The sequence below is a fragment of the Populus trichocarpa genome, chromosome 10, assembly GCF_000002775.5.
Source record: "Populus trichocarpa isolate Nisqually-1 chromosome 10, P.trichocarpa_v4.1, whole genome shotgun sequence".
Taxonomy (NCBI): Eukaryota; Viridiplantae; Streptophyta; class Magnoliopsida; order Malpighiales; family Salicaceae; genus Populus; species Populus trichocarpa.
Genome location: NC_037294.2, coordinates 10,512,629 through 10,624,464, shown reverse-complemented (window position 1 = coordinate 10,624,464; position 111,836 = coordinate 10,512,629). Strand labels below are relative to the sequence as shown.

General features: G+C 34.2%; 12 protein-coding genes and 2 long non-coding RNA genes across 18 annotated transcripts in view; 5 read left to right on the top strand and 9 right to left on the bottom strand.

Moving 5' to 3' along the window:
* Positions 1-528, bottom strand: part of LOC112328962 (uncharacterized) — a 5,578-nt gene extending 5,050 nt beyond the window's left edge. The window contains exon 1 of the mRNA XM_052456472.1: positions 1-528. This exon is cut by the window's left edge and continues 136 nt beyond it. Within this exon, the coding sequence (XP_052312432.1) occupies positions 1-528 (528 nt within the window).
* Positions 529-8,851: 8,323 nt separating this feature from the next.
* LOC127905885 (uncharacterized) lies at positions 8,852-10,306 on the bottom strand. Its single transcript, XM_052456604.1, has 4 exons — positions 9,792-10,306; positions 9,383-9,700; positions 9,201-9,300; positions 8,852-9,093 (listed from the first exon to the last, which is right to left on the bottom strand). Exons 1-4 carry the CDS (start codon positions 10,097-10,099, stop codon positions 8,965-8,967), a joined length of 855 nt encoding a protein of 284 aa, XP_052312564.1. The 5' UTR covers positions 10,100-10,306; the 3' UTR covers positions 8,852-8,964.
* Positions 10,307-21,804: 11,498 nt separating this feature from the next.
* LOC112328828 (3-ketoacyl-CoA synthase 11) lies at positions 21,805-23,892 on the bottom strand. Its single transcript, XM_024609782.2, has 2 exons — positions 23,053-23,892; positions 21,805-22,800 (listed from the first exon to the last, which is right to left on the bottom strand). Exons 1-2 carry the CDS (start codon positions 23,824-23,826, stop codon positions 22,015-22,017), a joined length of 1,560 nt encoding a protein of 519 aa, XP_024465550.1. The 5' UTR covers positions 23,827-23,892; the 3' UTR covers positions 21,805-22,014.
* A 12,226-nt stretch (positions 23,893-36,118) lies between these two features.
* Positions 36,119-38,834, bottom strand: LOC18102495 (3-ketoacyl-CoA synthase 20). Its single transcript, XM_006378304.3, has 2 exons — positions 37,908-38,834; positions 36,119-36,971 (listed from the first exon to the last, which is right to left on the bottom strand). Exons 1-2 carry the CDS (start codon positions 38,697-38,699, stop codon positions 36,189-36,191), a joined length of 1,575 nt encoding a protein of 524 aa, XP_006378366.3. The 5' UTR covers positions 38,700-38,834; the 3' UTR covers positions 36,119-36,188.
* A 7,680-nt stretch (positions 38,835-46,514) lies between these two features.
* On the bottom strand, positions 46,515-49,281 carry LOC18109426 (3-ketoacyl-CoA synthase 11). The gene is made up of 2 exons (XM_006387645.3): positions 48,337-49,281; positions 46,515-47,395 (listed from the first exon to the last, which is right to left on the bottom strand). The coding sequence occupies exons 1-2, from the start codon at positions 49,126-49,128 to the stop codon at positions 46,613-46,615; spliced, it is 1,575 nt and encodes a 524-aa protein (XP_006387707.1). The 5' UTR covers positions 49,129-49,281; the 3' UTR covers positions 46,515-46,612.
* Positions 49,282-60,463: 11,182 nt separating this feature from the next.
* On the bottom strand, positions 60,464-66,094 carry LOC7474165 (U-box domain-containing protein 44). 3 transcript variants are annotated; one of them, XM_024610438.2, is made up of 4 exons: positions 65,760-66,094; positions 63,637-64,901; positions 62,741-63,059; positions 60,464-62,251 (listed from the first exon to the last, which is right to left on the bottom strand). In XM_024610438.2, exons 2-4 carry the CDS (start codon positions 64,867-64,869, stop codon positions 60,753-60,755), a joined length of 3,051 nt encoding a protein of 1,016 aa, XP_024466206.1. In that variant the 5' UTR covers positions 64,870-64,901; positions 65,760-66,094; the 3' UTR covers positions 60,464-60,752. The 3 variants fall into 3 exon arrangements, with proteins under 3 accessions (XP_024466206.1, XP_024466202.1, XP_024466205.1); XM_024610434.2 differs by having other exon boundaries at positions 63,637-64,999; positions 65,760-66,093; XM_024610437.2 differs by lacking the exon at positions 65,760-66,094 and adding an exon at positions 65,333-65,730 and having other exon boundaries at positions 63,637-64,999.
* Positions 66,095-67,870: 1,776 nt separating this feature from the next.
* LOC7498048 (uncharacterized) lies at positions 67,871-70,931 on the bottom strand. The gene is made up of 2 exons (XM_024611341.2): positions 70,662-70,931; positions 67,871-68,182 (listed from the first exon to the last, which is right to left on the bottom strand). The coding sequence occupies exons 1-2, from the start codon at positions 70,788-70,790 to the stop codon at positions 68,081-68,083; spliced, it is 231 nt and encodes a 76-aa protein (XP_024467109.1). The 5' UTR covers positions 70,791-70,931; the 3' UTR covers positions 67,871-68,080.
* Positions 68,539-70,655, bottom strand: LOC127905889 (uncharacterized). The gene is made up of 2 exons (XR_008060388.1): positions 69,021-70,655; positions 68,539-68,933 (listed from the first exon to the last, which is right to left on the bottom strand). It is a non-coding gene; the product is annotated as an uncharacterized LOC127905889 (long non-coding RNA).
* Positions 70,932-76,837: 5,906 nt separating the features above from the next.
* Positions 76,838-78,519, top strand: LOC7474164 (CBL-interacting serine/threonine-protein kinase 4). The gene has a single exon (XM_002315706.4). The coding sequence runs from the start codon at positions 76,927-76,929 to the stop codon at positions 78,232-78,234; it is 1,308 nt and encodes a 435-aa protein (XP_002315742.1). The 5' UTR covers positions 76,838-76,926; the 3' UTR covers positions 78,235-78,519.
* A 507-nt stretch (positions 78,520-79,026) lies between these two features.
* Positions 79,027-81,010, top strand: LOC127905820 (uncharacterized). The gene is made up of 2 exons (XR_008060268.1): positions 79,027-79,477; positions 79,563-81,010. It is a non-coding gene; the product is annotated as an uncharacterized LOC127905820 (long non-coding RNA).
* A 361-nt stretch (positions 81,011-81,371) lies between these two features.
* LOC18102493 (pentatricopeptide repeat-containing protein At3g23020-like) lies at positions 81,372-84,708 on the bottom strand. Its single transcript, XM_024609746.2, has one exon. It carries the CDS (start codon positions 84,118-84,120, stop codon positions 81,541-81,543), a length of 2,580 nt encoding a protein of 859 aa, XP_024465514.2. The 5' UTR covers positions 84,121-84,708; the 3' UTR covers positions 81,372-81,540.
* A 3,964-nt stretch (positions 84,709-88,672) lies between these two features.
* LOC7498046 (photosynthetic NDH subunit of subcomplex B 5, chloroplastic) lies at positions 88,673-90,066 on the top strand. The gene is made up of 5 exons (XM_002315705.4): positions 88,673-88,950; positions 89,050-89,110; positions 89,284-89,346; positions 89,471-89,529; positions 89,674-90,066. The coding sequence occupies exons 1-5, from the start codon at positions 88,723-88,725 to the stop codon at positions 89,902-89,904; spliced, it is 642 nt and encodes a 213-aa protein (XP_002315741.2). The 5' UTR covers positions 88,673-88,722; the 3' UTR covers positions 89,905-90,066.
* A 1,182-nt stretch (positions 90,067-91,248) lies between these two features.
* LOC7498045 (serine/threonine receptor-like kinase NFP) lies at positions 91,249-94,984 on the top strand. The gene is made up of 2 exons (XM_002315704.4): positions 91,249-92,745; positions 94,015-94,984. The coding sequence occupies exons 1-2, from the start codon at positions 91,624-91,626 to the stop codon at positions 94,750-94,752; spliced, it is 1,860 nt and encodes a 619-aa protein (XP_002315740.2). The 5' UTR covers positions 91,249-91,623; the 3' UTR covers positions 94,753-94,984.
* Positions 94,985-99,983: 4,999 nt separating this feature from the next.
* LOC7498043 (putative ion channel POLLUX-like 2) lies at positions 99,984-111,620 on the top strand. 3 transcript variants are annotated; one of them, XM_024611205.2, is made up of 24 exons: positions 99,984-100,321; positions 100,800-100,879; positions 101,478-101,593; positions 101,932-102,212; positions 103,168-103,239; positions 103,925-103,997; positions 104,210-104,308; positions 104,380-104,534; positions 104,623-104,727; positions 105,107-105,193; positions 106,175-106,259; positions 106,341-106,488; positions 107,059-107,135; positions 107,218-107,298; positions 108,459-108,653; positions 108,744-108,857; positions 109,499-109,591; positions 109,710-109,836; positions 109,919-109,995; positions 110,363-110,410; positions 110,502-110,571; positions 110,657-110,730; positions 111,023-111,133; positions 111,219-111,620. In XM_024611205.2, exons 1-24 carry the CDS (start codon positions 100,233-100,235, stop codon positions 111,318-111,320), a joined length of 2,559 nt encoding a protein of 852 aa, XP_024466973.1. In that variant the 5' UTR covers positions 99,984-100,232; the 3' UTR covers positions 111,321-111,620. The 3 variants fall into 3 exon arrangements, with proteins under 3 accessions (XP_024466973.1, XP_024466972.1, XP_052312613.1); XM_024611204.2 differs by having other exon boundaries at positions 99,984-100,351; XM_052456653.1 differs by lacking the exons at positions 99,984-100,321; positions 101,478-101,593.
* Positions 111,621-111,836: the final 216 nt, after the last annotated feature.

Below are 111,836 nucleotides of genomic sequence, written 5' to 3'. Positions count from 1 at the left end.
CCGAGTCAAACCACTAATCTCGGTTTGGAACAAGGGAAGTGGAGTTTGAACGTTGGAGGTATAGCCGTAATTGTAATGCATGGCATTGTGGTTTCCTTTTGTGCAGGAAGGTTTGACCAAGATTAGCCTTGGTGGCCCCTTAGCTGTTTGTTGGATCCTACATACTCCTGCCATCTCATCTCGACCTTCCATCATACTCACCTCACCGCTGCTCTTCATGGGTTCAATCCTCAACTCCCCTGTTTTTAGCATTTTTGCAATCTTTTCGCAAAACTCGATGCAATCCTCAATATGATGTCCATCTCTTCCATGGTATTCACAGTAATCATATCCCTCCAAACGGCTCTCCACCTTTGTCTTTAGAAATCCTGATTGTACCAACATGTCGTACAACCTCTTCATGGGCACCTTCAACACCTTGCATTGATTTCCCACTTCGATCATGCCTATTCCACTACTATTTGGGGCATGCTTAGGTAATGGGTTTGAATTAACATTGGGCTTGTCCTCAAAGGATACCCATCCCATCTTAATAAGCTCCAACAACCTCTTCTTGAAGGCGTAACAGGTTTCAATCCCATGCCCGGGATTACCCCCATGGTACTCGCAAGCCAACTCGGGCTTGTACCAACTCTCTTCGTTCTCCATTCTTGCTCTAGACCGGGTGTTGTGGACCTTGGATGTGGGACCTATGTTTCACGATCTGGCATGCATATGATAAATTAAACAAATGCGTGATGAAAATATGATGCTCGTGCAAATGTATATTTTAAAATTGATTCATGACTTTCGTAATCCTTTAGGCAAGATTTCTGAGTTGACCCGATTGCTGTAAAGGAGGGTTTGCCAAGTTCTTATCATTGTAGCTTACCAAAACATTTTAGAAAGAAAGATAGGTCATGACCTTCTTATAAATAGAAGTCATTCATACAATGATTACAAAACAGAGCGTTATACATTGTTACCCTTTAAAAGGCGCTTCCCCTATTAGCTAAGTCCCCAATAAAACATGTGATGGCTGCCATGTATTCCCGATACTTTGAAGCATCATTTCCAACTTGGGTAGCTTGTCGTTGCAACCTTTCCGCATAACGGGCTACTTGCTCGACCTGTTGCGTTATATGCCTTATCTTATCATGGAACACAGTGTTATCTGCAATTATCACTTCGTTGCTGGCTCCTAGGGCTTCATTACTTCTTTCCAACACTCGAACCATATCATCCGACCGGGCCAACTTATCCCTTACCCTCTGCAGTTCTTCCTTTTCGATATCCAGCTCGGCTATTTTGGAGTTAATTTGGACTGTAAAGCTGTCCATGTAGCCTTGACATTCTTGACGCTCTTGCTTAGCCTTACTGAGCTCCTCCTCCATCTCGAAGTAATGGCTTCTCAATTCCCTCAACTCTTCTACTTGTATCTCGATCTCAGATTGTAAAGTCATCATTCTTCCTTTCAAAGACTCAGCTCTTTTCTGGTAATCTCTCATATCAGACTCGGCGGCCTTTCTTGCACTTCTCTCTTCCTCAAGCTGCACCATATATTGAGCTCTAATCCTTCTTTCCTCTTCTATGTCGAGCTGGGCTAGCCGATTCTTCTCCTTTTCAACTTCTATTTTCTTTGAAAGAATGCTCTTTCCCTTCTTCAAGGAATCCATCACCTCTTTGTCAACATTCATCTTGCCTTTTGTTGATCTTTTAACCTTTGCCAACTCTTTTTCTGCGAGCCCATTCTTCTTAACCAGCTCATCATATTCGGTCATTCGTTTCTTTAGCTCAGCCTGGACCCCTTTTGCTATTTCTTCCGCTACCTCGGCCCTTTTCTGCCATTCCTTTAAAGATGTCAATTGTTTATCCTGTTTTTCCAACTGCTGGTTCAAGTAAACCCTCATCGTGTTTTCTTCCTCTAATTGATTTTCTAACAGTCGCAGCTGCCCTTTGCTCTTGCTGAGATCAATTCTACATTGTTCTAGCTGCTTTCTCAGCTCTTCCTCAATATCAGTCCTTTTCCTTTTTTGTTGCTCTATTGCTGATTCTGGATGTTTTGGTATGGAGAAACCCTTTTCTTCAGAAAGCTCTTCATTCCTCCAAACGGCATAATTTTGGCTGAATGATGTTTCAAATGTGCTCCCTTCTTCCTTTTTTACCATCAGGGGTCTTTCCCAATCTTGTCGGATAAGCTCCATTTCTTCGAGGAAGGGTTGGTGCTTGAATAAACCGATGAAATCAGCTAAACCCAGAGTTCTTGGCGCGTACTGCATTCCACCCAACTGTCTTGTTACTAGGGCGGGCGCGTAACTGATGTACCCGGTTATACCAATCAAGGGAACCCATATCTTATTTCCACAGCTCATTATGCAGATGGCATTGTTCATCCATGGTGCTTTCCATTTGAAGTTGCTCCTTGGCAATGCTGCATATTTATCTATCCATGCTTTCTCATCCCAATTCTTCCAAGTCTCATCCATGGTAACCTTTAACGGTCGTAGGTCAAACCACCAAAAGTTGTTAAAAATGTCCCTTGGTGTTTCGATATGACTGATAATCCATAAATACAACATAGGGGTGCAACATCTCATGGCTCCTTTTCCATGCATTCTGCAGTGATTGAGTGATAACATGGTTTCTCCCAAAATAGCTGATGAAGGATTGATCTGGTCACGCTCGTATTCTATGAAGACACTTGCTGCTTCCAAACTGATGACTCCGATTTCGGAAGGGAACAATACTAGCCCAAAAATGGCGAAGGCCACCAACCTGTATCGTTCTTCTCCTAACTTGCCTTCTTCAGCATTTTTCTTCATTCGGGCTTCTATGACCTTCCATTTGAAACCCCCCTCGGCGACTCTACATTGACTGATCTTTCCCAAGCCTAATAAACTGACTACCTCCGAAGCTGTGTCTTCAAATCTTCGCCTTAGATAGATCCTGTGGCTGTTGTTTGGAAAATCTAGAATCCTTTCATATTCCTCCAAAGTCGGTGTCATATCAATGTTCCCAAAGGTAAAACTCCGATAACTAGGATCCCAAAAATTCAGTAGGGCTTTGATTGCTGCTGCTTGTACGGGTAACCTCATTAGTTGTGCAATTCTCCCATATCGCCTTTCAAAAATAGTCTCATCAATGTATTCCATAATAGACACTAACTTCCCCAAGTCATTTACCATGTGATTTATCTTAGTAATGCAAGGCAACCTACTAGCATCGATTCTTGGGCATTTTCCTTCAGCTACTTGAGTCAACTCAAATTCTTGCCCAAACTCTTGGAAAGATAGGTACTTAGTCATGATTTGGTTCAAAACCTGGATTGATGAATTTAACATTGTTAATCATGATGCAAATGAACATAAGATAGATATCCTAAGGACAAGTTCTACTTATTAGGTGAGAATGGGTAGGTTTTCTATCTGGTCTTGAAGGGTCTCATATCTGCCCAGTGACGTTCTTCGTAAAGACAGTATGGGGGCGTTGCAAGGAATAGTTAAGGTAAGTATACCCACCATTACCAAGCAGGCACTCAGATATGAGTTGGGTGTTTCACGCATCTGAACCCTGACCAATAGTCATAGGGCAGATCGCTAATCCCCCTCCTAGCTTAAAGCTTGTGTGTGCTTCTCAAAATCAAAGTATGTGATGCATGTGACAGTTCTATAAGATGCATGAGACAGTTCTATACAAATGCATGAACAATATGCGAAAAAATATTTAAAGCATATAAGCAGATAACAAAAGGAAAAGTATATTAAAAAACACACGAAAAAACAATTCAGACAAAAACAAAGCTTAGTCCACAAAGTCCCCAGCGGAGTCGCCATTCTGTCGCGGGGTGCGCGGCGTCGCGGCGAAAATTCCACTTTTTAGAATCTAGGAAGTGTGTATGGTATTTATCTGGCAAATGTGGGGAGACAAGAAAATAGTCTTTTGTTGGTAGGAAAATGGAATGGGAGTCGCCACCTAGTATTTTGGTCACTAGGAACCCTAACTGGTCTCAGAGATTAGGTACGGGGACTGGTTGCGTAAAGGGAAGGTATTAGCACCCCAAATACGCCCTACCTAAGGTAAGCTGCATTGTTTATTTGTCTGATCAAATTCAAGGTCTCGTTGTGTTTCCTAGTTGTTGGTCCGTCTATGGTTCAAGAAAAGTCCTCCTCAATAAGGAGGTCCTTATCTTATCGGGTAAAACCTAATCCTCCTAATGTATATGTATGTTGGTCCGTCTATGGTCCAAGAAAAGTTCTCCTCAATAAGGAGGTCCTTATCTTAAGGGGTAAAACCTAATCCTTCTAACTGTCTATGTATGTTGGTCCGTCTATGGTTCAAGAAAAGTCCTCCTCAATAAGGAGGTCCTTATCTTATCGGGTAAAACCTAACTATTCTAACGTCTATGAAAAACCATATTTTTTATATCAGGAATACGTCTTACGTATAAATTCGTAATCCCAAATACTAAAAGAGGACAAAAAGATTTTTTTAGAATTTTTTTGAAATATTGGCCTAGTTCTCATGGCTTGAATAAACTGGTTATTAAAGCCAAAATGCATGCTAATACATATATTGTTTTGAAATTTTCTTTGTTGTGTGAAAAATATGATGTTATAATATTTATATATATATATTGGAGAGACTAGGCCGTATGCATGAAAACAAAACATTTTTTTTTTTGTAATTATGTATTTTTTATGTTTTGACGAAAACCGGGTATTTTAATACCGGATTTGTATCTTTACAGTATAAAAATACAAACCGATATTGATCAAAATATAGTAATAAAATTACAACCAAATCCCATATATTTTTTACTAATTTTTGCAGAATTTTCGTAATTTTTCACATATATATATAAGTAATACAAAAAATATAATATATATAATATATAATATTAAATCGGGTTGGGCCGGCCCAAAACAACTGGGCCGGACTCAGCCCCAAAAGTGTTGGGCCGATCTCGGCCCAAAAATGGATTGGGCCGATTTCGGCCCAGATACTATTATACACTTCTGGGCCAGACCCGGCCCAGAAGACTGGGCTGGGCCAGGACCAGCCTGGCCCAGCAACAAACGCTGGCGGGGGGAATTATTTTCCCCCCACCCTTCTGCATGCAGAACGTTATTCGTTCTGCATGCAGGAACGAAAAAAAAGAAAATACAGTAATGAAGGGAGGAGGAAGAATTACCTGGCACGGAGGAGGCGGTGGAGCTTGCTGCGTTTCCGGCGGTGTTGTGGCGTTGCGGTGGAAGCCGGTGGTGGTATCAAGCGGCGCTATAGTCCCAACGGCAGCTCCAAGCAGTGCTGCTACCTCCCCCGGCGGCGACGTTCTTCCCGGCTCCTTGCTGTTTTTTCGTTTTCTATGTTCCCTCGCGGTTTCTAGCTCTCCTTCCTCTCAGTGTTGGGTTTTCGGTGTCTCTCTCCTCTGTTTCGGTTGATTTTCTCTCCTCTTCTCTCTCTTCGGTTTTTTTCTTTCTTCCGGGTCTCCTCCCTTTTTTCTTTTTTTCTTCTGTCTTCTTGGGTCTATTTATAGAGCCAAGAGGCGGGGCTTTTTATGGCTGCACATGGGGGGCAGGGGCTGCGGCGGTTGGTCGGCCATTCGGGTGCAGCTGTCGAGACGTTACTCCCCTGTTTTCTGCATGGCGCGCGGCGGGTGGTCGGCCAGCGGGCGTGGCTGGCGAGGTGCGGCTCCCTCGGTTTTCTGGCAAGGCATGCGGTCATGAGAGAGGCAGCACACGTGAAGAAGAAAAAACCCACCATTTTGCTTTCTTCCCCTGCTGCACGTCCATGGGAGGAAGAAAGAGGAACAGTGTCGTTCAAAACGACACCGTTCCGATCTTCTTCTTTTTTTTTTTTTTTTTTTTTTTTTGGAATGAAACGGCGTCGTTTTAGGCAAAACGCGCTGTTTCATTTAAGTCCAGCAAGACGCCAAAACGCGTCAATTTGCAAAGCAGCCCTCAATTATCTTCTTTCCTTCAATTGCATCCCTGCCAATTTCGGTCTCCGCCCCTATAGTTGGCCGCGTTTTTCACTTTGGTCCTTGGCCTCTGATTTATGCAATTGCGCCCTCAATTGATTAATAAACTTTCAATTTCTTCAATTAGGCCCCTGAATCGAATAATTGCAGCCCCTCCATTTACGCGCCTCTTCCAATTTGGTCCCTGATTTCGGATTTTCTCAATTAAGTCCCCAATTGGCCCTTAAACTTCAATATTTATGCAATTAAGCCCCTGATTTGACCTAATAAATTCCTAAAAAATATATTTTGGCCCCAGAACTTAAATTTCTTCTAATTAAAACCCAAATTGACTTAAAAATCAATTTTTCTTACAATCAAATCCCCTATAAATTCATTTAAAAATCCAATTAAGTCCATAAACATCCAAATTTGGGCTTTTCTCCTCAAATTTCAAAATTCCCCTCTCAATAGGGCTCTCATCCTTCAAGAATATACTGTCCTAACTCCAATCTTTCTATTTTTAACCTCATTGACCAATTTTCCAACCATTTTCTGAGCACTCCCACCTCTTATTATTTTTTTCTAATTTCTTCCGGCTATATATTTATATTTTTATGGGGGGAACCCAAAAATGGGTTACAACACCGGATACTACCCAAATCCACAAACCTGCACATATTAACAATAGCCACAACCAATTTACCCAATCTATACTAATTATTCCAACATATTCAATTACTAATCCTAAGTTAAATTCAACATTAAGAATTACAATTCAAGTAATTATTCAATAATTATGCCAATACAACAAAACAATAAATAAATAAAAAACTCTAGAATAATAATCAAAATAAATGGAAAAAATTAAACACAAAGCATGCAATAATAGAGTAAAACTAATAATTATTCCAACATATTCAATTACTAATTCTACGGTAAATTCAACATTAACAATTACAATTCAAGTAATTATGCCAATACAACAAAACAATAAATTAAAAAAAAAAACTCTAGAATAACAATCAAAATAAATGGAAAAAATTAAACACAAATCATGCAATAATAAAGTAAAATTAATAATTATTCCAACATATTCAATTACTAATTCTATGGTAAATTCAACATTAACAATAAATATTCAACAAATTAACTAATAATAATTATGCCAATACAACAATAAAAAATATTCAATAAATTCAAAAAAAAAAAGCTTTAGACTTTAGCAATGAATTATGCAAAAAAAAAACTATAAACTTTATCTACATTACAAAAAATACACCAAAACAAAAAAAATAACCAAAAAAATAGTAAAAAAAAACTATTAAAGTAAAATGAAATAGAGAAAACACTAACCTTTTAAACTGATGAAGATGATGAAGAAAACTTGCTAGAGATTGGAGGTGAAAGCTTTGAAGAATGGAGAGGAAAAAAATCAAATTCTTAAGGTGAGAAACGAAGGAGAAGAAAAAATGAACTGAATGGGCGGTCACTTGAACTTATATGGCAGTTTTACCGACGGATTCACCGACGGCTATAAAATTAATTATTATTTTAATTTATTCCGTCGGTGATGTGTTAAAAATCCGTCAGTAAATTTTGAATTTCGCACCAAAATTTTTAATGACCCTCCATATTTTTCGTGGTCCGTCGGAAATTCCGTCGGCAAGATGACGCGGTCAGAGGCGCATTTAATGCACAACCCTTTGAAATTCGCGCGGTCCGTCGGTAATTTTGTCGGTAAAATTGACCCGCCGACAACTTACCGACGGATTTAAATTCGTCGGTGTGGCCGTCGGTGATAGGGTGGCATTTCAAGTAATTATTTTCGAACTCTCTGTGAAATGCCGACGGACTTAAGGCCGTCGGTGTAGCCGTCGGTGATTGGGTGGCATTTCAAGTAATTATTTTCGAACTCTCTGTGAAATGCCGACGGACGTAAGGCTGTCGGTGATTTGGTGGCATTTCAAGTAATTATTTTCGAACTCTCTGTGAAATGCTGACGAACTGAACGTCGTCGGTGTAGCCGTCGGTGATCGGGTGGCATTTCAAGTAATTATTTTTGAACTCTCTGTGAAATGCCGACGGACTTAAGGCCGTCGGTGTAGCCGTCGGTGATCGGGTGGCATTTCAAGTAATTATTTTCGAACTCTCTGTGAAATGCCGTGGCCGTCGGTGATGTGGTGGCATTTCAAGTAATTATTTCATGTCACAAAATATATCATCCATGATCAATAATTATTTCAAGTAATTATCTCATAATTGTGGCATTTCAACTAATTATTTAAAGTAATAAATATTTTGTGTTTCAAAATATATATATCATTTATAATCTAAATTACATGAAAAAAAGGGTTTTACATAGGGCTTCATTTTGGTAGTTAGTCAGAATTTTCTTCTTCGTCGTCATCAATTGAATTGTCATCACCTTCATCGCAATCTTCAATATGAATATCATCTTTTTCATCGATATTTGGTTGTCCGCTAGAGCTCAAAACAAAATTCAACTCCTCTGCGTCAACATCAACAAGACTATCATCGAAAACACGAAAATTTGAATTTTCTTCCAATTCAATCGAAGGAGCAACTCGATATGGTTCAACCACCTCACTAACTTGAAAGACTTCATCTCGCACACTTGTGTCTTCGTTCTCATCCTGAACAACCTCGACACGACCCCGGGGTTTCGTTTTTAAAACGGACAACCAATCCACTCTTGATCGATCCTTTCTAAATGAAGGGGTGTATGTGTAATAAACTTGTTGACATTGCTTTGCGAAAACAAAGACATCGTTTATGTTGCGGAGTCTAGCTTTTGAGTTGATTTCGACCAGACCATAGTGCGGATCAACAATGATTCCTCTTTCAGTCGTGTCATACCAATAGCATTTGAATAAAAACACTATATTCTGCTCGTTATGATATTGCAGTTCGACGACCTCTTCTAATCTACCATAGTAGTCAACTTCTAACTCACTACTAGTGGATCCCTTAACACAAACACCGTTGTTGTATGTCTTTCTTCCTTACCCGTATTCTTCAGTATGGAAAACATATCCATTGACAAAATACCCGTTGTAGCACTTACATTTTCTTTCAGGCCCCAGGCTTAGTGAAGACAATGACTTAGGTGCACTCCTTCCCATTTGATAAACCTTGTATGTAATGTACATCAATAAACAGTAAATGAACGAGAATCTCGTAATGACATGCATACGTACAGTAATTTTGCAAGTTAGAATGAGTTTGTGATAGTGCTTACATGTGTTCTGAACCACGTGGCAAACTGCTCATCTTGTAATTGAAAGATCTGGGATTCGGTCAGCTGTGAGTTATTGGAGAGCAAATATTGACGATGTTGCCTGCAAGTGATAATGAGTGTATGATATTACAATATATAATTAACAGTATATTACTAACAAAGTTTAATTAGTATAAACTTACTGAATAAAAGGTCTCAGCTCATCACAGTTAAATAGAACATAGTTGTGTGCTTGTTTGAACTCTATTTCCGACAAATATCTTCCTCTTACGGCATTTTTAGGTGTGGGTCGTCCAGTATTGGAGAATATTGACAAGTTCCCACTGGAAGGCACTTCACCGCCATCATCATGCCATGGAACGCGATTGATTCTCGTTCTCAGATGAGGTTCGAAATAGTACGAGATAAATGTTGAGATCTCCTCAACAATATAGGCCTCACATATCGAAGCCTCAACATGCGCCTTGTTCTTAACCTTTTTCTTGAGATTAAACAAGTACCTGCATTGAAATATTAATCAAGTATTTTCAATTAAGAAAAACATATAAAATACTTTTATATATGAATTACATTGCAACTGTAATATCTAACCGTTCGAATGGGTACATCCATCTATATTGGACCGGTCCTCCAGCTTTTGCCTCGAACGGTAGATGTATAGGGAGATGCTCCATTGAGTCAAAAAATGATGGAGGGAATATCATCTCAAGTTTGCATAGTGTCTCGATGATATTCGTTTGAAACCTCTCAATGTGATCAACATTCAACTTGTTGGAGCATATATCTCTGAAGAAATGACTGATCTCCGTGAGTGCATCCCATATTCCCTTTGGCAACAAATCACGAAAAGCTAATGGGATGAGTGTTTGCATAAACACGTGGCAGTCATGACTCTTCATTCCATACAATCTGCAGTCCTCTATATTAACCAGCCTTGATATGTTCGATGCATGTCCATCCGGAAAATGCAAACTCTTAAGTCATTTGTAGACTAGCAGTTGTGCGTTTTTCTCTAACACGAAGCTTGCTCTTGGTTTTGCGACCCGTGACTCATCATAAACCAACTCCATATTTTTACGGTTACAGTATAAAGCTATATCCAATCTAGCCTTGATGTTGTCCTTTGTCTTTCCCTTCACATCTATGACGGTGTTGAAAATGTTCTCAAACATGTTCTTTTCGATGTGCATGACGTCAAGGTTATGGCGGAGCAGATTGGTCTTCCAATAAGGAAGCTCAAAAAAGATACTTCGCTTTACCCAATTATGGGTCAAACCAAAACCAGGAAACTTTTGCTTACCTGATTGAAGGCCAAACATAATGTCACCGTACTCTGAGACAACATCATGCAATTCTTCATCAGAAAGACGCGGGGATGCAACATCTTTTTCAACTCTGCCAATCAAGAAATCTTTTCTGTTCTTTCTGTACCTGTGATGAAGTGGCAAGAAGCGACGGTGACAGTAAAAAAAAGAAGCTTTACCTCCGTTTGCTAGGGTGAATGCCTTGTTGTTTTCCATGCAGTATGGACATGCGAGTTTCCCATGCGTGCTCCAACCAGAAAGCATTCCATAAGCTGGAAAATCATTGATAGTCCACATCAATGCCGCCCTCATAAGGAAATTTTGTTTCCTTGATATATCATAAGTCAGAGCTCCGGAGGACCACAACTGCGCCAACTCATCAATCAACGGTCGAAGACAAACATCTATATTCTGCCCCGGGCTTCTTGGACCGGGTATGACAGTAGATAAAAACATGAACTCCGGCCTCATACACATTCCCGGTGGCAAGTTATAAACTGTGAATATGACCGGCCAACAAGAATAAGGAGCAGCAAATTACCTAAATGGGTTGAATCCGTCTGTACACAACCCAAGACGCACATTCCTTGATTCAGCTGAAAAGTGAGGATGAACACTGTTAAAGCGTTTCCACGCTTCGCCGTCAGAAGGATGAACCATCACTCCATCAACCGCATGGTGTGCTTGGTGCCATGTCATGTGCTCAGCAGTCCTTGGTGACATGAATAACCTCTGCAGTCTAGGTGTGATCGGGAAGTATCTAAGTTTTTTATATGCCACTAGAGTCTTTCCCCTGCCAGTTCTAGGTTTGTAACGGGAATGCCCGCATGTCATGCACTCGGTCATCTCAGCATTTTCAAGGTAGTATAACATGCAGAAGTTAGGGCACATGTCAATTTTTTGGTATCCTAAACCGAGGGGTTTCATCATGGACTTCGCAGCATAGAAGTTCTCTCTCAGCTTGTTCCCTTCAGGTAAAATGCTTCTTGCCCATTCAATAATCTTGTCATACCCGGCCTCACTTAACCCGTGATCTGACTTGATGGTGAACACCTGTGCTACGGCCGATAATTTACTATGGTTCGTGCAGCCATCCCATAATGGTTCGTCAGAATCTTTCAACAAATCAAAAAACCTAGCTGCATCTGCATTAGGTTCTTCTACGATTGGACATTGACTGCCATTACCTTGATTCATTCTCATTGCATCCATAACCATATTTCTGTAAGGATTAGTGTTGTCATTTGCCGCTTCATGCACGTTGCTAGCACTAGAAGTAGACCCAACCACCGTTTCTTCCATTCTCCTCTCACTCTCGCTAACAAATACTTCTCCATGTGCATACCAACACTGGTAATTCTCCATAAACCCTTTGTGTAAAAGATGCATCATTACAACATCTGGATGCAGATACTTTTTATTTTCATACTTCCTGCATGGACACCTAATACCGCCTCCAATAAAATTTCTGGGAATAGATGTTGCGAAATTAATAAAACCCTGAACCCCGTTACAATAATCCATCCTCCGCAATCCTTGGGGTGAATCTCGATACATCCATGAACGATCATCCATGACTTATATCGAACCTCTATAAAATTATGATGACATCATGTATTAATTAACTAAGTTAGGTAAATAAACTTGCAAAAATATTACTTTACCTCGAGATTATCCAACAAACCAATCACAACTTTTCATAAATATTAAATATTCATTATTATTTATCAACGTCCATACGAATTAAAATATATAAATTTACAGAAATTACCACTCCGCAATACCATTGATAAAACTTTAAACGGACCCATTAAGCAAGCTATTAATTATTTCAAAATAGCACATGTACTTCGGTAGTTCCATAAAGTTTTAACAATTTACAAACAAATACAATCTTACAAAATCTAAAACAAACCATAACAGGTATAGAATTATACATTCATATACTACAAGTTTGTTTGAGAAATAACAATAAAACATGTACATCTACTACCAAAATACATATACTAAAAAAACAATAAAATTGACATTTAATTAAATGTTAAAATTTAAAAAGAAACAATTACTTACAAAAATTGATAAAATCCATCGGTAAATCAGAACACGGATGCTGTGACAACAAAACTTCAAGAAATATAACTTGTTGTGCTGATATGAGGAAGATTTATTTGGGGGGGAGGGGGGGCTGGTTGTTTGCAGGTGAGGAGAGTTGGGATTAGGAAGAAGAAGGAGAAATAGGGGAGGAGAGGGTCGCCAGAGCTGTCATATATTAACTTTTTCCGACGGTTTCACCGACGGAAATTCCATCGGTGAAACCGTCGGTGATTCTGACGGAAACATAGACACGTCACCGTACGGATCTGCCATTTCAAATCCCTCGGTGAGTCCGTCGGTAATTTAAACGGCGAACCGGTCACGTCACTGTACGGGCTGTCGTTTTGAATCCGTCGGTGATTCCGTCAGAAAAACATAACCCGCCAAAACCTCCACGTCAGCGACCCGCCTTTTTTTTTAATTCGGAAACTTTTCCGTCCGTAATTCAGTCGGCAACTACCGACGGAAAATTTCTGTCGGTAGTTGCCGACTGAATTACGGACGAAAAATATTCCGTCGGTAGTTCCCGACTGAAGTACGGACGGAAAAGTGTCCGTCGGTAATTTCGACCTCAAATTACCGACAGAAATATTCCGTTGGTAAATCCGTTGGTATTTAGCGAATTTCTGGTAGTGAAATAGGTTGAAATATGATTTTTTGGTGAAGGCATCTATCATTAATTATTCTACCTGCATGGCCCAGTCCTTTTGTTGCTTGCTCCTTGTACCTGTAAGGGGACTATTTCAGCTGTTTCCTGCAAATATTACCTATAATTATATTAGTTCAGTGTCATGTTGTTGTTTCCCTGTACATAAATTATTTTTGATTGGACAATGTAACGAAGAAACTTGTTAAACATGCAATAAAGGTGAAATTGTCTTTTGTTATTATATACATTTGATATTAAAAAAATAACTAAGGATAAAATCGGAATACTTGGATTAGGCGTTGCAACCAGATCCATTTAAACTTGGGACAGACAAGTTTAATATTATTATTATTATTATTATTATTAAATTTGAAAACTATTATTAATATTGAAAAACAACCATAGATTTGATTTGATGGGTAAAATTAAAAATTATTATTATTATTATTATTATTATTATTATTATTATTATTATTATTAATAAATTAAAAAAAAACATATTACTATTGAAGAAAAAACATAAATTGAATTTTTTTTACCTTCAAAACACCTAAAACAACATATCTTAGCTCGGGAAGAATTTTTGTTCCGGGTGGATTTCGGGTTTTGGGGTTGTTTTTTGGCTTTTTTGTGATAATGGATTGGTTTAACAAGATCTCTAGTGTGTTTTCTAGGTATTTTGGGTCAAAATATGTTGAAATAGGATTTTTTGGTGAAGGCATCTATCATTAATTATTCTATCTGCATGGCCAGTCCTTTTGTGGCTTGCTCCTTGTATCCGTAAGGGGACTATTTCAGCTGTTTCCTGCAAATATTGCCTATAATTATATAAGTTCAGTGTCTTGTTGTTGTTTATCTGTATATAAATTATTTTTGATTGGACAATGTAACGATGAAACTTGCTAAACATGCAATAAAGGTGAAATTATCTTTTGTTATTATAAACATTTGATATTAAAAAAATAACTAAGGATAAAATCGAAGTACTTGGATCTGGCGGTGCAACCAGATCCATTTAAACTTAGGACATACAACTTTAATATTATTATTATTATTATTATTATTATTATTATTATTATTATTATTATTATAAATAATTAATAAATTTGAAAAATATTATTAATATTGAAAAACAACCATAGATTTGATTTGATGGGTAAAATTATTATTATTATTATTATTATTATTATTATCATCATCATCATCATTAATAAATTTGAAGAAAAAAACATATTACTATTGAAGAAAAAACATAAATTGATTTTTTTTTACCTTCAAAACACCTAAAACAACATATCTTAGCCCGAGAAGAATTTTTGTTCCGGGTGGATTTCGGGTTTTGGGGTTGTTTTTTGGCTTTTTTGTGAAAATGAATAGGGTTAACAAGATCTCTATGGTGTTTTCTAGGTATTTTGGGTCAAAATATGTTGAAATAGGATTTTTTGGTGAAGGCATCTATCATTAATTATTCTACCTGCATGACCCAGTCCTTTTGTGGCTTGCTCCTTGTATCCGTAAGGGGACTATTTCAGCTGTTTCCTGCAAACATTGCCTATAATTATATTAGTTCAGTGTCATGTTGTTGTTTATCTGTATATAAATTATTTTTGATTAGACAATGTGACGATGAAACTTGCTAAACATGCAATAAAGGTGAAATTGTATTTTGTTATTATATACATTTGATATTAAAAAAATAACTAAGGATAAAATCGAAATACTTGGATCTGGCGTTGCAACCAGATCCATTTAAACTTGGGACATACAAGTTTAATATTATTATTATTATTATTATTATTATTATTATTATTATTATAAATAATTAATAAATTTGAAAAATATTATTAATATTGAAAAACAACCATAGATTTGATTTGATGGGTAAAATTATTATTATTATTATTATTATTATTATTATTATTATTATTATTATTATTATCATTAATAAATTTTAAAAAAAAACATATTACTATTGAAGAAAAAACATAAATTGAAATTTTTTTAACCTTCAAAACACCTAAAACAACATATCTTAACCCGGGAAGAATTTTTGTTCCAGGTGGATTTCGGGTTTTTGGGTTGTTTTTTGGCTTTTTTGTGATAATGGATTGGTTTAACAAGATCTCTAGGGTGTTTTCTAAGTATTTTGGGTCAAAATATGTTGAAATAGGATTTTTTAGTGAAGGCATCTATCATTAATTATTCTACCTGCATGGCCCAATCCTTTGTGGCTTGCTCCTTGTAACCGTAAGGGGACTATTTCAGTTGTTTCCTGCAAATATTGCCTATAATTATATTAGTTCGGTGTCATGTTGTTGTTTATCTGTATATAAATTATTTTTGATGGACAATGTAACGATGAAACTTGCTAAACATGCAATAAAGGTGAAATTATCTTTTGTTATTATATACATTTGATATTAAAAAAATAACTAAGGATAAAATCGAAATACTTGGATCTGGCGTTGCAACCAGATCCATTTAAACATGGAACATACAAGTTTATTATTATTATTATTATTATTATTATTATTATTATTATTATTATTATTATAAATAATTAATAAATTTGAAAAATATTATTAATATTGAAAAATAACCATAGATTTGATTTGATGGGTAAAATTAAAAATTATTATTATCATTATTATAATTATAATTATCATCAATAAATTTGAAAACAAAACATATTACTATTGAAGAAAAAACATAAATTGAATTTTGTTTACCTTCAAAACATCTAAAACAACATATCTTAGCTCGGGAAGAATTTTTGTTCCGGGTGGATTTCATGTTTTGGGGCTGTTTTTTGGCTTTTTTGTGATAATGAATTGTTTTAATAAGATCTCGAGGGTGTTTTCTAGGTATTTTGGGTCAAAATATGTTGAAGTAGGATTTTTTGGTGAAGGCATCTATCATTAATTATTCTACGTGCATGACCCAGTCCTTTTGTGGCTTGCTCCTTGTATCCGTAAGGGGACTATTTCAGCTGTTTCCTGCAAACATTGCCTATAATTATATTAGTTCAGTGTCATGTTGTTGTTTATCTGTATATAAATTATTTTTGAGTGGACAATGTAACGAAGAAACTTGTTAAACATGCAATAAAGGTGAAATTGTCTTTTGTTATTATATACATTTGATATTAAAAAAATAACTAAGGATAAAATCGGAATACTTGGATTAGGCGTTGCAACCAGATCCATTTAAACTTGGGACAGACAAGTTTAATATTATTATTATTATTATTTTTATTAAATTTGAAAACTATTATTAATATTGAAAAACAACCATAGATTTGATTTGATGGGTAGAATTAAAAATTATTATTATTATTATTATTATTATTATTATTATTATTATTAATAAATTTTAAAAAAAAACATATTACTATTGAAGAAAAAACATAAATTGAATTTTTTTTACCTTCAAAACACCTAAAACAACATATCTTAGCTCGGGAAGAATTTTTGTTCCGGGTGGATTTCGGGTTTTGACGCTGTTTTTTGGCTTTTTTGTGAAAATGGATTGGTTTAACAAGATCTCTAGTGTGTTTTCTAGGTATTTTGGGTCAAAATATGTTGAAATAGGATTTTTTGGTGAAGGCATCTATCATTAATTATTCTACCTGCATGGCCCAGTCCTTTTGTGGCTTGCTCCTTGTATCCGTAAGGGGACTATTTCAGCTGTTTCCTGCAAACATTGCCTATAATTATATTAGTTCAGTGTCATGTTGTTGTTTATCTGTATATAAATTATTTCTGATTGGACAATGTAACGATAAAACTTGATAAACATGCAATAAAGGTGAAATTGTCTTTTGTTATTATATACATTTGATATTAAAAAAATAACTAAGGATAAAATCGAAATACTTGGATCTGGCGTTGCAACCAGATCCATTTAAACTTGGGACATACAAGTTTAATATTATTATTATTTTTATTATTATTATAAATAATTAATAAATTTGAAAAATATTTTTAATATTGAAAAACAACCATAGATTTGATTTGATGGGTAAAATTAAAAATTATTATTATTATTATTATTAATAAATTTGAAAAAAAAAACATATTACTATTGAAGAAAAAACATAAATTGAATTTTTTTTTACCTTCAAAACACCTAAAACAACATATCTTAGCACGGGAAGAATTTTTGTTCCTGGTGGATTTCGGGTTTTGGGGTTGTTTTTTGGCTTTTTTGTGATAATGGATTGGTTTAACAAGATCTCTAGGGTGTTTTCTAGGTATTTTGGGTCAAAAAATGTGAAATAGGATTTTTTGGTGAAGGCATCTATCATTAATTATTCTACCTGCATAGCCCAGTCCTTTTGTGGCTTGCTCCTTTTATCCGTAAGGGGACTGTTTCAGCTGTTTCCTGCAAATATTGCCTCTAATTATATTAGTTCAGTGTCATGTTGTTGTTTATCTGTATATAAATTATTTTTGACAGGACAATGTAACGATGAAACTTGCTAAACATGCAATAAAGGTGAAATTATCTTTTGTTATTATATACATTTGATATTAAAAAAATAACTAAGGATAAAATCGAAATACTTGGATCTGGCGTTGCAACCAGATCCATTTAAACATGGAACATACAAGTTTAATATTTTATTATTATTATTATTATTATTATTATTATTATTATTATAAATAATTAATAAATTTGAAAAATATTATTAATATTGAAAAACAACCATAGATTTGATTTGATGGGTAAAATTATTATTATTATTATTATTATTATTATTATTATTATTGTTATTATCATTAGTAAATTTGAAAAAAAAACATATTACTATTGAAGAAAAACCATAAATTGAATTTTTTTTCCCTTCAAAACACCTAAAACAACATATCTTAGCCCGGGAAGAATTTTTGTTCCGGTTGGATTTCGGGTATTGGGGCTGTTTTTTGGCTTTTTTGTGATAATGAATTGGTTTAATAAGATCTCGAGGGTGTTTTCTAGGTATTTTGGGTCAAAATATGTTGAAATAGGATTTTTTGGTGAAGGCATCTATCATTAATTATTCTACCTGGATGGCCCAGTCCTTTTGTGGCTTGCTCCTTGTATTTGTAAGGGGACTATTTCAGCTGTTTCCTGCAAATATTGCCTATAATTATATTAGTTCAGTGTCATGTTGTTGTTTATCTGTATATAAATTATTTTTTATTTGACAATGTAACGATGAAACTTGGTAAACATGCAATAAAGGTGAAATTGTCTTTTGTTATTATATACATTTGATATTAAAAAAATAACTAAGGATAAAATTGAAATACTTGGATATGGCATTGCAACCATTTCCATTTAAACTTGGGACATACAAGTTTAATATTATTATTATTTTTATTATTATTATAAATAATTAATAAATTTGAAAAATATTATTAATATTGAAAAACAACCATAGATTTGATTTGATGGGTAAAATTAAAAATTATTATTATTATTATGATTATTAATAAATTTGAAAAAAAAAACATATTACTATTGAAGAAAAAACATAAATTGATTTTTTTTTACCTTCAAAACACCTAAAACAACATATCTTAGCTCGGAAAGAATTTTTGTTCCTGGTGGATTTCGGGTTTTGAGGTTGTTTTTTGGCTTTTTAGTGATAATGGATTGGTTTAACAAGATCTCTAGGGTGTTTTCTAGGTATTTTGGGTCAAAATATGTTGAAATAAGATTTTTTGATGAAGGCATCTATCATTAATTATTCAACCTGCATGCCCCAGTCCTTTGTGGCTTGCTCCTTGTAACCGTAAGGGGAATATATTAGCCGTTTCCTGCAAATATTGCCTATAATTATATTAGTTCAGTGTCATGTTTTTGTTTATCTGTATATAAATTATTTTTGATGAAACTTGCTAAACATGCAATAAAGGTGAAATTATCTTTTGTTATTATATGCATTTGATATTAAAAAAATAACTAAGGATAAAATTGAAATACTTGGATCTGGCATTGCAACCATATCCTTTTAAACTTGGGACATACAAGTTTAATATTATTATTATTTTTATTATTATTATAAATAATTAATAAATTTGAAAAATATTATTAATATTGAAAAACAACCAAAGATTTGATTTGATGGGTAAAATTAAAAATTATTATTATTATTATTATTATTAATAAATTTGAAAAAAAAACATATTACTATTGAAGAAAAAACATAAATTGATTTTTTTTTACCTTCAAAACACCTAAAACAACATATCTTAGCTCGGGAAGAATTTTTGTTCCTGGTGGATTTCGGGTTTTGGGGTTGTTTTTTTGGCTTTTTAGTGATAATGGATTGGTTTAACAAGATCTCTAGGGTGTTTTCTAGGTATTTTGGGTCAAAATATGTTGAAATAAGATTTTTTGATGAAGGCATCTATCATTAATTATTCTACCTGCATGGCCCAGTCCTTTGTGGCTTGCTCCTTGTAACCGTAAGGGGAATATATCAGCCGTTTCCTGCAAATATTGCCTATAATTATATTAGTTCAGTGTCATGTAGTTGTTTATCTGTATATAAATTATTTTTTATTGGACAATGTAACGATGAAACTTGTTAAACATGCAATAAAGGTGAAATTGTCTTTTGTTATTATATACATTTGATATTAAAAAAATAACTAAGGATAAAATTGAAATACTTGGATCTGGCATTGCAACTAGATCCTTTTAAACTTGGGACATACAAGTTTAATATTATTATTATTATTTTTATTATCATTATAAATAATTAATAAATTTGAAAAATATTATTAATATTGAAAAACAACCATAGATTTGATTTGATGGGTAAAATTAAAAATTATTATTATTATTATTATTAATAAATTTGAAAACAAAACATATTACTATTGAAGAAAAAACATAAATTGAATTTTTTTTTACCTTCAAAACACCTAAAACAACATATCTTAGCGCGGGAAGAATTTTTGTTCCTGGTGGATTTCGGGTTTTGGGGTTGTTTTTTGGTTTTTTGTGATAATGGATTGGTTTAACAAGATCTCTACGGTGTTTTCTAGGTATTTTGGGTCAAAAAATGTGAAATAGGATTTTTTGGTGAAGGCATCTATCATTAATTATTCTACCTGCATGGCCCAGTCCTTTTGTGGCTTGCTCCTTTTATCCGTAAGGGGACTGTTTCAGCTGTTTCCTGCAAATATTGCCTCTAATTATATTAGTTCAGTGTCATGTTGTTGTTTATCTGTATATAAATTATTTTTGACTGGACAATGTAACGATGAAACTTGTTAAACATGCAATAAAGGTGAAATTATTTTTGAAAATTTTCACTTTGATCTCTGAACTTTTATTTTGTATGATTTGGCTATTTGAAGCCTAAATTAGCCCTCAATTGCAATTTTTTAGGAAGGAGGATTGAATTGAAAGCTAAGGGACTTGAGTGAAAATCTCGGGTAGCATTGGGGGTGGGTTAAAAGTTTCGTTGAAACATTTATTTTAATCCTCAATATTTTCCAGTTTTTTTTTGTTAGAAGGAGAGAGAGGTAGTTGTCGGACTCCGGTCTAGAGAGAGAAAGGGGTTTAGATAGTACTTGAATCTTTTTTTTTTTGATCTATTGATGGTTCTGAGCCTGTTAAATGTAGGCTTATAAATGATATACTAAATACTTTCAAATTTGAATTCACTCTCCAGGTTGCACATGTGCATGTATACACACACTTGAGTAATCTTTAATATATCATATTTTTAATACTCTTCCTCTTTTCTTGCTACTAACTGCGTTAGTGCTATTACATTCGATCAGTTAATTAATTTTTTCCCCCTCTAAATTTTTCTCATAATTGAAACAATAATTTTTTCTTCGAAAGCCCTACATATTCAGCTCATGGTCTGCCATCTAGTCCAAACAACGATTCCATGATTTGTATAATTTAGGTGATTATAATTTGATTTGAGTTTTTTAATTTATTTTGATTTATTTTTTATGATATTATTCTAGTTTTATTATCTGAGTCATAAGTTTTACAGGCTAATCTAGTTTACTTAGGTTTTTTTGGATATTTTTATAATTATTTTTTTTATAATTTTATATTTTATCATTTTGATTGACTGAAAAATAAGCTTCATAACTTGTTTTTAATTTACTTTTTATAAAGTTATTTCAGTTTTATTACTTGGGTGAAAAGTTTGACAGGTTATACTAGATTGACTTGGAGTTCTTTTTATTCCTTTTTAAAATATTATTTTTTTCTAGTTTCATAAAAATTATCATTTTAACCAAATTGATTAGTCTGAATAGACTTTATATTGCACAAGTTGATTCAATATAATCCAAATTATTTTCTAAGCCAATACCTCAATTGAACCTGACGTTAGTGCTATTGCCATTACATTTTATCGAACAAAATTTTGTGAGAGAATGTCATTCATGAATGAGCTGTCAGAAATATATATTTTTTTTTTATAAACTGATATATATTGGAATGAAAATAGCGGGCAAGAATCCCACTAAAGACCAACTTGACCACACGATTATAAATAAACATCGGACCCGATCAGTGCTACAACAGGATTGCATGCACAAAGAAACATGAAAACATATAGCTAGAACCATTACATTATAACACCAATTTCAATAATGTTATATTTCTACACCAAAAGAGATGTGAAAATAACATTTTTATTTCACGTTAATAATTACTCCTGCATTCGGATAATAACATAATATTGCCGATTGAAATAATAATAACGATGGACGGTGACCTTTTTTCCGAGATGATATTGTTTTTAATAAACAAGAGGTGCCACTCTAGGCACACGAACTGGAAAGTCATCAATCTCATCCATCCAAGGATTCTTCTCTTTGGCCGGATCGATAGCTCTTATAGCACGCCACACGGCACTGTTGCACTTAAATCCTGAACCAAAACCTATTTGCCAAATTCTGTCCCCCTTCTTGATCCTTCCCTTGGCCTCGGAGTACGCCAATTCATACCACAAAGAACTGCTAGAGGTATTTCCAAACCTATAAAGAGTCATTCTTGATGGCTCCATATGCCATTCAGTGAGCTCAAGATTTTTCTCAAGCTCATCCAACACACCTCTTCCTCCAGCGTGGATGCAGAAGTGCTCAAATGCCAACTTGAAATCAGGAATATATGGTTTTACCTTCATCTTGAAGATTTTTTTGGCAACTAAGGTTACAAAGAATAGAAGTTGTTCGGAGACTGGAAGAACTAATGGGCCCAGAGTGGTTATATTCGTTTCAAGGGCTTCTCCAGCTATTGCCATTAGGTCTTTTGAGAGAGAGACGCCAACTCTTTGGGTGTCAAGATCCTCTCGTTGCAAGACACAGTTGAAGGACTTATCATCTGCACCCTTATGTGTACGTACAGTACGGATAAGTTGATACTTTGAGCGACGGCGATCAAATGTCCGGTTGGATAGGAGGACTGCGGCTGCTCCCATACGGAAGAGGCAGTTGGTGACAAGCATCGATCGGTCATTGCCAAAATACCAGTTGCGAGAAATGTTCTCGGTGCTCACCACTAGGGCATAGGAGTTGGGATGCACCTGGTACAATGAAGTGTCAATCCTTGTAATTATTATTACTTTTATTATATAAAGGAAATATTTAAACCCGAGACCTTTTGACACGTAGATTTAAAATATGTACAAACTCATGCTTAATTTTAAGAATATCATACATATGTGCAAATCATGCTATATATCAACCGTACCGTCGTCAAATCATTCAAATTAAATTGCTAAATCCGAAGGCGGCACCTTAAAAACCGTAAAAGTTTGCCATTTGAAGTAACAAACCTGTAAAAGGTCTTTGGCAAGATCAATAGAAATAAGTCCTGCACTGCAGCCCATACCACCAAGATTATAGCTCAAAATGTTCCCTCTAAGCTTGTAGTGATTCACAACTCTAGCTGAGAGAGACGGCGTGGGATTGAACAAACTGCTATTCACCACAAGTATTCCTATGTCTCTAGGCTTCACCATTGTTTTGGCCAAGAGATCATCAATTGCTCCGAACATCACCATCTCTGATTCCCTCCAGGATTCAGCCATGGACTGGTCTGGCGGGACACGCATCAAGCCTTTTGGAGCGTAGGTCATTTCACCATAGCCTGATTTCTCTAGGATTTTCTTTTGAAAAGCTAAGCTTTGCTCTGTGAAAACCTCGGTCGCTGCAGATAACTGCATGAAGAGTTCTCTAGATACTTTATGAGCTGGTCCGGGCTTGTAACATGAAAAATCCACCAAGTAAACTTTTCTTGGACGGCTCATGAAGTAGAGTGTAGCAGTAAAAACAATTGAGGTTGAGGAAAGAACTACTGTCACAAAATTGAATTTGAGTTGATTCCAAAGCTCATCAACTGTGAATGTTGAAAGATGAGCAAAAATCACGCAAAGTACTGGCATGAGCATGAGGTACATGGCATTGGAAACCAAGTAGTGGTAACCAAGTTTCACATATTTGAGCTCAACAGATAAAAGGAAGTTTGGTGAGGTGTTTTTCTTCCTCTCGGGTAGAGGTTGAGACAACACAGGTTTGTTTTCCAGGTTTTGTTTCTTCTCATCTGCCATATTCTACCAGTACCAATGAAGTTCAATTGGCAACACCTCAATTCAGTGATCAAAGTTCAAACCTTCGGTGTCTTTTATATACGAGTGGTGTGCCTGTACTGCATTTTTTTTTTTTTTTTTACCATATTTATAAAATTTGCCAACCGGATAGATTAATGTAGGAAATTCAAAATTCAAAATCGGTTCAGGTTATTAGTTGAATTAACCAAGATTTTGACAGATAAAACTCATTTAACTATTTAATAATTTAGGTGATCCGGTTCAAACTCATGAACCAAGTTAATAACCCAAAAAAAAAGCACTCAACACTTCCACGAGATTGATGTGAGTGTGTTAACTATTCCAGTGATGCCGTGCTTTTTTTAAAAAAAAAAATTTATTTTAAATTAAAGTTTTTGATATTTTTAAATGATTTTGATATATTGATATTAAAAATAAAATTTAAAAAATATTATTTTAATATATTTTCAAATAAAAAATATTTTAAAAAAATCATTACCACAATTTAATACTATCTATTTTGATGATGACGCAATTAGTTGTCACAAAACAATTATCTTTCATATTTTTAACAATCTGCGAAGAAACTCGAACTAACCCTTTAAGTGAAATGACGCAATCAGTTATCGCAAAACAATAATTTATGTTTTTTTATTTATTAAAATGACGTTGTTTTGATTTAAAAAAATAAGAATTGACCCGGCCAAAACCCGATAACCCGGTCAAAACCTGAAACCCGGAACTCGGACCGAATCTTAAAACTATGAGTGAAAGGGACAGGGGAGGGGTATGTTTATTTTTTTTTGGGTAATGAGTGTTCTGTTGAGTTTAGCTCGGGGAATAAAAGATGCACGAGAAGCACAAGCCTTTTTTCAACCTGTGGGACAAAACCACGTCGTCCATCGTCCACTTTTTCTTTTTTCCTTTTTTTTTAAGCATACCGTTTTAGCCTTTGCTATTATTATTTTTATAGCAAAAATTTCATGATATATGTTCTCTCTCTCTCGCTTTGCTTATTGGTTTTCTATAATTAACAGAAAGCTAAAGTGGAAACTACTGTTTATTCATATCTATTACCCCGTGGATTACAATAATCTGTGTATTGTTTTTTCTTTTCTTCTCCTTCTTTTATTTTTTTAAATTTTTTTGTGTTATTTGTTTTTTAAAATTGTTTTTGTCTATTTTATCTTTTAATATTGAGGTAATTTAGAATCGAACCTTATAATTTATTTATTTTTAATTTGTCTTTTTATATGGTTAAAGTAGTTTGCGGGTTTACTTGGATAACCCAAGTTATACTAGTTTATGGGTTTAGCGAATTTTTTTTTTAATCGAACTTGAGTTTGTTATCATTTATTTTTTTCTCGTATAGTTAAAAAAATAGTTTTAAAAAAAAACATGTTATTAAACTTTAAAAAGTTCATAAATCTGTTTACATGTTTGGTTGGTTGACATTGTTCGCGGGTTTGGAAAGATTTTTTTTTTATTTCATCTATAGATATTGGGTTAATTGGGAATTTAATTTCATAATTGGTTTTGATTTGTTTTTTATAGAGTTATCACGGTCTCAAAAAATATCTCAGTATTGAGTTAATGTTCGATTTTGCGATCGTCTATTTTTATTATTGTACAGTTAAATAAAAAATAATATTTTTTTAAAAAAACAAATTATAATCTCAGTGAAGTCCATAACTCCATTCACTGGTTTGGCATGCTAACTCAAGTTACCTGATTCATAGGTTTGACAGGCTTACTAACAGATTGGATGTTTTTTTTTTATCCTTTATTTTTTTATTTCGTCCTTCAATATTGGATTGGTTAGGAAATAGACTATAAGGTTTATTTTTGTTTGTTTTCTATAGGTTTATCATAGTCTCAAATAAATATATATTTTAGGGTTGGTATTTAATTTTACGAGTATTTATTTTTATTATATAATTAAAAAGAGTTTATAAAAAAAAAGTTATTAAATCCAATAGAGTTTATGATCCGGGTTATTGGGGGACCATGATTGATTCAATTTGTCATTGTCTCGATATTTAAAAAAAAATATCTTGAATTCTTTTTAAAAGCTAAGTTATGTTTTCATTAGTCATCCACGTTACATTTGGATCCATAAAATTGATTGTTTAAAGCAGACTAGCTCTCACGCGATTTAATTTGAAACTTGAATTAGACAAAGAATTAAGATGAAAGGTTTTAAGATTGATTTGATCAGAGCTCATAACATTATCAAAAAACTCTTTGTGTCTTTACAGTCTTTTTTATGTTAAAAAAAAATTAATCTAACCAAGATAGAGCACGGGTCAATAGACTTTTAACATACACTAGTTAATGTTTTTTTAGATGGTGATTTTTTTTTCATCATTTAAGAATAATTAAAAATATCAAAATTACAATATAATTGATTTAAAGATATTATGTAGGAGTTATAGAGAGGTTGAAATTTCATCGTGATTTATATTTGTTAGTTCAAACTCTCAAGTTTTTAAATTATTATTTAATTTTAAAATTAATTAAAAATTATATTGAAATTAAATGAAATGTTTGTTGAAATTAAAGCATGTTTACATTCAACACAGAGAATTAGTTTTTAACATAGCATGTCATTGATCCACTGAATATTCCTTGTTTCCTCTTCCCTCTATCCTTACATCTAGTCAAGACTTTGACGAAATTTAATATGGTTTGTATGTTTTGGATCGTTTTGATGTGCTGGTATCAAAAATAAATTTTTTATCATTGACATGTATTTTAGCACGAAAAATTATTTAAAAAACACCCAACCACACTGACAAACCTTTAAATTCTTCGTATCTAACCCTGCACGTAGTTCTCTGAAAATACATGGAAACTGTCAAAAGTCAGCAGCTATTGTTGAATTGATATCGTTTTAAAATTGTTTTTTTATTTCAAAATATATTAAAATATTTTTTATATTTTATTTTTAATATTAATATGTAAAAAAAATTAATTTAATATAAAATACAGAAAAAAAACAAAAACAAAATATGCTGAAATGGAGACCAAAAACAGAGGAGATGAAAGGGAAGCGGCTAAATGATGATGACGGTACAAGGGGTTAATGGTTATGATTTATAGTTGAGATAGTATGCAGGACCAATAAATACGACCACAGTTTTGCCATCAATCATTAATTATTCTGCCCGCATGGCCCAATCTGGCTGTGGCTCCGTCCTGTTACTCTGTACTCGTAAGGGGATTATTTCAACTATTTTTTACAAATATTACCTATAATTATTTTAGTTCAATATCACGTTCCTGTTCATCTGTATATAAATTATTGTTCATCGGTAACGATGAAACTAACAGTGAAATTATCTTTTGTTATTATATATATTTGATATTAAAAAAATAAAGATAAAATCAGAATATTTGAATCTGACATTAAAAAAACATTTTAAAAAATAACTAAAACCTTTCTCATCAGACACACTTTCAAACAATGAAATAGGACAATGAATCATCGACGAGTAAGAAATCATTGGAAACCAAAGTCGAGGACAGTAGAGCGTTAAAGATTCCACTCAAGATAAAGCGTTAATTATTAGTTTGATCTAGTTCTGTTGCCGAGCCTCGCATTGGGTACAGAGTACAAGTGTCAGCAACATTTGGCGAGTTATAAATAATATTTTTTTAAAAAAAAGAATAAATTCATAATAAAACAAAGTTTACTCGTTCAAGGTAAAATAAAGACACTACTATTTATTTTGTTTTTATTATTAATAACTATAAAACGTGTGAAGAAATCACTGTATCTTTTTCACATGTTTTTTGTTTTTAGCTTTTGTTCCTTTATGTTTTTACATGTTTTTTTTCTTTTTATTTTTCAAAATTGACTCCTCCTTTTTTTTTGTTTTTTTGTTTTTATTTTTTTTTTCAAAATTGTTTTTGCTAATTTTTTTAAATATTGAACTGGTTGAAAATTTAGCTTATGTAGTTTTTTTCTTTAAAATATTGTAGATTGCTACAATATTTCTCTATAAGGTTTTTTTCTTTCGTTTTTATGATTTTTTTTTTCAAATTAGTCTTTGTCGATTTTATTTTTTTTCATATTGAGCTGGTTGAGAATTTAGCTTTGTAGTTTTTTCAAAAATAACATTGTGGATTACTATAGTATTTCCCCCACACGGTTTTTGTTTTGCTGTAGTGTTTCCCCACTTGTTTTTTTTTTAAATTATCTTTATAGAATTTATTTTTTCAATATTGAGCTGGTTGAAAATTGAGCTTTAGCTTTTCTTATGTTTTTTTTCATTTTTTTGTTTTATTTTCAAAATTGTCTTCTTCTTTTTTTGTTTTTTTTTCTTTTTTTTTTCAGAATTGTTTTTGTCAATTTTATTTTTTTACTATTGAGCTGGTTAAGAATTTAGTTTTTTAGTTTTTTTCTTTAAAACACTGTGGATTGCTACAGTGTTTCCCCATATAGTTTTTTTAAAAAGATTATTTTTTTTGTTTTTTTCAGAATTATCTTTGTCGATTTTATTTTTTTTCATATTGAGTTGATTGACATTTTAGCTTTGTAGTTCTTTAAAACACATCCAGTGTTTCCCCACATGATTTTTGTCTTGCTACAGTGTTTCACCACATGTTTTTTTTAATCAATTTTTTTTCAAAATTGTCTTTATCGAATTTATTTTTTTCATGCTGAGCTAGTTGAAAATTTAGCTTTGTAGTTTTTTTTTAAATCACCGTTGATTGCTATAATTTTTCCCCACATGATGTTTTTGTTATGATTTTTTTCAAAATTATCTTTATCGATTTTATTATTTTTAATATTGACCTGGTTGAAAATTACAACTGTAGATTTCCTCATGAAACACTATATTTCTATAGTGTTTCCCTGCACGGTTTTTTTTCCTTTTGTTTTTTTTTTGTGATATTTTCCAAAATTATTTTTGTTGATCTTATTTTTTTAATGTTGAGCTGGTTGAGAATTACAATTGTATATTTCCTCACAAAACACTATAGATTGCTACAGTGTTTTCCTAAATGATTTTAATATTGAATTGGTTGAGAATTTAGCTTTAACTTTCCCCACATGTTTTTTTTTCCATTTTTTTATTTTCTTTTCTTTTTTTTCCAAAATTATCTTCTTCTTTTTTTCTTTTTTTTTTGTGTTGTTTTTTTTAGAATTGTTTTTATCGATTTTATTTTTTTAATATTGAGCAGGTTCAGAATTTAGCTTTGTAGTTTTTTCCTTTAAAACATTGTGGATTACTACAGTGTTTCCCCACGTGGGTTTTTTCCCTTTTTTTATGACTTTTTTTCTAAAATTATCTTTTTCGATTTTATTTTTCTCATATTGAGGTGGTTGAAAATTTTGCTTTGTACTTTTTTAAAAAAAAAACATTGTGGATTGCTACAGTCATTCCCCACATATTTGTTTTTGTTATGAATTTTTTCAAAATTATCTTTGTCGATTTTATTTTTTTAATATTGAGTGGGTTGAGAATTACAACTATATATTTCCTCATGAAAAACTATAGATTGCTACAGTGTTTCCCTGCTTGGTTTTTTTCTCTTTCATTTTTTTTCTGATTTTTTTTTAAAATTATCTTTGTTGATTTTATTTTTTTTAATATTGAGCTGTTTGAGAATTTAGCTTTGTAATTTTTTCCTTGAAAATATTGTGAATTGCAACAGTTTTTTTTCATATAATTTTTTTTAATTTTTTTCAGAAACCCACGATAATGCACAAGCCCGCGGCATCGCACAGGCATGACATCTAGTTACTTTTAAAGCGAGAACATTTTAAACTAACATCGGCATCATGCAAAACTCATTAATCTGATGGTTTAATTAACTTTATTTTTAAAATTAATTTTTTAAATTATATAATGTTAAAAGTAGAAATATATAAAAAGCACTTGTATAAAATTTAAAGAAAGAATCAAAGAAAGATAATACAAAGAGTTGTACAAAAAAGAGCGTTTACTGATTAAAAAAAATTATATAATTTTTTTCAAAAACATGTAAAGATTAAAAGATGTTTTATGAGATAATACTTCATAAAGTTTTTAAATTTATTTATTATGATAAAGACCAATCAGGACAGACATCTCAAACATTTTCCTAACTAATTCATTGTAATTAGTTTCAATTTTGGCGGCTAGCTTGGGTCTCGTCCACCATCTGCCATGTAAAAGGACGTGACCTCTATGATTTTAGATTCCGATCATCAGGTGGTTGAAAAATTAAGTTGTGGGATTTTAACTTAAAAAAAGTCGTCCTTCAGCCTATTTTTAACATAAAAAAACACCCTGAAACATAAAGGAAACAATTTCCCAACCTAAAATAACCAAATTGAGTCCAAAATACATCAAATTAAACTGAACAAGTTTTCTTTTAAGCGAAGAAAACATGGTTGGCACTCAATGTGAAAAAAAAAAATGTTTGGCCCTTCATTGGGCTTGGATGGGAAGGTATTTGAGATTGAATTAAAAAAATATTAAAAAATCAGAGACTAAATTGATCGAAAAAATATGTTTGAATTAAATCGCCATCAAGTAGAGAAGGCCACTGCATTAAGGAGAGGTGTGTAACTTTCTCATAGCTTTAATGACAACCAACCATCTTTAATGATATTGAAATCGCCTAAACGAGGGTTCCTTTCTGTGATGACAAGAGTTGATGGTGTATCATCGATGTGGCTCCAATAACCTTATTTTTTAGGTCTCTCCCTCTTTTATCTTGTCTGTTTGCGTGCTTGATTTTTTTTTTTTCTTTAGAGACAAAACTGCCAATGAGTTTTAGAGTTTGAAAATTCTCACAGAAATTTAAATGTTCGGGCTATTTCGAGTGCCCAGACGTAACAAAAACTGGTCCCAGAATGCAGCCCTAGTGAGCCTACAGCGGAGAATACGATGAAACTGTTTGTCTTAAAAAAAAATTATTATTTTTTAATTTTTTTATATACTAGTATTAAAAATAATTTTTTAAATATAAAAAAATATTATTTTAATATATTTTTAAATAAAAAAACAACCACGGCAACAAATACAAATGAAAACGTAAGATAATCGGAACCTAGTATAACATGATCTATTGTAAACACTAAATGATTTGATGCATCTCCATACCAATATCCAAGATTTTTGAAAATGATTAGCACAGCTTAATAATTTCGTTGCTAACTATAGGCTAAGCTGTAAAGATCAGAAGCGCTTTATTCTTTAAATAGAATTGCAGCAAGAAAGCATTAAGGTTCATCAGCTGGACACAGCTAAGAAAAGCATGAAAGCATGATGGGATATATTCATAAATAGTGCAGAAACAGTATAATTCATCTTTTCAACCATGGACGGTCTCCCACGTGCACAGAAATTTGATTAGACATTTGTCAAACCTCTTTTTATCAACGCAGACAGGCAGCAGCCTATATTTTGTTCTTTGCCTTTGGGTGCTAGCGTTGGAAAACATATATTCAAAGAGAAATTTCTTTTCTTAGCAGTGGTAAAATTGTTTCCTTACCGGATGACGTTCATGGTAAGGTTTTGCCTGCAACAAGCAGAGCACCAAATAATCATTGACAGATTATTATTTCCAACAGGAGATCTTTGTTCTCAGCTCACTCTTGAACAGAAGAAATGTTCTCTTGGTATGTTGACAGCACAATACTAAAAAACAAGGTCAATAGCATCGGCAATTAGAAACGAAATATTTCAAATGTAAATTTAGCAACAAATTAGCAACAAATTATATATATACTAATTTTTTAATATTAGCAACGGATTTAGCAACAGAAAATTAGTTATTAAAAAATAAATTAATATATTAAAAATTAGCAACGGATTATCCGTTGCTAATTCAAAGGCACGGTTTACAATGACTGTGCTGATAAAGAGAAGAACAAAATTTGAATTATATATATATATATATATATATATATATATATATATATATAAAAAAACAAAAAAACACCCCACACGGTATATAATTGGTACAGGTATATAAACGAAAAAACACCCGGGAGAAGACAATTAATTACTCCAACTCAAAATCAAACAACTTTCATTCTCCATATAAAAAACCCTAACCCAATCGATTTGTCCCTTTCTTCCTTTTCCAGAAACCCACCCCTCCTCTGTCACTTTCTCTTAAATTATTGTCCAGGAACATGTAATTCCAAAACATCCCTTTTTAATAACCCCACTTTTGCTTTCTTTAACTTCTTCTGTGTTGTGCTCTGAAGAACCCACTTGCAAAGGACGGAACCCACTTGCAAAGGACGGTGGTGTGCTCCCACTTGCAAAGGACGATGTTGTGGTGTGCTCCCACTTGCAAAGGACGGTGCTCCCATAAATTTAAATGAATTTATTATTATATTTAATTGTATTGTAGGAGAATTACAAAAAAGAGATGATTTCAAGATATGGAGCTGATCGGGAAAATCATCCTTCATTTGATGGAGCAGCTTGGTGTGTGACTATAGGAGGAGTTACAAATGATAGAATATATGGTGCACCTGGTATGCCAAAATCCATGGTTAGTACGAGTGCTTCATCACAATCCTATACGATGGAGTCAACACCTCCTAGCTCATCAGTTCAGGCATTGAAAGAGCAAATAAAGGAAAGAGATGGTCATATTTTATCATTATAACAGGAGATGACCTCAATCAAAAAATTTCTTAGTAATATGGGATACCAAGCTTGGGCATCAAATATGGACCAAGGTATGTCGGCACCTATGGCTTCATCTATGTCGTCACATGTGGCTCCACAGATGACGACACCTATGTATCTCCCGTCTAATCCAGTATATCGACCTAGGCCTCGACCACCATACACTGATCCCACCTTATGATGGTCAGCATTGTTTTGGTTTGTTTCCACCACCACCCCAATCACCATCTTTATGATAGAACATTTTTATTAAATTGTGACTTATCTATTTTGATGTAAGTTTAATGAGATTTAGAAATTTATTATGAAATTTATTTTTATTTGCATTATTATTTTTTATAAAATAATTTCTAGTATTAATTTATGTTCTTTATATATTTATCTATAATTTTTTAAATATCCACAAATAATTAAAAAAAATTCAATAGATGGGAAAAATAATTTAAAAAATTCGGACAAATCAGTAACGGATCAGCAACAAAGTTTCCATTGTTGATTAGCAACGGATCAGCAACGGAATATCCGTTGCTGATTTACATAATCAGCAACCGAATTTCAGCAACGGATAATCTGTTACTAAAAAATCAGCAACGAATAATCCGTTGCTAAAAAATTAGCATCTATTATTTGCATCTGAAATTATCCGTTGCTAATTCTGTTGCTGAGTTTTATCAGTAACAGATTTTAATATTATCTGCAACGGACTAGTTAGTTGCTAATAGGCTTTTTTTTTTTTTTTTTAGTTTCATGTGAAAGGTCAGAAGCTCAACTTTCTGCCCTCCAAAGACGTCAAGGAGTGGTAGACCAGAAAACAAAAAGATATATATACACTAAAGAATAGCAGACCAGGAACTGATCAGAAAGTAACATTTATGCATCTACTCTTATCCACTCAAAATTAGAGATTCAAAGAACTTGGTCGGTGCGATCTTTTTATCTTTCTAGTTAACTTTAACAGACATCCAATCATTTATTCAAACAATTTCCTTAAGAAATCTGAAACTTTTCTACTTCAGTAAGGATTCCCTATAGACGTCAAGGGGAGAATAAGATAGTTAACCATGCAAAAACAGGTTTATATTAGGGTATTGAAAAGATTAGGTTAAATTTGGATGTATAGCAAGGGCAGAAGGCAGGCCAAAAAGAGCATGTATACAGGCTGTTATGCTGCAAGGTATGATGGAATTTAACTTTCAACAATACATTTAACATGTTAAATGATGTCAAGCAGTAGAGATAAGTCTCTATAATGGTGCAGAAACAATCATATATCCTTTGGTAGTGTTTGTGATTGTTATAACGGTTATTTTTTGAAGTTTTTTTTGCTTGAAAATACATTAAAAAAATAAAAATTATTTTTTAAAAAAATTATTTTAAAAAAATTATTTTTGACAATAACACATCAACACAATCTAAAATTATAAACAAATTAATTTAAAAAAAAATTTAAAACTTTTTAAAAATACTTTTTAAATGTAAAACAAACACCCTCGAATTCTAAGATATGAGTTTTGAAAAAACATAATAAAAATAATAAGAAATTTTACACATGTTGTGAAGTTTAAGAAAATAAGGTGTTGAAGTTTTTTTTTTTTTTTTTACCAACATAAACGTATTCTTGTACTAGGATTGGAACTTGAATATGAAATGGAATGATGATAGTCGAATCAAAGTTTTGTAAGTACACTTTGCATCTGCCATGTTTTCAAATAATGAAAAAAAAAACATAGAAATGTTCGAAATCGCAACCAACATGTTAATTCAAACAGTGACTATTATATAGAACAAAGTTAGAAATGCAATATAGCATCTGCCATGCTGTCTACTCGGGTCGCAGAAACAAGTGATTCTGAATAGTTACATATAAATTTATTATAAATAAATAAAGATTTTTCTCAACAGATTATACAAATGGCTTAATATATATATTTATGAACTAATTAAATATATCTAACTTTAAGAAAAAGTTTAGTCATGCCAAACTAAAATAGCTGATTAAAATGACCATAACATTTTATCTGACTGGTGGATTGCGCTAAAAATTTTGTAAGAGTTTTCAGAGACTGTTTTTCCTATAACAATTAATATATCATTGTGTGGACCTTTACATCTTTAGATATTAAAAATCTCACCGAGACCCCTGGTTTTCACAATTTTTATGATTTTTTTTATTATTTCCAGATTTTATACCTTTTTCCTTTTTAATTTTGGATTTTTTTGTTTTCTAGTTGAGATAGAGTTTTACAAGCTTAATTCATAACTTTTTCAAGAGACAAGCATCTTTATGAAAAAATAAATTTATGAATTTAGGATTAACATCTATCATCCTTTTCACTCATAAAATTTTTTATATTCTTTAATTATAGTTGTCATATGCTTTCGCCTGACGAATTCTAAAAAAATGATATTACCGAAGTGCTCTGACAATATGAAGCAGCGGAAATTATTAATCGATGTTAGTAGTTGTATATTTCAAATTGGTTTTAAACTTCTTGGTATTTCGAATAGTTTTGGAAATTGCAGGAGATATTTAAGATTAAGGAGGCAGAAGTTATTCGAGAAGGGCAGAGTCCACCCGATCGTGATTACATAATGATAAAATGTCCAAATGCATCAAATCTGGACATGAACACACTATCAAGTCTTTATAAATGACAGTTCATTTGCTTATAGCAATTATGAATAAGAAAGGCTTAAGATTTCTTTTTATGATTGGGCTAGTATGTTTGGTAGCCTATCCAAACCCATGTATAATTGGGATTAGTGATTGGTCGAGTCCAATAACATTGAGTCTGATAATCTTTCTGGATTTATGTATATTTGAGCTCAACACTTAACTATATTTGTTGCCCTTGGTTCTTCTCAATGAGGATCCAAGTAAAAAAAACATATATGAAAAATATTAATCCATCATCCTCCCAAGTCTTTGTTTGTTCAATACAAGGCCTTGTCTTTCAATTGAATTCTAATAACAAATTGCTTCAGCAGTCTAGAAACAAGTTGATTCTCTAAAACGGCAGATCCTCTCAGGTAATTTATCAACTTGATTTAACCTGTTAAACCCGCGACTCGGGTCATGAGATCTGGATAACTTAATAAAAAGTAAATTGAAATAAATTATGAAATTCAATCCTCAACAAACATTATGTTGAAGGATGTAATTAAAATTGAAAAATCGATTAAAAAAACAACTTGAGTTAACTCGGATTAACCTTTCAAACTCGTGACCCGAGTTATAAAATGAGGATAACATCATAAAAAGCAAATAAAAAAAAATCATGAAGCCTAATTATCATTCAACTCAATGTTAAAAAATAAAATTAAAGGAAAAAATTGCCAATTAATTGAGTTAACCGGTCAAACTCGCGGTTCGGGTCATGAGATTGGAATAACCTCATAAAAAATAAAGTAAAACAAATTTTGAAACACAATCCCAAATAAATTTAATGTTGTTGTAATTGAAATTGAAAAAAAAATAGATTAAAAAAGTAAAACTAAAAGAAATAAACAAAATATTATTTAAGAGAATAATATTTTGTGTTTAGAGATAAAGTATCTCGCTCTTTTTCTTTTTTTTCTTTTTGTTATTTTGTTAATATCCTACCAAGGGTTTTTCTTTTCTTACTTCTTTTCCTTTCTTCTTCATAAATCGCACATAAATTCACTTATATTTAACAATCGATCCATTTTTTATAAAAAAAACAAAAAGAGAAAGATTCAAGAGGCGATGGGCACCACTTTAGGCACATGAACAGGGAATTCATCAATTTCATCAACCCAAGGATTCTTCTCTTTTGCCGGATTGATTGTCCTCAATGCATGCCACACCGCACTGTTACACTTGAATCCTGAACCGAAAGCAATCTGCCAAGTTCTATCACCCTTCCTAATTCTCCCTTTGGCCTCGGAGTAAGCCAATTCATACCACAAAGAGCTACTAGAAGTGTTACCGAACCTATAAAGAGTCATTCTTGAAGGCTCCATGTGCCAGTCAGAGAGCTCCAGATTTTTCTCTAGTTCATCTAACACAGCTCTCCCACCAGCATGGATGCAGAAGTGCTCAAAAGCCAACTTGAAATCAGGAATGTACGGTTTTATCTTCATTTTGAAGATCTTTCTTCCTACTAAAGTAGCAAAAAATAGGAGTTGCTCTGACATGGGAAGGACTAACGGCCCTAGTGTTGTGATATTGGTTTTAAGGGCTTCTCCAGCAACAGCCATGAGGTCCTTAGAAAGCGAAACACCAACTCTTCTGGTGTTATCCTCTTTTTGGAACACACAATTGTAACACTTATCATCAGCCCCCTTGTGTGTTCGAACAGTGTGGATTAGTTGATACTTTGAGCGGCGGCGATCGGATGATCGGTTGGAGAGAAGGATAGCAGCACCACCCATACGGAATAAGCAGTTGGAGACAAGCATGGACCGGTCATTACCAAAGTAACAATTAAGAGTGATGTTCTCCATACTGATCACTAGAGCATAGGAATTGGGATGCACCTGTTACAACAAAAAGTGAAACACACTATAGGTTATCTCATTAATTGCACAGCTTCTGAAACACGTGTTGCAATATTTAACAGAGAAATGATATTCTCCATCCTGATCTTTAGTTCATAACATACAACTTGTATATATCTGCAGAACCCAACTTGCAGGTGAGCTTCATTTTCATGAAAAGAGTATTAATCACACAGCTGGATATATCTCAAATGAATATTCCCCGCATCAACTCAGCCGGAGGACCACTCTTTTTTGTTGGTGCTTTCTTTTCTTCTATTTATGAAGGGCGTCTATAAACTGCTACCTAAGCTATAAATGCTTTGAAACATCATTTTCCCAGACCTGAAGTAGTTGTGTGGGACTATCATTTATTGTTCGAAGTCTACATTTTCTTTTTTAATTAGATTACAACTCCCGTCTTTAATTCAAACTCACTATACATATAGGCTTATCACTTAGTATTGATGTCATTTTAATTCAAAGTTGATGATTCCGACCCGAACAGGTGTATATTTTTTAAATTATTATCTTACTTATAATGAGTAGGGTGTGATTCCGATCTAAAACCCGTCTGTAATCTAACCAAAAGTATATTTATATGCATTAAACGCGGCGCGCGTATAATATTTTTATTATTATTATTTAAAATATTTGTGTATTCTTCAAATATCTATTATCTATTTCAAAATAATAAATAATAGATAGATAATATCCATGTATGAATACTTGAAATGGCATGTTGTCACCTAAGAATACCAGCTGGACATCTTGTGGATGCCACGATATTATTTAGGGAACTGCTCCCTTTGTATCAGATATCCATAAGTATCATGCTCTTGTCAGTTGTCTCCCCATTCTAGAGACTAATTAAGAAGAACAGATTAAAGAATTTAACTTTAAAAAAAAATAGGAAGGATGTTCAAGTTTTCATACCTGCAGTAGCTGCTTGGCAAGATCAATAGAGATGAGCCCCGCACTGCAACCCATACCACCAAGATTATAGCTCAATATGTTCCCCCTGAGTCTGTAGTGATTGACTACCATGGCAGAGAGAGACGGGGTTGGATTGAACAAACTGCAATTCACTATAAGAATGCCTATCTCCTTAGCTTTAACCCCAGTTTTGGCCAAGAGCTCATCAATGGCTCCAAACATCACCATCTCAGCCTCCTTCCTTGCGTCCTCCATGCCCGGCCTTGGTGTGATCCGCATCACTGCCTCAGGGAAGTAAGTATTTTGTCCTAAACCAGACCTCTCAATAATCTTCTTTTGAAAGGCTAAGTTCTCTTCACTGAAGCTGCCTGCTAGTACTGATTTCTCCATGAAAGTCTCTCTGGTGCACATTCGAGCGGGTTCGGGCTTGTAACATGCAAAATCCAACAAGTATATTTTTCTAGGACGGCTGGTGAAGTAAAGAGTAGCCAAGAAAACTAGAAGGCCTGAGCTAACAGTTACTGAGACAAAATTGAATTTGAGGTGGTTCCAAAGCTGGACGAAATCTTGGATGGTAAGAGTTGAAAGATGAGCTGATGCAATGAATAGGAGTGGAATAAGCAGGAGAAACATGGCATTGGATATTAAGTAATGATAACCAAGTTTCACATATTTGAGTTTAACTGATAGAAGAAAGTTTGGGAGGGTGTTTCTCTTCGTTTCAGCTGGTTCACTATCATGAACCGTGACTGATTCTGGTCCCAGTCTTTGTTTGCTCTGATCCTCTGCCATTTCCGGGGCACTTATTAAATACCCTAAAAAAATGGAAAGTCTTGGCCTGAATGCACGAAAACGAAGAGGCCCCAGAAGGCTATATGGAGAAGGAGAAGGAGAAGGAGAAGAGAGAAAACTGGGTTGCCGAAAGGGAAGAAATGTATTGGGTTTTAAAGAGAGTGGATCGAGAGAGAGAGAGAGAGGGTGGTTCTCGGGAGGATGCAACTACCCCAACGAACTTTTAATTGCTAACGCGCCATGGCATTCAATTTGCCAACCACGAAAATACAGGTATTCATTTTGTACATAAATAAAATACTATTTTCTTTTCATGTTTCCTCAATTAGGTCAGCTTGAGCAAATCTAATTTCGAACCTTGCCACTCCTACCTATAGTGTTAAAATGAATGAAAAACTGATTAAATCAAAAAAATAAAAAGAAAATTAAAAAACTGAAAAAAAAAATTAATTAAATCGATTAAAATTTTAAAAAACTAACCGGTTCAGTTTGATTCGGTTTTATAAGCCTAAAATCAAAAAAATCGAACCAAACTCAAACCGAAAAAAAACATGGAAAAAACCAAGGCAAACCGGAAAAAAACCGAGCCAAAACGAAAAAATCAAGTCAAACCGGTTTGAAGCAGTTTTTGTCCTAAAAAACCGAACCGAACTGAAAGCGGTTTGTTTGAACCGGTTTCAGTTTTAGTTTTTTTGTTTGAAAAAAGACTTTTGGTTCGGTTATTTTTTTTATAAAAACCGAATTGAACCGAAAATGATTACCCCTAAATATTTATAGCCTGATACGATTATATAATTTCTGGTCATGTGCGCATAAATATGAGCACGTGTGAATCACACAAAAAGGCAAATTACAATTATACATGCATATGCACTGGAATCAAATTAAACAATTAACAATACTCTAAAAAGCGTGGTAAAGCTTTCTCCTTATCTTTTATTTTTATTATATTAACTTTTTTGTTTTTTTTGTTTTCTCATGATTGACTTCTTTTTTAAAAAAAATTTGTATGTTTTTTTCAAAATTATTTTTGCTGATTTTTTTTAATATTGAACTGGTTGAGAATTTAGCTCTGTCATTAAAAAAACATTATGGATTGCTATAATGTTTTCCTGTATAATTTTTTTTCTTTCCTTATATGATTTTTTTTTCAAAATGATCCTTTTTTATTATTTTTTTTAATATTGAGCTGGTTGAGAATTTAGCTTTGTAGTTTTTTTTATAAAAAAAACATTGTAGATTACTATAGTATTTCCCCCACATGGTTTTTGTTTTGGTACAATATTTCTCAACATGTTTTTTTTCAAAATTATCTTTGTTGCATTTTTTTTTAATATTGAGCTAGTTGAGAATTTAGCTTTGTAGTTTTTTTTATAAAAAAACATTGTAGATTACTATAGTATTTCCCCCACATGGTTTTTGTTTTGGTACAATATTTCTCAACATTGTTTTTTTCAAAATTATCTTTGTTAAATTATTTTTTTAATATTGAGCTGGTTGAGAATTTAGCTTTAGCTTTCCCCACATGTTTTTTTCTTTTTTTTTTCTTTTTTTTTGCTTTTTTGTTTTTTTCATAAAATTATCTTCTTTTTTTGTGTTTTCTTTAGAATTATTTTTGTCGATTTTATTTTTTTAATATTGAGCTGATTGAAAATTTAGTTTCATAGTTTTTTTCTTTAAAACACTGTGGATTGCTAAAGTGTTTCCCCACATGATTTTTTTTATTATGATTTTTTTTCAAAATTATCTTTATCGATTTTATTGTTTTTAATAGTGAGCTGGTTGAAAATTACAACTGTAGATTTTCTCATGAAATACTATAGATTGCTACAGCGTTTTCCTCATAGTTTTTTTTTCCTTTCGTTTTTTTATGATTTTTTTTAAAATTATCTTTATTGATTTTATGTTTTAAATATTGAGTTGGTTGAGAATTACAATTGTATATTTCCTCACAAAACACTATAGATTGTTGCAGTGTTTTCCTACATTATTTTTTTTCCTTTTGTTTTTTTTTATTTTTTTTCAAAATTATCTGTCCATTTTATTTTTTTAATATTAAATTGGTTGAGAATTTAGCTTTATAGTTTAATTTTTTTTGAAAACATTGTGGATTGCAATAATGTTTCTCCATATAATTTTATGATTTTTTTTACAAATCCATGACAACGCACAAGCACGCCATAAGCCCACAGCAACGCGCGAGCATAGCAACTAGTAGTGTGACTATTTTATATTCTCCTAATCCCTTTTGCGTTTTAAAAATATTTTAAAAAAAATAAAATTTTTTATTTTTTAATTATTTTAATTTCGCTGATATCAAAAATGATTTTTTAAAAATAAAAAATATATATTATTTTAATATATTTCTAAATAAAAAACACTGTAAAAAATAACCAAAATCCCACATAGACATGTTTCTAAACAGTGAAACAGGGCAATGAATCGTCGACCGACTGGGTGTGTTTGGTATTGTGGTAGCTGTTGTGGTTGTGGTTTGAAAAAAGTTGTTTTATAAAAAGTACTTTTAGTTGAGGTTGGTTTGGAAAAATATATGTTTGGTTAAAACTGTGATTGAAATTGAAGTTGAACACAAAGTAGTTTAATGTGTTTGGTTAAAAAATGTTTTTCAAATTGAGGTTATAAAATAATTAAAAAAGACATATTAATATTGATGGTTTTTAATTGAAATATTAACAATTTAACTACTGTTATTACATCATAAAATAAACAATACTTTATATAAAGTATTTTTATTGTCAGATTAAACTATATTCAATTTCATCATATATGAAATCTATTCAATAAGGACTATAGTTTTCATGGTTTCCTGAGCGTGCAACAACATAAGGTTAAATATCATCAGGAACAAAATTGGGATTGCGATCAAATTCTGCAAATGCTACGCCATCATACGATCTCCTTCAAATGTAATTATGTAGTGCCATTGAATCATATTAAACATTAGTTTTTCAAATAAAACACAATATTGAGAAAACATTTTGGATTTTTTTTTATTTTACTGGGTCACATCCGGTTCAATGCATTTAGGTTTGGGACGGACCCGGTTCGATGCATTTAGTTTTGGGCCGGACCGGGTCCGGCCCATTAACAATGGAGCTGATCTCCACTGTTCACGTAGCTGAACAGTGGAGACATGGAGAAGTGCAGAAGAAGAAGAAGAAGAAGAAGAAGAAAGAGAAGGAGAAGGGGAAGGGGCGGCGACCCTGGGCGATGGTGAGGGAGTTGCGCTCCACTGTTCTTCAACGTGAACAGTGGAGACATGGTGCAGAAGAAGAAGAAAAGGAAGAGGAAGAAGGAGAAGGAGAAGGAGAAGAAGGAGAAGGATAAAGGGCGGCGGCCCTGGGCGGTGGTGAGGGAGCTGCGCTCCACTGTTCTTCAACGTGAACAGTGGAGTCTCCATTGTTCACGTTGCAGAACAGTGGAGACATGGTGAAGAAGGAGAAGAAGGAGAAGGAGACAGAGAAGAAGGAGGGGAAGGGGAAGGGCTGGTTATTCCTCTGCTGCAAGGCGCGCCATTGTTACTGTGTTGTAACACAGTTGCAACAAAAGCAGCCCCAAACTGGTTCGAAGAAGGAGAAGAAGGAGAAGGAGAAGGAGAAGGCGAAGAGGAAGGGGAAGGGGAAGGGCTGGTTATTCCTCTACTGCAAGGTGCGCCATTGTTTATTATGTTGTAACACAGTTGCAACAAAAGCAGCCTAAGAAATCACTAGAAACCAAAGTCGAGGTCAGTAGAGCGTTAAAGATTCCACTCAAGATAAGGCATTAATTATTAGTTTGATCTAGTTTCGTTGTCGAGCCTCGCTGCGGGTACAGAGTACAAGTGTCAGCAACATTTGGCAAGTTATAAATAATTTATTTTTTAAAAAAAAATGTATAAATTCATAATAAAACCAAGTTTACTCGTTCAAGGCAAAATAAAAACACTACTATTTAATTTCTTTTAAAGCGAGAACATTTTAAACTAACATTGGCGTCATGAAAACTCATTAATCCGATCATGAACTTACTTGTTCAGGTTTAATTAATTTTATTTTTTAAAATTAATTTTTTGAATTATATAATGTTAAAAGTAGAAATATATAAAAAGCACTTGTATCTTTAATTATATTGAAATCGCCTCAACAAGGATTCCTTTCTGCGATGATGAGAGTTGATGGTGTACCATCGACGTGGCTCCAATAACCCTTTTTTTTACGTCTCTCCCTCTTTTATCTTCTCGGTTTGCGTGCTTCATTTCTTTTTGTTTTTTATTTTCTTTAGAGACAAGACTGCTAATGAGGGCTGTCATTTTTTTAGATGTCAATTCTAGTCCCATCATTTTTAATCTTTTGAAAAACATAAATTTTGAACCTTTTTTTTTTTTTTTGCAAAAACAAGAACTTATTAAATATCAAGATATTTTTTTTACACTTTCACAACACATGATTAAGTTCATCGAAACAAACCATTAAAGCCAATATTAAATCGATTCAATATAAAAAGATAAACTTGAAAAATAAAAAACTTCATGACTGAAAAAAAAGTGGGGGAAAAGCACTGTGCAAATAGAGTGTGAGTGTGAACTGGCAAACACCGGGCTGTTCTAGTGTTTTGTTAATTAATGTTAACTTTGAAGTCAACAAACTGACATTCAAGAATACTACCAATATATAATTTTCTCCCGGTATTAATTGGCCTTAGCTTTCACCCTTCTAGTTTTAGAGTTTGAAAATTCTCACTGAAATTTAAATGTTCGGGCTATTTCGAGTGTACAGACGTAACAAAAACTGGTCCCAGAAAGCAGCCCTAGTGAGCCTGTAGCGGAGAATACGATTGAAACTGTTGGTATTAAAAAAATTTATTATTTTTTAATTTTTTTATATTTGATATTAAAAATAATTTTTTAAATATAAAAATATATTATTTTAATATATTTTTAATTAAAAAAATAACGGCTACTATTAGAAAATAATATAAATTATATCTTGGGATTTCACCTAAAAGCTTAAGTTTTTAGATTAAGATGGTTCTTTAACATGGTATCATAGCATTGATAATCATGCAGTCAGAAGTTCGAATCTCACCATCTCTATTTATTTGATAAAAATTAAGCACAAGGTAAAGTGAATTTGTGTAAGTTTCAAGTCTAAAAGGGTTTTTACTTGAGAAAATATGTTAAAAAATAATATAAATTATATTTTAAAATTTTATCTGAAAATTTAAATTTTGAGATCGTTATTGAATATACCGTAAAAATATAAATGAAAACGTAAGATAATCGGATCCTAGGACAACATGATCTATTGTAAACACTAAATGATTTGACATTAACTTTTAAATATTGTACATCGTAAGATTGATGAGGAAACGTGTGCATTACCTAAACCATCTAAAGCTTGGTTAGATACGCATGCATCAAAACAGATGCGATGGTATGGAATGGAATGATGATCAGTCGAATCAAAGTTTTGTAAGTACACTTTGCATCTGCCATGTTTTCAAATAATAATAAAAAAACATAGAAATGTTCGAAATCGCAACCAACATGTTAATTCAAACAGTGACTATTATATAGAACAAAGTTAGAAATGCAATATAGCATCTGCCATGCTGTCTACTCGGGTCCCAGAAACAAGTGATTCCGAATAGTTATATATAAATTTATTATAAATAAATAAAGAATTTTTTTTTAAAACAAATTATATAAATGGCTTAACATATATATTTATAAACTAATTAAATAGATCTAAGTTCAAGAAAAAATTTGATCATGCCAAACTAAAATAACTACTTAAAAGGACCATAATATTTTATCTGACTGGTGGATTAATGCGCTAAAATTTTTATAGAAGTTTTCAGAGACTGTTTTTCTTATAGCAACTAATGTATCGTTGTGCGGACCTTTAGATCTGTAGATATCAAAAATCTCGCTGAGATTCCTGGTTTTCATAATTTTTATGATTTTCTTTATTATTTTCAGATTTTATACTTTTTTTCTTTTTAATTTTGGATTTTTTTTTGTTTACTAGTTGAGATAGAGTTTTCAGTCTATTTAAAGCTTTGTAACTTTTTCATGAGACAAACTTCATTATTAAAAAATAAATTTATGAATTTAGGATTAACATCTACCATCCATTTCACTCTTAAAATTTTTTATATTCTTTAATTATAGTTGTCATTTGCTTTCGCCTGACGAATTCTAAAAAAATGATATTACCGAAGTGTTCTGACAATATGAAGCAGCGGAAATTATTAATTGATGTTAGTAGTTGTATATTTCAAATTGGTTTTAAACTTCTTGGTATTTCGAATAGTTTTGGAAATTGCAGGAGATATTTAAGACTAAGGAGGCAGAAGTTATTCGAGAAGGGCAGAGTCCACCCGATCGTGATGACATAATGATAAAATGTTTTTGGTGAAAAATCTGGTTTGGTATCGTTTTACAGACCAAAAAAACTATATCAACGACCCAGTTCTACTAAGAAAGAAAGAGGTGGAAGAAATTAAAGAGCATGTTGTCAAGTCATTTATAAATACTCGACAGCAAGCAATGCATTGACATGAACACACTATCAAGTCTTTATAAATGACAGTTCATTTGCTTATGGCAATCATGAATAAGAAAGGCTTAAGATTTCCAGTACTCTCGTTATCTTTTATGATTGGGATAGCATGTTTGGTAGTCTACCCAAATCCATGTATAATTAGGCTCGGTGATGGTCGAGTCTAATAACATTGAGTTTGGTAACCTTTCTGGATTTATGTATATTTAGGCTAACACTTAACTATATCTAATGATTATTGCCCTGGGTTCTTCTCAATTAACTATATCTAATGATTGTTGCCCTGGGTTCTTCTCAATGAGGATCCAAGTAAAAAAAACATATATGAAAAATATTAATCTATCATCCTCCCAAGTCTTTGTTTGTTCAATACAAGGCCTTGTCTTTCAATTGAATTCTAATGATAAATTGCTTCAGCCGTATACAAACAAGTTGATTCTCTAAAACGACAGATCCTCTCAGGTAATTTGTCAATTTGATTTAACTTGTCAAACCCGCGACCCGGGTCATGAGACTTGGATAACTTAATAGAAAACAAATTAAAATAAATTATGAAGCTCAATCCCCAACAAATATAATGTTGAAGGATGTAATTGAAATTGAAAAATCGATTAAAAAAACAACTTGAGTTAACTCGGATTAACCTTTCAAACTCGTGACCCGAGTTATAAAATGAGAATAACATCATAGAAAGCAAATAAAAAAAATCATGAAGCCTAATTATCATTCAACTCAATGTTAAAAATGAAATTAAAGGAAAAAATTGTCAATTAATTGAATTAACCGGTCAAACTCGCGGTTCGGATGATGAGACTGGAATAACCTCGTAAAAAAAATAAAGTAAACCAAATTATAAAACTCAATCTCTAAATTGAATGTTGTAATTCAAAATGAAAAAAAATTAAAAAAAATAAAACTAAAAAAAATGAACAAAATATTATTCAAGTGAATAATATTTTGTATTTAGAGATAAAGTATCTCGCTCCCTTTTTTTTTTTTTAATTTGTTAATATCCTACCAAGGGTTTTTCTTTTCTTACTTCTTTTCCTTTCTTTTTCTAGATTGATTATCCCACAGCAGAGATAAAGTATCTAGCTTAATAAATGTTTTCGAGCAAACAAAACAATAAAGGAATGTTAAACTCTTCAACCATCTTGCACATGAATGACATTCATTGACTAATAACAACTAAAACACTACTTCTCGAAATAATAAGAAGAAGAAGAATAGAATGTAACCAAAGAACAGAAAAGGAGAAAATAGGCAATGGCCACTTCATATATCGCACATAAATTCACTTACATTTAACAATCGATCCATTTTTTATAAAAAAAACAAAAAGAGAAAGATTCAAGAGGCGATGGGCACCACTTTAGGCACATGAACAGGGAATTCATCAATTTCATCAACCCAAGGATTCTTCTCTTTTGCCGGATTGATTGTCCTCAATGCATGCCACACCGCACTGTTACACTTGAATCCTGAACCGAAAGCAATCTGCCAAGTTCTATCACCCTTCCTAATTCTCCCTTTGGCCTCGGAGTAAGCCAATTCATACCACAAAGAGCTACTAGAAGTGTTACCGAACCTATAAAGAGTCATTCTTGAAGGCTCCATGTGCCAGTCAGAGAGCTCCAGATTTTTCTCTAGTTCATCTAACACAGCTCTCCCACCAGCATGGATGCAGAAGTGCTCAAAAGCCAACTTGAAATCAGGAATGTACGGTTTTATCTTCATTTTGAAGATCTTTCTTCCTACTAAAGTAGCAAAAAATAGGAGTTGCTCTGACATGGGAAGGACTAACGGCCCTAGTGTTGTGATATTGGTTTTAAGGGCTTCTCCAGCAACAGCCATGAGGTCCTTAGAAAGCGAAACACCAACTCTTCTGGTGTTATCCTCTTTTTGGAACACACAATTGTAACACTTATCATCAGCCCCCTTGTGTGTTCGAACAGTGTGGATTAGTTGATACTTTGAGCGGCGGCGATCGGATGATCGGTTGGAGAGAAGGATTGCAGCACCACCCATACGGAATAAGCAGTTGGAGACAAGCATGGACCGGTCATTGCCAAAGTACCGATTAAGAGTGATGTTCTCCATACTGATCACTAGAGCATAGGAATTGGGATGCACCTGTTACAACAAAAAGTGAAACACACTATAGGTTATCTCATTAATTCCACAGCTTCTCAAACACGTGTTGCAATATTTAACAGAGAAATGATATTCTCCATGCTGATCATTAGTTCATAACATACAACTTGTATATATCTGCAGAACCCAACTTTCAGGTGAGCTTCATTTTCATGAAAAGAGTATTAATCACACAGCTGGATATATCTCAAATGAAAATTCCCCGCATCAACTCAGCCGGAGGACAACTCTTTTTTGTTGGTGCTTTCTTTTCTTCTATTTATGAAGGGCGTCTATAAACTGCTACCTAAGCTATAAATGCTTTGAAACATCATTTTCCCAGACCTGAAGTAGTTGTGTGGGACTATCATTTATTGTTCGAAGTCTACATTTTCTTTTTTAATTAGATTACAACTCCCGTCTTTAATTCAAACTCACTATATATATAGGCTTATCACTTAGTAATGATGTCATTTTAATTCAAAGTTGATGATTCCGACCCGAACGCGTGTATGTTTTTTAAATTATTATCTTACTTATATAATGAGTAGGGTGTGATTCCGATCTAAAACCCGTATGTAATCTAACCAAAAGTATATTTATATGCATTAAACGCGCGCGCGTGTATAATATTTTTATTATTATTATTTAAAATATTTGTGTATTCTTCAAATATCTATTATCTATTTCAAAATAATAAATAATAGATAGATAATATCCATGTATGAATACTTGAAATGGCATGTTGTCACCTAAGAATACCAGCTGGACATCTTGTGGATGCCACGATATTATTTAGGGAACTGCTCCCTTTGTATCAGATATCCATAAGTATCATGCTCTTGTCAGTTGTCTCCCCATTCTAGAGACTAATTAAGAAGAACAGATTAAAGAATTTAACTTTAAAAAAAAAAATAGGAAGGATGTTCAAGTTTTCATACCTGCAGTAGCTGCTTGGCAAGATCAATAGAGATGAGCCCAGCACTGCAACCCATACCACCAAGATTATAGCTCAATATGTTCCCCCTGAGTCTGTAGTGATTGACTACCATGGCAGAGAGAGACGGGGTTGGATTGAACAAACTGCAATTCACTATAAGAATGCCTATGTCCTTAGCTTTAACCCCAGTTTTGGCCAAGAGCTCATCAATGGCTCCAAACATCACCATCTCAGCCTCCTTCCTTGCGTCCTCCATGCCCGGCCTTGGTGTGATCCGCATCACTGCCTCAGGGAAGTAAGTATTTTGTCCTAAACCAGACCTCTCAATAATCTTCTTTTGAAAGGCTAAGTTCTCTTCACTGCAGCTGCCTGCTAGTGTTGATGTCTCCATGAAAGTCTCTCTGGTGCACATTCGAGCGGGTTCGGGCTTGTAACATGCAAAATCCAACAAGTATATTTTTCTAGGACGGCTGGTGAAGTAAAGAGTAGCCAAGAAAACTAGAAGGCCTGAGCAAACAGTTACTGAGACAAAATTGAATTTGAGGTGGTTCCAAAGCTGGACGAAATCTTGGATGGTAAGAGTTGAAAGATGAGCTGATGCAATGAATAGGAGTGGAATAAGCAGGAGAAACATGGCATTGGAGATTAAGTAATGATAACCAAGTTTCACATATTTGAGTTTAACTGATAGAAGAAAGTTTGGGAGGGTGTTTCTCTTCGTTTCAGCTGGTTCACTATCATGAACCGTGACTGATTCTGGTCCCAGTCTTTGTTTGCTCTGATCCTCTGCCATTTCCGGGGCACTTATTAAATACCCTAAAAAAATGGAAAGTCTTGGCCTGAATGCACGAAAACGAAGAGGCCCCAGAAGGCTATATGGAGAAGGAGAAGGAGAAGAGAGAAAACTGGGTTGCCGAAAGGGAAGAAATGTATTGGGTTTTAAAGAGAGTGGATCGAGAGAGAGAGAGAGAGGGTGGTTCTCGGGAGGATGCAACTACCCCAACGAACTTTTAATTGTTAACCCGCCATGGCATTCAATTTGCCAACCACGAAAATACAGGTATTCATTTTGTACATAAATAAAATACTATTTTCTTTTCATGTTTCCTCAATTAGGTCAGCTTGAGCAAATCTAATTTCGAACCTTGCCACTCCTACCCTATGGTGACAACAAAGCAGGCAACGTGTCCGGTTGGGCCACACCTGCCGAGTGGTTGATGCCGAGCCGTATTTTCAATATAAACGACTGTTGGTAAACAATATCACAGTTTATCTCCATATATTTATCAGACATATATTCTTATCTTAAAAGAAAGAAAGAAAGATATTAGGTGTCCAAGTTATTATTATAAGTATTATTATATCTATGTTAATGGTCGACTGTGGGCAGATCAACGAGCATGATATTTGACTACCTTCTTCCTCTGTTTTCTATTTTTCTCTCCTTTTCATTCGTCTACTTCAGATATGGTGCGTTAGGGAAAAGGAATGCCTGTGAACACATATCTAGAGAGAGAGAGAGAGCGGGGGGGGCAGATTGCCTGATACGATTATATAATTTCTGGTCATGTGCCCATAAATATGAGCACGTGTGGATCACACAAAAATGCAAATTACAATTACACAAGCATATGTATGTATGTATGTATGCACTGGAATCAAATTAAACAATAGTATGAATATTTTATATTCTTCTAATTTCTATTTGTTTTTTAGTTTTAAAAATAAAATTCAAAAAAAATAAAAAATTTATTATTTTAATATATTTTTAAATAAAAAATACTTTAAAAATTAACTAAAACCTCTCTCATCAGACACGCTTTCAAACAGTAAAACAGGGCAATGAATCGTCGATCAATAAGAAATCACTGGAAACCAAAGTCGAGGTCAGTAGAGCGTTAAAGATTCCACTCAAGATAAGACATTAATTATTAGTTTGATCTAGTTTCGTTGTCGAGCCTCGCTGCGGGTACAGAGTACAAGTGTCAACAACATTTGGCGAGTTATAAATAATTAATTTTAAAAAAATTCATAATAAAACAAAGTTTACTTGTTCAAGGCAAAATAAAGACACTACTATTTAATTTGTTTTTATTATAAAACGCGTGAATAAAACACTGTAACTTTTTACATGTTTTTTTTTTAGCTTTTGTTCCTTTTTGTTTTTACATGTTTTTTTTTCTTTTTATTTTTCAAAATTGACTCCTTCTTCTTCTTTTTTTTTGTTTTTTTATTTTTTTTTCAAAATTATCTTTGCTAATTTTTTTAAATATTGAACTGGTTGAAAATTTAGCCATATAGTTTTTTTCTTTAAAACACTGTAGATTGCTACAATATTTCCCTATATGGTTTTTTTTGTTTTTATGATTTATTTCTTTTTTTTTTCAAATTAGTCTTTATTGATTTTATTTTATTTTTATATTGAGTTGGTTGGGAATTTAGCTTCGTAGTTTTTTCAAAAATAACATTGTGGATTGTTATGGTATTTCCCCCATATGGTTTTTGTTTTGTTGTAGTGTTTCCTCATATTTTTTTTGAATTTATTTTTTAATATTGAGATAGTTGAGAATTGAGCTTTAACTTTTCTTATGTTTTTTTTTCATTTTTTTGTTTATTTTTCAAAATCATCTTCTTCTTTTTTTTTGTTTTATTTTTTTTTCAGAATTGTTTTTGTCAATTTTATTTTTTTACTACTGAGCTGATTGAGAATTTAGTTTTTTAGTTTTTTTCTTTAAAACACTGTGAATAGCTACAGTATTTCCTCGCATGGTTTTTTTTAAAAGATTTTTTTTGTTTTTTTTCAGAATTATCTTTGTCTATTTTTTTTTTTCATATTGAGCTGATTGACATTTTAGCTTTGTAGTTCTTTAAAACACATCCAGTGTTTCCCCACATGATTTTTGTCTTACTACAGTGTTTCACCACATGTTTTTTTTAATCAATTTTTTTTTCAAAATTGTTTTTATCGAATTTATTTTTTTCATATTGAATTGGTTGAAAATTTAGCTTTGTAGTTTTTTTAAAAAAAAAAACACCGTTGATTGCTATAATTTTTCCCCACATGATTTTTTTGTTATGATTTTTTTCAAAATTATCTTTATCGATTTTATTATTTTTAATATTGACCTGGTTGAAAATTACAACTGTAGATTTCCTCATGAAACACTATAGATTGCTACAGTGTTTTCTTGCATGGTTTTTTTTCCTTTTGTTTTTTTTTTGTGATATTTTCTAAAATTATCTTTGTTGATCTTATTTTTTTAATATTGAGCTGGTTGAGAATTACAACTGTATATTTCCCCACAAAACACTATAGATTGCTACAGTGTTTTCCTAAATGATTTTAATGTTGAGCTGGTTGAGAATTTAGCTTTAACTTTCCTCACATGTTTTTTTTTTCATTTTTTTCATTTTTTTAATTTTTTTTCCAAAATTGTCTTCTTCTTCTTTTTTTTTTTTTGTGTTGTTTTTTTCAGAATTGTTTTTATCAATTTTATTTTTTTTAATATTGAGCTGGTTGAGAATTTAGCTTTGTAGTTTTTTCCTTTAAAACACCGTGGATTACTACAGTGTTCCCCACATGGGTTTTTTTTTTCTTTTTTATGATTTTTTTTTTAGAATTGTCTTTGTCGATTTTATTTTTCTCATATTGAGCTGATTGAAAATTTTGCTTTGTACTTTTTTTTCTTAAAAACACTGTGGATTGCTAAAATCATTCCCCATATATTTTTTTTTATTATGAATTTTTTAAAAATTTTCTTTGTCTATTTTATTTTTTTAATATTGAGTTGGTTGAGAATTACAACTATATATTTCCTCATGAAACACTATAGATTGCTACAGTGTTTCCCTGCTTGGTTTTTTTCCCTTTCATTTTTTTTCTGATTTTTTTAAAATTATCTTTGTCGATTTTATTTTTTTTAATATTGAGCTATTTGAGAATTTAGCTTTGTAATTTTTTCCTTGAAAATATTGTGAATTGCAACAGTTTTTCTCCATATAAATTTTTTTTTTATTTTTTTTCACAAACCCACGATAACGCATAAGCCTGCGGCATCACGCGGGCATGACATCTAGTTACTTTTAAAGCGAGAACATTTTAAACTAACATCGGCATCATGCAAAACTCATTAATCCGATCAATTTAATTAACTTTATTTTTAAAATTATATAATGTTAAAAGTAGAAATATATAAAAAGCACTTGTATAAAATTTAAAGAAAGAATCAAAGAAAGATAATACAAAGAGTTGTACAAAAAAAGAGCGTTTACTGATTAAAATTTTTTTTTATAATTTTATTCAAAAACATGTAAAGATTAAAAGATGTTTTATGAGATAATACTTCATAAAGTTTTTAAATTTATTTATTTTGATAAAGACCAATTAGGACAGACATCTCAAACATTTTTCTAACTAATTTATTGTAATGAGTTTCAATTTTGGCGGCTAGCTTCGGTCTCGTCCACCATGTTTTTAGATTCCGATCATCAGGTGGTTGAAAATTTAAGTTGTGGGATTTTACCTTAAAAAAAGTCGTCCTTCAGCCTATTTTTAACATTAAAAAAACACCCTGAAACATAAAGGAAACAATTTCCCAACCTAAAATAACCTTAACCGAGTCCAAAATACATCAAATTAAACTGAACAAGTTTTCTTTTAAGTGAAGAAAACATGGTTGGCACTCAATGTGAAAAAACAAATGTTTGGCCCTTCATTGGGCTTGGACGGGAAGGTATTTGAGATTGAATTAAAAAAATACTACAGAATCAGAAACTAAATTGATCGAAAAAATGTGTTTGGTATGTGTAATACACCATCGAGTAGAGAAGGCCGCTGCATTAAGGAGACATGTGTAGCTTTCTCCTAACTTTAATGACAACCATCTTTAATGATATTGAAATCGTCTCAACGAGGGTTCTTTTCTGCGATGACGAGAGCTGATGGTGTACCATCGACGTGGCTCCAATAACCCATTTTTTTACGTCTCTCCCTCTTTTATCTTCTCGGTTTGCGTGCTTCATTTCTTTTTGTTTTTTATTTTCTTTTGAGACAAGACTGCTAATGAGGGCTGTCATTTTTTTAGATGTCAATTCTAGTCCCGTCATTTTTAATCTTTTGAAAAACATAAATTTTGAACTTTTTTTTTTTTTTTTTTTTTTGCAAAAACAAGAACTTATTAAATATCAAGATATTGTTTTTACACTTTCACAACACATGATTAAGTTCATCGAAACAAACCATTAAAGCCAATATTAAATCGATTCAATATAAAAGGATAAACTTGAAAAATAAAAAACTTCGTGACTGAAAAAAAAGGGGGGGGAAAGCACTGTGCAAATAGAGTGTGAGTGTGAACCGGCAAACACCGGGCTGTTCTAGTGTTTTGTTAATTAATGTTAACTTTGAAGTCAACAAACTGACATTCAAGAATACTACCAATATATAATTTTCTCCCGGTATTAATTGGACCCTTCTAGTTTTAGAGTTTGAAAATTCTCACTTAAATTTAAATGTTCGGGCTATTTCGAGTGCACAGACATAACAAAAACTGGTCCCAGAAAGCAGTCCTAGTGAGCCTACAGCGGAGAATACGATTTAAACTGTTTGTCTTAAAAAAATTTATTATTTTTTAATATTTTTATATACTAATATTAAAAATAATTTTTTAAAAATAAAAATGTATTATTTTAATATTTTTTTAAATTTTAAAAAATCACTGTTACAAATACAAATGAAAACGTAAGATAATGTTAAGCGTTAGCTCAGGTCAGAAGGATAAACCCTCCCTGCCTGGCTGGCTAGCTAACAATTTTCTAGGTGCTTAACTTACTTGCCAATGGACACGAACATCAATTACCCGTTAATACAACCATGCCAGAAAACCAGATTATAGGCTTAGATAGATGGCAAATGCCCTGAGAGTGGACCACAATATTATTTTTAAGAACCCAACTTATTGTTCTTGGCACAACCTTTTTTATTTTTATATTTTGAATGACAAAAACGACCCTCGAACCCTCGGTCAACTCCATTAATTCTTTCCAAACCTTTCCTCATGGGACCGATCATCTACCCAGTCATTTGATGTGCTATGAAATGGTATCTATTTACAATGTGGTCTGTTGAGATATTCTGGTTTTGCTGCCGCAGGCCACAGAAGCCTGAAGTCTGGGTTGCTTCACCCAAAAGAATTGAAATTGAACAAATCTTTCTCCAATGCCCACCAACTGTTTGCGAAATTTACCACATGAAACTGCAAGGGGGTTTAGGCACAATTGGTAATGCTGCTCTTGATATGTTGACAGAACTTCAAAGGATATTCGTGGGATTTTCTTTCCAAGAACCCCCGAGTTCTTAATGAGGTTTTAATTAGCTGAAATCGATTGTTTGATATAGCAAAGTCAGGATTCGTTTGAGTGGTGATTGAACCGATCTTAATCGAGAAAGGTTTTGAATTCTTGTGTTGATTTAAACAAGAAAGATAGATACCTGAAAGATAGAGGGGCGGGACTTGGGATCGGAGATGAGGCTTGCTGGAGATGCTAGGAGGCACGGAAATAAATTGGGCAGGACAGGTTAAAAACTTTGCTATAACAGGTGACAAGGGTCCCCCACTGCTCATATTCTGTGAGGGAGACAGTTTAAAAGAGGGGTCATTTTTGTCAATTGGCATACAAAAAAAAATAAAAAAGGCTGTGCCAATGGACAAAGACAACAACATCCTCCCCTTGTAATTATTATTAATTCAGTGGGGAAATGTCATCTGGGGCATTTCCGTGTATAACAAGAGAATGCAGGGTAGTTGAGGAATAGCGCACTCCAAGAGGCGATAACTGTACCTCAGAATCGCTTTGATGGGTTGTGTCAGGGGCTGGCAACAGCTATAGCCGCTGCCGTTTGACCAGAAAAGATAACTCGTCTCTAGCCGTCAGTTTGTCTCTTGAAAATTGCGTGTCAAAGATTTGAGGCATTTTCTTCGAAACCTCTCTTAAATGCTGGACCTTCCAACCAAATAATACCGCCCGCCCAGATTGACATTCACACCTTTCCAGCGTATTCATTCCACACCCACCACGGCGTACCGGTTTGTTGTGAAAAATCTTGAGCATAAATTTTTTGGCCCCTCGAGCCGTGCGCATGGTAACCAAGAAATTCAGCTCGCACGAGACACCCGCCCCCCCCTTCTAGTTTCTTTGTTTCTCTGTGCTTCCAGTGTGAACATTTTTATTGGGCGGCAATTATCCAATTTTTGTCCTACTCTTGATCATGTGAATCTTCAAGATTTATGATTCCCTGGCCCATCTCTTCGCTTCTTCAACCTACCGTTTAAGATTATTTATCTTCGTTTTCCCTTTTGGGTTTTATAGTCAAATGAAAGGCAACCATTCCAGGTTTCCTATAAAATATTAATTATTAGCCTAACCTGAAGACAAGACGGCCACTACAGGGAACTGGATATATTCAACCACATTTTGAAACGTTGGGCACGCCAAGCATGTCAAGATCAATTGCTACAAGAAAGGGTATTAAAAAAAACAGTAAAATTAAATGGATGATTTCAACAATTTCTTGTGCGGTCAGAATAACATTTTAGCTCTTAAAATCTCACTCCTGGTTAGTCCTTTTCTTCTTTTTCATAAAAAAAAAGTCGATTAATCAGCAAGGACATTCTTAATGTTTTTTTTTATAAATGGAAATCGCTTACTTGTCTGGTAAAAAAAGGTGAGGCTAATTACTGGTCTGGTTCCGTATATTAGATGAGAGAGCAGACCTTGCCTTCATTTTATCCCTAATAAATCAAGCAATGTGGGACCCACCATTTACTTTCCTTTTCCACCTCCTCCTCGATCAATAAGATTACTACGGAGGTAACCATCTAGATAGTGGTCCAGTGGTAAAAACTTGAGACCAAAAGGTTTGATTCCTCTGTGATCTCAGGTTCGAGCCCTGTGGTTGCTCATATGATGGCTACTGGAGGCTTACATGGTCGTTAACTTCAGGGCCCGTGGGATTAGTCGAGGTGCGCGCAAACTAGTCCGGACACCCACGTTAAACTAAAAAAAAAAAAGATTACGGAGGTTTAGAGGTGCCTCCAATGGTATTTGTTTATACAGCAACTTTTACTTTTAAAGTAAACTAAAGAGATCGCATGATAACATAATATTTTCAGAATTTGATCGCAATCCCAATTTTGTTCCTGATGATATTTTACCTGATGTTGTTGCACGCTTAAGAAACCATAGAAACTGTAGTCATTGTCAGTTGGATTTCGTACGTGATGGAATTGTAGATAGTTTAATAGAATAATAAAAAATATTTTATATATAATATTATTTATTTCATGATGTAATAACAATATTTAAATTAAAAACCATATATATATATATATATATATAACCTCAATTTGAAAAGTATTTTTAACCAAACATATTAAATTATTTTTTATTCAATCTTAATTTTAATTATATTTTAATCATAATTAAAATAATTTTTTAAAAAATAATTTTTTTTAAACTACAATCATAAAAATTACCACAGACATAGGAATCAAGAATATCCCAAGCCTCTGTACGTGACGACGGAGGCTCTGTTTTTGCTACCATTTAAGGATGAAAGACGAAAAAGATGCCGGATCTCATTCAGGATGGTCGCAACAAAGATAGAACATAGCCTTGGCAAAACAAAGAACATGTGCTAGATTTATTTTACTCGAACAACCAAAGATGCAACATTCAATAAAAAGGGGAGGGGTTAGTTTTAAATAAAAATAAAGAGCAGCATGCTGCTCAATTACTAGCACCCCATCGTAATTTTAATTAATTAATTAACAAGAAACTAAAACACTTGATAAAAGAGTACTTTCCTCACTTTAGCCCTATAAAAACATCCACTAACTTAACAATTAAACGGTTATTACAAAGATACTTGAATTTTGACTTTCATTTTGAATAATTAAATGATTTAATTAGCATTATAAATAAATAAAAACAACCTTTTAGTCTTTTTTTTATTTTCCACGCTCAATTAAATTATTAAACTATCTTAGAAAACTATAAAAATAAAGCTTCCTTCCAAGGGTTTTTTCCTATTTCTTTGTTTTTTTTATAATCAAGTTGATTTAAGGATAAATCTTTCACAAATATAAAATATTAATATAAAAAAAAAATGGTTGGCCAAAGTACAAGAGTTTTCTATGATTTATATTTCATATTTTATTTAGTTTTTATTCTTTTGATTATTGTTTTTTTTTGTTTTTTTGATTGATTTTTTTCTACAATTTCATCCCTAATCATTAGGTTTCATTTAATTTTTATATTAAATTTGGTTCTTATTTTTTTATATTTTTATATCCTTCAACGAATTAATTTCTTTTAAATTTTATTCCTCATTATTTTATTTCAATTTTTTTCTTGTCGAATTGGACCCGTATTTTTTTTATTGATGTTTATTTGTTTTGAATCTTTATTTTATTAAAATTTCATCCCCAACATTTTTTTATTGGGTTGAAGGTTAACATAAGTTGATTTTGGTTTTTCTTTAGGTCTTATTATAAAATTATTATTTTTTCAATTTATCCTTCAATATTTGATTTTTGTGGAATTGGTCTTCATGCTTCTTCTTTTTTTCGCTTTTCTTTCTATAGAATTATACAAATTTTATGTCCATGGTCATAGGGTTAGCGGGTAACCCTAGTTGACTTGAATTTTTTTATTGCTTTTTTATTTTTTATTTTTTTGTTTCATGCCTCAATATCTTTTTTTTTAGAATTTTTTCGAGTTTGCTTTCTATACAGTCAATCCTGACCTCATGATCATTGTCGCAAGTTATGAAGGTTAAAGCTTGTTGGCTTTGTTTTTTTACATCATTTATTTTATTTTATTTTTAATTTCATCTTTCAACATTTATTTTCTCGAGAGTTGGTCATTGTGTTTTTTTTCTCGCTTTCTTTTTTATGAGGTTATCTCAATCTTATTCCCATAATCGCAAGGTTAGCGGGTTAACTTTGGTTAATTTTTAAAAAAAAAAACAATTCTTTGGCTTTTCTTATAATTATTTTTTTAAGCTCCATGCCTTGACATTTTTCTTATTGAGAATTTTGCTTTATTGTTTTTTGGGTTTGCATTCTATGCGGTAAGTTCTAAGCTTATAATCATAGTCACGAGTTTCAAAGGTTAACACAAGTTAACTTTGGTTTGTTTGGGTTATTTTTCAATTTTTTCATTGAACATTTATTTTTTTTTCATAATTGGTCTTCATGTCCCCCCCCCCCTTTCTTTATATGGTGTTATCTCAATTATGTGCCCATGAACACGAGGTTAGCGAGTTAATGCAGGTTGAACCAATTTTTTTTTTTTTTTTTAGTTTCATCATTTAATATTGAGTTGTTTTATAATTGAACTTCATAATTTGGCTCAATTTGCTTTCATTTAAGATTTTTTTACCTTTTATTGGCACAAATAATCATTTGATTAAATAAAAAATTAACAAAAAACTAAAATACTATTCATTGTAATAATCTTTTATGCCTTTGTTTTTGTTTTGTTTTTTTAATCCATGTTTTTATTTTTTTTTTAATTTCATCATTTAACATTTGATTTACTAGAGATTGAACATGATTTGTTGCGCTTGTTTTTTTATGTGGTTATCCCAATCTCCTGACTTGTGTCGTAGGTTTGACAAGTTGACTTGATTAACTTGATTTTTTTAATTAGTATATCTTTCCAACTTTATCCTTCAATATTATGTTTATTATGAGTTAGGTTTCATTATTTGTTCTAGGTTATTTTCTATGAGGCTATTCCAGTCTCATGACTCAAATCATTAGTTTTGCGGGTTAACCTATGTAGATTTGGATCGTTTTATTAGTTTTTTTTTAATGATTTTTTTTCAATTTCATCCATCAACAAAGGGTTGATTCATAATTGAGCTTTGTAATTTGTTTTAGTTTGTTTTCTATGAAGGTATTCCATTTTCACAACCTGAGTCGCAGTTTTAACAGGTTAACTCAAATTGACTCGAGTTATTTTTTTGTTTACTTTTTTTAATTGATTTCTTTTCAATTTTATCATTCAACATTGAGTTGATTAGGAATTAGACTTCACAATTTGTTTCGATTTACTTTCTATAGGATTATCTTGATTTCATAACCTGAGTTGTTGGTTTGGCGAGTATACTAAAGTCATTTTTTATTTGTTTTTTTTATTTCTTCTTTCAACATTCAGTTGATTAAAAATCAAGCTTCATATATATTTTTTTTAATTTGTATCATATGAGATTATCATGGTCTCAAGATTCAGATCACGGATTTAACAGGTTGATCCTAATCAATCCAATATGTTGATGTCTCAATATTAAAAAAAAAAAGATAATTACCTTTAAACTATCAACTCAGATCATGTTAAATTAACTCCATCATAATTTAAATTTTTTCTACTAAAAAAATCTCTAACAATGATCGGATACTCATCACCTAGTGCGGGACCATCATCTAGTGATTTTAGTGATTAATAACAATAAAAACTGAAATTGCAAAACACGTTTTCCCAGCACCCCATCATTTGGTACCCCATCTATTAGTTTTGCTCTTCAGCCGCCATAGCCTTAGCAACAGATCGATGTTTCTGAAAATTGGATCTAGAAATTCCATGCTCAGATTGTTTACACTACCATATTCCAGAATATATAGTTCAAACAAGTCCATTGAATGATATTAGGAAAATTGCCTGGAGAAACCATATTTTATTTGAATTTTAAGCACTTTTTTCTCATGTAATGAATTGAGATTACAAGACACTACTCAACTAATATTGATAGTCCTCTTTTCTCCGATAAATCTTGAGTTTGAACCTTAAAAAAAAACAACTGCCTCATTCTAATATTGGTTACGCATGCACAGAACATATGCAAGCAAGAATGTCCAATCGTCAACGTATGTGAATGTTTGTCCACAAACATGCACAGGAGACATGTACTAGACCAGGTTCATATGGATCGATCTGTATGCTTGATTAATTCAATGAACCTTAATATCAACATTGGTAGCTGTAGCAGTTCCTCAGAAGTGGTAATGCGATTGATTTGGCCCCACATGGACGACCAAGTCTATGTAACCACACCAATGCATGAGTGATCTATAAATTGCATTAGCTTTTACTCGATTGTTTAAATTGTTACAAATTTTCTATGCGATATTAGGGCTTGAAAGAAGGCACTGCACCCGAAATAAACAAACAAACATATAAAGTAAAAAGGTATACAAAAATATATTACTACGGCGGCATGCACTTCTGATGTAAGACAATCGAACTGGATGTATGATGAATATTTTTAGGGATTCATCCTGATGGATAATAAAAGTCAAACTGAACAGCTAAAAAATTATGCAAGCTCCATTCTGACCTGATCACAGATAGTTTTCACCCAAATATTCCTGGCAGAAGAGATGTTGATGATCTCGAATAGCGTTCAAGGAGCGACAAGACTTTTGCGACCCTCCTCCCCATACGGCTATCCTCATGACCATTCCTGCCAGGCATGCCAACAAGAATTAACCTGGCTGAAGGTCCATAGTGTTCCACCATTTCCCTTGACAAAAAAACCTTCTCCAAAAGTCCCAAAGCCTCTTCCTTTAGAGAATCTGTTCCCCACGTGAAAATATCGAGTACTGGTTTTATGGCATCAGCCTCATGCAAGACATTTGCTCCTCTGTTAGGAGAGCCTTCCTGAACCAGCGTGGAAAGCGTCTGAATTGCTTCGTGAGCAATCACATGAACCTCTCCTTGTAAGAGTTTTACCAGGACGGGCAGAGCAGTTGCCTCAATGAGACAAAATGTAGTTTTCACACTGCAGATACCCCCATGTGCTGGGCATAAATGAGGACGTGTTGGCCGAAAACACCAGCATCCTGTTGCTTTGGACACAACAACAAGCTTCGGACTGCTTCTAGAAAGATCGCCAATGAGCGCTGCTGCTCTTGCTTTTGCCATTACCGAGCCAGTTGTCAGTAAGTTTACAAACAACGGGTAAGCTCCTTGTTCAACCACAATCCGCTGTGTCTCGGGATTTGCAGGATCTGTGAACCTGAAGAGTGCACTTAGAGCATTTTCTTTTGCTTCCATGGTCCCTGTTCTTATAATTTTTATGAGGGCATTGAGCCCATCCAGATCAATTAGCTTCGTGGTTACGGAGACTTCAGATTTTGGTAGATTGGCTAATAAACCAGCAGCAGCCATTTGTACATCACTCTTGTCATCATTCTCAAGGAACCCCACTAATGCCTCAAGCCTTTTTGGCTTAAGAAGGTATTCCACCACTCCTTGTGGTTCATGATGAGAGAATAGAAAGAGAAGATTTATGGCAATTTCACGAATTTCTGAGTCAGTATCATCAAGAAGAGGAAGTACAAGAGAAACACCTTTAGCAGTGAGAACTGCAGTCTTAACCAACCCTGCATCAAACTTGCAAATTCCAAGAAGTGTACGCAAAGCAGGCCTCCGAACATTCTGGGATGAGTGGGCAATCTGTTGCAAAGCTAACAAATCGCTGACAATAGGTTCTAATTCAAGTTGGGCCCCATTTTCATCAATAAAGAATTTAATCCCATCATCATCACAAGAGAATTTCTCCAAGATTTCAGAACACTTCACGATAATCATTGAGCGCATATGAGCAGAAAACATTAGTGTGATGACAAGTGGAAGCCCACCAGCAGCAGCGATAAGCTCTTTATTGGCAGCGCAATCAGAGAGTTTAACCAGGGCAGACAGAGATAACTCTTTTGATTCAAGATTGCCAGATGACAGCATTTGAAGCAAACTGGGTAATATCCCTTCCTCACCGAGGAGCTTTAAGTCTGAATCAAACAATTCCATGTTAACTAAAGCTCGAACCATTGAAATCCTTGAAGAATCGGTCCCTGAAAAATTTAACTTCTCGTAAGAATACTAGTCAACCATGCTTTACGGCTACAATTGTACCCACAAGGACACAGGCATATCAAAGAATGGAACAATAAGTTAACTCATTTAGATGCACAAACACAACTGCAAATAAATTAAGGGTATACTAGCACACCTCCTGACAAACGAATTCAGCCTTCAGATTTTCTAGCCAAAATCTAAACTATATATAGCACTAGAGTGGGATATGCCTGTGTCTTTGGCATTTTCTGAGGTGGTCTTTTACCGAGTTGGAGCATGTTTGGTAATTTTGTGATGAATTTCTTTTCCATTGTACGTTGTGTTAATTACTGGTATATTCAATCAGTTTCTTTCTTTTTTTGGTAGAGACTGTACCATGCAAGAATTTCAGAATCTCCAGATTTAGCTAAAAAGCTATTTCTTGCTTTCTTCAAGCAGCTAATGGCATTGAAAGAAATTTAAGAGGGGAAGAAATGTTTCCTGACCTTGTACAATCCGATCAATAAGTGGTTTATACCAGCCTGATTTTGCAGCCCAAGAAATGTTCTCCTCATCAATTTCAACAAGTTTGTTCAAGATTTTTTCTGCATAAACAGCTGACTCCCTGACTTGACCTTTTAAAAGAGTGACAAGGAATAGAATTGCACTGCCCTGCTGAGAGAGTTTCCTACAGGCAGACACATTCCAACCAGACCTCTCTTGCAGTAACTCATATAGCAATTCCACTGCAGCCTTTGAGATGCTTGGGTCGCGTCCTAAGCATGGAATAACATGATCCCACCCTCCATAGTCGACCAATTTTTCCTGTAACATTTGATTCAGTTACTATTCTTCACTTACTATGAGCTAATTTGTTCCTTTACACATCTAATGGTGCTCACAAAGCAAAACAGAGCTCAAATCTGTCCTTCCAGGGTGTCGATGTATTTCATAGATGTATTAACTTGTGAGATTAAGACATGAGAAAGCAGTCTAACATAATAACTTATCATTCAACCAGTAAGATATGTCAGAAGTTTTTGCAAATAGAGAATATATATATATATACACCATAAACAAATGCCTAAAAACTTCACATTATTAATGGCTGTAGGCTTATAGAAAAAAGAAAATGCAGTTATAAAAGAACCATCACGAGCAATATAATCTCTATATTCAAAACAAACACAAATACTGCTTTATTCATAGCATCATCGCTATATTGCATGGATTTTACATCCCAGCATCAGAATCATCATAGAAGCTGTACGAGTGCAAGAAACATGAAAGTTAAAATAAAGTTCAATTAAGCTAGGGGGATGTATGGAAGATAAAATTGCTGGCAGATTTAAAATCACCCCTAAAGATTTAATGCACGAGCACTATTATCGATGCTGCTTACCTTATTTCTTACATGCCCTTTGACGAGATCCTTTAAGGTTACTAAGATCTTCCTCTTCTCATCTTTGTTATGACTGGTCCCAAGAATACATATTATGATATCTGTTAGACCTCCTATGGAGATCCAATCCTTGTTTATTGAATTTTCTCTCATCAGATCCTGCATTTGGTTTAGGGCCTCTTCTACAGATGAGTCAGCACTTGCTAACAACTTTGCCTTAGAAGCTCTGATTCTGAGGCAATAATTTAGTTCTCTCCATTCCTCTATTGATTGTCTGAGCCGGACGTTAGACCTCAAAGTTGTATCTTCAAGAATCTCACCTGTTTCTGGGTCAGTTCTCTCTCCGCGGTCAAACCAAGCTTCAATGGCAGCTCTCTCACAGGTAGTACCAGTACAAAGGCTAACAGGATCAGTCATCACAGTCCCATTTATACAACAAAGGAAAGGAGTAAGTGGAGTAATATATTCTTCCCTGTCATCAAATCGCTCAACAACCTGAAGCCTCGTAAAATACTGCTTCGTGATTTCTTCATAATCTCTAGCAGCATCAGCATGAGAAAGCAATTCGATAACCTGCTCTAAGAATAGAACTTCAGCTCTTTCTTTCCTATTGGCAGCTTCTTCCTTTTCCCTTCTAAAGCTTGCTAGCTCTTTGCTTATCTCTGAAGGTTCTACAGGTACACCAACAGCCCTGGCTATTTCTTCCAGGATGTCATTAGCGAAACCCTGGTCGAGTTTCTGGTCACGCAGACCCTGGTTTAACTTGTCAACAATCTGAAGCTGAGAATGCGAAGCTTCAAATTCAGCCCTTCGCATTTCATCCTGTAGCCTATTCATCTGGTCAGATATCCCTGCGAGGACTTCAGTATTCGCAAGTGATAAAGCAGCCAATGACCTGCCGATATCCCTAGTCACTTCTTGCACCTCATTTACAATATGACGACACTTTACCAGTAAGTAGAAACGGGCCCGGTTTTTATACTTCTCAACCAAATTATTTGCCTTCTTGACATCTGCTTCAAGGGTTTCAAGTGCTTGCCTGGCAGCTCTAGAGTCATCCAATTTCTGAAGCTGCAGTTCCTTTAACACTGATTCGATGTCAAAGAGGTGCTTTGCCAGAACCTTGAAACTCTCCTTCTCAATTAGAACATCCTTTGCAGCCTGGGCAGTTTTAAGAACCTGGCTCGTTAACACAGCCAAAATGGTTCCTATGGGTACCAGTTCCAATGCCATTATATACTCTTAAGCCAAATCCTGTAATGAAACTACAGCCAAGACAAACTGGCATCAATCACATATTATTCAATGCATAATCTGCTAAATCCCGCATCCACATACACATCAGAAGCCCACAAGCATTACCCTGTAAAAGAAATAAAATTGGAAACAATGATACGAGACTAAATAACATCCAAATAGCCAAGTGCTGATATTTAGGGTTTCATCTCAAAAAGAAGAAAAATAAAAATACAAACAGTGATTCCACCAAAATCACGAACACAATCTATCTTGACTTTAAAGTGCACACATGTACAGAAACAACCAACATTTTTTCTTCTTTCTTTCATCTAGCGGTGGGCATATCACATAAGAACCAACAACTAACATAATTTCATTGGCCAGAAACAGAAGTGGATTAGAGGCATAGCAAGCAAGGTTAAGTGACTACCAAGTGCATACATATATGGCAACTCACATTAGTAAGTTAAATGATACCAATCAAACCGCCTAAGAGTTCAAGCCGGATCCAATAACATGCCCAGAAGCAGAAAAACCGACTCCAACTTCCAAAAATCACATTTCTGCCCTGAACTGGCAGGAACCCACTTTAGAAAAACCAAATATAATAACCCAACTGGTGAAAATTACATATATGTGGAGTAATTACTGAATGGTTCTATGATGGCAGACAGGAAAATATCAAAATAATGGATGGAGTAATAAAAACACTAAAAGGAGACGGGAAGATTACATTGTCGCTCATATAAGACCAACAAGCAAAAGATTAAAAAAGAAAACTAGAACCACTAAAGCTGTGGCTTCCGCTTTCTTAGCAACCAAGCTTCAATATAATCACCAAGCCACATAAAACAAAAGAAACTAAAAGCAAAAAAGAAAGGTACCTCTTGCTTCTCCGGCTTGATTCTCTGAGAACTCTGAGAGGCAAAGAGCTCTCTCTGCATAAGTCTCCCTCATTACAGCTTTAATTTATATACATATATATATATACCTTGACTTCAAGTCTTGGTTTTTAAGTCAAGAATTTACCGGGAAAATACCCGAGAAAATTCGGCCTCTCTTTACTTTAACGTCGAATCAGGAAGGAGCCCTCATTTTTTCATACACGCGTCGTGGAAAAAAAACAATAAGGCCAAGCCAATCAAAAAAGAGTTTTTTCTGAGGAAACACATGTCTGGTCTTTTTGCAAGGAGTGGTCGTCATGTTCGATTTTACTGTAGTTTTTTTCATAGATCAGTTACCATAGTATAGCCCAATGGAATTGCTTGTTTGTTTAAATTAATGTTGACTTGGATCAAGACTGGATGGTTTTATGGAGAAAAAGGTCCTGATTTGCTCTTGCAAAACAAGAGGGTTGTTCTTTATTCAGGGGTTCTAGAGCCGGCAAGCAATGGGAATGGACTTGGGCTGTAAATGAACCTAGGGCAACGCTCTGGCCCGGAGCAAGGTGTCATAGATAAGGCCCAAAATGCCTTTATCAATGTATAAGAACGCTTTGAGAGGGCAGGGCACAAAAGGGCTCCACCAGTCGTTCATTCTTTTCATCTGAAAACGCAGGATACCGTACCATGTCATTGGCTTACTTGCAAATACATATCGTTTTCTCAGCGTTGATTGGTCTCAGGCTGGCCACTTGCACCATTTTCTCACTCCCCGTCACTTGGATGGAAACTTTGACAGCAGATGGATCAGACACTTGACAGACAGAGAGGCGCTGCCTTTCTCTCTCGGTCTGGGGCCCTCGCTGTTACTGTCTACTCTACTTCAGTTCATTTTACCGGTGCTCGTTTATTTTCATTTCCGAGCTGGAGTGATGATTACTGACGCCACTCTTATTCTGCAGATCTCCCAGGAAGTTTCGGACCTGTTTTGATGTATAGATTGATTTTTAAATTGTATTTTTATTTAAAAATATATTAAAATAATATTTTTTTATTTTTAAAAATTTATTTTTAATGTTAATATATTAAAATAACCTAAAAATATATAAAAAAAAATAATTTAAAGATAAACAAATTTTAAAACACGATTGTATTCAAACGAAGCCTTCATAATCCCGTAGAAAATGCTTCTTTTATGCCTTGGGGCGCATCTCATTTGAATCTTGAATCAGTCGTCCTTTTCAGGGCATGCCATAAGAGGGGAGACCCTCGAATTCATCTTGGATTTTTTAACAGAACTCGTAAGTGAGCCGGTAAGGCAAGATTGCTCGAGAGCGGTGGAATCATCAATCGAATCCTATAGAGAAATTGGTAACCAAGTCTTCTAAAGCTGTAGTTCTTCGCATGAGGGCATCAATTTCATGTAAAATCACATTTTTTTGTGCTTATTGAACATACTTACCTACTTTTTCTTGGAATCGATATGACGGGAGACGAAGCATTGGCCCCTTCTTTGTTCCCTTGCCGGTAGAGTGGACTTCGCACCATGACTCGAAGAGGTATTTGAACTATTACTATACACCAATCTTGTCCCGCAGATTTCCATGCATTTTGCTATTTACTATAATTCAATCTATTCTAATACCACCCTATCTCAATATTGAAACATTGAAATTGTTTTGATTATGATATAAACAGGTTAACCAGCTCATGATTGAGCGCTGAAAGTACCAACCAACCTCCAGGCTGGAAATGACATTCTAACACAGCCCTGAAGTTTACTAGTCTACTTGACAAGTCAAAGATTGATGCTGGTTGGCTGTCGCTGCTAATTCACAGAAAATCATCAAGTCTCTACAGTTGCCCAAAAATACTTATGATACCTTAGTATCTTTCGCTTCCCCGACCAAATAAGACTCCATAAGTTACACCGCTGCATATATACTGTGGTGTTTCAATATTTTATATAGAAGTCGAGGATGAATTTTCTCCATTACTAACTTGAAACCTGAAATCATAAACAAAAGGTCCATGCATCATATGGGAGTGCCTTAATCAACGAGGATAACTGGATATTGGCGTAAGCATTGCAAGAAGATAAAGACAGAGCAACCTACTGCAAGGAAATTCATCCTTCATTAAGTCAGTTTTATGTGGGTCTTTGTATATCATCCACAGCATTCATCTACTACTTCTCCAAACAGGAAAAATTATTTAATTACTGAAACAAAATCCACAGAGCATACAGCTGCATATTACATATATGCTGTTGGTAGGAAACCAAAAAAAAACTGTGAGGCTACAATGGCGACTTGCAGTCAGCATCAATGAGTATCGTTCCTGCGACCCAATTCTCGAGCCCTTTCCCTCATCTCCTCTGGTGATGGAGGTCTTACTATCTTTGATGGGAACACTATGTATGAACGCTTCATGCAAAAGAAAAACAAGATAAGATGATTAAAAGAATTGATCAAAGGTGCGTTTCAGAAAACCAGAGGCTCCAACCTTAGCAAGCACTCAAGGACAGATGACTATGTTCATGAAAGGGCCAGGTAACACGAAAATTAACAGTTTCAGAAAAACCTGCAAGTTTCTAGGTGCACTGCATCGAGAGAATATTACCACATCGTACAGCTCAATCAAGATGGTGTAAATTTGTCACTGCCCAGAAACGCAACTCTTGCAAACTACAATAAACTGGTGTCAAAGCTATGGTGAAGCCAAGGGATCATATCTGTCCATTTCACCTAATGTCATTCTTTACAGCTTAGGCATTGGTTACTTTGTTTTTGAGACCAAATCTTTACTAGTTTTGGGTTAAGTAAAGTTCTAATTTAAGGTTTATACCACAAATCAGGTGAATTAATATGCAAAGACACAATCACAGTCGTTGCAATTTCCTAGAAAACAGGGCATTTGATACTTTAGTTGAGGACCTTCCACAAAGTTGCCTCTAGGATCTGCTCTCCTTTTTTCCCTCCCTCTTTATGCACTTCTGTTTCAGGATTCTGCTCAGACAGTGCTTTGGGTATAAGTGTGGAGCATCCAAAGTCTTGTTGAAATCATTACCTCTTATCAACCATATCAACATAAACCTTGATTACCAGCAATTCTCCAACTCATTTCCAACAATTTAACCACTCAATTATACCCATCTCAAGTTGCTGCGGAGGAAACCTGCAACAGAAGTTCTAAATTCCAACCACTAAAGTTATTCCTTTGCCCTCAAATGTAACCCAATGCAAATACAATTCAACTACAAACCTTTTATCTTCAAGTCTAAACTCAAAAGCCTCCATCTCTACCAAGTCCTAACCCAGCACAACAACACAAGTTCAAATTACTTACGACCTGTTGAACAGCAGCTCATTCAATTTCTTGATATGCTTAATATTAGTAAATTTTTATCTTTTTCAAATTCTCTCAGGCTAACTCAATAACCTCAGGACTGTGCCCTTTGATGCAAGTTCGGGTAACCAAAGTAACAGCACTCAAGTCCAAGGCAAGCAGAAGGCCATAATAACCGACAGGAATCAAGCTAATTCAAGTGAAGGAGTACATTCTATGGAGGCTACAATTCCAGTGGTACACGTTGGCAAGAAAGGGGAAGTTATAACCAATAATTAAAGATCATCTCATACTTCCAAGTGGCAGAAGAAGTTACTATAACTGTCATTATTCTTATCTTAGTTGGTAGTTATCTAGTAATAACTGTAATATGAATTTCTATTTAATTTAGAATGTATGTCTGGGTTGGTTAGATTGTAATGAAGTTCATAGTCTTTGGTGTGATTCCAAAATGAGAGTGATTCTCTTGAGTGTTGTGAGGCTACTTGTTCTCTTTTCCTTGTAATTTATTTTCTGCAATAAAATATCAGCTTTCTTTCCCTTTATCAATTCTTTCTTCGGCTATCTTCTCTACTGGAACCAAAATTAGTGAATTTGGTTCTTCTTGATATTGTTAGGCATTACCCTTGTTGTTATTTCCCCTTAGTATTTCACATCCTCTCCATCTCTCTTGCTAGAACCCAGAGAGCTACTCCAACAGTGATTCATATTAATAATGGATGATGGCGTATTTAGATCCTCAAGTCTTCTCATTCGACAACAAAGTAAAGACATGATATATCTTGTCTTGCGTGTGAGCATGCGTGAGGCTTTTGGGATCGACAGATGTTGGTAGTTCGTGGCAAGAAAGTTGGAGCTTGTAATGAGAGCTGGACAGAGTTTAGCCCACTCTCTCATGCACAGTGCAAAAAAGATGCTTTCAGTGTGTCTATGGTAGCTTGGAAAGGAGAGAACATTTATCTACCTTCTTGTGGCAGAGCAGACAGCAAGAACAACGTTCCATCACAACTCGGGTGGCAGGGTGAGAAAAGGCGCAGTGTGCACCAAAATTAAAACAAACTTGTTTAGTCAGCAACTTGAGATTTAGGCTGAATTCTTATTCAAGATCGATAAAGTACTGGTTGGATTGCATCTATCAGGAGAAGCACAAATGCCAGCAACTAATTGCAGTTACTGTGCCTCCACACTTTAGAGAGAGTGCGTAATCTAACAACGTTAACACTCTAGAAAACATAGTAATGTTGATTTAGCTAAAGAATGTGAATGAGAACCACATCCAAACCCTAATCGCAGTGTTAACTCAAGGGTATATTGAAAGAGACATGGACAAACAACATAATTCATGGCAAGTCTGTGTGGTTTCAACTATAAGTTCATGAGCAAACAGCGAAAGCAATGATTAAATGAAAGAATAACTAATTCCATAAAAAAAAAGGCAAAGAGAATCTCAGTATCTTTTTAGCATTAGCTTAACATGCGTATACCAGTTTGGGCAATCAATTAACCAAGAAAATAAACAAAAACGACATATATCTATAGAGAGGGGGGGATACATACATTTCCCATGAATTTCTGGAGATTCTTTGTATTGTTAGCGAAAGCGTACATAAGAACAACGGGAACGGTCACATAAACGCCGAATTTAGCAATCTCCAAGATCCCCTTTGATGTCCCCAATGAAGACATTTTTCTTCTCTTTCCAAGTACGAAAAGCTTGCTTTCAATGATGATCAATCAGATTAACAAAAAGGGCGGTCAGATACAGATCGAGAGAAGGGTTTCGGTATATATATGAAAGAGAAACTAGGACAGATACGTGGAAGGATTAGAGAACAGAGAGGACTACTTGCAAGTGGCTGGCTCATTTCATGGATCATTCATCTGGAAATGGGCTGGACTTGGCCCATTCTCAAGCTCCGGTTACGTGATCTGTATTTGTTCTCTTTTATGTCTTACGATTACCACAAAGGATTTCTTTCTTCTTCTTCTTCTTCTTCTTCAAGAGGCTTCCTCTACACGCTACAGTTCAACGCCTCTTGGATTTCCCTCGATTATTTCTTAGTATTTTTCTTCTCTGTCTCTTAAATATAGAATAATTGCTCATTAGACTCTTTTATATCTTAATTGTTCAAGTAATTGGCAAGGTGTGAGTATAATATATATTTGTATAAAATCTTTCCCCTTCTCACATGCAGTTCTTCTAATATACTCACATGGAGTACTGATCATTTAAAGGTAGTCTAATTCACAATCCATGTCTTTGATTAATCGTTTTTCTTTTGAATCCTCTTCTTTTCTGATTTTAGTAACTAAGCCTTTGTTCTATTATACATTGCCCATTATTTTGTGATTCCTTGGTCTTCCCTAACTTGAAATTGATACCATCAGCAGAGCTTGTTCAGTGGCCTTCAAGCTAGATGTCCTTTCACCTATTGCAACAGGTAGGATGGCTTCCACAGTAATTAATTCAATAATAGAACTGTAGCCGGACGATTATGTCATGTATGGATGACAATTTCATCTAAAATCAATAAATAATGATCCGAACCAATCTAAATGGATAAAAAATTTGTCAGTTCGGATTCATGAAATAACCAAATTCAAAAAATCAGATTTGTATAGGATATAGATATTGCTCTATCCGACTCGACCCGAATCAAACTATATAAATAATCTTAAAGTTTGAGCAAATTACATTTATACCAAGCAAAATTTAGGGTTTTTTCACACACTCTCCTCTTTAGCCTCCACTCCTGAGCCGCCTCCTCTCTACCTTCCATGATGATCTCTCCTTGATGCCTCTTGCTATTTTTAGCTTAATTTTCATGCAAGTCCGTCAGGTGTATTATATATATAAGCAGTTGTTGTTCAAGCTAGCTAGGTAGGTAGGTTCTAATTATAAACTAGTTGTTTGGGTATAGTAAATCAATAAGTCAGATCTACATAAAATTATAAACTCATCAACTCTACCGCAAGCAAGCACACTAGAGAGAGAAGATAAAGCTTGCATTCTCTCATTTCATCATCCCTGGTATCTTCCCTGCAAACACACGTCACTATAAAGGCGTCCATCTGTATTAGAGGATCCTTTAAATCCATCAATAAGCTTATTTTGCAAGTACTTACGATCTCTATGTTGAATAATTACATTTAATATCTTCGTGTTTATTTTTATATTTTAAAAGTGTTTTAAAAAAAATTAATTTTTTTTAAAATTAATTTTTTATATATATTTTTAGATTATTTTAATGCGCTGATATTAAAAATAATTTTTAAAAAATAAAAAAATATTATTTTAATATATTTCTAAATAAAAAATATTTTAAAAAACAACCACAACCCAAATCAGTAATTTCCAAAGCTTATCAACCAGCGCATGTAATGTCTTGAGGTTTTCTCCAACTTTGTTAATATCTATTTCTCACACTTTCTTTTTGTTGGTGCAATAGTGTTTTATTGCTGGGTTTAATTACGCATGTTACCATCACATTAATGTGATATTGACGTGCAAATCTAATACCCATTCCTTAATTGTCCAGCAAGGCTCGTTAGCATCAAATGAAGGATTATTGTTGGTCCATGTGGACAATAGATCCAACCGTTAAACCTACTATTATACCCGGTATGGCATGAGAAAAAACAACTTAGACTGTATTGCAGATCTCGAGTTTAAGTCAGAATGTATATCTTTTATAAGAGTTTGGGATAGTCAGAGTTTTTACTCGCTCACCTAAACCTACAAAATACATTTAAAAAAAATGGTGTTTCCTCGAATAAAAAAAAAAGTTCAACCATCTGTTACAAATGGTAAAATTAAAACTGATATATAAAATATGTAAATAATATGATTATAAAATTTCCACGTTGTTAATTATTCACCGTGGACGTATTATTGGTAGAGGTAAGTCCAGTCAGATCTATTTCCCATCTACCAATAATTTAACATCTCTAATCAATTGGATTTTCTTAGGGCAAATACCTGGAAATTAGCGAAAGGAATAATTACTTGTCTATTAAGGACGTTAATAGCTAAAGAACAGTTTTTGCTCCCTTTTTAATAATCTTTTAAAAGTCACTCAGAGTCAAAAACCAATTTGTTAGCTCGTGTTATATCCTTGGTATATCCTTCTATGGCGACCTGCCGATATCTTATTGCAAATATTGTCACCAGCTCAAGTACATGCATGCATAGGTCTTTGACATTGCGTACTACCATATTTAAAACCGAAAAAAAACTATCTCAACCCAATAGGTTAACCTATTAGGTAAGATTTTAAAATATAATTTATATTATTCTCTAACATATTTTCTCAAGTAAAAACACTTTATATTATTAAATAAATAGAAATGGTAAGATTCGAACTTGTGCTTACTTGGTCATCAAGGCTCTGATACCATGTCAAAGAACAATCTCAACCTAATAACTTAAACTGTTAGGTGTGAGGTCTTAGTATATGATTTATATTATTCTATAACAAAAATAAAATTATTTTTTATTTAAGTTATTTTTTTTATGCATTTTTAGATTTTTTTTATGTGTTTATATTAAAAATAAATTTGAAAAAATAAAAAATATATATTATTTTAATATATTTTTAAATAAAAAAACACTTTAAAAAACAATTTCTGCGTACTAAACTCTCAAACATGTGTGACTTTCGTCTCTTCAGGTGTGTATAATGACTATAGTTTTTTAAAAATAAATTAAAAAATAAAAAATAATTTAATATATTTTTAAATAAAAAATATTTTATAAAACAATCATCATTATCTATTATCTAGTCATTATCTAATCCATTAGATAAGTACCAAGCAAGACACATGCGACGACGAAGAATAAAATAACTTAAATTTCTAATTTTAACGCATCTATGACCTCAACCTTCATAGGTGGGAATTGTTTTCATTTTGTGAAGAGCATGCGTGCTTCGTTTCTTTAGGTTAATTAATTTAACTTATATTTCCTGCCTAATTAATTTCAAGCTCGCCTGTATGGGTTCGTGTTTTTGACTTGCGGCCCCACAACCCCGGCCCAAAAAAAATTACAGGGCACGAATTTGCCGACGTGGCACGTCAATAACCGTCCAACTCAACACAGTAGTAACGCCCACAACTTCTTAGCGCACGCCACCAAACGTGACGGATCCACGGGCTCCAGCTCAGCTGTCAGCCTGCCTGCCGTTGCTGCCTTCAGGACGAAGTCAAATGGTGCGAGTACCAATGGGAATCTAGCAAAAATGATTCGTTTGACCTCACGGGATCATGTACTCTGTTTGTAGCTCTGTTAAACGATAAAAATTCAATTTTAAATGGAATTTAATTTTTTAAAATATTATAAAAACAAATTAGAGTTGAACTTCTTGAAAGATTGAAAAAATATGCAGTTGCAATTTCTTGAAAGATTTGAAGGTGGCTCGATGGAGGCCCATGCCAGAATTCTAAATTGACTAAAAGGAGGCAAATTGCACAAAATAGAGACTCTCCTCCAATGAAAATACCCCATGGCTGTCTTTTCTTTGCTTTTGTTAGTGAGAGCCAGTTAAACCCTGCTGATGATTAAGATGCTTTGAGCATCCCAGCAGGTTCTCCCATGGAGGAAAAGTCAGGGATCCGTGAGATTTTCTACTCGTTTAAGACGATGGATGAGCGTGAGCTGGCTCGACTCCCTTTTTCCTTACAGTGAAATGATATGTTATTTTATGCATGATAAGCGCAGGCACTTTGCTTTTGGCGTCTCGTAGTCATTAAAGATATTTAATGGTTCAAAGTGGTGGAGTCCCTTTCACATTTTCGGCACTCAACCTTGAAGGAAAAAGCGTTCTTGGATGCATCACCGACTCTATTTCTTGCTATTATCTAGCTAAATATCTGCTGTGTTCTTTTCTTACTTTTTTGGGTAAGTTTCGAACACTACGGGCTTTGCCGACTAAAAACATGGGAAAGTTTGCGGAGCTTCCCTGATCATTGTTGATCAGATTCATCGTAACAATATGATCAATGAAGGTTCTTCTTTTTTCAATTTAATCTTTTTTTTTCTAATCTCATTATTTTTTTTCTTCAATTTTAACTTTAGAATTTTTTAACAATCTATCAGGTTATTTTTAAATCGAACAAGTCGATTGAATCATGCTAAAGCAACTCCCACATAGTTTAATTTTAAACCCAAGCTAGAAAATCAGTAGAGTCAATAGATTTTTTTTCTTATCAATTTTAGCTTTTTCTTCCCCTCAACTTCATCCTCAAACTTTTTTTACTAGTTGGTCGAGTTATTTTTTGACTAGTCAGGTTGATTATGTCACGTCTAGTCAACTCCTACAAGGTTTGATTTTAAATATTATATGAGTAGGAAGTTGTTGAGTTATCAAATATTTTTTCCTATCAATATTATCTTTTTTATTCAATTTATTTTTAAAATATTTTTACCGGTCGATTAAGTTGTTTATGGATCAACTAAGAGCGTGTTTGGCAGTGTGGTTGCGAGTCCTTTTCAAATAACCTTTCGTGACAAAATGCATGCCAATGATGTTTTTTTATTTTTTAAAAATTATTTTTGACATCAGCACATCAAAACGATCCAACACGTATAAACCATATTAAATTTTAGCAAAAAAACAAAATTCAATTTTTTTGGTAACGCAGGTTGAACCGCGTTTCCAAATGCTTTTTAAATCGATTAGTTCTCACACATTACCAAAAGATTTTAAAATTGACAGGTTAAACTAGGTTAAATAACATTATCATATAATTTTCTACAGTTTTAATATGTTTTTGTTACATTAAATTTTTTTAATCCAAACAGTAACATAAACGAGTAACTGAAAACTAGTTTAAACGTCTATGTAATAACACTAATTGTCCTTTTTTAAGAATCAACTTGACCTTTGAATTTGTCATTATCGACGAGCTGAATCACCAACCCCATACAATATCATAAGATAATAAAAACATATATAATAATTGAATCTGATCAAACTAACATTACACTACAAAAACTTCACATCAATGATATTATAATTCAATTCGATTAATCCAACTACTTTATAGACAAATATTATTAAGAAAATGGTGTTTTATAAAAAGAATAATTAATACTTTGGACACAATAATGATAATACATGAATGATTTCTTTGATTAATAAGACTTTTCTTTCGAAACAGGATTGATTTGGTAAAAATAAGACTGATATGTGTATGTATTAAAAAAAAATATCTAACCATTTAGTAGGTGATCCAATGATAAAAATTTAAAATTAATAAGTTTGCTCTTTCTATTGTTTCGTATTCAAGTCATATAGTTGCTAATATGATAATCACTGGAGGCTTACATGGTCGTTAACTTCAGGACCGTGAGATTAGTTAAGGTATGTGCAACCTGACCCGGACATCCACATTAAAATATATATATATATATATATATATATATATTTGAGAATACAATATGAATTTCCATTCTTTTAATTATTTAATAAGATTCCATACTTATCAACTATTAAACGACAGCTTCCATGCGAAGCTCCAAGAACGAAAATTTCAAGCATTGTGTTGTAACTCCAATGTTTTTGTCATATTTTGTGCAATAAAATAAAATAAAATAATAATAATAATAATAATGAAAAAAAATGCAAGCACAAAAAAAATTAGAATACAACTGAATTCTAGTTTCCTAAACGAGACAAACTTGTCCAACTGGCACACGATCGCCCCCTTATAAAACCAAGCCTCTGCACCAGTAAAAGCCTGTCCCGTACTTTCTTGGGTTGATTGCTGACCACCACCCCCTTCTTTCTCCACCCCACCCCCTCCGCCCATCAACCCAAGGGACATGGAACCACCACCACAAACCCTGCCGCCGCAACCACTACAAAGAACCTCCTCGGTCCCGACCACACTTCTCAACAAATACGAAGTAGGCCGATTATTAGGCCGTGGCAGCTTTGCAAAAGTGTATGCAGCCCGTTCTTTATCCGACAAGACACAGCTGGTAGCGATCAAAATCATCGACAAAACAAAAACCGATGCTGCCATGGAACCCCGCATTATCTCCGAGATCTCAGCCATGCACCGCCTCCAACACCACCCAAACGTTCTCAAGATCCACGAAGTTATGGCTACGAAAACCAAAATCTACCTCGTCATGGAACTTGCCTCGGGAGGCGATCTTTTCTCTAAGATCCGGAAGATGGGCAAACTTAAAGAACCAGCCGCACGTCGTTACTTTCAACAACTTGTGTCTGCCATCCACTTCTGCCATCAAAATGGTGTCTCTCACCGCGACATCAAGCCTCATAATTTGCTCCTTGACGGTAAAGGTAATTTAAAAATATCTGATTTTGGACTCTCGGCGTTAAAGAATGGATGTGTTAATGGTGGTTTTATGCTTCAAACGGCTTGTGGGACTCCGGCTTTCACAGCACCGGAAGTTATGGCGCAGCGGGGCTACGACGGATCTAAAGCGGATGCTTGGTCTTGTGGGGTCATTTTGTTCTTTTTATTATCGGCTTCCTTGCCTTTTGATGACAGTAATCTTGCAGTTATGTACAGGAAAATTCGTAAAGGAGAATATCAATTGCCTTCTTGTTTACCAAAGTCGGTTAAATCGATTATAAACCAACTTCTCGACCCGAATCCTAATAAAAGAATGAGCATAGAAGCGTTAATGAAACATCCTTGGTTTTTGAAGAAGTTTGAATTACCAACTAAAAGTAGTGTGTTCGAGTCGGATTATAAAGAATATTGTAAATTTGATAAGAGTGCGGCTGGGGGCATTAATGCGTTTGATTTAATATCTCTGTCTTCAGGGTTGGATTTGTCAGGGTTGTTTGAGGTTAAACACGCGAGGGATAGAAGATTTACATCAAGCGAAACGGTGGAAAGAGTAACGGAGAGAGTGAGAGAGGTTGGAGGGAGATTGGGATATATAGTGGAGGAAGGAATGGTTGGGGGTGCTATAGGGTTGGGGAAAGGGAGGGTGGGATTGGTGTTTGAGGTGTGGGAAATAGTGGAGAAGCTGTTGGTGGTGGAAGTTAAGGTGGTGGAGCGTGGTGGGGTGGAATTTGAGGACCTTCATTGGGGAGAACTGAAAGAAGGGCTTGGAGATGTTGTGCTTCAATGGAATGATGATGCTATGTGAAGAGAGGTTCATGTTGTTCTTCAATGGGATTTTAGGAGATTCGAGCATGTTTCTACCAACAGTGAGCCTAATTACCTGATCTCGGTGGATGCTTGTATGGTTATTATTGCTCTATTTGGGAATGGAAAACATTAGCTGATCTTTGTACATGAATTTTATTTTTTTTCAGTTGTAGAATAATTTTCACTATTTACTTGTGTGTTAGCTTGGTTTGTGATCTTAATTTCCTGGCTTAAGCTAGTTAACTTGTAAATGTGATGATCTCAATTAAGTTGGGTTTAATTCTCTTTGTTTGCCTTTCGATTCTCTAATGTATATCTGTGTTCTTTGATTTGGCATGGCACAAAACCAGCGCTTGACAATATGCAAGATTTTTTTTTGTATCAGGAACTGTATAGACGGTGCCTGCTATTTCATTATTGGTGGGCATGGCGTCATCTTCCATTTCAGTTGATTTTCCTTTCAGTTGGCATAGCATTGTCAACTGTCAATTCTATGAGACTCGAGATTTCTGTAGCAGGAAACAGATTCTCAGATTCCAAGTGTTAGCATCATGAACCCTGAAACTTCTTACTGCTAACACCATTGATTGTTGATTAGACATTCATCAATTGAATTAAATGCCAGGTAAGGTCACTGGCGAGAAAAAACAAACACCGATGAAATCCCTGCAAGTCACGAGACTCCCGCTCATTGAATGTGACACCTTCTAAAAAACAAGGGAAAAAAATCGCATTTGTTCTAAAAAACTAATAATTTAAAATTTGTTTTTTTTTTTATGACATCTTTCTTGTTTGAAGAAAACGAGGGTGCAACCTGTGACCGCAGCTTAATTTTTCCACCGAAATTTTGGTGAGATGTTAATTATCATCAATTATCATCTACCTCGGCTAAAGTAGAGAGAGCTATCATCCAAGCCTGTAAACCACTCTGATGATCCTTCTCCGTTGTTGCTTCCCACTTGTCAGCAGGCTTCTTTGATGTTCCACGTTTTATTTAAACAATTTAGTAATTTGAATTTACAATCATTGGTTGAAAGGCTGCTTCTGCCATTTCCTTGAAAGTCCACACTGCCAATTTGAATCTTCTATCCAATCCCATGCATACAACCCAGGCACGTTACTATAGCTCAAGAAGCAAGAGGTCCCAATTCTTTCACGTGTTTTGCAATTTGAATGGCTTCCTCGGACCTCGGCCCTCTCAACTCTCAAGTCTTCTACACAAGCACAACATGGTTGCAGAAGTAAACTCATTAAAGTCCCTTTTCTTTTCAAGTTTTAAAAAATATAAATATTGCGCTTGTTTTGACCATCGATAGTTTGCTGCAGCAATCTATCGCACAATTTGAAGAGATACGCATCAGGACCAGCAGCCGAAGACGGAAGCAGTTTGCTTGTCTTCTTTTGTTTCTTTCAAAGCAGCAACCTCTGATAGAGGGCTTGATCGAGGTGCTATGCACGATTCTATTTCCAGGCAAACCAGCTCTTATTCTCCTTTCTAATTTACCTAGTTTACAAAGCTTGAGACCACAGCACAATATGGGACGCCATCACTAACCAGTCGTGCCTCTTGCATCTTCAGAAAATGTTTGGCTTTGGGTGGCAAGTCAGCACCAGTCGAATCAATATCTGGATGATTGGACTAGAGCTAATTTGTTTGGAACTCCTCCTTGATTCTCCATGCTGTCAAACAACAGAGATTCTGCCCCAACCCTTGAGATTTAATCACCATATTTAACCGGAGGATACTCAGCTTCTTCCTCTCACGGCAGATCAGATTCAAAAACATTCAACACTCCCCATAAGCATCAAGGTAGACAGAATAGAACTCTGAACTCATATCCCTCGGAGATGAAATCTCCTGAAGACCTGAACCATAGCCATGACTTCTCAAACATCAAAGGCTGAAAACAGGTCCAACTTTGGAACACTTGCCCATATAACATCAAATACATATGCTTGAATTTGTTCTTTTGTGTTGCTGAACTTATAAAAAGCATCAGCAGCCTTTTCTGCGAGGGCTCGGTATTGAACAGAAGCAACCACAGTAAGAAAATCTTTGTCCTTAGTTTTGGTTTCACAATGAACATCCAGTTGTTTCACAAGTAAAGAGAGGCGACCGGCTAGCTGACAACCAAAACACCAAGGCAGAAAGTGCCATCCAGGTTCCAGACATCGTTATATTTTCGAAAGATTTCCTTGATGACAACAGTATACTGATCGACTTGAACGCAGCCAAGAACTTGTCCCATATTCTTTATAGAATCTTTTCTGAAACGGAAAGAAAATTGAAATGAACAGAGAAGAGCTCTAGACACAGAGAGGTACAGATGTTTATCAATGTACGAACAAGCTAGAAGTGCATACTAGGATGTTGTTAACATTGTTTGTTTCTGAAACTGAAACAGACTGTGTTGTGTGTCCACAAATGGGGAGACGCAAGTTTTACAGCAAACACCCACGGAAAAGACGCGACTGCCTGCTAAAAATAATACTGCCTGCCATTATACAGTAACATTCTCTAATTGAAGGCAACAGAACCATAAATTTGATGTGACGCTTTTGTTTTTTGTCTTAAAACAATGGTTTTCATGTTTGTGAAAAAGAATTTTTCATTGTTTGATGTCACAACTCACCATTAATGTTCGGAATGCATTTTTCAATATTTTTGGTAAGGTTACCACTTGTGGTTCATTGATCTCAGTCGATCAATTTCAACTGTTGTAATTAAGGTGAAGACAATAGATATACCTGAAAGGCTTAAACTCTCCCTAAAAGATGAGTTGTAGAAATCAATAGCTTAATAAACGTAAATGGAGTCAACTCTCACGCATGCCGCACGTAGCTGTTACGCAGCACAGACACTGACAGTTGAGGTCAAAGGCACCAACCAGATGGATGATTTGAAAAATGATATTTAAGGTATTAATAAATTTCAGACGCAGTAAACTAATGCAGCTGATGTGATAAATTCTATTTCTTTACCTCATCTCTGAAACAGGAAGGATCCATTGAATTAGAAACCTGATGAGGTCACAGGCACTGACTTGCAGAAATTCCATTGCTCTGTTTCCCAGCCAAAATGACTACAGATGGAAACCCCATTGAGACGTCATCGAACTCTAATTGAATCACACCTTGTTGAACATTTGACATATTTTATCAACACAGTAAAAATACAGAAAGTACAGGTTTTATACACTTTACACTTTTGTTGATCTTGCCCATTACACGTTACAACAGTATGCAACTTCCACTACATTAGAAGCAAGAGAAAAGGAATACAGCCCATAACTACAACTTAAATTTACTCGTCATAATCATCATCTATATCAGCTACAGTGGAGAGAGCTAACATCCATGCCTGCAAACCTTTCTGATAATCATTTTTCGTAGTTGCTTCAAGCTTGCTAACAGCTTTCTTTGATATTCCACATTTTACCAGAACAATTCCAAGAGATTTGAATGTACAATCATCGGGTTGAACGGAAGCTTCTACCATTTCCTTGAAAGTTCCCACAGCCTCTTTGAATCTGCCATCCAATGCATACAACCCAAGCACATTATTATAGCTTAACAAGTCAGTCAAAAGTCCCAAGTCTCTCATCTGTTTTGCAATCTGAGTGGCTTCCTCAAACCTCCCAAGTCTTTTGTACATGCACAACATCATTGCAAAAGTAAACTCATTTGTGTTCCCTTTTCTCTTCAAGCTCTCAAAAATCTTTTCTGCTTGCTTGACCATGGACTGTTCGCTGTAGAGATCTATCATACAGTTTGAAGAATATGCATCAGGACCAGAATCTGACGACTGAAGCAGCTGATATGTTTCTTCTGCTTCTTTCAAGTACCCGACTTTGGTATAAAGCTTGATTAAGGAGTTGTATATGACTGTATTTCCAGGCAAACCCGCTCTTTTCATTGCATCTACATAACCAAGAGCTTCTTTAACACTTCCAGCATCAGCAAACGCGTTTATCAGTACACCATATACTATAACATCTGGCTTCACATCAAAACCTATCATCTCGTTATAAAGCCCCTCAGCCTTTTCCAGTTTACCGAATTTCACAAAGCTTGAGATCACAGCACAATAGGAGATGCAATCACTAACCAATCCTGCCTCTTGCATCTTCTTCAGATAATGTCTTGCTTTGTCTGGCAAGTCAGCACCAGCCAAAATTTGTATGATAGAACTATAGCTACATCTATCTGGAAGTACACCATGACTCTCCATGCTGTCAAACAACTGACATGCTTTGTCATATTTCTGCGCTAACCCATATGCTTTAATCATCACATTAAACACGAGGACAGTCAGCATCTTCCCCTCTTGGCAGCTCATGAAAACTTTCTCAGCTTCCAAAATATGGCCGCGCTCCCCATATGCATCAATGCTGGCAGAATAGCACTCAGAACTCATATTCCCCATGAGATGAAATCTCCTGAACCAAAGCCATGATTTCTCAAGCATCCCAGCTTCTATGTACATTCTAGTCAGAGCAGACTGGGTATACTCATCAATCTCCAAACCCTTTTCATCCATCTCAGACACCAGGTCTTCTGCATCACTGACCATATGCCTTATTGAGAAGGCATACAAGAGTGTGCGGTAACTCACATGATCTGGCACTAATCTAGCCTCCTTCATCCTTTTAAAGTAGCTAGCTGCCATGCTTATATTATCATGCTTCGCATGAAGGGAGATGAGAATGTTATACGTCCTTGTGTCTGGTGGGCATCGGAGCTCCTCCATCTTCTGCATAAGTGAACCCGCTTCTTCAAGCTGGCCATGGTTACCACAAATGTGGATCATGGTATTAAAAGTTACAGTTGTTGGCACAATACCTTCTCTAAGCATCTTTGCAAAAGTCTCAGATGCTTCTTTAAGTTGCCCTGCCTTCCCATAAGTGTCAATCAACGTATTGTATGTATATGAGCTCAAAGAAACACTGACCTGCACACCATTCTGCACCCCAGCACTTGCTTTACTGGTTCCTTCATGCTTTATAGACTCACCCAGTGTCCAATTCTTGAAAAACTCTTCCGCCTTTTGAAACTCGCCAGCTTTCTTGTACATTTGTATAACAATTCCCATAGTAACCTCATCTGGTACCATTCCTCGATCATTCATCTTCTTAAGCCAATGAAGTGCCTCTTCTTTGAGGCCACCTTTGCTATAAACATCAATCAAAGTACCATATGTAGAATTGACAGGCAAAATCTGTTTAATTCTCATTTCATTACACAAACATTCAACATGGCTCCAATTTCGCGCTCGCCCAAGAATCCTGAGCATAATATTATAGTGAATCACATTCAACTCATAGCAACCCTTTCTCTTAAACCACTCAAAAATCTCCAAAGCTCTCTCCCAGCTAGACTGCTCCTTCAAAATTATGCTCCTCTCTTTGTTACTAAGAGTATCCTCCCATGGCTTCAATGCCTCGTCAAGGTCTTTAATCGTATCAAGAGCTTCCAAAATTGATGGAATACAACCTCCATAATATGCCCATTTCTTCGAACATTTGGTGTGCGCTTTATCAACCGAGCCATTACCATCGAACCTCTCCAAACCAACCCCAAAACTCTTCTTATTTTCAACTCGAGTACTATTCCTTGAGTTACTTCTCGGTTCTCTATCTGGGTTTTTATTGAAGCTAGGTTTATTAGGAGTCTGTTTGTGATCTGTGTTGAACTTCTTGGGAATTCGTCTATTGGGGATTTCAAGAAGGCTTTGCTCTCTGCGTTTCTTGACAGTTTCAATCTTTTCTAGTGGAGAAAGTGATACTCCTGTGTTTGTGGAGACTGAAGCTCCTGTGATGGGTGAGGTCCTGGGGGAGCTCAATATGTTAAAACAACGGGCATCTAATTGCAGTTTTACAAACATTGTTTCTTTTTGACAAAAGATAAGCACTAAATTCTATGAAATTTTACAGAGCAAGAGAAATTAGTAGTTAGCAATACGGTGGGGGTGTTGGCGGGATTCAGCGTCGTGCTTTAGCAGGATTTTATCTTTACAAAATCGGAATTTCTCTGACAGAGAAGGGAAGGGTAAGATTTTGAAGTTGTAGTCGGGTCTCTGGTCTGGTGCTGATGCTTGACGCTTTTACAAGTGGCCCATTCCACTATCTGGAATACATTTGGGTCTGGGTAGCCCATCAAGCAAAGACATGGCTCACTGCTGTAATTTATCTGAATCACCCACAGTACATAAAGAAGAGCACATGTGGGGAAGAAGAGTAGAGTTTTGCTATCAATCCATGCTTATGTTAAGAGTTGAACCCAAGCAACACGCATTGAACGATGAGAAAAAGATCTTTGCCGATGAACCAAACAGTCGTTGGCATTGGTTTGCAAAACCAGCTGAATAGTTCATAGTTTCCTTTCAGTGGGAAATTATCATCATCATCAAATTGTTCCTTGGTTTAGGATAACTACACCTCTCAAGTGTATTGGCACCATAGGATTGCAGTTACGTTTGTATCGTTTAGATTATTTGAGCTTGACCTTGTAATTTCTTACCTTCTTTCAGTCTTGCCATGCCTCCAAAACCCGAAAATCACGTTAGTGTATTCATTTAGCGATTCGATATCGCCATTATTTCTAATCGATTTCATCCTTATTTTTTTGATTGCTATTTATTTTGTTTTTAATTTTTTTTTATTGAAACTTTCTTTATTGATTTCATCCCTTAATATTTTATTGATCGGAGTTTTGTTAATAATTTTGGGTTACGAGTTTAAAAGATTAGGTTGATTTGGCTTAAATCTTTTTTTTTCCTAAGCCATTTTTTACATATAATTTTTGTTGATATAATCCTTCTACAAGGTTATCGCAATCTCATGTGTCAAGTCACGAGTTTCGCGTGTTTAACTAACTTTAACCATGACAATATTTTTTTAATTTATTTGTTATTGTTATTGTTGTTGTTGTTATTGCTGCCTTTTTTTTATCAAGTTATTAAATTAATCAAGGTTTTAACCCGATTAATATTATTGAATATTATTTTTCAAGTTTAAAAAATTTGGTACGATCCGTGACACCACGTGGGTCACCAATCTAGTTACCCTCTAACTATTTTTGTTTCCTGGAATTCACTTTCCGGGAAATCACTTTCCAAACTTTCCTGTGTTTGTTTGCCATTAGAAAAGTTAGTCAACGGAAAACACTTTTCAGTCAAAGAAAAATTTGGCTTGATTTCCAGGAAAGTGTTTTCCTGAAAAATTTGAGCGGAAAACACTTTTTCGAAAATTATGAAAAATTTAGAAATGTCATATTATTTGCTGATTATATCAAATTTAATCCTCAAACTTTTGATTGCTATATATATTTTGTTTTGAATATTTATTTTTTAATTTCATCTCTTAAAATTTAATTTTTATATTAACTTTGGTTCTCATTTTTATAATTGTTATTTGCTTTTTCCTTATCATTTTTTTATTGAATTTTTTTATCTATCAAATTTGGTCCTTATTTTTTTTATTGTTACTTTTGAAATAATTTATGAAATGTTAATTATTATTATTTTAATTTCTTCATCTTTTATTTTTTTTATTTTTTAGATCTGATCTCTATTATTTTGATTATTATTTATTTTATTTGAGATAATTTATAAAGTTATATTTTTTTTCAATTTCATTCTCATTCAACTTTTTAATTTGTAAGATTTGTTCCTCATTATTTTAATAAACTTGAGAAAAATAAAACATTAATAAGTTATTTTTCAGCTTATTTCCCATGACATAACCAAACACTGGAAAGTGTTTCCCAACTTATTTTCCATTACACTACCAAACATCAGAAAATAATTCACTTTCTCGGAATTTACTTTCCAAAAAAAAACTACTTTCCAGCTAACAAACGAGGCTTTAATTCAACTTGGCCTGATACCCATGTGATATTGTTTGATATCCACTTGTAACACTAGCAAATAACTTTTCAAAAAGTTTAATTTTAGTATTTATAAATTTAAATAAAGTAAATTTGGTCCTTAATTTTATTTTTCAATAAATAGTCCCTTATTCTGGAATTTGTTATGTTCAAAGTCTTCATAAAAACAGTTTAGTCCTTGCTTAAAAGATTTTGTGCAATCAAGTCCCTTCATGTCAATTAAAAAAAATGAATGGACATTAATAAGGTATAAAATGGATACCCATACCTGGAACCCATATATATATATATATATATATATATATATATATATATCCTTAATACCTATTAGACAGGACCAAGTAGAGCGGGTATTCATTTCATACCCGACCCATTACCATTCTCATAATTAAGATTAAAATACACATATATTGAAGCCAGGAATCATATAACTGAATCCTATATTTTGACACAAAACGGTGTTGTTTTCCCAGAAAAAATATGTGATTTTTAAAAAAACATGAGTTTATTTTAGCCATTGATGTTTATTTTTTTCATAAATATAAATTCATTTTGGTCCTTAATGTTGTGCGAAATGGTCCTTAAACTTTAATGTGTTAAAATAGGATCCCGAGGAGAGCATAGATTTTTTGAGTTTCTAGGATCGATTAAAATATATTTTGAGGTTCAAGATTAATTATTAAATGTCCTTTGAGATAATCCTAAGATGTTTGGAGGTTAAAAAAGGTATAGAAATTAGGATTGGAAGGGCAAAACCAGCGCCCCCTGATTTTTCAGCAACATTTGGTTGGCGGAAGTTATAAAGGTGGCGACGCATCGTTCGCCTTTGTTATCGGATCCACACTATTTTTATGGATTGGTCGTGCGCATCCATCCCAAGACCATTTGCGTAGGCATGACGCGCTCCGTGCCTCACCTTCCTCCCGTCCTTTCCTTTCCTATTCTTTTACTTTTCCATTATTTATTATTTTCAAAATAATTGTTTTCTCGATAGAAAGTCAATGGTTATTTTGTGATTTTTTAGGCCTATTGAATAAAATTAAACACCCACCCACCATCCTACTAATATTTATTGACATGGGAGCCTTTCAAGGTCGTTCTCACCTTCTTCCAATTATTGACTCTTATTATTGGATTTTTTTTTGTTGAGTAAATAATTAATTGATTGGTTTTTCAATTGATCAAAATTAAACATATTCATAGGATATATTTAAACTTAAACATAAAATACACACATGGTGTTAAATACCGCACAATACATATTAAATTAAAAAACTCTCACAATTAATATTGATTCATTTTTATTTCATCAGCTTAAATTTTTTAAATTAATTAAAATATTAAAACAGATTTTATAGATTTATTTGGGCGTAGCGGTGATTATTTTCGGTTCGGTTCAGTTTTTATAAAAAAAAATAACCAAACCGAAATTATTATTTAAAAAAAACCGAAACCGGTTCAAACCGACCAGTTTCAGTTCGGTTCGGTTTTTTTAGGACAAAAACCGGTTCAAACCAGTTTGGCTCGGTTTTTCGGTTTTGCTCGGTTTTTTCCGGTTTGAGTTCGGTTCGGTTTTAGACTTATAAAACCGAAACCTAACCGAATGGTTTTTTCAAAATTTTAATCGGTTTAATCAGTTTTTTTTCACGATTCGGTTTTTTCAGTTATTTATTTTTAATTTTCTTAATTTTTTTATTTTTTTACTCACTGTATTTGTTGGTACTGCTAATTTATTACTATGAAGAACGATTGTTTTACATGGTGGACTGGGCATAAAGAGCACCCTTTGCCAATTACCAGCACCGAGGCGAGGAATTTTTTACAAGCGGATTTCCTCCTCAATCCCTTTGCCAATTTATTTTTGTATTTTGAATTCGCACCCATTTTAGCAACATGTGAATTCATGCATGGCTTGTTTACAATACTTGCTGGATCATGCTCCAAGGTTAATGTAGGTTTTGTAGTTCATGGTGTTTTTCCAACCAAAATTTTATTAAAATAAAATTTATTTACTTTTAACAATAAAAACATACAAAAACACTTTAAAAAATATTATTTTAATATATTTTAAATAAAAATATTTAAAAAACATGTTGATTCGTGTTTGCATAAAAGTACCATGGACCAGGCTTGTGAAAGTGAATTAGATTTAGACCACATTTAATATTATATATTATGATAACAATTATTTTTTAAAATGTTTTTCAATTATAAATGCATGAAAATAATATTTTTTTTATTTTTTTAAAATTTATTTTTAATATCAACATATTAAAAAAATATATTAACATTTTAAAATAATTATTTTTATTTTTATTTTTATTTTTAAAAAATACTTTACACCCAAAAAACAATCGACCCCTTGAGTAAGTTGATTATCATGATTCCCAATAATAAAATGCCACGTCAACACAATGGAAACTCCATGAACACGTGTTGCAAAGAATCCAAGGTTGTACACGCAAACCCCTATGAAGCAGAGTAACTCAATCATTTTTCTCAACAGAAATAACGAGATAAAAATGAATGGCGGGCATTTAATTCAAAGGCTCAAACTCAACTTATAGGAGCGGATAAGGGAGGGCAAAAAAAAAAAAAAATGGCAGCGAGTTCATCACTCTCAATTCTGTTGGCAAATCCAGTCCCTAAAATCAGCTGTAAGAACCAAATTGGAAATATGGTTAGTGCTTTTAACCAGAGAACCATCAAGAAATTGGGAACTAAATATGGTTCAAGAACCAGATTGTATGCAGCTGGGTTGTCTGAGATTGAGCCTGACCTCAATGAAGATCCTAGAGACCGTTGGGCCACTCCTGGTGTTGATGCTGTATGCGTCGTTTTATCTTCTATGTTACGCTTATGTGTATTTAGTTTGTGTCTGTATGTTTGGTCTTGCTAATACAGCTGGTTCTTATAATTTTTTCAGGAAGATTTCAAGTATGGAGAGTGGGATGGGCATCATACTTACTTTGAAGGCCAAGACAAAAGTATGTTTTTGTTTGTATGAGATATTTGCTAAGATTTACTAAGGGTTTGAATCAGTCGAATTAATTAATTAGGGGTGTTACGTGTCTGGTCTTCAATAACAAAAGCATGATTACGTTTTTTAATGTATTAAAAACATAAGCAATACCTAATTCTTAATGGGATGTTTATTCAGGAACGTACTGGGAAATACTGAAAGAAGAATATACCTCAACAGAGCCCCCAACAGGTTTTCAAGGTATACTAAATGCCACAAAATTTTGGATTACATGGTCCTGTAGATTAGAATTATTTAAAGGTGATATGTAAACTGTTCAGGTGTAAATTTTTGGGCTTGATATTTCACCATTAATGGCTTGCAGGGTTTATTTCATGGATCTTCCTTCCAGCAGTTGCTGCTGGGATGTATTTCAATGTGCCGGTAAAATCTAATTCAGACTCAGCTTCCATACAAGATTTGATTATTAAACCTACTGTCGACAGGCTTCTTCAGGATGAAAAATTAAGAACATGACCTCAATTCTATGATTGACACAGTTAATTAATCTTTGAACTTATCTTTCAGGGGGAGTATCTGTTCATTGGAGCAGGTCTATTTGTGTTTATTTTCTGTGTGATTGAGATGGATAAACCCGACAAGCCACACAACTTTGAGCCCCAGATATACAATATGGAGAGAGGTGCTCGTGACAAGTTAATAGATGACTATAATACCATGAGCATATGGGACTTCAATGAGAAATACGGAGACCTCTGGGATTTCACCATAACAAGGGAAGACATAACCAAGAGATAATTTTACCTTGGCAACAAGAACTGTTATTGTATTCGTTCTGTAAGTAAGTGACATTGTTGAAAGGTATAGTTTATATTTCCCAATTTTATTCCACCGTTTCTTCGTATAAAGATGGCCTATGACGTTACTTAAGCCGTGAATGAAGTCAGGATGTTTTGGAAACATGATGTTAACTTTTCACACGAACACACACAGAGCAAATGCCCATATTTTTTGTGTTGGATTTCTTTCTTTTTTTGTTGCGAGTGTGTTGATGGAAGAGAAGTCGGTTTTTCAGAATTCAGACGTTTATTTTTCTACCACTGGTTGGTTGAATTTAGTCCTAAATAAGTTGAGATTCACTAATGTGTAACCAAGAAGAAGCATGTTATAAATTGGCTTTAGGTTAGTGTTTTTGTATGGAAGAGTTTACGTGTGTGACCATGGGTACACGCTAGAGTTCTTTAGGGGCAGGAAGTCATAAATAGTGGCTTTGACGTTTCAAGAGTCAAATTCCACCACCATTTTCTCCAGAAGGCAGTTACCTAGGAATTTTTATGCTATCTTTAATTATAATCATGATTTCTCATTTTTTTAATCATCAAGATTCGTTGTGTTCTTTTAGTCATCCTTGGTGGGGCAGCATTAAAGTTACCCAGGTAAGTGTTCAATTGAAAATGACGACAAGACGGCACTTGTGATGCCACAAAACTGAGAGCTGCAGCTGGAGCGACGGCTGCAGTTTTTATTTTGAATTTTGTTAGCTTGTTAGTATTCAATAAAATTCCAAAACTTAGCCCTGGACAAAGTGTCTTTGAGGAAACAAAGAGCAGCTATTTCAGCTGAGGATGTGTAGATTCTTTAGAGCAGAAATCTCTGCTGTTATTTGCAGTTACTGTTAGCTGCTTGCAGTAGAATCTCCTTAAATCTTACATTTTGTACCCTTTCATGCTAGAAATGGATGTGTTTGAGTGTAGTCTTATCTTTTGAGTTCTGCTTCGCTTATTTATCACTCACTGGAATGCCTTCCACATTATTCCCAGCTAAAGTCCAGAACTTAAAACCGGTCTTAAAACGCTATCTTTTGTTGTCAGCTCAGATTCCCATCTATTTCAAGTTTTTGAAAATTATATAGTTTGAAAATCCGGTTGCGTGAAATGGTTAAACCACTGTAACTATCTTTATGAATTTTAAAAATGATTTAGTTTGCAAATTTCACCTTGACTTGATCTTGTTTTACTTTTCCAAATGCATACTGTATGATTCCCTCAGCTTGAACGTTTCCTCCACTGCAAGGTCATACAATTCGGCCATCTTAAGCCATATACATGTAGCTTTGCAGTTTGCATAGGGGGTCTGGATGTTTTAGAGTTTGTCCTAAACCAGGCTCTTATCTTATCTTTCTTCTCTTATGAATTGAAAGCTCGAATCAAGCTCTCTATGCGCTTAATTTCTTCTTTCGATTCGAAATTAGTTGGAAAATAAGACAAAACTGGTGGATACATACCCCTGAGCTTGATGCCCATGTCCATCCAATGAAGCTTACCTAAAATCCTTGAAGGTGGGATCCACCAGGCAGTTGGACCCATTTCACTGTCCTAAAATCTTGACTACAATTTTGACAAGGAGAGAGTTTGCACTTCCACTATCTCTTGAAAGTTGAAACTACGGAGTATAAAATCCCTGTCTTCTTTAATACAAAACATTGCAAGGCAGAAAGGCAGAACAACCAAGCCAAAAATGACATCCAAATCCCATCTAGTCTTCTCTCTCCTCTTTTTTATCTATTACAGTACTATCCTCCACCATTTGCAAGCCCAACCAAGCACCCAAGGATTCACCTGCACAGCCAATCAGAGTTCCTTTCCATGCCAAACCTATGCCTTCTACCGAGCTACAGCTCCTAACTTCCTTGACCTTTCCTCAATCGGTGACCTTTTCTCGGTTAGCCGCCTTATGATATCAAAACCAAGTAACATCTCCTCTCCAGCCTCTCCTCTCATCCCCAATCAACCCTTGTTTGTCCCTTTATCATGTTCTTGCAACACCATGAATGGCACTAGTATCTCCTTTGCAAACATCACATATACCATAAAGCCAAATGACACTTTCTACCTTGTCTCAACTGAATACTTCGGAAACCTTACTACCTACCAGTCTGTTCAACTTGTTAACCCTACGCTTATCCCCACACTACTCCAAATAGGAGTAGAAGTGATCTTTCCAATATTTTGCAAGTGTCCTAATCAAACTCAATTGCAAAACAAGGTGAATTATCTGGTATCTTATGTGTTTCAGCCTTCTGATAACTTATCATCAGTTGCTTCAACATTTGGAGTCGAAACACAATCTATTGTGGATGCTAATGGCAATAACATACAGCCTTTTGATACCATATTCATACCAGTAAATCAACTTCCACAACTGGCACAACCTACGGTTTTTCCTTCTTTGGCGCCTTCTGGGAAGACTCAGAGGAAAGGTTTGATCATAGGATTAGCAGTTGGACTAGGAATTGCCGGGCTTTTGTTGGTCTTGGTAAGCGGGGTTTGTTTTTTTAGAGACGGTGTATTGAAGAAGAGACGGGATTTTGAGAGAGATGATCAGGAGAAGCAGAGGATGCAGTTCAATGGAGGAAGGAAAGGGTTGAAGGATATAGAAGTGAATTTGATGGCAGATGTTTCAGATTGCTTGGATAAGTACAGGGTCTTTAAGATTGATGAACTGAAAGAAGCTACTGATGAGTTCGGTGAGAATTGCTTGATTGAAGGATCTGTGTTTAAAGGGTCCATAAATGGAGAGACCTATGCCATCAAGAAGATGAAGTGGAATGCTTGTGAGGAGCTCAAGATATTGCAGAAGGTAAGATCTTTTTCACTAATTACTGTATATACTCCAGCCTTCACTGTTTGTTTGGTTTCCAATGAAATAGTAGGATCAGGGACACAGTTGCATGAACCTCAGTTGTTTCCATACTTTTACAGTTCACAAGGATTCAGCCTATATAGCACAATTAAAGATGAGTTAGAATTTATATTTCACAAGTTTGCAATTCATGCTAGCGATTCAAGTTCCAGCAGAGCAGAGTTCTGGCCCTTCCCTAGCATGATAAACTTCTGGTCTTGACCTAAACTCCCAAGTAGCAAAATAGATGGTGATGATGTCCATGATCTCATCCGTTTGATTTGTGTAGCCATGGATATGTTGTGCAATAGGAAATTGTAGCATAAACCTAAATGCAGGGGCTGTAATGAGAAATATAGAAAAATGTGGGATTAAAAATCGAAACATCCAAATAAAATAACGACACCGGTGTATGACTTTCATTAAATTTTGCAACTGTCTAATTTTATATTGGTTAGGTGAAGTGACGTTTGTATTTAGCAGGTTTAAGGTTTAAAATGGGGTGGCATTTGAATTTGTTTTCAGCTGTTTAATAATTGGAGTAGATGTCTTAATCCATGGTCAAGTTTTCAATATGTTCTCATGTTCTTAATTATATTTATTATATCTTGTATAATATTTAATTTCTCAATATGTTTTTTATGAAGTTTTTGACATAATTATATTTTTCGCTCTTGGAATATCCCTGAGGTCTACAAAAATATAATATTGATTTAAAAAATAATAATATCCTTATTCTTTAAAATTTTAATGATTAAGTAATTTTAAACTTTCTATTTCTTAAAATATTTTTAGCAATTAGTAGAGATTTTTTTATTATATTAATCTTATACAACTCAAATACAATGTTTTTATAATGTTGTGAACTTAAACAGCTCCAGACTGTTAATTGTCCAAAAGCAAGAACTTGGATATAGGATTGGCCCCATCTCATGGCCATGAAACAATTTCCTTGCCAATAATAAAAAAGATGTTGATTAGTTGAATGCAACAATCCTGACCATGTTCAAGCTTGAAATGACGAGGAAGGATGATAAGCATTAGGTGAAGTTTATTTCAGAGAGATCTAGACTGAAATGCTTAATATAGCGCAGTGATATAATTGCCAAGTATCTACCAAATTAAAGTTTATTTATTTTTTGTAATTGATGGGATCTTTTCTCTTCCTGTGAAAATACATTTTCATATTGCTACGTGAAAAAAACTCACTGTTTACTTTGTTTGAAGGTAAACCATGGCAACTTGGTGAAGCTAGAAGGCTTTTGCATAGACCCTGAGGATGCAAATTGCTATCTGGTCTACGAGTACATCGACAATGGCTCTCTGCATTCGTGGTTGCATGGTAACGAGAAAGAAAAACTAAGCTGGAAAACAAGGTTACGCATTGCAATTGACGTTGCAAATGGTCTCCAATACATCCATGAGCACACTAGGCCAAGGGTTGTACACAAAGACATTAGAAGCAGCAACATTCTTCTAGACTCGAGCATGAGAGCCAAAATTGCCAACTTTGGACTAGCAAAATCAGGCTACAATGCCATAACAATGCACATTGTCGGCACCCAAGGCTACATTGCACCTGAATATTTAGCTGACGGTGTGGTGTCAACAAGAATGGATGTTTTCTCATTTGGTGTGGTTTTGCTTGAGCTAATCTCAGGCAAAGAAGCAATTGACGAAGAAGGCAAGGTTTTGTGGGCAGAAGCTAGTGGAATTTTGCAGGGAAATGTTGAAGAGAGGAAGGTGAAGAGATTGACACCATGGATGGATAAGGTTCTATTAGAGCAGTCATGCTTAATGGAGAGTGTAATGAATGCAATGGTTGTTGCAATTGCTTGCTTGCATAGAGATCCATCAAAGAGGCCCAGCATGGTGGATATTGTTTATGCCTTGTGTAAGACTGATGATCTGTTTTTTGACATCTCAGAAGACGTATTGTCAGACCCTCAGGTAATGGCAAGATAAGTTATTATCATTTTTAGGATCTGGAGATAAGATTTTGGTAGTTAAGGATTTTATATGTATATATATGAGCTTTGATAATATGATGTAACATACGTATGATTACAAAGTTAGCTGTATAAAATCTTCTGGAACCGTATAATGCCATTTTGTACCTGAACAAAAATGGATCTTGCTGTGTTTAAAAGGCGTTTTGGATTTGGAACCCTATAATGCTACCCTGTTCTTGAACAAATTGAAGTTGGCGGTGCTGTTTTTCTTGTCCATCCCTTGTTCCAGGCATCTTTAGCCTATGGGCGTACTCCTTTTAAGACCCTTTGCACCGAGTCTGCCTTGAAGAAAAGTGGGCATTCTTCCTAGCCAGCTGCTGCAGTGGCTCCTGCAAATTAATCTGTATATCAAGCTCTCTAAGAACTCATACAAAATCAAATTCAATGATTTCAAGGCTTGTCGTTTAGAATCTTTTACAAAATTGTCAATGCTAGTCTATATTAGATGAAGCAATTATTTGAGTTTTGAGAAATAAATCAATTAGTCTCGCTTGTTTCAAGAACTAATTATTTAATCTTTTTTGTTCTATTTACGTTCTTTTCTCAGTTTTTTTTAATTTGAAACTAGAAAACTAATTATTTGTGTCCTTCTAACCTGAGGACAACCCATTGTAATCCCAGAAAACACCTTGACCCCATAAACATCATCTCAAATTTAATGCTACCTAAATGCGCAAAAAGAATGATGGGACACCGAACCTGAAATATTATTTATGTACGCGAATGATCATAGATGATGGAGGATAGCCCAAACAATTGAGAGATTGGGCTTTAACTTATGTTTTTGGGTTTAATTTATATGAACTTTTAGTTAAGGTTTATTAATTTGGTTTTATTTGTTGGGTTTGATTTAATTATTGTTGGGTATTTTATTTAGTGGGCTATAAGCCCAAACGCTTGTTCTAGTTAGAGTTTTAGTATTTATATCCCACTTTTCTAAATATTAAGGCAGTTTTGATGATTAATGAAAATTGCAGACTTTACATATTTCCAATCCCCTTTTTTCTTTTCTAAAACTTCTTTATGTTATTACTTTAATTTTATTATTTATTGTTACACATCAAAGAATGCTAAATTTGTCTTTCTCTCTTTTCTTGTGCTGGACACTAGAATGGTTGGAACATGTAGAAACAGCTGGTCCTTCAATGTCAGGTCACGATTTCTGTTACAAACTTGATCAGCTTTGGATCTCTTTGAGTGATGCGAGAGTGGGCCTGTCCCACATCTGCCTATAGCCACCACTTGTCCTGCTGAGTGATTACTTGCACAAACGTAGCAATTTATGAGCAAACCCACTGTGAATTTGATAGGCTTTTTGATATCCCAAATCAAGGAGTTTGAAGTGCATGGTTTATATGAAATTTGATGAGATAGTGTATTCTATCTTAAGAAACAGATAAAAGATATGGGTTTTAGTGTTTTACCGATCATGAACGCTCAATGAAATAAATTAAAAGGGAGATAACGAAGGCTTAAGCTTCCTTCTTTTTTTCCAGAAAGGATAGCTCATGCTTGGTAAATATTACCTGTGAAGTAAAAGAAGAAAAGAGAAAACTTAATTTCATCGCGTGTTTGTAAATAAAAGACAGTCTTGACGAAATTCTATATGAAAAATATAATAAGACAAAGACACGGACCGAAGCACTGATTGAAGAAGACAGGTCGAAGCAAGACGAGGCAGCGTGCACTCATCAGTCATTTCATAAATCTGGTCGGCTGGGCTTGTCAGTACCGTATAACCAGGCAAATAATTTCGCATATTTGCAAGAATGTGCGTTATGAACCACAATTTATCAGTATATTTTAAACAATTTTTTTTTTTACCCCAGAGCGCATTTTTTTCTTACAAAGGACCGACTCCTTAGGGAATCCGAAAACAGGTTTAGTGCCCAGGTTCCCGTGTCTAGTGTCGGGAGCCTCACGCCCAAACATCGCGACCTGGGCCCAGGCTTGTCTCCTTGCCCAACACCCGATCCTTTGAGATTTTTTTATTCAACCAGGCTTTTTAGTCAGGATCGAAAGTGCCAAGGGAATCTAGGCATCCTACCATTGAAGAGTAGTATATTCCTTGATTTATTTCATGAAATGCAACATCCCAATTCAAAAGGTGCAAGCTTCACTTACGCTCCTAGATCCTAGATAGTAGATCCTAGATGTACAAGAGTTTTTTAATGTCCAATTATATTTTTATCTTATTAATACATATATTAAAAATATTTTTCTCTCAATTAATACTTGTGTAAAAAATATTTATCTCTCATTAATATATGATAAATAAATATTTATCTTTTATTAATGTTGCTATAGTAAAATAACTTTTTAGTCTTTTTTTTCAAGCAAAAAGACAAGATTCAAGGAGTATATACGTATCAATTTTTTTTATAGAACACTTATTCTTATATTAAAACAAGAACAAATAATCTTGTACCTAGAAATTAATATTTTTTTTATCATATTTATTATATTCTTTTTTTAAATATACTAACTTAAATATCTGAGGATTTTTATATTCATAAAAAAATTATTTCGCAAGTAAAATAATTTTGACATCAAATTATTACCTTTATTTGTTATGAAAAACAGATATGATAGAATGAATACATGATTAAGCACAGAAAAAGCCGTATTCTTGTTATTAAGCACCGTAAAATTTGGAACGGCGCCGTATGTTATAAATTAAATGCTTGAAATCCACAGTCGCAGGCTTGATGCATGTGCCATCGGGCAGCAATTCTGATTCGTTCGTTTAATATGTTGAAAGCAACGAATTTGGAGGCTCATTGAATATTGGATTCTTTGACCAATTCATCCCACACTGCCACACACATCATTGGATGGATTGGGATCTACAAGCGGTTGCTTCTACCTATTATCTAACACATCCAGAAGATTTGGGAAAGCTTACATAGCTTTACTATTTATCCTGCCTTTTTTTATTTCATTTTTCAAACTATATTTCCTTTCTATCATCTAGCTAGATTAAATTAGCATTGCAATTATGATACAATTACTAGATTAAAAGAAACAAGATTTAATTGTAAAACGTGAAGAGAATATATGACCAACCCTAAATTTATAATAATTTTTATTTTGATTTAAAAGTTTATTTTGTTCATTCTCTAATTCTTGTGTTAAAAATAATGAAAGAGAAAGAAAATGAATAGTTGTCATGATTCCGACAACTAGAATAACTAAACTTGGTGTTAATGGATCCCATTCAACAATGAAAGTTCAATGTTGGTGGATTTTCTCTCCAAACATGTATGAAAAAAAGATCAAGTTCCATTTTAATTCTTTTAGTTCGGTTGATTTTAGATTTCTTGGTTAATTTTAGAATATTTTGATGTTAATAGATGATTTAGAAAGATTTTTATGGTATTTTAGTATGTGTATTTAGGTGAAATAGTTTGAAAAATAGAATTTTAACCTAAAAATCACATCTCATGATTTTCAAGTCACCACAGTGACAGGTGTAGATTGTAGACTGGGTAACTATCCATGACATATCTTATGCCTCGACAAACAACGTGTCACTTTTAATTTAAAAAGAAAATAACTAAATAATTCTTTTAAATTATGGTATATTGGGTCCCTTGGTTTTTGTTTTTTTTTCTTATTCTTTATTTTTATTCCTCTTTAGATCTACTAAGCTAATAAGATCATGTCAAGTAAAGTTTTATATAAATTAATTTAAAATTTAAATTAAAAAAAAAATCAAATCAAGAATTTTAAAGTTTCACCTACTAACCCCTTTTAGAGTAATGGACAATGACAAAGTTTCCCGCTACCTGAATATTTTTCTACACGTTGAAGAAAGTTTTGCTCCATCCACAGTGGAGCTCGACCGGTCATCTAGTATATTACTAATTTCATTACAAGAATGATAGTTTAATAGATAAAGAGGAAATGATTTCGAAAATCAAAAACATTTTTTTTTATCCTGTTGATAAAAACTACTCTTTTCTTTCCTACTTTTCTTGAATTCACTCCAAATACAGGGAAGTGACAGTGGACACGAAAGGAAACCATGACGAGTTCGACAAAGGATAGTGACTCAGTGGACGAACTTGGAACCTGGATAAATTCAGACCAGTATCGTCGGTGGTCCATGAAAACTTTGCAAGGAGTCAACATCTTATCTTGGAAGTGTTTTGCTTGGTTTAGATATGCCGAGCAGGCTGCTCCGGCGTTCCCCTTTCCTTTTCACTCTGCCCTCGTAACCAGACTAGCATGCCTTGATGGCAATCTTAACCTAAATATTTTCCTACATTACCCACGTTTCTAATTGGTAATGCCAAAACTTTTTTTTATTAATATCTCACCGTTCCCGTTGTGATAAATAATTTAATTTATCAAATTTTAAATTTATTTCTAAGTAATTATAAGTCTGAGTTTTCTTAAAGTTATTAAAAACTTATATAGTCATTAATTTCAAGACTTATAAGATTAATTGAAATACACGTAAGCTAATCTAGATATTTATATTAATAAAAAATATATATATATATATATATCTCACCATCCCACTTGCAAGTTGCAATATTTGTTAGGTATGTCATCGTGGTGTTATTTTTATTTTTTATTTTTTTATATTTAGTAATTTATTGTTTATATTTATGTATCATGTTGCAATGGGATTTAAAAAAATTATTTTTAGTTTGATATTTGAATTTTAATGAGTTAAGAAATATCATATCTTATTAAGTATGTATAATTCTAACCAAACTCTACATTTATTTATATTTTATAAGTTTTTTTTGTCATAGAAATTATATTAGATTTTGTTGGTTTTTACACTTCAAGACCGAGTATGTGTAGTTTTCCACAAATCATCCATAATCAAGTCAAACTAATGGATTCATAACAGATTATTTTCTCATAATCTTTCTTTACAGTGGCAGGCAAAGTAAAATAAATAAATCCATTTACCATCTAATCCAATAATACAGAGAGGTGTTATATTTTTAAGGTGCTAATTGCTGCTTAGCAGCTGATATCCCACCTAATCCTCATAATTATATGGTTGATCTGCTTATAGAATTTGCCTTGAGGGTAGAGATGTCTCATTCAAAAGCTGAATGGAGTGGGCCAATGACAGGGTACTAGACCCGAAAGTACTAAACAAGGGAAACAAAAAAACAGGTGGCCACTCACCATATAATAGGTCCACACAATGCCTTTGTCCAAAGGCAAGTCGGAAATCAGAATCACTGGCAGTGGCAATACTAGTTTGGAATACATGGAACTCTCTCTCCACAGTCCACTTTTCCTCTCCCTCTCTCTCTACAGATAGTTGCCCTTCTTCCACTGATAGAGAAAAAAAAAAAACATTACACACTTTCTGCTATTTTTCACTGGTCTCTTCCTTTTCTTTCTATCTCAGTACTTTCATCAAACACTGGATATTCAAATTAGAAACACCAGAAAAGAGAGATGCTTCTTAGCCACTTGCAGAGCTCTCACCCATGGATTTTACCGCCTCGAATCCCCACACTGAAGCAAACTTCTTCTTCACCAGAGAGGTCATTACTTCTTCTTCATCCTCATTCTCTGTAAGCGCACATTCTTTTGAGTCGATGTATGTAGCATTTTAAACTTAAAGTCGTCAGGCTGTTTTAACAGAAAGTAGGCTTAGCAAATTGGGATAGCCAAGAGAGAGAGTGTATGAACATTTTATTGTGAATATCGCTTACGTAAATGTCGAAGACATTGTTTTCGTAGTTGTTCAGGATTGTTTGGGTTTATTTGATTTGCTTGGATGCCAAATACTCTGTAAGAGGAGTCTTTTTAAGAATGTTTTCTAGTATATTAAAAGCAGCAAGGAGCCTCCTATATTCTCTGCTGCTCTTGTTAAACAGAATTTTGCCAGTTAAGATAGATACTTCTAATATGATCTGTTACAGAACAGACAGGAAGTGTTATGCTAAATTCATGTGCTGCTGGTGCTTTGTTATTATAGGTTGATATCAAAAAATTCACCTTGACAGTTTATTTTTACAGAAAATCGTTGTCATGCCAATTTTGGTGGTTAAAGTCTTCAGCTCTGGGTGCATGGAATTTTCGATTACGAAGTACTGGAGGTGAGTTTGAAGCACTAACACGACGACTCGTCTAGTACTCAAGTATGATACCAAGGTCATAACAGTAGCTAGATCGGGGGTTCTGTTTAGTTAAAAGTAGTATTCTGTTTTTTCATCTCTTTGTTTTTTACTAGGAATTGCTTTTTTATTTAGTGGCCGTTATTTCTATGGGGTGCGACAAAGAATTTCTCATCTACTTACTTTTTTAAAGTGCACATTGGTCGCCTGGCACAAGCCGGATCACGGGTTTTTACTGGGTTACTATATCATTTTGAATTGATTTTTTTTTTTTTAAAACATTATTTTTGTTAAAAAATAAATATTCAATTACAACCGGCTAAATTAACCCGAGTTTTTAAATAGACCATGGATCAACTCGAGTTTTTGACTTTTCTTATTTTTTTTTAAATCTAGCCCTGGTTTCAATCCCAGGTTAATCTGTCGGTCCGGCCAGGTCAAGTTTTAAAACTATAATTTTAGCATTAATTTTTGTGTCATTTTTCAGAACCCCTTGCTATTTTGATCCTTCTGTTGATGCTTTCACAATAAATTTTAGATGAACCTTCACAACATTTTATCTAAAAAAATGCATTTTCAGGGAATTGGAAAGCCAATAATCAAACCAAATGGCATAAGTTCGATAGTGTGGTGTATGCAAATCTTCCAGATTGTTCACACCCTGAGTTGTGTATGAAGCCAAATAGTAGCTCTGAGGTAAGCATTACGTGAAAGAACCTGAATATGGAAAAAGTTAAAAAAATGGATACATGTAATACATTATGAGATTTTGAACATGCTTAATTTTCCGTTGTGATGTTTTCTCAATGAGAAAATAAAAGAACGGTTTGGTTTTATTTATTTTTATTTTACTTTGTGTGTACAATTTTACGTATTTGGTTCATGGCTTACTCTTTTGACATGTATTTGGCACTGAAAGAAAAGTGATCTAAATTGATATACGAGATCACTGCCTAGCTTGTTGTGGAAAACTTAATGTGTCTGTTTGTTGAAACTTGTCGTGTTTATGTTTATGTGATCTACTGTGTGTGCAGGATTGCCAAGCCAAACTTACAATTGGATCAATTGCTATGTGCTGCTTATTGACACAGTTAAAGTCTGCAAATACATTGATAAAGATTGTCCAAGACTTGCTTCCTTTCCTGATTGGGACTTTTGGAGCTACAAACTCCCCGTTTGCTTGTATGTCTAATTCCTTGAACAAACCAACACCTCTGCAGTTGGATGTGTCCTTGCCCGCACTTCAAGATATTAAGTGGAGCTTATCACGCTTGCTTTATTTGTTCAACATGCAAATTGAAAGAAATGTCGCTATGTAAGTGAATTGAAAATTTTCTTTTTTCCGATTCGCAGTGCCTGATTTTTTTTGCTATCAACTGGTTCATTAAGATTTGTGTGTCGCTGAGTTGAAATCTTGATAGTTCCTTTTGAACTGAAATCCCTTATGTTTTGAGGGATCAGAAGATTAGATGTCATTGAGATATTACAATATGAAATTAATGTGGCTGCATTTAAGGAAAAAGTGAAAAACAAATCATCTATTTTGTTCTCCTATAAAAAAAATAGAGATTTAATGGCGCACATTCCAAGTATGCTTGTATAATCAAATGGTCTACCCATCACCTATTGTGCCAACAAGGTTTTCTCTAGTTTTTATCCGTCAATTATACACACTTAAATCCAACTGTGTTATTCTGCATTTGTGGTAAACTTGGCTGCTTGGGAAGCAATAACAATCTTTTTGAGTGTAATAATAGGTCAGCACTAGATGTATGAGATAGATATTTAAACAAGTACTATAGGTTTTGCAAACGAGTTCTAGGTTTTGTAAATATGTGCACAACCTGACATTCAGGGTTAATATTTTGGTACTAGTGTTCTTTATTGAAACCTTGACTGGAAAAAAATACAGCCTGCTTAAAGTACCTGTTAAATCTCTCAGGTATCTTGTATGTTAAACAAAAATTTGCCCCGTCCAGGAACTTTTTTATTAGGATAGGAACACTGGCACTAGAGTATTTCAGTGAAACCTTAATTGGAAAATGATAGTCTGCTTAAAGTATCAGTTAAATCTTTGCCGTAGTTTAAATTCCCATGGAAAAGTAAAACATCTCAAAGTCTTAGCATCACTGATTGGGTTAGATTGGGCAAATTATGGTTGTCACCATGTAAAACGTGGCATGGGCCCTATGCTTTTTTGCTGTTTACTTCATGAATGTTAGCATGACATCTCCTGGTTAATCAATAAATTTTCTGTAAATGTGTTGTAGGTCCTTTGTGGTACTACTTGTGTCTTGCTTCTCATTCGTTGTCATTGGAGGTTTCCTGTTTTTCAAGATCAGGTAACCTATCAACCATCCCCTTTGAAGAATACAGTATAATGCATCCTCAGACTTGATATAGTTACAGCCATTGCCTCCATTTCTGCAATTTATCATCTTTTTTATGTAGATTTCTTATGAAGATGTCAATGAAAAAGTTAAGAATACAATACTAACAAATTGTCATAGAACTTATCATTGACTGTATCACAAGGTAACTGGTATTTAAAGGAGCAAAATATCATATTTATCATCACATTTTTAGACCGTAATTGGTTTACATTGGATTTTCGGTGCCTTCTTGTTGTTTTCTTCTATGTGCTCTATTTACAAGTTCATCAACAATGGAGAAAAATGTGCAAATATTGCATAAAGAACCATCTATCGGTGCCTCCATCCTGTATTTTGTCTCTTTTATCTATTTGAAACAGACATCAGAGAGGGTCTCTTCTGTATTGATCTGTTTATAGCACATCATCATTAACCAGATGTGAAGTTGCCATTTTATAAGCTGAAAATATTCTGTGTGAGTTTTCTTAGTAAAATCCTTTCCCCTTTATCTATGCCTGCTTATTCTCTCTTCAGCAAGGAATTTGCTCTAGCTATGTTTGGGTGCTTATTTGGTTCTTCTCTTAATTGACTCTGGCAGCATCTAGTACTCTTGCTTGTTTGCTGTTCTGGGCTTGTGATATGTTCAATGATACAGGGGTAGCCATTCTCTTGAGGATTGCTTCTGGGAAGCTTGGGCATGTCTGTGTTCATCTTCTACTCATTTAAGGGTGCGTTGAAGAGGTGAATGCTTACAGGAGTGACTATTGTGTAAATTTTATTATGGATGTTGGTTGTTTAGAGTTGTTACACTACCTCCCTTTGCCAACCATACATGCTTAACGGTTGCCTTTGTAATTATTCACTTGAAAATTTCCCCTTACTTTCAGAATTGTTAATTTACACCTCTTGAATCTAAAGACCATAATATATGGAACTGCAGCAAAGAACACGAGTTGAACGCGTTATTGGCTTTGTTCTTGCTATATGGGGTATATTGTTCTACTCTCGGCTACTGAGCACAATGACAGAACAGTTCAGGGTATACTATTGAAACATCTACTTGCTGATGCTTGTATTTAAGTTGCTTTCTTAAGACTGTTACTTGGACAGCATAACATGCAAAGGCTCAGGGAAGGGGCGCAAGTACAAGTTCTTGAGACAGATCATATCATTATTTGTGGAGTAAACAGTCATCTGAGTTTCATACTAAAGCAACTAAACAAGTACCATGAGTCTGCTGTCCGCTTAGGTACTGCTACAGCTAGGTAATTAATTCTCATCTGCCAGCACAGTTTCCGTTCCAGTATTGTGTGCTATATGTACCTTTGATTTATGCATTCTATGTCTTTACAGGAGGCAAAGAATTCTTCTTATGTCTGATCTTCCAAGGAAGCAGATGGACAAGCTAGCTGACAATACTGCCAAAGATCTTAGCCATATTGATGTCCTCACTAAAAGGTATGGTATTAAGCAAATCCTCTTTGCTAATTTCAGGACTCCTGGAAAATCACTCCTCATCATTGTTCTTTTCTTTCCCTGGGACTTTGTCAAGATTTCCTTCATTTATCATCAATGTCCTTTGGTGGTGACAGTTGTGTATTCAGGCGATGATTTATTTTTATGCAAATATTTCATTTTGTATTAATTTCTTTCTCTTTATAAGGCACATCAAGCATCCAGGAGGACTTTTCTCTCAACAACTTTTAAGAAAAATCTATCAATAAAATTATTTTATAAATTCAAAGAACCAGAACATATACATTATAGTTGAAATTTAATAACCTATCCATGATTGTTTCGGTTCAGTTTTCACATTTCCAGCTCCTTATTTGTACAGTTGCAGCCTTAGCCTAACAACATCATTTGAAAGAGCTGCAGCTGGTAAGGCACGTGCCATAATTATACTGCCAACAAAAGGAGATCGGTAAGAATTTTAAAGCAACATTTATAGGATTATCTACTTGTATTAATTGACTTGATAGCATATATGTCACAGAAAATTGCTTGTCATAATGTCTTTTTATGGAAATCATCTTGTAGTGCATAGACAAGAACCAGAGTTGCTTTGTTATTGAAGAGATGTTAGTACCACGGTGGATGTTTTTTAATCTTAACTGTTAACCTGTAAATATTGTGAATTATATATTTGGATTTTGGTCCAAAAATTATATTTCAGATTTGCAATGATTAGCCATGATACCTTGATACTTTGTAGTAGTGACTGGTAAGGTTTTGCACCTTAATTACATTGATAGAGAAGGAGTGATCTATCCCTAAGTGTCTTTGTCAGAATTGGTGGTGATTGGAACTTACTATATAGGCTAAACTTTTCTCTACAGAATTGAATTTATATCAATTGATGTCTACATTCAGTCTTAGATGAACTAGGCTTATATTTGTATTTTAAATTAGACACCGCCAAGATACTTCCTAGTTTTTGTTCACTATGCAACAAAGAAACGTACAAAGAGTATGGTCATTAGCAACTAAGAAACTACAAAGATGCAACATTGACTGCAAAGATGCTACATTTTACATAATTGACTGCATTTAATACCCTTTTTTTCATTTTTAGTCATCACTAGTGCTTTTGCTTTTCACTATTATCACTGTCAACCTTTTTGTTGATGTGGTTGGTCAATGAGGGCTCTGCTCGACCAAGAAATACTGTAGCTCATGTAAGGGTTATGGGGAAGTATAAAAGGATGTTGGATCCAATGGCCTCTGATTTTTAAGAACGATAGAACTGACCATTACAAAGCCTAATTTTGTGAATCCAAACCTTGCTTATTTTCTTAATCAACAAATCATCTTTGTTTTAGCACTTTAATGTTCTCAGGATTTGATTGCAGAAGCAAGACTAGAAAAAACCAGCACTATTGATTTTAAATATTTGATTGATTAGGTATGAAATTGACACCAACGCATTTCTATCTGTGCTAGCCCTTCAACCTATTACAAAGATGGATGCTGTTCCCACCATTGTTGAGGCATGTCAGTTTTTTCCTGATTACTTAATGAAGTTCCTTGTGCACAATTTAACTGAATATGGGTTTCATTTTGATATACAGGTTTCAAATACCAATACATGTGAGCTTTTAAAATCAGTTTCAGGAGTGAAAGTGGAGCCGGTGGAAAATGTTGCATCCAAATTATTTGTTCAATGTTCTCGACAGAAGGGGCTTATAAAGATCTACAAACACTTGCTTAATTATCGAAGTACTGTGTGAATTTCCTTATAGAATCACAACTTTCTCTTTCTAAAACAGAAGGGGCTTATAAAGATCTACAAACACTTGCTTAATTATCGAAGTACTGTGTGAATTTCCTTATAGAATCACAACTCTCTTTCTAAGACAAAATTTGAGAATTCTCCAATCCAGGCTTTTCTCCAAAAACTTATTGATAAGTTGATGTCTTACTCCAGGCTACCAGTATTGTCTTGTGGGAGACAGAGAAAGAGGGTTTGGGTTAATATGCTATTTCCTATTGAAAGAAAGCAGCACCAACAAAATACCACTTGAACCTTCCCAAACCCACTTTCCTAAGAAAAAAAAGAAAATTTCATTTTAAACACAATCGGCTTTGGTTTATACTAGAATGGTTCTATACAAGTTAGGCTAGTGAAACAAATCCCTGTTTAATACCCCTAGAAGTTGAATCATTTTCAATAGTGACACCTCAATATTTTTATTGTATATAAGTATTTAAAGTTTTACATCTTTTCCATTGCCCAATTTTGTATTTGTACAGAAAAACACTAATCAGTGTCATATTTACTCATTGCAGAAAATGTATTTAATCTCTGCAGTTTTCCTGTTCTAGCTGGAATTAAGTACAGGCAACTAAGACGTGGATTTCAAGAGGTGATGCCATCTGATGAACTTAGTCTCAGCTAGAAGAGAACTTCATGCAATCTGCTAAGTTTGATTTTTTTTTCTTCTTCAGGTAGTGGTTTGTGGTCTCTACCGGAATGGGAAAATATACTTCCACCCAAATGATGATGAGATCCTGCAGCAAACTGACAAAGTATGTGGATGTTATAGATTTCTGTACTTGCATAGTGGACCTGCACATTTAGAATCCTAACTTTAAGATGCAATCCAGTGAAACTTCTAATTCCTATATGAAATCATAGGGTGGAACTTGAAATGTCAGCCAGTATGGCCATCTGAACTGTTTGATCTTTTCAATCCGACCAGATTAAAAAATACTTCTATTTAAATGATTTCTCCCTACAAGTAAATGGCTGAAGTTGTTCTCGGAAAACTTCAGAATGATTATTAGATATTGTTGCAAATTGGTAATCATATATTGGTTTTGTGGTTTATTAATTTCTAAGTGTGCTTTGTTGTTTTTATTGTTTCATATTGTCTTATTACATACTTCATTGGGAGCTAATTTACATTCAAATCCTGCAGATCCAATTAACAACCAGGCAAAATATAAAGGGAAAAAATTAGTTTCAGAACATGCTGCGCAGTTATTTTGCTGTCACGATAAATCCTAGTGGTTCAAAATTTGACTAAGAAAGAGTGTGCAAATGGGCCCTTGGCCTCACATGTCAATGTGTTGATTGATTGTGGCTGCAAAATAGTGTTGTTGCCATCTCTATTTGATGAATGCATGATTAAAACTTGAAGTCAAATTGCTGCCAGAACTTCAATGGATTTAACTGTATTTGAATCAGTCAATGGACAGATGATAACTATAAACTAAATCTGTGTCATGAAGTGGAAGTCAATGACGTGGTATGGTTCAATGGATGAGTTAAGTTACTTCCTTCCCGTAAAAGATACTGTGTGCTTTAGCATCTATAATTACTATAAATTAAAGCAATTTCCAGTGTATGAAGGGTCACATGTCTGTCATTTTCAACCATCACTGGCTGCATATAATTGTATGGTTGCCCCGTTTACCCATTTCTTAGTTCATGTTTTACTTTATAAATATCAATGGTTTTATGTTCTGCATTATATTCTATTTGTCATGCCATCATGTTGTCTTAAGTTGTAATCTCATCAACTTCATTATAAATTATAGATGGCTACTTCTTTACACGGTAAGATATGTTTGCTCACCAATATATTGTTTGAAGTGTGTCTGCTTCACTCATGTTGTTGGGTTGATTACATTTCCTTCTTGATCCTATTTATGTATTCTCTAATTTGTTCACTTTTTCTACATAGATATTGTTCATTGGTCCAGTTCATGGTAAAAGGAACCCACAAATTGCATATTCTAGTGTCTTCAAAGAAGGAGCTGCCTTTTTTCAAAATCTGGAAGCTCTGGAAGATAACAGTGATAATTTAAATCTTCCTACAGAATTGCGAAAAACACGACTTAAAAATATTGTAAAACGTCCCAACAGATCAGGGTCAAAGGTATCTTTTCTGAGAGACAATTGCCCAATCAACACTTTAATTCTGGATTGTATTTGTTACTATGTATGATTGTTTTGCTTGTCTATGCAGGCATCGGACTGGAGTCTAGGACCGAAGGAATGTGTTCTTTTTCTTGGATGGCGCCCGGACGTTGTAGAAATGATAGAAGAGTATGATAATTATCTTGGACCTGGGAGCATATTGGTATGCTGCTATACAATTTAGAGTTTTTAACCTATTTATTTAAATCATACCTGTTCACAATTTTGTTCTCGCGGTCCATTTTCATACATCTTAATTTAAATAGTAATTGCTCTTCAAGTTCGGTTTTCCTTACCAAAGTTTTAGAATTAAATTACACACAAGCAATTATAATGAGAACATGCGTAATGTACAAGTGCATCTTATCAGAAATGCGTGATGTACATGTATTTGGTATTTTGTTTGTCACTGAAACCAGATTGTCACCAAGAGGGTTCCTTTGTTGCACTTTTCCTGTTTTCACCTCACAAAGGATTTTACCATAAGTTTTACAGTCAATTTACATTTCTTGCTGAATAAGATCGAAGTGCTTGTTAGTTGTCTGTCCCATTGGAAAATTCTGATAGTCAAAACATAACTTTCCATGCTTTGCTTCTCCTCTTCTTCATCTTCTTCTTGTTGGGTCTCTTCTGGAATTTAGTATTTTATTAGATAATGGACAATTTAAGTCTGGCGTCCCCAATGACTTGTAATTTTTTTAACTTGATATACAAGAACTTAATGTTCACACTTGACATGCTTTTAAGCTTCTGTATACCTGTTAATCTTTAGTTTACTTTCACCACCTCTACAAATATATGCAGGAGATATTATCAGATGTGCCATTAGATGAGAGGATGAGGACCAGCAGCATTGCTAGTCAAAGAAAACTTGAAAACGTCCGGGTTTCCCATAGGGTACTGCCTAATTGAGCTGAACTGAAAAAAGACATTTTATGTCATTTCTTCATTTTATTTTTCTTGGAAACCTTCTTTTCATTGGAACTAATGGTTTATGATCTTTCAAATATTGCAGATTGGAAACCCCATGAATTTTGATGCCTTACAGGAAACCATATTGGATATTCAGAATTCTCTCAAGAAAGATGAAGATATTTCCTTTTCAATTGTGGTAATATCTGATAGAGAATGGCTTATTGGAGGTAATAATACGTGCCTTGGAGGTAACAATATGTGAAGCTTTGTTGGGTTGAAGTGGCATTGCATAATCGTTCTTTTCTCCAGATCCATCCAGGGCAGACAAGCAATCTGCTTTCTCTCTTATTCTTGCTGAAAATATCTGCATCAAACTTGGAGTGAAGGTGAATACGATCCTTGTTAAATTCAAATGATCGTACGGATCCCTGCTTTTTAATTCTGAAGATTAGTTCGAGAGTTTTAATCCTAGAATTCTAGTCATAATGAATTGCTATATCTGTTTACCAATGAGCTTCTAGCTCAGGTGGTAGTGACCTCTTGATAGTAACCAAGAGTTCCTGGTTCAATTTCTAACGAAGCCAGGAACATCGAACTTGTTTACACCCCACGCAAAAAAAGGCCAAAGTTAGCCCCTCATCCTTACTGTAATGGTCAGATTAACACCCTGTCAGTGGGTATTAAGCTGGACTTCCCCTCTTCTCTAACACTAACCACTTATACTCATCAATATAACAATCAACTGTTCTGCAGGTACAAAATCTAGTTGCAGAGATTGTCGACTCAAAATTAGGCAAACAAGTAACGCATCCTGTAACAGACTTGTTCAGTTTTATGTCGAGAACACTCTTGTTTTGTATGGGTATTTATTTAGATCATACGATCTCTTCAGATTACAAGAATCAAGCCCAACCTGACTTACATAGCAGCAGAGGAAGTAATGAGCCTTGTGACAGCTCAAGGTCTTGATCATTGTTCTCTACTTGCTGTTACACTCTTCCATTTAGACCATGTTCAATTTGAAGAGTAATTATTGCTTACATACAGTGGCAGAGAACAGTGAAATGAATGAGGTGTGGAAAGACATTCTGAATGCAGAGGGTGATGAAATATATGTGAAGGTAAATTCCTCTTCCTTGTATTGCATTTTGGTGTGAAGCATCCTTGGGAACCAACCAACTTAGGTGAGTTGGGCGTATTTTCCATAGAAGGGTGACTCGGTTGGGGAATGAGACTTGGGGCTGCTTTTTTCTATTTCCGTGAGGAATCAGATTTTATGCTAGCCACTGCTGCTATTGTTTCCTTGAGACTTTATTTTGGGTGATGAACTACCCTTTCTGGAATTAGTATCGAGTTTATTCAATACCAACCCATTTGAGCTACTTTATTTCCTTTTTTGTGTTTCTCTGGCAGGACATTACCCTATACATGAAGGAGGGGGAGCATCCTTCATTCGCAGAGCTCTCTGAAAGGGCATATTTGCGGCGAGAGGTTGCTATAGGCTATCTGAAAGATACTAGAAAGGTACAGACGAGTAAGAGGGTGTAGTGGCATTTGGTTAAGGTTTAGCCAATTTGATCTAGACATCTCATTAACCTTAATCTTGCAGGTTATCAATCCAATTGTCAAATCAGAACCGCTTTCCCTGTCTTCGACAGACTCATTAATCGTTATATCCGAGCTTGAAGGAGAACAACCCATCGTTTTGTAAAATGTGAACCTTTAGTCATCATCTGCCTTTGCTCCTTTTATCGTTTTTTCCATTGTTGCATGGCATCTTTGTTTTTGTCTAATGTGTATACTGTCTTACAAGCACAAACTGTGTCAAAATGATCCCAAATAAAAGAAAATGATGAAAGATGGGATTAATGGTAGTTTGACTAAAAAATGGCTAGCTAAAACTGAGTCACACTGTGTAAGGTGTAAATATGCAGGAAAACCCCTCGGCCTGTATTTTTGGCCCAAGGAGGTTGGTTGGCATGGAAGGTGATGCAGGTTGAAAATTTTCAAATTGGTTTTTAACCAGAATTAAATATTTTTTGCAAGGATGGGATTATATTAACCATGAGCTGAGAGCAAAAAATTTTGGTGGCTCACAAGCATATCCAATCAACCAGTCAGGCTGAATGGCAGGGACGAATCCATGGTGTTTGAGATGATCAAAATGTATCATTTTCATTTTGGGGTGACCATCACTTTTGCTTTCATAAATGGTCCAAGTAATGCT

Excerpts from the sequence above, each read along its gene's own strand:
- LOC127905885 (XM_052456604.1), bottom strand. The coding sequence starts at position 10,099 with ATGAAGAGTCATGACTGCCACGTGTTTATGCAAACACTCATCCCATTA. Across the intron at positions 9,701-9,791 it reads TGGATGTACCCATTCGAACG|GTACTTGTTTAATCTCAAGA; the intron begins GTTAGATATTAC and ends ATTTCAATGCAG. Across the intron at positions 9,301-9,382 it reads GAGCTGAGACCTTTTATTCA|GCAACATCGTCAATATTTGC; the intron begins GTAAGTTTATAC and ends TATCACTTGCAG.
- LOC112328828 (XM_024609782.2), bottom strand. The coding sequence starts at position 23,826 with ATGGCAGATGAGAAGAAACAAAACCTGGAAAACAAACCTGTGTTGTCT. Across the intron at positions 22,801-23,052 it reads TTGCCAAAGACCTTTTACAG|GTGCATCCCAACTCCTATGC; the intron begins GTTTGTTACTTC and ends TCATTGTACCAG.
- LOC18102495 (XM_006378304.3), bottom strand. The coding sequence starts at position 38,699 with ATGGCAGAGGATCAGAGCAAACAAAGACTGGGACCAGAATCAGTCACG. Across the intron at positions 36,972-37,907 it reads TTGCCAAGCAGCTACTGCAG|GTGCATCCCAATTCCTATGC; the intron begins GTATGAAAACTT and ends TTGTTGTAACAG.
- LOC18109426 (XM_006387645.3), bottom strand. The coding sequence starts at position 49,128 with ATGGCAGAGGATCAGAGCAAACAAAGACTGGGACCAGAATCAGTCACG. Across the intron at positions 47,396-48,336 it reads TTGCCAAGCAGCTACTGCAG|GTGCATCCCAATTCCTATGC; the intron begins GTATGAAAACTT and ends TTGTTGTAACAG.
- LOC7474165 (XM_024610438.2), bottom strand. The coding sequence starts at position 64,869 with ATGGCATTGGAACTGGTACCCATAGGAACCATTTTGGCTGTGTTAACG. Across the intron at positions 63,060-63,636 it reads AAGGGCATGTAAGAAATAAG|GAAAAATTGGTCGACTATGG; the intron begins GTAAGCAGCATC and ends CAAATGTTACAG. Across the intron at positions 62,252-62,740 it reads TATTGATCGGATTGTACAAG|GGACCGATTCTTCAAGGATT; the intron begins GTCAGGAAACAT and ends TAAATTTTTCAG.
- LOC7498048 (XM_024611341.2), bottom strand. The coding sequence starts at position 70,790 with ATGTCTTCATTGGGGACATCAAAGGGGATCTTGGAGATTGCTAAATTC. Across the intron at positions 68,183-70,661 it reads TCCAGAAATTCATGGGAAAT|CGTTCATACATAGTGTTCCC; the intron begins GTATGTATCCCC and ends TTTTGCATGAAG.
- LOC7474164 (XM_002315706.4), top strand. The coding sequence starts at position 76,927 with ATGGAACCACCACCACAAACCCTGCCGCCGCAACCACTACAAAGAACC.
- LOC18102493 (XM_024609746.2), bottom strand. The coding sequence starts at position 84,120 with ATGTTTGTAAAACTGCAATTAGATGCCCGTTGTTTTAACATATTGAGC.
- LOC7498046 (XM_002315705.4), top strand. The coding sequence starts at position 88,723 with ATGGCAGCGAGTTCATCACTCTCAATTCTGTTGGCAAATCCAGTCCCT. Across the intron at positions 88,951-89,049 it reads CCACTCCTGGTGTTGATGCT|GAAGATTTCAAGTATGGAGA; the intron begins GTATGCGTCGTT and ends TAATTTTTTCAG. Across the intron at positions 89,111-89,283 it reads CTTTGAAGGCCAAGACAAAA|GAACGTACTGGGAAATACTG; the intron begins GTATGTTTTTGT and ends ATGTTTATTCAG.
- LOC7498045 (XM_002315704.4), top strand. The coding sequence starts at position 91,624 with ATGACATCCAAATCCCATCTAGTCTTCTCTCTCCTCTTTTTTATCTAT. Across the intron at positions 92,746-94,014 it reads AGCTCAAGATATTGCAGAAG|GTAAACCATGGCAACTTGGT; the intron begins GTAAGATCTTTT and ends CTTTGTTTGAAG.
- LOC7498043 (XM_024611204.2), top strand. The coding sequence starts at position 100,233 with ATGCTTCTTAGCCACTTGCAGAGCTCTCACCCATGGATTTTACCGCCT. Across the intron at positions 103,240-103,924 it reads TTCCTGTTTTTCAAGATCAG|GGGTAGCCATTCTCTTGAGG; the intron begins GTAACCTATCAA and ends TCAATGATACAG. Across the intron at positions 109,592-109,709 it reads ACGTCCGGGTTTCCCATAGG|ATTGGAAACCCCATGAATTT; the intron begins GTACTGCCTAAT and ends CAAATATTGCAG.